Below are 107,874 nucleotides of genomic sequence, written 5' to 3' on the forward strand. Positions count from 1 at the left end.
TGTCTTTACTTCAGTCTCCAAATTCTGGAGGCCTAGTGTGTGTTGCCCCGTAATGGCATGCGTGTCGTGTCTTCTTATGATTCCATGTGTTCATCTCACTGTGGGAATTTGGAAATCGTCTTTTGTCCTAAGACAAGAGCCCCAACCAAGGGAAGCCTTCGTTACTCATCTCATCATCAGTCACACAACTTTCACACCACATGTCATGAACCTAGATTGTCATCTCCTGTACATTCGACATTTTAGTGTCTCTCACAGAAGGCAGCCCTGACCGACAAAAAGGTCTCTTCCATTAAACAGGCTTCCATTCTGTTAAATAGTGGTCCATAGTCTTCCAATCAAAGGTTCTTTGCTTATAAAAATGTGACTGAAATGTCCATATTACTGTAGCTGCAGACAGATCGCACAGCTAGCCATATATTTGACTTCAGGCATTTGCGTCTTTCTTTGATAGATCCAACTGACAACCAAAAACACAACAGATAGCTCATGAATACAGTTTCCAGCTGAAGGTACATGGGGAGATTGGCTCGATGACCAAGAACAAACGTGAAAACCCAGACATCGATGATACATTGTGTTAAAGCTCTATATTTAATCAAATGTACCAAGGTCAAGACAACTTTTGAGTGATCACTTCACTCAGAATGAGCATAGGAAGAAAGTTTATCCTAAAGACACCAGTATTGATTCTACTGACTTTTACAACTACCCGTTCACTGCAACAGCAGCATAGCATCTTAAAAAAGAAGTTGAATAAGAGGCAAAGTGACCATGACACTCCTTAATATTTATGGAGAATGATAGTGACTCACAGGTCTGGGACAATGCTTGGTTTTAATGCCTGTGCAGTGTGTAAGTGTGAGCATGTTATGTGCCACTACCCAGTCCTGTGTTTTAAGCACATTGAGTATATACCGTGAACATGTTTTACTACGTCTTGAAACTTCTTCACTCTCAGCTCCACATATGTCAGTCATTATACTGGTGCTGAAAGGGTATTTTTTGTGTTAGTTAATGCCTGTTTGTCTGTTTATCTGTTTAGGAAATTATGCTAATATGACATTGTGTGCCCTGGATACTCGCAATGACAGCAAGAGAAATAGTAATGCAGTCATTATTGTCCTTTTGCAATTCAATTCTTTTTTTCATCACATTTTACTCTTTTGCTCATTTTACATGCTGTCCAAGTCATTTTTTCAGGACTGATGGGTGAAGTTGGCTATCATACAAAAATATATTGATGTCACAAAAAAGTCCTTTGGAACAAGGATTAAATTGTTCAATCTGATTGCTGGTTTTTAAAAGCTAATGTCTGACCTTTCGTCAGTAACCTTTTGCTCTTTGCACAAGTCTAAGGACCAGTCGGAGACTATCTGGCAACACCAGTTGCCAGTGAATGATATGTATTGTGTATGTACAGCTGGTAATTGGTTGTTGAAGGTTGCTAACAGTTGCTGTGAAATCAATTGCTAAAGCCGCTGTCAACTAGTTGCTGACTTGTTTGCAAACACTTGCAAACTATTTGCCAAGTAGTGAAACTGTGCAATGCAAAGCAAAAACAAAGACTGCTCACCTTCAAAGTCAAATTTGTGTTGGTTGTAGTGGTATGGCACAACTTTTACTGTAAAGGCAAACATTCTACCTTTTTGGTTTATACTGGTGTTTTTCTAAACTTCACGACAGCTCAGACAGTTTTTAAATTGACATTTTCCACAAAAACTACAGGCAAGTGCAGCAATTTGCTAGTGCCCAAGCAACGATAAGTGCCCTGTACAGTGCCCTCTTTGTGACCAACAGCCAGCAACCTCCAGCATCCACTTGCCAACGCATTTTCGCATCTTTCCTCTGTGCCCAGCGGTTGCCAAGGGGTTACTGACCAGTTTATAGGTCTATGTGTCTGAGGTCTTAGCTTGTCTGGTGTTTCCACCAAAAATATAAGTATAGTTTGATGACAGATTTTTTTTTAATTCAGCAAATGGTAGCATTTTATATGGAATCTAAGGAGCTTGTAAAGAAAAATGACTGGACTTCTTTAAGTTCTAAAAGATGTTTTATCTCTCATCCGAGAGGCTTCTTCAGTTCTTAGATCAAATGTTGGAGAGTTCCAGGTATTTAAGCCCTAGTGGGAGTAGTACCTTAAGAGGGTCGTCAACCCATATAAGTGGACGTCAAGGCGCCTGGGAATTTTTTTTTTAAATTTTATATTGACTCCAGGTTCAGCTGTCATTAATGTCATTGGAACTATTTTAACTAACTACCGTAGAAATTGTTATATGTTAGCTAGTAAACACTGATTGTACAAAAAGAAATTGTCATTGAATTGTAAAAAGAAAACAAAGACAAAACACTTGTCTTTTGTGAAATTACACACATAGGCATCTTTTAAACAGAGTAGCGCACAAAACTAGCATGGCTTGCTTTATGCTAATTGTAGATCAAAAATACATTCAAGAAAGATTAAAAATACACACACTGGCATTTCTAAAGTAAAAAAATATGTCATTATACCATTCTTATTCATGTTTTACATAAACTGGAGTGTAAAGTTGTATTCAAATTTGCCTATGTTTGCTGTCTGAATGCTAAACTACGCTAACAAGCTGTTCCAAGACGACTGATGCTTAGCACCTGGCAAATAGATATTAAAACAATTCATTTAGGCAAAACCTTGCTAGTTAATACTTAATCTACTGTAAGCTTTTGTTTAATTTAAATAGACCAACCCCTTAAAATATTCATTTTGGGGTAACACTATATGAACAGCATTAATATTTCCATAAGAATTTAATACCGAGGACTTTAATTACCTCACTTATTGTTGATAATATTTAATCCCTATTATAACAAAGTAAAGTTAATTACATATCTAATGGGCTTAAAAAAATACCTTCCTGTAATTGTATTAAAGTATCTGGCACCTATTGCATTTTCCTGTGTGACCAACCTCACCCATCTGGCATCTGTGCAGGAGAAAACAAAGCATGAGAAGAAGTTGCTGATATGACATGACCGAGGTCACTCTTAAAATGTTTTCTCTTTGCCGCTCAGACATTCACATTTATTTACGCAATGTAGACAATGTTTGTACAATGCATAGATCATTCATATGTGTTAGTATTCAGCCATGTTGTAACAGTAATGTACACATGCAGTCACATTGAAACAATCCATCATTTGCACAGATTTCAGCCATAAACTTCGCAGACACAGACTCCACACACAACCCGACTCTGACTCCTGTGGGGAAAACCCCTCTCGCTGAATGACAGAAACACAGCACTGAACTTGTAATTTATTGTTTGTATAACTGGTATGTGTGAATAAAAAGCAATGAGATGAGTTTTATTTATTATAGTAATTTTGTATCAAATTACTATTTAACTTAGGAATATGACTGTGCAGAATCATTCCTTTGTAAGAATATAGTGTTTTCTTTTCTAGTCACCCACATGAATATATGTATATAAAATCTATATATTTAAAAGTCTTTGTGTCTGTGTCGTTTTTGTCATGGCATCAGTGTATATACCTGATGGTAGAGTCAATAACATATTGTCTTCCAATTACAGATTTAGTAAACTAGACTAAAAAATGTGCGAATGACAAATACTCTACTATAGATATTTGATCCATTTTAAGGACATACTACTCTGACCTCTGAAGCTGGACTGTTGTAAAGTAATTTAAGTAACCACTTCAGGTTTAAAACAAGAGCCATGATTCAGTTGTAGAAACCACATGGTTTTAGGACATGTCTAAAATCCATTGTTGAATACAGATTGTTAGTGCATCCAACCATGCAAGTTAAGCTTCTACCATGTAAAAATACATGTAGAAACACTCCCACTGTCTCTGGGCCTCAGTCGGTTTAGAAACAACCAAAGTGAATTAAAAATCTGTCCTGTTGATGGACGAGTAAAAACTTGACAGTCTTTCTAGAAATCACTGCGATCCTTCAGGTTTTATGTGAAAGGGAAGATTTGGCTCGTTACCAGTTTCTAGTTTATTACATTGCACACATAACTTGCACATCTGTGAAGGCACCATTAATGGTGGTTGATATATACAGGCTCTGAAATATTGTATCCCACTTCCAGATGACGTCTTTTGCAAGGAACACCCTGCTTACCTTGCAATGATGCCCAGAAATATTCTGCATATATTACACCATGGTTCAAAGGTACAATCAAGATCTGAACCCATTAAGTGCATCTGGCCCAAACTAACAGCTCGAATGAATCATCATTTTCCTTTAAAACTAGAGAAACTGGTCTGAGCTTCTGAACACTTACACACAGATCTTAAAGTGGCCCAGAATGATCCATAAATCACTTTAAGTTAATTAAGATGTTGTGAGTTCAATTAATGAGCAATTCGATGTAAAATGTGGGCTAATGCATACTTCTGTGGAATGAGCTAATGTTTTGCATGTTACAGCATTGCATTGCTTCCTGCATGGTAAACTGGTTAGTTGGCAGTACCATATAGAGAAGATTATAGTGATGCTTAAGCTAGACTGCTACAGAGCAGGCTATCATGTTCATGGTCCAGGTTAGGTTATATTCGGGTAGCAGATTTCTATTTAATACGATGATGCTTAATTCTAACTTTAAATTAGCTTTAGACTAGCTTTATAATGTCCAGGGATTGAAGATCAGCCTTATAACTCTCCTGAAACTGAAAATCACATCTCATCTGCTTGTTGAATTCAACTGGCTAAATCCACAAAGAGCAGTGAATATAGAGTAGCAGCCCAGGTCAGCTGTACACAAAGAAAAATCTACTGGAACTAACAGAAGAAATTATTATGTGACTTATTTTTAAGTAATTATTTTCCCCAAGCACTGATGCACCACATCGGTCAGTCCCAGTATTTATGAATCATATTCCTGGCATCAAATTCAAAATGAGCATTTATTTTACAATAAACGATTATATCTCTCAGATTCATTTTTTTGTTTGTTTGTTTTCTTTCAATACTACTCAATAAAATATAGGATTTTGGTGAATTTGTTCATTTATTCACTTCTGACATCATTTCAAGCTACACTGTTAACTTTCGTACACTGCATCTGGCTTAAGTGGGCGAAAGCCCATCTGGATCACCAATTAATGCTGTTTCAGGTGAAAAGTTTCACACCTCACGTTTTTCCTTGAAAATCGTTTATCTCCCGTTTCTATTGAACATTTATCATCTCATAAACTTTCTGCGTTGCATAATCAGCACCCTAAATCACAAACACCGTTCTCTACGCAGTACTTTCATATTGGTTTATGTGGGAAGGCTGCCCCCTCGCGTTCGGCAGCTCACCCCATTTCTGATGCAAGAGCACCACCTATCGGCCACGCTTATGGTTGCTCTATGGGGTCATGGAAAATTTCTCCAACTGCCTGGAGACATTCCTGAACAATTACCTGCCATCTACTGGAAGTAGCCGAAGTTACAGTTATTCTTTTTTTCGAACCTGTTGCTTTTAAGGTGGAATTCCACAATCTGTCCATTCACACTCATCACTGATGTTTGCTTCTATAAGTCAACAGTAACAACAAACAGAAAAAATAGATACAGAGAGAGAATAAGCAATGTAGGAGCTATCAAACTTGGTCCAAAACAATTAATTCAATCATTTCACACGTGTCTTTAAAGTCGTAACATTAATCTAACCTTAAAACATTTAAGGGTAATATCAGTATGTTTGCCTTTAAAAACTGCATAATTATTTTTGATGATTTCTTTAAAAAGATGTATGCGGGCTATTTTCATTCATTTCTGACGTGTCTTGCAAGCACTGTAGATAACAGGAACCTTGCTTTGCCAGTTACTTTTTAATGAAACTCCAGCGTAAACTCTTCCTGTGTCTAAGAGGAGATCAGCAGTCGGTACGGGCGGGGGAAGGAGCCCGAGGGCTGGGGCTGTGCCTGCCGTGGCTGTAGTGCAGAAACAGCACAGTGGAGGAACCGCTCCACCTTAAGACCTCGGCGGCCCCTCTCTGCTCCCTCTCCCCGGGGAGCAGAGCGGTGGAACCTGGCCACGGCGCACCACAGCCGGCTTGGCACAGAAAAGGTGAGTACGGCTTCTGGAGCCCAGGCCAGCACGATATTGTTCCCATTCCCCAGCTTCCCTTCTTCAGCTGCAGTGACACTTCGCCATGCTAGAAACGGATTAACGTCTAATGAACGTTATACAGCTCTGAGAAAGTAGAACACCGCTTCTATAACAAAGCTTTATCAGGTATACACTAAAAGGGGCCTAAAGACGTTTCCAGTGAAATTCTTCGAAAGTCTATATTATAAGGTGAATGCTAATATAACCCACATACAGCAATGATACCGTGAGGGGCTTTAAGAGTAACTGTTCTGACAGATAAGCACGGACCAAAGAAGAAAAGTTCCTCTGCCAAGAGCTCTCTCCTCCACAATGATTGATTATCATGGCAACGCTCCAGGTCGCTAGTGCGTTTTCGTTGCGCACGGGATTCGGCCCCACTCAGATCAAAGGGCCCTCAGGAAAGGGGTGGTCCCGGGATATGGGGATAAATAGGAGGGACCGGCTCAGTTCTGACAGAAGGCAGAACAGACCAGACGGTCCTGCAGAGCAAAGACTTGCCTCTGACCTGACAGCTAGATTTAGACACGGAGACATCTCAGTTTTAAAGAAAGAGATAGAGAGATAGAGGCGACCTGTTGGATTTTACTGCCGCAACCCTTATTGTCGTTTAATGAACGGACTTCTTTGCAACAGTTCAAATCTGCACATAACTTTTAAATTAGTTTTGCACTGGATTTGATTTTTTTCTTAGTTATTTGTTTAGATTTATATACGTGTGCGTAATATTGGGTTTTGGGGGTTTTGTGAGTTCAAAGACCTTTTTTTAGTTCATGGTGGATTTTTAAAGGATTTACTTCTTCATTGTAAAGACTTAACTCTCAGTTTATCTTTCCACTTGTCGGATTCCACAGTTCCATGATGTCGTTTTTACCCATTTCCATCAGTTTAATTGCCGCTCTGTGCGTCTGCGCAGCGCACGGTGCTTGGGAGCAGGGCACCGTTGTGCCGGTCAGGTTAGACCCGACGGCCCGGTCGGAGAGCGAAACCGAACCGTGGCGGACTCTTTCCGCGGAGGAGAGCGAGAAGGAGGCGGAAATGAGGGTGTACCGGTTGGACGTATTTGGCATGCAGCTGGTTTTGCGTCTAGAGCCTGACCAGACCTTTTTGGCGCCAGGTTTTGTCTTCCACATCGTGGGGACTCCAGTGTCTGAACCGACACCGAAACCCAATAGCGGAGCCGAGCCGGGTTGCTTCTACTCGGGCACGGTGAACGGGGATGAGCGCTCCGCCGCTGCGCTCAACCTGTGCCATGGACTCAGGGGCGGATTCTACTTCAAGGGCGAAGAGTACTTTATTCAGCCCCTTAACTCCACTGATTTCTTGGGCACGGACGAAGATGTGCATACGATTCGCCGGAGAGGCCGGGCAGCTTCGGCTGAGGAGAGCACCTCCAAGTGCGGGGTCAACGAGGATGAGGAGAGGGTGCCAAAGAATCTGGGAAAAGCGGCCAGTCACGGAGCCCCTAACGCAGACCAGACAGGTAATGCTGTGCGCATTTTACACGCTGTTACTCATTTTTATCACGGACTTAGCTGAAATGCGGAGAGCAGCAACATAAAAGAAGCAAAGAAAACCCAACAAGGTTATTTATGTATTTTTAAAAACGAAAAGTATTCAGCTTTAAATATTAAAAAAGAGAGCAAAGATTAGATTTTATGTTAAACGTGTAAATGTAGCAAAAGTTAATGTGTCAGGGTTGCACAGCGTGCGCGATGCACTCGACTACCTTTTGACAGCTCTGTCAGCGCACTGCCAGTGAGGAAGGGAGGGGAGGAAAGGTGGGGGTGGTGTGTGTGTGTGTGTGGGGGGGGGGGGGGGGGGGGTTAAACTACTTTAAGAGGAAAGAAGAGGAGGAGTGTGGGTGAAGGGGGTTGGGGCCAGTCAGAGCCCGGTATCGCTGAGGCGTGTAAACTCGCCTCCTGGTACAACTCTCACCGGCAGACACTCTTCCCCCCACCCCACCCCCAGAAAGGATTTTCTCCCTTCGCTCTTTCTCTCTCTGGCATAATTTTCCACCAGAGAAGGTCAGTTTAAGAATGCGTGGACCCCGAGGAGGAGGAGCTGTTGGTGGTGTGACGCTGAGTCATGGCAGCCAGGCTGCTCCAGGCACATCCGGAGCTCTCCTGGGAGCCTCTATCCCTCTGAGAAGAAAAAAAAAATAACGGGTCCCTGTAGCTGCTATTTAGGACACTAACTGCCCTCTAGCATTTCTTATAATTGAAGTCATTCAGTTTATCTGGGGCAACTTGCACACTGCAGAACTCAGCAGCAAACGTTGGACTAACAGAATAAATGCTCATTAAACCTCTGCTCTCAGCTCACCACAGGGCCAGGCGTTTTGTTTCCACCCCTCGTTATCTGGAGATCATGCTGGTGGCTGACCAGTCTATGGCCGAGTTCCACGGCACGGGGCTCAAACCTTACCTCCTGAGCATTATGGCAGTGGCGTCCCGCCTTTACCGCCACCCTAGCATCCACAACTCAATCAGCCTGGCGGTGGTGAAGCTGCTGGTGGTGTACGAGGAGGAGCGAGGTCCTCAGGTGTCATCCAACGCTGCCATGACTCTCCGCAACTTCTGCAAGTGGCAGCGACAGCACAATCCTCCAAGCGACCGCCACCCGGAGCACTACGACACGGCTGTGCTCTTCACCAGGACGGTAAGTCAGAGTGTTGGTTTTATGGTAGAGCATATAATAGAGCAGGTGTGGAGAAATGGGGAGTATTCACGATCTTGCTCTCCACTTTCTGCTTTGTTAGGACCTTTGCGGTGCCCACTCGTGTGACACTTTGGGCATGGCGGATGTTGGCACGGTGTGTGACCCGGACAGGAGCTGCTCGATTATTGAGGATGATGGACTCCAAGCAGCATTTACAGTGGCACACGAACTGGGTAAGTAAAAAAAAAAAAAGTTTGGCCATGATGTAAAATCTTTTTAATCACATGCATCACTTATTAAATAACTTATTTCATCTCCTCCTTCAGGCCACGTGTTTAACATGCCTCATGATGATGCCCAGCTGTGTTCTGGCATCAACGGTGCCCACTGGGGTTCCCACATGATGGCCTCCACCCTGTCTAACCTGGACCAGCAGCAGCCTTGGTCTCCTTGCTCCGCCCTAATGGTCACCACCTTCCTGGACAACGGCCATGGTCAGTGTCTGCTGGATAAGCCTGTTAAGCCCGAGCCACTGCCCCAGCCCCTGCCCGGGGCAGTCTATGATGCTGACCATCAGTGTAGCCTGACCTTTGATGAAGACTCCCAGCACTGCCCTGACCTGAGCACCACTTGTGCAGCTCTGTGGTGCACTGTGACTACATCCAATGGTTTGCTCGTGTGCCAAACCAAGAACTTCCCATGGGCTGATGGGACACCCTGCGGGCATGACAGCTACTGCTTGGCTGGGCACTGTCTCACTAAGAGCCAGGCCGCTAAACAACAGGTATGACCCAGACCTGATTTAAGCACTGTTTTTTCTACATGCTGTTAGTCTGCTGGACCAATCGAGCTATAATTTTTAAATTGCCCTGATTTCAGACTCCTGTTAATGGTGGATGGGGTCCCTGGGGTCCCTGGGGCGACTGCTCTCGGACCTGTGGTGGAGGAGTGCAGTATTCCTTCCGTGCCTGTGATAACCCTGTGCCTGAGAATGGGGGAAAATACTGCGAGGGAAAGAGGATCCAGTACCGCTCATGCAACACAGAAGTGTGCCCAGACACCAATGGTAAGAAATTTTGGCGATTAAATAGAAATAATTCACTTCCCACTCGTTACCTGGGTGTGAATGCTGGCCTGCGGTTATACACTAGCACTAAAGCTGACTTATCCTTGTCTCTTTGTCAGGCCTGTCTTTCCGTGAGGAGCAGTGCTTGGCCCACAATGACATGTCAGCTCAAGTGTCACTGGGTTCAGGCGACGGCGTCGAGTGGGTCCCCAAGTACGCTGGAGTTTCACCTAAAGACCGCTGCAAGCTGGTGTGCAGGGCCAAGGGGACCGGATACTTCTTTGTCCTCAAGTCTAAGGTGAGAGTTTCTAAAGGCTACAAAAAACAATATTTATAGTGCACAAGTTCATTATTACCCTCAACAGTCCTCTAAGTCATGCAGACATCCAAGTGAAAGGATTAATCATTGCACTTTGTCCCCCCACCCTCTGGGTTTCAGTCTCAGCATGGAAAAGTCACCTTTTACCTTTTGAATCTTACAAAGCAAAACTTTAATGTCCCATTTGTGCTTCTCTGCTGACCCCAGGTGGCTGACGGCACACCATGCAGCCCTGATTCCACCTCAGTCTGCGTCCAGGGCCAGTGTGTGAAGGCTGGATGTGATCGTATCATCGGCTCCAACCGGCGCTTCGATAAGTGTGGCGTGTGTGGCGGAGATGGTTCGACCTGCAAGAAGGTGTCAGGCTCTATGGAGCGTGCCAGGTAGACATCTGACCTTAAAATATTCATCACTCTTGTATCAGATTCTTTTTTTAATATATATGTTGCTAAATTTACCCTCCATCTGTGTCTGTTTCAGGCCTGGTTACCAGGATGTTGTAACTATCCCTGCTGGTGCCACACACCTCGACATCAAGCAGCGTGCTCCAGCCAGTAGTCGTCACGATAACAGCTACTTGGCAGTGCGGCGCCAGGATGGAACCTATTTACTTAATGGTGATTACAAGCTGATGACCATGGAGACGGACATTCCCCTCCCAGGGGCACTCTTGCGCTACAGCGGCTCCTCAGCCATTCTGGAGCGCATCAGGAGCTTCTCCCCGCTCCCTGAGGCCCTCACAATCCAGGTGCTTTCCGTAGGGGAATCCCCGAGGCCCAGGGTTAAATACAGCTATTTTGCCCCTCGTCCCAATCATGCTGCTTCATCCTCCAACAACAACAACATTGGAGGCCGTCGGAAGTCTATCAATGCCATCCAAGAGGTGGGAGGAGCCGAGTGGACTCTGAGGGAGTGGGGTCCCTGTTCCCAGACCTGCGGAGAAGGTGTGCAACAGAGAGCGGTCGTGTGCCTGGACTCCCAGGGACATCCCTCTGGAGACTGCCCAGAGGAGCTTCGCCCTTTGGCCTCACGGTCCTGCGCCCTCCATTCCTGCCCCTCCTGGCTCCTTGGAAAATGGTCACCGTGCTCTAAGACCTGCGGCCGAGGTTTCCGTAAACGTGCGCTGCGCTGCATCGACCACAACGGGCGCACGCTAACCAACGACAGCTGTGACCCCAAAGACCGTCCGCGACCCCTGCTGGAGCTGTGCGATCAGAGTGCCTGCTGAGGACTGCATATGCAATCTAACCTTCTGTTACACCAGCACTCAGAAAGACAGCAGATTAAAAACTCTGATCTTTTCTGCCCACAGAGGCTAATGAATGTTTACATCCAGAGTGAGAGTGCTGCAGAATTCAGTGTGTCCACAATTGTCACTGTAACTATCAATATTTAGCCATTCCCTCCATCAATCCGGGGGTTAAATGTTGAACAGTAGGACTGAACATAGCTTGCTGCCTGTCTGTCCTCCTTGTAAAGCAGTGGCACATTTCATTTGCGTCCCATTGAGGGGAAGAACGCATGGACATTCCTGATTTCCCTAAAAGAGGATGCTGCTTATCATACCAATGTCACACCTGTGTGTGTGTGTTTGTGTGTGTGTCAGACAGTATGTGTGTGTCATAATTTTAATGCATGTATATAATGTTTGTCCAAGCTGGGCTGGACAGATAAATAATGGTTGGAATGGGGGAGGAGCTTAATCGCACAGTATATAAAGAGACAAAAGGAAGAGAATAGCTCATAATCTAACTGCTCACCCCATCAGGTATGGAAAATAAGATGGCTCATGGTCATGTCCAAACTTCAGTCTGCATTTATTTATCATAAACCTGAAGCACTTCATCTTCTTTTCTATTCTTTTGTTTTAGCCAGCGGCACATTGTAACACCCAGTTTCTCTGAATGCCTCAGTATAGTGTTTTTTAGCCATATCTTGCCCTCGTCTACACAGCCTTCCAAGAGGGAATTCCTCAAAGACCAAAGAGGTGTGTGTGTGTGTGTGTGTGTGTGTGTGGGTGAACATGCGTGTGCGTGGAGGCCTAAAGAGGGACGTGTCTCCTACTACTACTTCATAAGTAAGTCTCTCCTGCCTTCTGTGAAGACACCATGTTTTGTTTTGTTTTCCTTTTGTATAGAATATCCAAACTTTATTTATTTTTGTACAGCCTGTTAAATATAACCATGTGGCTTTTTAAAAAAATATTATTTTTTATTTGTTATTGAGGTCAAAGAAGGAAGTAGAATATATAGAGTATTTATACAGTGTTTTATATATATAAATGGTCCTAGGTTCATGAATAAAACATCGCATTAACTTGTGCAATTTATGTGTCCCGAGTTGTTTGTCTGACTCAAAGTTATGCATTATTAGCAGAGCCCAACGTTTATCAGCCGATATTAGCTATTTGCTGAGATCGCAGTACTGGAATTTATGATGGAGTAAAGAATAAACAAGAGAAACATCCTTTAGCCTTTTTGTACGTGTTGATATTGTTTTAATCTGACAATCGACTATTGTGCGGGCAACTTCCCAACCAGCTCATACAAGTAGAGTCAGGCACAGCATAAGCAAGTAATTCACAACTACATTCTTTTTAAACTGCATAGCCGTATTACCTCAATAAGGACTCTAAAATAACTAAACTTAACAAATGTTAGGGAAATTCCTCTATGTTTCGTATGACTGAAAGAAAAAATATCAGCTAATATGTATCAACTGCTTAAATCAATAAATATTGGTTGGTATCAGTATTGGTCTTGAAATCAGGCTATAACAAATTATAAAAGCAGGCTGTAGCTGCCAGCTGTTTGCTAGGCTCCATCTCCACTAAGTTGACAGGACCTCTCGATTGTGTTTATGGTGTCTGTGGCCCTATGAGCATTTTTAATGCATTTTGTATGACAAACAACATTCCTCAGTGTGGGAAAGTCCGTCCAAGACATCTGTGCGACAGTTGTGGTCAGTGAAAGCATGTTACCTCGCTAATCCAGTCTATTAGGGTCAGCTGATGCACTCCAATACACACATGCACCTTAAAAAATATCTAACTTTAAAATGAGACTTCACCGAGCCGCTACATTCATCTGTTACATACAGCCCATGGTTCCAGTGAGCTCTGGGGGCCTGTTTGACAACTTCTTCTTTATTATTTATTGATGGTTGGCAAACAGCAAAATGGAGTTTGACGACTTTTGATTTTTGTGTCTTTGTGTGTGATTCAGAGTTCATCCACTAGATGGGACTACATAAATTTATTCTCCTCCACTATGACTCCATAAACCACTATATTCCATAACTAACCATATAGTGGTCTGTGTCTCAGAAACGTTTGGGTTGCAAAAGGAAAGAGGGAAGGGCTTTAGTCATTTGGGTGAACTGGCCCCTTTTAAATAATGGTGTAACTGGACTGAAGACTGCAAAACAATCAGTTCATTAGCTGTTATCAGCCCAAATCTGTTTGAGCTGCTCACAAAACCTTTTTATATGCTCATTATTATCAGAATCTGAGTACTTTATTATTCTGTGAGGAAATTATATAATCACAGTTGCTCCCCGAGCTTCTGAAAAGACAGGGTGAAATATTTTTTCTCTGAAAAATTAAAATCAATGCCAGAGAAGCTTAAAATAATTATAGGAAAAAGTGAATTCCACAACAACTGCAGGACTGACATTTTAATAGTAAGACAGCAGGAATAAATAACAAACAGGAGAGGAGGCACACATTAGAGAACAGGTCACATGACATGATATCATTTTCTCTGCAATTTCTACTCGTAGTTTTAACTGAATAACAAATAACATGTATTTTAAAGTCACAGACAATGAAAACTAACAGAAATCTGTGCTGAATTTGTTATGTTGTAAGTTCAATTCACTTCAATCTGTATAGTGCCAAATAGAATGAAATGATGGCTTTCTCAAGGTGTTTCACTCTGTAAGGTAAGGTAACAAGCTTACAGTATTAAAAAGTAACCCCCAACAGACAAGCCCCTTTGAGCCGAGCACTAGGCCACAGTGGGGAGGAAGAAACCTCTGGCAGAACCAGGCTCAGTGAGTGGGGGCCATTTCACGACTGCTCCAAGGGTTTTCAAAAATAACTTGATCAATTAAAGAGCCATTATGATTTTAAAACTAGCTCATTTAAAGTCTCCAATTAGTTTTAAAGAATGTTTTCAGTGGATATCACAGTTTCCCTACATTTCAGAAACCTTATTTTGTCTGCTGGTGCAGTTGTTCCACCGAAACTTGTATTTTTCTTTCTTTTCTTATGTTAGTCTCAACATCATGGGCTCTTGCATTGCCAGTGCTTCACAGCATTGCAACAAAGAAGTGGATCGCAGATGATCATAAGCATATGATGCCAAATGAAGCTGTGCAGCAGGAGCACGCCACAGATGAATTACAGGAAGCTGTGAAACCAAATGACAGTGCATCACAGGTTGGAGATAGAAATGATGCAGATCATAGCTCACGTGGGTCTCAAGTGAGCCATCTTGAGACCCACATTACTACCAAATTAGTAGAGTTTCCTAAACTCGTGCTAAACAGGAAGCAGGAGCCATGCTGGAACGTGTCGCAGCGTTGAAGAAAAAGCAACAACTTGAGTTTGAGTTGGCCAGGATTAGGCAACATCTTGAGCTTGAAACAGCAAGAGTCAAAGCTGAAAAGGAAGAGTTAGAGCTGGAGACTGCATTAGCTGAAAGCCAAGCAAAGTTAAAGGTCCTTAAAGAATATGAAAGATCTGAAGATGGTCTGAGAAGTTATGTATCAATACAAAGATCGCAAGGTCGAGGAGTTAAAAAGGAAAGGGTTGGCATGATGCTCCCCACAACAAACTGATGTTATCACTGAGTTACTTGTGAAACAGCAGCAGCTGGCTCAGTAGCCAACAAAGGACAGTCCTGTTTTTAGAGGTGATGCACTAGCCTTCATAAGAGCCTCCGAGCATGCAGTAAAGCAAAAGACTGATAACAATCAAGATAAGTTGTATTTCTTGGAACAATTCACTGCTGGCGAACCACAGGAGCTAATTCACAGTTGTGTACACATGACTCCTAGCAAAGGTTACCGTGAGGCCAAACAGTTGCTACATAAGCACTATGGCGATGAGCTAAGGATCACAAATGCATTCATTTAGAAAGCACTCAAATGGCCCCAAGTGAAAAATGATGACAGCAAAGCATTAAATGCTTATGCTATGTTTTTGACTGGATGTAGCAACATCATGAAGGATGTTGAATTTTTGGAAGAGATGGATAATCCTACCAATCTACGTACAGTGATATCCAAGCTGCCCTACAAAACCCAAAAACGGAGTGTTGAGGCATTTGAATTCCAAGAGAAAAGGGGTAAAAGAGCAAGATTTGCTGACTTCATGAACTTCATAGACCGCCAAGCTAAAATAGCTATGGATCCACTCTTTGGTAATATCCCAGACAACCATGTAATGACAAGTGGAAAGAGTGACCAAAGGGAAAGGTATCCAGCAAAGAAAGAGTTTCGGGGAAGCAATTTTGCCACCAACATTCCACTGAGAACAAAAGACCACAAGAAACAAACATTAAAACAGAAAACTTAATCAAAACAGTGAGTGCTTTTGAGAAGCCATGTTTGTACTGTCAGCAGCCTCACGCTCTTGTTTCTTGTGGCAAGATTAAGAATCAACCACACAAAGAACAAGTAGACTTGTGGAAGTCAAAAGGACTCTGTTTTGGATGTTTGGTTTCTGGGCGTCTCAGCAAGTTCTGCAAACGAAGAATGGAATGTAAAGAATGTTCACTAAAATCTAAAATGAGTGTTAAATACATAGAGACATACGCCTTTTTAGACCCGGGAAGCACGGCAACATTTTGCACTGAAGATCTGCAAAGGAAACTGAATGTTAAAGGAAAGCGTACACAGATACTCCTAAGTACCATGAGTCAAGAAAACCCAGGAGAACAGAAACTCATGAATAGTTTTGTTATATCAGACCTGGAAGTGTGTGGGTTGGAAGATTCCAAGTTCACTGACTTACCCAAGGTGTTTACTCACACTAGTATACCTGTGAGTAGTGGAAACATACCCAAACAGTCAGACATTCATAAATGGTCGTATCTACATGAAGTGAGGCTACCAGAGATAGAGGCTAATGTTGAGCTGCTTATATGAGTTAACTGTGCAAAAGCAATGGAGCCATGGCGTGTCATTAATGGACAAAATGGAGGTCCTTATGCAGTGAAGACTACCATTGGTTGGGTTGTGAACGGACCCATAAGCAAAGAACTAAACGGCACAGAAGACAAAGAACCACATTTCTCAGTAAGCAGAATCTCCTTGGTGGAAGTTGAGAAGCTTCTAGTCCAACAGTACAATATAGATTTTTCAGAACGTAATTATGATGACGAAGAGGAAATGTCACAAGAAGACAAAACAGTTTCTAAGATCAGTAGAAAAGACAACGACCTTTGAAAATGGACACTATAGCATTGGATTGCCGCTCAGGAATGAGAATATCCAAATGCCAGACAACCGTTGTGTTGCAGAACAGTGAATAGCATGTTTGCTCAGGAAGTTTAAGAAGAATCTTCAATTTTTTGAAGAGTACAAGGCTTTCGTGGAAAACATCATCACCAAGGGCTATGCAGTTCATGTGCCAGACCACCAGTTGAGCCATGATGACAACAGAGTGTTCTATATACCACACCATGGGGTGTATCACCCGAAGAAGAGAAAGTTGCGAGTCGTGTTTGACTGTACGGCTTCATACCAGGATATGTCTCTAAACAAGGAGTTACTGCAGGGACCGGATCTGACTAACACACTGGTGGGTGTTCTTTTAAGATTCCATGAAGAACCAGTAGCGCTGATGGCAGACATTGAATCAATGTTTTACCAAGTCAATGTACCAGAACGAGATGCTGATCTTCTTCGTTTTCTTTGGTGGCCAGATGGCAAGCTGGATGAGCCCATGAAGAAATATAGGATAATGGTGCATCTCTTTGGAGCTACTTCCTCACCAAGTGTCACCTCATATGCACTAAGAAGAACGGCAGAAGATCACAAGGAAGAAGCGTCTCCAGAAGCTGTTTAGACAGTCCTGTGCAACTTCTACATAGATGACTGTCTGAAAGGTGTAGCTACAGAAGAAGCTGCAGTGAAATTAGTCAGTGATCTTCGTGCTTTGTGTACCAGTGGAGGGTTTACATTAACAAAGTGGACAAGTAACAGTAGGAAAGTGTTGATGTCAATTCCTGAAGAACACAGAGCAAGTGAAGTGAAAGATCTGCATCTTAGGCATGACACTGAGAGAACTCTCAGTGTACAGTGGGACATAGAAACAGATACCTTCACTTACACCATAAAGCTGCAAGACAAGCCAATAACCAGAAGAGGCATTTTGTCAGTCATTAATTCCATATGTGACCCTCTTGGCTTTTTAGCACCAGTCATCTTGCCTGCGAAACTTTTGTTGAAAGATCTCTGTAAAGAGCAGCATGGTTGGGACAAAGAGATCAACGAAAAGCATGCAAAATTTTGGAGAAAATGGCAAGAAGATGTTGTACTTCTCTCTAACTTCCATTTGAGTAGATGCCTAATGCCTACAGGTTTGGATGCACTGTTGTTGTGCAGTTGCACCATTTTTCCGATGCTTCAGATTATGCATGGAACTGTCTTTATCAACCTGTTGATGGAAAACAGACGAGGCAAGAGACATTGCGCTTTACTCATTGGGAAATCAAGAGTTTCTCCACTCAAGAAAATCACAATCCCCATGCTTGAGCTGACTGCAGCAGTGATTTCAGTGAGGATGGACAGATTACTGCGACAAGAGCTTCATGTTCCTCTGCAACAGTCAGTCTTCTGGACAGACAGTACAACTGTGCTTAGATACGTTGCCAGTGAAACATCTCGCTTCAAAACCTTTGTTCCAAATAGAGTTTCGCTGATTTGAGAAGCAACCAAAGTAGTATGTGACATCGGCAGAAAATCCTGCAGATCAAGCAAGCAGAGGCTTAATGGCAAAGGATCTGTTGGAAGGAGGTTCATGAATTCACAGGCCAAACTATCTTCTAGATGAAAATGAATGTCCAGAACAGCCAGTGAGAAAGAAGGAAAACCTTCAAAATGATCCAGAAGTCAAGACTTCAGCAAGTGTTAATATACACTTAAAGTTGAAGAAGGCATGGAACCAATGAACCGTGTGATTGACTACTATTCAGACTGGAATAAACTGAAAAGATCAGTGGCCTGGATGATGAAGCTAAGGGAGGGGCTGTGGATGTTAAAAGAAGAAAGTGAACATTTCTCAAAAATAATCCAGAAAAATGAAAATGATCCTGAAAAGCAAAAATTTAGGTTGCAGGTGCACATGGAGAAATTTAAATCTGCAATGGAAAGAAAGGCACTTGCTTTGGAGGATCTTGAGGCTGCCAAATCAGAAATTGTTCGCTTCACCCTACAGACAGGAGGACATCTTAGTTGTGGCAGTCAGTTGTTCAAATTAGACCCAGATCTTCGTGATGGGATGCTGAGAGTTGGTGGCAGACTCAATACATCGGGCTTGCCAGAAAATGCTAAGCAACCAACAAAATCTCTGAACTCATCTTGACAGACATCCATCAAAGAACTGGTCACTGCGGTCACAATTACGTGCTGGCGCAGCTGCGATGCAGATATTGGTTTCCACAAGCCAATTTGGCTGTTAGAAAGATAATCAACAAATGTCAAACTTGCCGTAGGATTTCTGGAAAGGTTGGTGAGCAGAAGATGGACACAGATTCCTGTATCAATGCGATTCGACGTTTCATTTGCAGAAGAGGTCAAGTCACCATAATGAGGTCAGATAATGTCACAAACTTTGTGGCAGCTGAAAGGGAGTTGAGGGAAGCCATTCAACGACTGGATAATGACAAAATAGAAAGAGTCCTACAACCAAAAGGTATAAAGTGGATTTTTATCAGCCCAGCTGCTTCACATAAAGGTGGGGTCTGGGAGAAACAAATTCAAACAGTGCGGCAAATTCTCACCGCTCTATTTTTTGCACCTGTACCGTTTGGTTCTTTAGTTGTCAGAATTGTTGTCTGAAGGCCAACAAAGATACCCAACGGTCCATTTGATCGACCTTTGTTGTTATTATTATATATTTAATTTTATTTTCAGTTGTTACAGACGGGACAGACATGGTTGGGGGATAGGAAAGGGAGAAAGAAAAATGAAGGAAAAGAGGGGAAGAGGGAGAGTGAGAAAGGGCACTTAAAAAGAAAAAAGAAATCTCCCGGATCACCTGTTGAGAGAGAAAAAAAAGAGAAAACAAGCACAAAAAGAGAGCAGCGCAATAAACACAACACCATCGCATTTATCTAGCCAAGTGTAAATAACAGTAAATACTAATATTGAATGTTGTTGTGCAGCATGCAGGGCCAACAGCGCACAGTGTGCTTTGAGGTAGCAGCCAAGAAAGGTGTGGTTTGTGTCTATGGACAGTGAACACCCGTGTGTACACCAGTGTGCACACCTGTGTGGATGAGCACGCTTGTATTCAAAAGGTTTCTCTATGTAACGATCTGCTAGAGCAGTGGTTCCCAAACTTTTTTCGCTAGGCCCCGCCTTTGTTTTACAAAAAAATCTTCGCGCCCCACCCCCTCCAACCACACACAGTCATATTTTGCTTTAAACTCCCATCCAGTTTATTTCACACCTTAAACATTTAGTAAACAATGAAACTAATAAAAGTAAACTGCAATAAATTACAGGCAGCAATAAAATAAACTACTAACTCTTACGCCACGTCCACACCTACATGGGTATTTTCGAAAATGCAGCTTTTTTTCTATGCGTTTGGACCTTTCGTCCACATGTAAACAGCGTTTCGATTATTAAATGTTATATTTTTTGTTTGTCAGGTGTCCTTTTTGAAGAAAACACATAGGAGCCACTTGAATGAATGTATATAAACACATTTACATGACGGAAAATTTCAAGGAAATAAAAATGCTCAAATTTGAAAGTTTATACAGTGAAGAAATTTAATTTTACGTTTTATAGCTGAAGGAAATGCCTGTAAATAGTACAGAGAATGTACTGTTAATCTACAGAATTTTCCGTTTTATCATTTACGGAAAAGTCCTTCAACTTCCATAATAAAAAACTGAAATTGTACTGGCAGAAAATTACCAGGACATTTTTTTTGTTTTTCTATGGAATTCTTTTTTACAGTGTAGCTGTCTAGCTTGTCTTTGACTTGGACGTACTTCTACCTTGAAGACACAAAACTCAATCTATGTTGGCGTTCTGTACATGACCACAGACAACATGGTTGTATGCACTGAGTGACTTGTGTGCCTGAAATTTCTCTCTGGTGTATACACTGGGTTGCTCCACCAAATACGTGTATATATCTGCCCACTGGATATTTTGCCATCTACTAATGTCTTCCACTCAATCTGTAATATCACAAGGAAGTAATTTACTGGTCATCAAAGTTTATTTGCTCAGGTAGTTTTCCCCGTTTTTGGGGGGATAATTGGTTGATTATCTATCTACCTATTACACTCCACTATACTTCAGTTTCCAAATTACACATGCATCCATACCTACGTCATCAAATGTTAGTAAAACAATTTGCGTGCTTATATGAAATATCCTCCTCCCTCCTTTTGCGCCTTGAGAAAGGACCTCCCCAAAACACAACATATGTAACAGTAGTGATGGGAAAATGAAGCTCGTATCACCACCAAAACACAGCACAAATCCTGCCAATGATTCCATTTTTTTTTAAACTGCAGCAAAACCGCCATAAGTCCTTGGCGAAAAAGGTGAAAATAGGGCTTTAGGATTGAGGGTGTAACTATTGCACCTATTGTAACTATTAAATATTGTGCACTTGTGCTTTAGATGGAGAAGTTGTACAGCGAGATATCCACAGGCAGGAGTGATTTCCTGTGTCATTCAGCGGTGTATTTGGGTAATCTCAGTCTATCGCCGTACGTGCTCCTGGGACTGGCCACTATGTCATGGAGTGGGTGGGGTGTATTCTCCGGCATTGCCATTAACCTGCCAGTTCAGGTTATTGTTTAATTTCTCATCTCTGTTCGCCTGTGTTTTTGTTTTGTGGTAGTTATCAGCCTAAAGAAACGCTTCTTTAGTTTTGTCTCCCGTGTGTTCTGCTTTTGGGTCCCCTCCTCAAACACACCAGCCATTCCAGCCATGACAACCTCTTAATTTCAAATTAATTAAACCAATTAAACCATATCCAAACTTTATTTATTTTGGACAGCCTGTATAATTATTTGACTTAATAAAATGTTATTTATACATTTTGTTATTAAAGTCAAAGAAGGAAGTGGAACACAAAGAGTATTTTTGCTGTGTTTTATATCTATTTGACCCTTAGTGACCTAAACAATCAGTGGCTTCTAACTGTAACCATCACATCTAAATGACAGTTGTACAGGGGGTTGCTAAAGACTCAGAGTTATCCATTATTAGTAGAGCCCAGCTTATATCAGTCAATGTTAGCTATTTGCCAATATAACAGAACTGCCATTTATTATGAAAAGAAAGTTTAAGAAGCAAAGGAGAAGCAGCAGAAATACCCTTCAACCATGTTGTGAGTATTGATGTTGGATAATTCATCCATCATCTATTGTGTTGGCAACTTCCCAGCCAGTTGATCCAAGTGAGTAATCCACAACCTGATTATATTTAAAACTGCATTTCCATATTATCTTAGTAAGGACTCGCATGTATCTAGACTTAACAAACATTAGGGAAATTGTTTTATGTTTCATGTGTCAGAAAGAAAAAATACCGGTTAATATATTGGATTTTAAAAATCAGGAAATATTGGTATTGGTATCTGTCTTGAAGTCAAAGGAGCTTGCAAAGAAAAGCGTCTGGACTTCTTTAAGTTACTTGAAGACGTTTCACCTCTCATCCGAGAAGCTTCTTCAGTTCTAAGGTCAAATGGTGGAGAGTCCCAGATATAAACCTAGTGGGAGTGACCCCCCACAGAGGGACAAAAGGACCCCCTGATGATCCTCTAATCGCCTGAGCCAAGGTGTGAAACTGGGTGTGGGTCCCAATCAGCCAGAGTTTCGGGTGTGTTCATTGTGAAACCTGGCCCCACCTTATCATGCGAATTCCTGAGGTCAGATGGCCCAGGATGTGAGTGGGCGTTAAGGCGTCTGGGAAGGGATCTCAAAACTGGATTATAGATGGCAGAGAGTTGGTGTCGTAAACCACCGCCTGTGTTCAAAGATGGTCACTCACAGTGGACATAGATGGCTTCTTTCACTCCTCTTTCAAACCATCTGTACACTCTGTCCAAAATGTGAACATTGGCATCCTCGAAAGAGTGTCCTTTATCCTTAAGATGCAGATGGACTGCTGAGTCTTGTCCTGTGGAGGTGGCTCTTCTATGTTGTGCCATGCGCTTGTGAAGTGGCTGTTTGGTCTCTCCAATGTAGAGGTCTGAGCATTCCTCGCTGCACTGTACAGCATACACCACATTGTTAAGTTTGTGTTTTGGCGTTTTGTCTTTCAGGTGAACCAGTTTCTGTCTGAGCGTGTTGCTGGGTCTGAAATGCACCGGGATGTCATGCTTGGAGAAAACTCTCCTGAGTTTTTCTGATACACCGGCTACATAGGGGATGACAATCATTGTCACGCTCAGACAAAAACTGGTTCACCCGAAAGACAAAACGCCAAAACACAGACTTAACAATGTGGTGTATGCTGTACAGTGCGCACGCACACACACACACACACACACACACACACACACACACACACACACACACACACACACACACACACACACACACACCAGTAGGTGAATTATCTAAATTGGAAAAGTAAGTTGCAGTACACGAGTGAAAAGAACTCCTTGTTTGTGAGTAAGGTAAGGATGGGTCTGACATTATTCTGTTATTATTCCCATATATATCTGTTCAATTTCATACTTAGATGTAATATAACAAATGTTGTGCTGAGTACATTGACGTCACTCTGAATAAGCCGAGCACCTACCTTCCTCCTCTAAAATTGGTCTAATCAAAGTGAGGCGCTACTTCAGATCCGGCTTAAAAGCAGTCATTGTCATGTCGAGCTACAGTGCAGGAAGTGGAAAATACACTGTCCTTACTGTACGGTCCGGTATGACAGGAAATAACTTTTAGGAAGCCACTGACGTCTTTTTTGCCTCAATGAAAAGTTTGATTGCCACCTCGTCTCTCCTGAACTAGAAGCTGGAGCACATGTGGCACTTCCTGTTTGGCCCCGAGGAAGATGATTTCCCGCCCTGTCGGCTTCAGTGCAGCACAAAGGAAATGATTATCCCCTAATTATAGATGGTTGAGAAGAAAATTGTCTGTCTCTGTAATCTTGATAATAGCATAATGTGTCACCAGCCCAAACAACTGGTCACAGTGATGTTTTGACTTTTTTTTTCCCCTCTCAAATTACAGCTAATAGAAAATCACACAGTTATGGGGGAGATGTCACCTTCAGTGTGAATGTCTAAAATGAAAGCGATGCCTACTTTCTTCCTCTTCTTCTTCTTCTTTTTTTACCTGCTTGTTTTTACATGTCTTGCCGTCACATCATTACAGCTTAAAAGAAACATCTGGAAGGCATTATGAATCATCGCTGCTCGATGTGGGTGGCATTTCCGAGAACTAAATTACCTTCATCCTCTTGCCACCCTTGGTTGCTTGTAAAAGTTTGTTTAAATTATGGCAAATTTGATCCAGTTTTCCCAACTGCAGAGGAAACTGCATTCATATTTTGAGGATCTAAACCCATTATGGCCAAAAGAGGACTTCAGTAGGCCCGTGCAGTAAGTGCAATATGTGTGCAAGCACAGATATGAAAATGTTCATAGTCCTCTAGATAAATTCATGCAATAAACTCTACAGTTTAAGTCAAATTGTTACAGATTACTTCTGAAATCAGGACTGGAGTTTGCACATTTTTTCTTTGGCATGTAGTGATATGTTTCCATCCACGCCTTTTTTTTGTGACTTAATATATCAGCTATAAAAATGTCTGGAGTGTCTTGAATATATAATATGAAACTATTTTATTTCTGCTCTCTACATCCACTAACCAAAAAAAAGCATGCTTGAGGTTGGGGGTATATTAGTGTTCACATCCTGTCATGCCACTGCTAGCATCTGGCCACATGTCTCTTCGCACTGCTGCAGAGTGATGTGGATGGTGCGTAGTTTGGTGGAAAGGAAAACTGGATCTGAGGTTTCCATATGTATTTTTAACACATACGACCAGTGCCATTTAGCTCCATTGTATTCAAGTGTAGGGCGGCACGGTAGACCATCACCTCAAACTGGTACACATTTTAGATCAGGGGTGTCAAATGCAAGATTTGGCCCAGCACTCCAATCTGGCCCACTGAGGAGCTCTTGAAAACTTGATTTGGGACTTCTTCTTTTTTTTTCTACTGATAAAGGCCTCCCCAGTGGCCATTCATAGTACATCAAGGTGAGTTCAGGATTTCATTAGAAAGCTGAGACGTGCAGTTGATGTTGCACTTCTTTCTCTGTGGTGAAGTCAGCAGAAAAGGACAACTGTTGTGTCTGACCAAATTTCCTAGCACAGTGGGGGGTGCATGGGGGTGGTGGACTTACCCTTTTGGCTAAAGGTGCAATAATGTCCCTCCCCTATATATACTGCCTTTACTCTGCCATGTGATCAGATATATATAATCCCTTAAATAAATAATAAATAATGTTTTCTGCTGTCATGGCCATAATTTTTCCTGCACACAATACTCAGAAGGCAGAGGCCTTGAAACACAGACCAGATTTAATCAGAATCAGAATCAGAAAGACTTTATTTATCCCCAGGGGGCAATTAACATACAATAGAGGTAGATAGAAGACAAGGGTAATAAGAACAGGCAATAAGAGTGAGATATACACAGAATATCCAGTATATACAGTTTTAAAATTAATGGCTCTCTGTACCTATAATGCGCCCCATACCCCTGAGTTTGAGGGGCTGTGCAACTTTTTGTGTTCCCCTGTCCCTGACACTGGTCTAAGCGTGTGTGATTCGTGTTGTTTGGCTTGCTGTAAAAAAAAAATCCCCTGAGTGTTGTCAGGCAGGTGTGAAGCGGTGTATCGTGCCGCCGTGGGTCATTATCCTCTTTTATCTCAATAGAGGTCGTGATGTGACGGCAGCACGAGAAGCTGCGGCCTGAGATGAGTGGAGGACAAGCGTGTGCGCGAGCACGTCGAAACACGTGCACCTTTCTCTCTCCGCGCCAGGCTGACGGTCACAACGAAGATAAAACAGGAGCCCAGACAGTGCCTTCAAAGTAAAAGCACCAGTGGCTGTAAAATTCATTGTATACCAATATTTTAACTACATCTCATTCCTACTCAACTCTTACCACAGCGTGAACACCTGAGTTGCTATAGTTACCAGACATTTGAACCATAAACTACTAAAATTCAGTAGTGATGATTTGTATGGATACGTGCTATAGAGTCAAAACAAGTCTTAAAGTGCGTAGGTTGACAGTATAGGTCTACTTTCTATTAGTGGCACATGACTAGCACAGGGTTGGACCATGTTTTGTCTTTAGAACTGCCTTAATTGTTCATGAATCAAATCTCCAGTCTCCAAATCCCTAATGTGCCCGATTGAGTTGATACTTGGTGACTGCGGGGGTCAGTGAGTGCAGTGAACTCATTGCTCTCTTTAGGCCATTCTCTGTAAACCCTATAGAGGGTTGCATGGGAAAATCCCACCAGATCAGCAGTTTTTTAGAATATCATACAAAGCATGCAAATACCAACAACCCTGTCATGTTCAAAGTCACCTTTCTCAGTTTGAGCTTCAGCAGGTCATCTTTCAAAGTGAAAATTGCAGAAAATGTTGTTAATTATGGCAATATTTTCAATAAAATGCATGGCTATTCCTGGTTTGGTGATGCTAGCCTTAGACAGGAGTCAGAATTAACTGAAAATGAAAGTAATTATTAGAGGCATGTGAAATGATCCAAACATTGATAGTATTGATACCAATGCTGGTACTAGTATTGGATCGATACTATCGCGATAGGATCGATACTTTGTTTCTATCCTCTCAGTTCAGTATGAAGCGCACTGAATTGTGTTAAAATAGTTATTTTTTGTTGCAACAACCATCTTTTATTTATAGCCTATAGCACATTTAAATAACAGAGCGGACCCAAAGTGCTTCAGGGACAAGCGCATTTTAATTCCAGCTCTTTCAAAATACAAAAAAAGCTGAAAGTTGTGTTTTATTGTTGTAACTAATTATCATGGAAAATAATCATCTCATAAATCATGACACACTGCTCTCCCCTGCTTAAGCTGCCTTTATAAGTTAAAACTATGGGTATCGGTATTGATATCTGGAATACGGGCCTTGTATTGAACTGGTAACTAATTATAGAGCTAGAAAAAAAGCTTGTATCATGAAGACAGAAAATAGGCCTAATAATGTTGTTTCACTCAAAAACAACAACAAAACTCAAAGGCTTTATGCCTTTATTCTGAAATCTTTAATTTTTTATATGATAGTACACTCAATGCATATGGAAAAAATAAGATATATTTCTTTTTGAAATGTATTTTTCTTAAGACCTCTCGAGCTAATTAATACTTTCGCGTGAAACGTTTTTAAATGATAAAAATCGTATTTTAATATTAACAACCACTTTCTGTTGTCTGGCAGAAGTGAGATAAAAGGGTGTCTTCCACTTGGGCTTATGGTTTTAGCTTGATTTTTTATATATATACTTCGGGTGAAGAAAAATCTAAATAAATAAACAAATAAAAATAAAAACCATCCATTAATTTTATTTTGAAAGTCTCGGCCAGAAGCTTTATATAGCCCGTATCCCTCTGTAATTTGAGAAAAGGGGGGACGGCAGGAGGGAGGGCAGGACAATAAAAAAAAAAAAAAAAAAAAAACCTTGGCGATCAGTCGGAGGTGTGAGAACGAGACCCAACAGGACAGGAAAAGACGCTCACACGTGGAGGAACAAACCGAGCGCTTAAACAAGTAGCCTACCCAACTAACTGCTGTCTGTTTCGGGGGGAATGAAGGGATAAGGCAATGCTACTGGGAGAGCCGTATAGGTGAGGAGACCAGGCAGTGTAAATGAGCGCTTTTTGTTATATTTTGTGATTGAGAAAGTAAGAGCAGAGAGGGAGGAAAGTGGGCACCCGGTGAGTGAAGATTATGGAAACCCTCTGGAGGAGGAGGACGCAGGCGGTGAGATGGAAGTGGAACTCGCTGCTGCTCTGTTTATTCACCGGTGAGTTTCTGCTTTAATCGTTTAAAACACTTTCATCTCCCAGTCACCTTTAAGGTGGCTGTAGTGGCTCTTCCAGCCGTACAAATAAGCCACTGGACAAGCGCAGTGAAACGTTTGGAAAGGAAGGAAACGTGTTTAATATATAAGCACATTTGGGGGGATGGTTGTTTGTTTGTTTTTTGTAGAGATTTTCAAAATCCGAGAACAGTCAGGACTTGAAAACTGCTAAAACTTCTCATCTTGAGTTAAAGTGTGCCTTACAAGGCTGCTGTGGTTGGGGGCAGGGGAGAGGACTGGCTGGAGGGGTTGGTGTATGTATTTGAGAGAAGGAGCAAAAAAGAAAAGAGGTGGGGGTGAAGGACATGGTCCCATTGTCTCCCAGCGTGTGGAGAGACAGGAGCCAGGACCTCAAGAGGGACCACCCAGATTGAGCACACCAGAGGTCTGCAAAAAAACCAAAAATGGGACCTCCTATTGATTTGACATGGAAGTATTTGATTCAGGGAGGTAGTGTGTAATTAAAAGGATGTGTCACCACTGCAGAGACAGCATCTATTAAACTAAGATAAATAAATAAATAAAGGCTTAACTGATTTGGAAATCCACACTTTCACTGCACACGCCCCTGCCACCCCACCCTGCCCAATTTTCATATTACGTTTTTATGACATACCTCCATCTGTAGTAATGTAAAGCCACCCCTCTCTCATCTACTTTCTTTGCCTCCGTTTGAACCCATGTGTGGAAATATGTGTGTATATTCCCCTTGGGCAAACACAGTCTGAGTGTGCGTGATTGCTGAGAGAAAGCAGAGCCGGGTGTACACACATGCTTGTTTTTTCTTCCTTTCTTTTCCTTTTTTTTTCTGCATTGTCCTTCATCTGAATCACGTCCCCGGCGCGCTCTTGGTTGTGAAAGGCTCCCGACCTTCTGCGCGAAAAAGCTGCAAATATCGCAGAGAGCCTTCGGGACGAAAAGGGCTGGTGTCGTGGCAGCAGGTTGAGACGAGTATACAGAGAGGCACAGCTGTGTGCACAATGCTTTTTAGCTGAGCCCTGGGAGGGGGGGTTAATAAAGCACATTAGTCAAACACACACACTAAAAGAGATCCTGCCAGTGTCACTCACTCAAATGGGTGTTAAATTCTCGTTGTGGATCATGAATTGCGTCGGCGCAGAAGGAGAAAAGCACTGAAACCATCTTAATTTGATCCATCACGCATACACAAACACTTGTACTGTATCTTATTCTAATGGTCTCCCACTCAAAGGGTAATTAATTCAGCTGGTGGATTGCTGAGGCTCACGAGCGTGTGCTAATTTGAGAGCCACAGTTATGAGTTTAAGAGCTTGGGGAGGGAAAAAAAAGGGTGGCTGGACCTCCCATCCGAGAGGCTTCCTCAGTTCTAAAAACAAAAAAGGTGGAGAGACCTGCGTATTTAAACCCTAGTGGAGGTTGTCCCCTTTGGACACCCACTATTGATCATCACATCACAAGACTGCCATGAGCGTGACGACTGAGACTGCAAATTGTCAGATGGTCCACAGAGATTTCAGTTTTCTTCTTGATTTTTTTATCAGTTTTGGTAAAGGCTCGGTTTTATCTCCCGGAGCTTGAATACAGTGGAAAAACAGCTGAGGTGGGGAAAAAAGGTTTGCAAGTGGCTTAAGTGTGTAAAAGATCTACTTCTATCCGGTCGAAGTCATGGCAGCCTCGACAGAAAGAGCTGCTAAGCTAGGGGCGTGCTATTATTACTGATAAACTGCATTGTTTGGTGCTTATTCTCAAATCTCTTGTTCAAGTGCAGAGCCAGTTCTGCTTCACTTCCTTTTAAAAACCATCCCTCATTTGATCACTTCTGAGAACTGAGCCTTGTGTCCCTTAGTGGTTGCCTAGTGCCGCATTGCCTGGGTGTTGCATACCTGTACACAGGCTACACAATGGAACGCAGCATTGGAAGAAGTTTGTGTAATTTTGGTGGGAAGAAACCGAGAGTGGACTGAATATGGATCTGTGAAATCAGCTGTGAGCTCTCAAACAGAAAACCACAACAGCGGTTTCATCTTTCTTTCTTTTTTTAATGCTGCACAATATAGGTGATTAATACAAAAATATTGCCTCACACAGTTTTGGGACAACAACTTTGTGGTGGTGCCGGTTCCAGATTAGGCACCAGACTACACCCAGAGTCAGTGGAGAAGAGTCGATGGTGTCCACCGTGTCCAAATGCCTCACCAAGATTTAATGCCAGATACTCTCCATGACGCAGCTCTTCCCATTTATCCAGGCTTGGGACTGGTGAAGTACCAAAAGGGATTGCCTGTATTTAAACCGTTGTAAATGACTTGTTGGCTTATAATATGTCAAACATAGCTGTCATGAAGGATATCAAGTCATTTTAAGCTAATCAAAAGAGTCTTGTCATCAGGTAGAAGCTGCAGAAACCACTGAATTGATTTTAATGTAGGTACAGTAACGCAGCGTCATAAAAACACTTACAAAATAGGTCATTTCTTTATTTTACATATAGTTTATTAACCAGTGGCTGGGTTATATTCAAGCCCATGGAATAAGCTTTAAAAACCTTAACCTTAAGACAAGGAAGGTTCTGGTATCCTAACACGATCTAAATTTAATATTACTGGTACGTCATCACATGAAAAGTGTTATGTTTTTTTGCTGTGTCACAGATTTGTCTGTCATCCTACATCAGCCTACAGTGTTTGATTCAGCCGGTGGGACACGTGGGCTGTTTTGCCACCTCGGTCCAGCCTGCGTGTGGGAAAATAAACCGTGCACATGTAGTTTTCAACGGTGAAACCCTGAACGGCACGTGGCCTTGCTGTTTTATGCCATCAGGAGGTTCTTCTTTCATAGGCCATTGTGACATTTTTCTTTGTAATTGAAGACTGAATTAAAATGTTTTTTGTCCCCGCTGGCTGTTATTAAGAAACATTGTGATGGAGGCAAGCAGGGCTGGCTGAGTGCACTGAAACAAAACCCTAATGTGTGTGTTTCTCTTTTTCTTTTTCCCCTGAATGCTCCGCAGGTGCATTTAACGCAGGCAGTGCCTTTAAATCAGTCTTGAAATATAAATAGAAGCTGCCAGTTGGAGGTTGTGTACTTAGGGGTTAGTTCATAAGAGGTTTCATTATAGTGTTGAAGTTTTTTGTTTTTTTTTCTTTTTCGTGATGGGAAAGGATCAAAAAGTGTTGGCAAGATCTGAATGAAGAAGTTTTTGAAGTGTACACTGGCAGCTTAACACCTTGACAATGCTCTGTGACTTTTTATTTCCACTATTTCATCGAAGGAACTATCTCTCAGGCTTCACCTTTTTGTCCACTCACACTTCTTTGGCTCCACAAACCTATGACATCCTGCATTAGCAGTCTGTAACCAGTGTGTGGTTGCTTTTGTGTGTGTTACAGGTGGCAGCGAGGCCCAGTGTGAGGGCTGCGTAGAGTACTGCTGCGATGGGTCGCCGCCTTTCTGCTGTTCCTACTACGCCTATGTGGGAGACGTCCTCTCGTAAGTAGAGGTGGGGGATTAATCCAAATATCGATACTAATGGTATTGGTACTGGATCGATACTAGCCCAGCAGGATCGATACTTTGTATTTACTTGATATCGGATCGATACCACAATTTACAGTATCACGTCACCCCACATACACAGGAAGCAATCCAGAGATATCAAAGACAGTGTTTTTGTTGGAGTTTCCTCAAGTTTTAAGGTCCTGATTTCTGTAAAGGCAAAAATATCTAGCAGTGGTGTTAAGACTGCCATCATCCTTTCCCTTTTTGTGTCTAAATATAGCTGATAACAAAATGCAGGTGTAGCCGCTGGCAAATCTGTTTGTCAGACACTTTCATCATAAATGAAGGACTGACCCGAGGTCCCGGTGTAGCTGTCCAGCCTTTAACAGCCTTGGTTGCCGGGAAGCCGCAATTATATCCCATCAGTTCACGGTCACATTACATGTATTGTGTCGGATCCTACTGGAAATAAGAGAACGCATTATCCGATGTCTGTGTTTACTGTTTTGTTGTTTTAGTTTTTCTTTTCTTTTGCTGTCACCATAAAACTAAGAGTGGAAGGAAGAGCTTGACGTGCTTAGGTAGTTTGGTGCTAAAAGCGTAAAAAGGAGGTCAATGATTTAATCTGCTCAGAGTCAGTAAATGCTGGCTAAGAAAGCCCTCAGTATTTGAATCTCTGACTGGAATCTACACCTCCTTCTCAGCCTGCGTTCAAAGTGTGGAGGTTATTTAAAGGAGAGAGAACTCATTCAGGTCAGAGCTATTCAGAAGACATTCAGTTGATCTGCACAGCACAGCTGCTTTAGCGCATACAAGGGGACCTGAGGGCTTTTCCTATATTTTTATGGCCAGTTTTAAATCATGTCACTGCATGTGCAAATAGTCCCTGCAAGTCAAGGGCTCGGGCTTCAGACTGGTCTAAAAAAATAATAATAATTGGCAGTTTAAAAAAAATATTTGGCTCAATGTGATTTCAGTGAGAGCAGATATCCCTAATATGGTCAGCCCAGTTCAGATCTTTTGTTAATGAGGGGCAGCCGATCAGAAGTACATTGGCTTAAAGTGAGGGTTTAACATGTCCCCTTTAGCTCTGCAATAGACTGGTGGCCTGCTCAGGCTGCATCCAAGCTCTCATTAGGCTCCAGCCCCCCGACAACCCTTAAGACAATGGAGGATGGATGTAGGTCTCCTTTAACATATCTTTCAGACCTTTAAAGTCTTAGCATGCCTTTTGTCCGGTCTTTCTCCCCTCACCTCCAACTCATCACGACAGATGGCTGTCCATCCCTGAGCCTAGCTTGTTGCAGGTTCCTGTTAAAATTGAGTTTTTTCTTTCCTGCTGTCACCAAGTGCTTGCACATAGGGGGTCATCTGATTTTTGTGGTTTTTCTAGTTTTTTTTTTTTTGTTTTGTTTTGTTTTTTTATCTTCCAAGATAAAGCGCCTTGAGGCAACTGTTGTTCTTATTTGGTGCTATATAAATAAAACTGAATTGAAATTGAATTCATGGTAATTGTAAAAAAGTAACTGTATCCTTCTTTTTTTTTTTTTCTTTTTTTTTTTCCTCCATCTTATGTGTATATTTGTACCAATTCTATCTGATAACCTTTTAAGGCTTGATTATATTCAGAATTTGCAAAGCAGCCTTGGCTGACATGTTGACTCATGCTGACCACGAAGATGTAACAAACCTGTCAGCGATGAGTCCTTTTTCTATTTTCCAGTGCCAGTTCACAAGATCTTCTGCAGTCACATGGTCACAGGCACACGCATATCACACACAGCTGAGTTACATCAGATGCTGCAGTTTATCTCCATGGCAGCACCTTAGAAATATTGGGTAGCATGTCTGTTGGAGACAGCTGCCTCCTTTCTCACGTGTGTGTGTGTGTGTGTGTTTTTTCCAGGGGCACTGCCATCTCTGGTATTGTTTTTGGTGTGGTGTTTTTGATGGGGGCCGTGGCAGCCTTATTCCTGTGCGTGTGCATGTGCATGAAGAACGGGCGTGGTGCACGGGTTGGCGTGTTCAGCACCTCCTATAACATCAGCACTGTGACCCAGGGCTATCCAGGTGGGACAATATACACAACCACACAACTTGATGTGTCCTATACCATGTCTATGTTATATATATTTTAAAATACATGAAGTTAATTGGATTTTAACTGCATACAAGGGGCAAGAGAATTAGATATTTACTCTTTAAGACAGAAAGATTTATCAATAGGTCAATATTGTCATCTATCATCATTTTCATCAAATGGTAGAAAGTAAAGCAGAGAGGAGAAACACCTTTCAACTATGTCACAAGTGTTGCTCTCAGGCGTGCTCTCCACCAGAGGGCAATGTTTGTGTATACCGGGAAAACAAACAGGCATTTGCTTAGGTAAATGTCAATTTGTGTCTGCACCTTCAGACTTGATATGAAGGATCATAATATTGTTTTATCAAAGTGAAAACGTAAAGGAAAGGGACATGTTATTAAAATGTCATCTTCTTCCTTCTCGCCTAAAGCCGCATCTCCAGAACTGAAATCATGTGCATAAACATGCTTATGTATTACAGATATTGTCACAATTACTTACTGTCAGCAGATTAGACATGTGACCCCTCCCTTCTCTGGACAGCTGACCACGAGCCGGTGTTGTGCCACTGCGGTTTTGTTGTCTTAGTACACCCAATACAGATGAACAGTGTTCAGACTTTTCGAGGTGACTCTGGGGTAAAAACGTAAAGTACTGCAAAATATTTAATTGATCGAATCTGTTTTGAAGTCATTGCTAAGTGTTGGTATTATTTAAATATGTTATTATATAGTTTGTACAAACAGTATTAGAAACATGCTGGCTGTCTGTGGCCATTATGGGGATCTAAAGTTAATGTGTTTGTAGTATAGCGGCCACCATAACTAGTATTATCTGCCTGTATTGGTAGCGGTAAGAAAACAGAGCTTAGTTGACTACAGTCTACTGACATCTAGTGGTGAGATTTTACACACGTCAGCATTAAATCATTAAATATTGGTATCGGTCTTAAAAATCCTATATCAATCAGGCTCTACTATTGTTGAACACTGATAGCTGTAACTATTTTTTTTAAACTAAAATCATTAATTAATGTTAATGATGGGTTTGGGGTTTCAAGCTAGTTAGTTGTGATCCTATTATACTACATGTGCTGTAGGCAGTGCTGAAAGCATATTGGAGTTGGAGCATTTCTTCTGGGCAAACTATTGCCTTTTTTACACCAAAATGGTATCCCTAGTCCCGTTCTGAGTTTGCTCCATATCAGAGCTGGTCTGCTTTTCAGCGTGATTAGCACGCAGCATTTGCACCCAGAATTGGGATATTTCCCATAAGAACAACATTAGGACGCATCTTGTGGGCTGCATCTGCCGGTTCTAGATTGGGCACCGGAACAATACTATATACAGAAGCACATGTGCACTTTTAGTGTTATAACTATTAAAGGGCAATACTGAACAATAATAAAAGCGGTACAACCAAGTTAATCAAACATTTTAAGGATATTTATTAGTTAATGCTGCTCAATTGTTTGTAACAAATCTTTCATATATGAATATATTATTAGTATTAGAAGTTTATTTATACTATAGTTTATCAGGAAGCAGTCTAAGTAATTCATTTGGGTCTACATGATGACTTACACACAAATGAGGCTGCTACACTGATTTCGGTATGGTGAAACCTTATCTACTGGCCTCAGGCGACACCTGAAAATAAAATTGAAAAAGAAAAATGAAGGGGCATATTATGTTACAAGCTCCACCGGGACCACAAACAGATTTACCATGGCCACTATTTAATCATTATAGACAAATAAGTACTTTTCTTTAAATAGCTTTCATTATCTGCTAGATTCTATGCTTGTTTTTTCTCCCTGCTCTCAGCGCTCCACATCTGATACTCTGTTCCTGCTTAAGAGGGAGAAAATGGCAACAATGTTTCCACCTTGTTCTCACAAGGTACATTGTCTGCGCATCATAGTCTGTGTTCTATGATACTCTCCAGCCTAAGGAATGCTACTTTGTTTTGTTTTTGTTTTGTTTTTTTCCTTCTGGGGCTCATTATTTATTTATCATGTTTCATTCTTCTCTGCGTATCACCTTGATGGTACACTGGCAGAGAGCTCGCCGCGCTGCCCTGCAGCTCTGATCATGTTTCATGAATACAGCACAGTGCAATGTCAGTGCATGTACTGTATAATGAACGTACGCTTGTTTCTCCATTGGGTGTGAGGAGTATTTGCTGCTATTACTTGCTTACTCCAATCCCATAAGTGAGTCACTTTCGATTGATATTCATTTTTTTATTTATTTTCCCTATCAGCACTAGTCATTTTAAAATAAAGTCCTTACTCACCACTATGTGACTGTTTGCAAGCTCTAACCTCTTAACCCCTTTTCTGTTATATCTGCAGCTTTGTTGTTCTTGTGAATAATGCAAGTTCCCTCAGTGAAATTGATAGACGGGGTCAACTAAAGTGCCTTTTTACAGTATTTCCATTTCTTCCTTCATTCAGCATGGGCACCAAAGTATGTGGTTTCTCTATGTAGCCACTAGAGGGTGCAACTGTCGTGTGAAACCTGCAGTAAAATTGGGGCAGGCATCCTGAGCTTCAGTGGGCCTCATTCATATTGAATATGGAAGAAATGTGAAGCCTGCAATTATTCCAGAATTACAGTTGTTTTTTGACCAGCCTGCTTACTGTCAATTTTGTTCTCACACACAGGTCCACCGCCTCCATACACCTACGACTGTGAGATGTACCCTCCATCCCTTCATCCCCCGCCCTACACCCCAACACAGCCTAGGTCAGCTAACTACTCCCCGCCGCCTCCTTACCCTGGATACACCCGAAAGTGAATCCCCGCTGCACTAAACATGCTGCCACGGCCCAGATTCGCAAACACAGAGACGGCTGTGCAAATCCGAACTCCGAAGCAGCGAGCTGGTGTTGCAATTTGGGTGTGACCACCAAAAATTTCCACACTGAAACACAAACCTAACTGGCAGGCCAGAGCACTCGGTTCAGCTTTCCTGTATTTCTGCTGCTCTGTAGTTGAGGACATGGCGGGGAAGTAATCATTTGACAAATGTGGGTCAAGCTGGCCAAAGAGCCTCAACTCATCTGATGATAGACTTAACAGTTAGCAGCCCTGCTGGCCTGCAGCTGGTACTTTTTTGCCCACTAATAACCGATATCCCTTATCCGTCCCCCACACCTGTGCACATTAAAAGCATTCAAATGATCATTTTGTCAGCACAGAGGGGAGAAAGCTCGTATCACTTGAGGCAAAGAGTCTTTCCTGGACACAGTGTAGACTTACAGAAAGTTATCAAGCCCTCATGGGTTTTTCTTGTTTGTTTTAAATCTTGAGTTATGTCAGCGTCTGAAGTGTACATTGATAATTAAGGCTGTTTTTAAATGCAGGTCTGGACCTGTCACATAAAGACTTGAATATAATTCATAATAATGCCCGTCTTAATGGCCTGGATGGCTTGTAAGGATTAATGAACTGTTTTGGTTTGTTTTGGGTTTTTTTGCTTTTTTGCTTTTATATTGTCTTACTTGAAAAAACATGTTATGAACTGTGGTCACACTGAAACAGAAACATGTCTTTCTGTTATGTTTTATGAAACTGTTGAACTGACACAGTAACGGATTCATGGTGGAATTACAGCTGAAGGCTGATTTAAAGATTTTAATCTAGAGTGACTTCAGCCATAGCACAATGAGGTCGCTTTGCCAGGCTGACTGTGAATGATGGAAAGGATTTAAACCATGTAATAAATATAGTGAGGTAAATAAAGTGCTTTGTTACTGTTTCCAATAACTGTTGTAAATAAAATGTGTTTAAAGTGTTAACTCCAGTATTCCTTTACACTATGATTAATAATACAACTTGTTTTATTGGGGTTTTTCTGTTTAATATGTTTTCCTAATAACAAAAACTCATAACAGGAATACAAATATTCACAATATAATCCAGTGACTCATAATAGCAGCATTAGTTACTCAATATAGTGAAGTAAGCTAGAAACAAGGCTAACATTAAAATAAACAGAATAATACTAATCATGACTAATACTGGGAGATTTATTTTTCTCAGTTAAACGTAATGCTTGGACTTTTTTTGTTTTGTTTTTTGCTCTAAAATAAAAAAGGGAACATGCGCGCGCAAGTAGGCTATGTGCGCGTGTGAGTAAACTCAACGTGCGCGCCGGGAAGATAGCGCGTGAGTGTGTATGTGTGTGTGTGTTAATCCCACTCTGCCGTGGTCAGGTGATCCGGCGCTGAGCAGCTGTACAGCCTCGGTATCGCTCACCATCAGACAACGGGAGACACCGGCGCTGAGCAGACTCGTTTTCTCGCCTGACGCAAAGCTTTAGAAAACGGTGCGGTATAACGCTAGCCTGTAGGAGCGTTGTTTTAGCGAAAAGGCATGGGGGACCGAGTAGCTTTACTGCTGCTGGTTTTAGCGGCTTCGGCTCTGGCTGTCGAGGTAAGAGAAAAGCTTCATTTTTTTCCCTATGTGTGAGAATTTGTAGCATTTAACCCCCTCCACCATATTGTTGATGTCGGCTGAGTCAAGCGAGCTAGAGGTAGCTAAAAGGAGACCGGAAGTTGAACTGTTGTTCCTTCAAATGTAAAGCTTAGACTAGATTTGTTTAATTGTTTTTTAAAAAAAAGAAGGAATTGAATCTTTGTAGGTAAATGTATTGTGTCTACCGATCCATCAACAACAAGTTGTTATTTCTGTCCTATAAAACTGCTCCTAACACGGTGTGTTTGAATATAAATGCGCAGTTTGTTTTGTGTTGAAGGCTGTAACCGGAAGTGTAATGTAAAACAATCAAGCTAACTTGAATGCTAAACATGAATTCTTTTGGATTCCTAAATAAAGGCGACGTTAATATTTAGTACAATTTCGCGTATCCACTGGGCTATTTCGTTACAATGCTTCACTGTCTGTTGTTAACAAGTACAATTTGAAACAAATGATGTATTCACGTAGTTTAATTTAAATACCCTCGCTTTAAGTGTAATTTAATTTCATTTACTGAGTCTTTGTGACAAAGGAGACAAGCGCCGAAACCTTTGACTTAAACCTGTAGCCTATGTGTTTCCCTTTCCCCCCCTCACTTTGCGTTAAAACTGAGAAACTGCTCGTTTTGCTGTGATTTAAAACGTTACAAACCGGTCAGGTTTGCCAGCGAACCATTTCCAGCCAGTGACACTGCGCAGATGGTTACGGAATCTGTTCCTGTCCAGTGGTCATCTGCGCTAATTCAATCTCGTTATACTAATCACGGTGAATAAACGTAAAAGCGTATTGTCTCATTTTCTATATCTCCGGGGCTAATTTATTGGCAGTGGGCGTGTTTTTTGTTTGTTTTGTAAGTGTAAGTAAAAACGTAATTCTCTCACGTTAATAATAATAAAAGCTTGGGATGACGGGGCTTTAAATACAATAAAAATGTAAAAATAAAATAGCGAATATGCGAGTTTCTGCGGGAAAACAAAACGCCACAAACGCCCTCCACGTATTAGATGGGCGAGAATAGAGAAGTAAGATGGCGGCGGTGCACTGCAGCATTTATCGAGGGGAAACTGGGAAGCCAACAGGAGCTTTGACTGGCATTGTTGCCTTTCATTGCTCTTTCTTTTTAAGCCATATAGGAGAGTTTAACATGCGAGCAGTAACACTGGTTATGTATTATCACGGAGCTCTACATAATCTCTGTTTATGGTTTTTTTTAAAACCGGGTCTTTGCCAGGAACAGCGCTTTGTGACTGTCCACTGCGAAAATGCCTATTTTTACACGCCATCTACTCAATCCTGTGCTGATGCCTGTCTGATTTCAGACATGTTCAGTGGCCTACGCGTTACAAAAAAAAAAAAATCATCATTGTCGTCATTATTGTCTATTGTGGCTCTGTCATGACAGAATTACTCATTTCCTTGTCTCAAATAAATAAATCACAATCCCCTCCCTAACGATGAAATTTTCTGTTATTTTAATCGGTAATTTTCATGAGAATAAGAATGTATTAAAATCTTGCTTTTTATGATTTGCGCTGTGGCTTTGTTGTGAGAGAAATGACACATTCCCCTAGCCACATTGAATGTCCAATTGTGGAAGAGGAGGGATTGGGAGCTCTTAAACATGATAAATCGACTAATGGTGCCAGCAACCTGTTAGCCTGGGTCCTTCTTTGTATTAAGGATCAGTGTTTGAGGTGAAATTAGGCAGCTGATCTTTGTTGTTTCCTGTAAGCATACGCTGCAATCAGTGGACTTGAAATGGGGAGTTTGGACTTCTTTTTAAGCAAACCCTTGGCTTTGTTGATTATCCAAAGCTGAGGTCAGTCCAGACAATCCCTGGCCTTTGAGTCCTGTGTTTACATCAAAGACACAAGCATGAATAGAGCGAATTTACCCAAGATGAGATAAACGAGATAAGACTTGAAAACGAGATGTTATAAGTTTTTGATCTTGTTATGGCTTGCTTTTTCTCGGCCCTTGATGACTGGCACATACAAACGCTTCTAAACACTTAGCCCGAGGAAGCAGTTTTTCCTGACAGACCCGCCCTGTACACGCTGGCCGCAGTGTGGAGCGTGGGAGTTAGATGCCAGTCTTTGTCTATTTCCAAATCCTTGGGAAATGGCTCTTGGATGGGTGCTGGTAGCCTGTTTGTGTGCACACTGCAGTGTTTCAGCCTGGGGGTGGACCAGCCCTCTCCCTTTATTAGCAAACCTTAATGCCATTATGCCTGTTGGCAGTGCCAGTGCTTCGCTCTCTGGCATGCTCTCCGCTGCTCACACTGCAGTTTGAGGTCTTTGAAGGAGAAATCCACTTGACACTAATGTGTCCTCTCTCATTTTCCATTTTCTTATTTTCCGCTTTCTTGAGCTCAATTTCACCTGCATGGCATCCACTTCTGTTCCAGTTTGAAGTTGATATTTTGCAGAAGGCCTTTTTGACAGCCCTCACAGAAGGAGGGGGTCGTTTTGTGTTTAACCCGGTGTCTCCAGCATATTTGTAGACTGAAAAGCAATTGCAAGTGAGTGAGTTTTAACTCTGAGAAATGTGCGTGATTGTCGACTGTCAAATTGGTCTGGGACTGACACCGAAAAACCTGCTGTAGTTTTTTTTTTTTTTTTCTCCTTTTTTTTTTTTCCTTTGTATGTTAATCTAGAGCTTAGACAATTAGTCCATTAATTGATCAGTCATTCCATGGAAAGCATCAACTACTCGTAATTAATTAAAATCCTCTGTTTACAGCCTGTTTTACAATGAATCGTATTGATTTCTCATAAAGCTGTTATTTGTATACAAACCGGGATTACTCGATTTCATGAATAACCCTTCAAATTAATTACTCAGTATAGATGTGCACTCAAATCAGTGGTTTGGATGTTTTTGGAAACAAATACTTGAGCTCTTAAGTGATACATTGGCTCATTGCTAAGTGTAGTGACCAAAATAATCAGTTTAGATTTTTCAGTTCTTTTTAATCATCAAGAATTATTTAAGTGAACTGCCAAGCAATTGAAACTAGTGCTAGGCTGTCAGGCTGTAACTTTTTTTCCTGGATATTGTCATATGCCCTTCTTTTATCTGGCTTTAATCCCGCCTCCCCTACCAGCTGTGATAATATTTGGTTATGAAAAATACTGGTGCAAACAGCACATTGTCCATCCTGGTTGTGTCAACAATGACGACGTTGATACCGCAGCACTCCCAGTTAATGCCTCTCCCCTCCCCGTCTGACCAAGAGAAAAGAATTCCTGACCTTTTGTTTCTGTTGTGGTAAACTGGGATGACACCTATCTGCTTGTTGTCTTTTGTAGCTTTGTGTCTGTCTCCACCTAACAAAACCTGAGACAGCTCATAGGGGTTTTTCTTTCCAAGTAATGCGCTGTCCAAAACAGCAAACAGTGTTCATTTCCCATTGTATCAGAAATGGGTGCAGTTCACCAGTCACTCTGTCAAAAAATGGTCCTCATTGAATATAAGTGAATAGAGCTAAATGGCCAAGGCAATTACAGCTGAATGTAGACAAAGAAGCCCAGATTTTAGTAAATTAAGATGTGAAAGGAAAGTCAAACATGCCCAAAATACACCAGCACAATAAACCTTTAGATGAGTTGACTCAAAACTGAAAGTTAGACACGCATGCTATCAGGTGGCTTGTGGTGCTGTGACGTACCTAATACTTAAAGAGAAGTCTCTTACTGTGATCAGTTTTGCTTCTAATAAAGAAGACACTGTGAGACACTGTGAAACTGTAAGTTTAAGTATAGGAGGGTCTGTTTAGAAATGGTCTGCCTCAACCTTATTCTAGCGTTTTCCTCTCTAGGCTCCCTCCTTTTCAAAGCATGGTAGGAATCCGGTAGTGCAGAGGCCAGTAGCGAGGTCAAAGGCTTGCATTGTGTACTTCAGCCTGCTCTCTGAATGAAATATTGTGGACAACCACAAGAAGGTTCGAATAAATCCATCAAGTATCTGATGGTTGGACTTCCTTTGAAGTCTGCAAAGTATATCTCTGCAGGTGCATTAGTACTAGTAGTCTCAGGGTTTTTCCATCTAGTTTTAAGTTTAGGATTGAGTCAAGAACCTGCTACACTGACTGTAATGAAGAGTAGTACGAGGCATAAATTGCCAAGTTGTATAGGGGAGCTTTTGTTGGTTTTCTTTTTGGTTAATGTGCGGTTGTGTTAACCTGACAGTTTTTGATGACTCTGTCACACCACGGCGCCTTCATTTTCAAGACATTGTGTCTCGCTAATGCGATTCTGCAAGTCAGTCCTCCAGAAAAAGCCTTCGCCTCTTCTTCCTCCGCCTCTTTGTGTCTGGCTTATAATTAGCTCTAATAGGTCAACATGTACTTTATTCTCAGGTTGTCTTCAGGGAACATTCTTCCTCCTCCCTTTTTTTTCCCACTACACGGCAGCACCATTCATCACTATTCCACTGTTATTTCCATCTGTAAATATCAACGCGCCATGAAGACAAACTCTTCATTTCTCTGCTGCTGAGTAAGCAGCTGTTTGGTACAAAATCTGAATAATAAGCTGAGAAACAAGTCGCCCTGACCTGCACAATCATTCAGCAGCTGCGCAGAGTACATCCAGCACAGTAGTCATGCCACATCTGAAAGTGCATCCCTGCCATTTCAATGCGTCAAAGCTCCATCACGAGTGCAGCATCGGTTTGGCTGTGATTTGTTGTATGGAACTGGCTTTCCACTTAGATATGACCTGCAGTGTGATGATCTGACCAATGACAATCATGTTTTTCTTTTCTTTTTTTTACCGCACAAATGCAGCCCTATCAGAGCAGGATGGATGACTCTGCATGATAACTGAGTGTATAGTTTCACAGTGGTGTAACACATGGTGCTGCAGTCATTATGTTACTATATATGAAGTCCTTCATTATCATCATCATCATCACAACTATCATGACTCAGACAGGACTCAATGTGTTTGACAGGCTGCCTTGCTTGGAGGTTTGTAATGAACCAGAGAGGATCTTCTAAGCTAACCTCAATACTCGGAGGTCCAGCTCCCATTTTTGTGCTGGCGAGGTTTGACATTTGCTAAGGGGTCTTGACATATATACTGCAGCTCTATAAACTCAGGTTCATTAAACTAGAGTGCCAGTTTAATGGTACTTGTCTTTTCTACCCCACTATGAAGGATGGTGGGGTAGAAAACATCTGTCGCCAGAGACATTTTAAAAGAGACAATTCTGCAAAAGGAAGGTAGGTGGTGGAATAAAACCTTTTTGTGGTCTTGTTGACGATTTAAAATTAAAGTTAATTTAGACAATGCTTCAAAAAACTGTTCAGTTATGTGCCTGGAGGCCTTGGTAAGAAGCCTGCTGAGAAGAGAGACTTGCTTTGCTAGGACCAGGTTTGATTTGCAAGAAAGTCTTTGTAAGGTTCTCGCTGCCTCTCTGCTTGCTCTCCTGTTTTCTTATTTGCCGACCATCCAAAAACATGCTGCACCATCACAAATCTGACGCATCACGATTACATTTCAACTTAAAAAGTAAATGTTCTTTAATCATGAACTTGCAGGGCACAGTCCAGAAATGGCATTATGCTTGTGGTGCTAATAGTTTTCTCCTTGCTGATGCTGTTGACAAAAAAGGTCAGAAACCTTTCGAACGCACAAATTAACAATCAAAAATTCAGGTTGCAGTGATTAAATATGTCCTTTGATAATTGTGGATTAAAGATTTGATTTTTGGCCTATGAACTGAATTTTAAATCATAATTAAATATGCATGCATCTTATTTCAGCTCCTGACAAGGTATACACAAGCAAACTAATGAACAGCAGAGGCTGAATCTTTAAAAGTAACCGTTCAAATGTTTCCCAGAGCCACAGTGCGGCTGGAGATGGAGTTTCCATCATTCTCGTATGCAGCTTTTTTTTTTTTTTCTTTCTTTTCATTAAATGAATGTAGACTAAGAAAGTGCTTTGCCTCAGTATGTGTCTGATTACTGCAGAGGTTGTGGGCTTTTTCTAAGATGGGTGAATCTTCTAGGGAAAGTTCCTTCCTAAGGAATGGGGGGGGTTGTTCTGTTTTTGTTTTTGGTTTCACCATCTCTGTCGATGCATAAAAAGCCACAAGGGTCCTTGTTTTTAAAGCTTATATTTCATCACTTACAGAAATGATCTCATCCTCTCCTGTCTCGCTTCCCCCTTCGTCGTCTTGGGTGTTCATGGTTGCCATAGCAGTACAGCCTTCTCCCAAGTGCCTGGTATAATTAGGCTTTTCCATGTTATTCCCGCTGTTCTTCTTACCCGTGTCTAGATTTTCATCACAAGAATTTGTCACTTTTTCTTTTATTCTGAAAAACCCGTGCTTTCCATGTGTTACTGGTGTGCTTGTACATGGAATGGGATGGAGATGCACAGATCAGAGGGTTTATGAATCTAGTACCTCTTCATGTCAGGCGGCACGCCATCAATTGTAGATGACAAGTGCTCTCGGAGTCCAACTGTGAAATTGGAACACTTGTTTCAAATGCCGTGTGTGTGTGTGTGTGAGTGTGTGAGAGCATGATTTGTGCTGTGTGCAAGCACAGTGGAGATTTGCACCAAAGAGCGAACGGGAATTCTTGACGGCATTGTGCTATTTCTGGATCCCTTTCCTGTTTGGACTCCATGATAGAAGCGGGCTTCCTGCATTTGTGCAGTAAACCGGACCGATGCAGAACAAGCCATGTGTGTTTGTGTTTTTGCGTGGATGGTGGGAAACCACTCATTAAAAAATCCCAATTGTTTGAAATGACAATGACAAACCCTGAGCTGCTTTCATATCCGTTTGAGATTTTAGAAACAGAATTTGCCCACCTTGCTAAGCTGGTCAGTTTGTTGTCCTCTGCATGTAATGCAGTTAAGGTTAAAGCAGGAAAATAAGAACACTGTATAATACTAAAATCTACATTGCAAATACTGGTGTGGTGCTTTAGCATGTTTGTCCCCCCCCTTCATTTACCTCCTGTCTAGAGATCACCAAGACCCCAGGCTCCTCACTAGAACAAATAAGACATTTCTTTTTAGCTGTGATTTTTTTTTTTTTTTTTTTTTTTTTTTTTTTTTTTTTTTTGTCTCCCATCAATTTTGTGCCAGCTAAATATGCAAACATAATGTTAAGAGCTAAAAGAGACAGATAATTTCTGTTTCCCCAGGTACAAATCGGGGTGTTTTTTTGTTTTTAAAAAAAAAAAAAAAAAAAAACCCAAAGCAGAAGGACAATCAAATAATCAAATACTAAATGAGTATCGACAGCAGCCAGCTGAATTATTTTAAGCAGTGTCCTCTAAAATTGATGCTAATGAATACATTACGAAATGTTTTTTTCAATGGGTGGCACAGTGGTAGCGGTTTTGTCTGCATTGTCGTCTCACAGCAGGAAGGTCCTGGTTCAAATCCTGGCTCTACCCTGGCCTTTCATTTCTATGTGGTGTTTGCTTGTCCTCTAAGTGCTACCAGCGTCCTCCCACAGTCCAAAGACATGCATGTTAAGTTGATCCATAAATCTAAATTGGCTGTAGGTAGTTCAAGTCCTGAAAGTGTGTATATTGACTCTTTTTGGTTAAAAGTGCACAAGTTTTAGTGTAATATTCTTTGAGACTAAACAAACCCCAGCAATGCCCGTCTATTTCCATGCCCATCAGTTATAATTGGAAATTCTGTTTTTCCTTTGGTCCATTTGTGACCACAAGGCTTTAACTTGTTGTGGGTTGGTTGGTTTTGTAATTCTGGCCACTGACAAAAAAGCTGACATGGTGATAAAAGTCAATAACATTCAGAAATGTTTGCCCACATAATTAAACATTTTAATTACAAGAAGCTGTAAAAAAATAAATTCCCACCGCAGTCCTGCAAAGAAGCGTTTGACAGAAATATTTAGTGTATTTGTGCATATTTCTGTTGAAGCAAAAGAGGTTTTGGTAATCTCTGATCTAAGTTTATAAATTAGTCACCGTATTTGTGTGTCTGTGGGCATCAGCGATCAGAGGTCCATCTGTTTATGTTGGCATGTCGCTGCAAAGTGACTCCTGCCTGAGTGGTGTTGAGGTCAGGGCCAGTTTACCAGGCCGGTACAATGGCTTAACGTTTAACACACACAAACGCATGCACACACAGTGATGTGCAAGTTACAGATCAACCAACCCACTTCCTTTCAAAACTAAGTAACCAGATGATGAAATTCCTGCTCCCTGGCGACTTGGATAATGGTGTTGCCGCAGCCAGAGGGAGGTTATAACAAGCTGTTCCCCGGGGTTGAGACCAGCCTCTGTGTCCATGGTGATTATAACTAAGGAAACCAAAAGTCCTTCCATCACCTCTAGACAAATTAAATGGGCAGAAGTTAGATGTGTGTTTCTTACACACTTCTTAATCAGATTTTAAACAGATTTGTCTGAGATGCTAATTCCAGGGGAACCCCCCGAGACAAAGCTTAATCGCACTGAATATGAATGAAGATAATTCTTCAAACAAACTTAAATTCTCCTCTCAGACTGTTTGCAAACTTTTTAAGATGAGGACTGTGGGATAAGCCGCGAGTAAGGGAAAAAAATAGATGGCATGCACATGAAGAGAACATATCAAGAACACCAGTTAGGGTGTCGTTGTGAAGGTCATCGACACAGACAGACGCGCTTAAAAGGAATTAGCCGTCAGTCTTGATCCGAGGAAACATTTGATTGTGTCAGTTTATTCTTTAAGCAGAAATCAGTAAGGAAATCTATATTTATCCCATACTGATGCACATCTATCGATATTTTTGTTTTTTTTGTTGTTTTGTTTTTTTTAAGCAATCCCTGAATGGACATGATGCACTGTTGTTGAGGTGCTCGGGTTTCATTAAAACCTGATTTAGCTCCATATGCCCCACCTGAAGCTATTGGAGGATGAGCTAAGCAATCATCCTGCTCCCAGATTTTTTTTTCCCTGTTATATATTTAGATCAGAGCTTCTGTCCTGAATAACCTAAAAATATTTGATGACAATGTTTATTTAGTTTTTTAGATCTACTCTGTAATTGAATTTCTGGTCGACAGGGAGGGTGAGGGGAGGGGAAGCAGGCCTGACTGCCCTGTAATTGGTGAAACACTATCCACTAGATGTGCTTCCCAAACATCAGGTACTGGTAATGTTATATACACACCAGTATGATGGGATGCCATTCTACACACACTTTAGGGCAGGTCAGAGGTGATCTGGGGGTTTGGGTAACATCAAGGCCAGCTTGTCGTGCCGATGCAGACTCGCACATACTGCAGCACTTCCATTACCTCGCCGGTCTTATTTAATTCAGTGATGCATCTTGTAAGCAAGCCACAGACAGCCGGGCTTCTGCTCGATTCCACCGCAGCTGATTGATTAATGACTGGAAGGAAAGCCATCTAAGTTTGCAGTGTATCACACGGCATCTAATGTGAATCTCAAATGCTGAAAGCTTCTGAGGTTAATGCAGCAAAGTCATTATTTGCATTGTTAAGCTGCCATTTCTCGTGTATCTAAGTAATTGTTAGGCATTTCTAAACACTCACCACTCGGTTGACGTTATCATTTGTCTGTGGAACATTATGTACCAGCTTGGACAATAATGCCTTGTTTTGTTTGCTGCTAGCCTGGACATATAAAACCAAAGATGCCTGTAAAAGATGCGTCCCAAACTGTGTGTGTGGCTCCTGCAACACATTGTGCACTCCAGGGAGTCTTCCCCTGGAGGGAGAGCTGATCTAAGACACCCTCCCTCTTATTCCCCCCCTCCTCCTTCCACCAGCCCACCACCTTCACCCAACTCCCCGTGGCAGGCCTGGGCCACACAGATAAGACTGCACAATTAATAGCGCTTCAGGACCAGTGCCCATGGGGGACACTTCAAAGATTGCGTTTGTGTGTGTCTTTTGGTGCGCTGGAATACATTAAACTATTTCCGTGCTTCTCTGTGAGTGAGCCGCGTGCGTGAGAAAATGGATTTATTTGCATTTCGTATACATGCGATGTAATATTTCTTTCTCTGACACCAAAGGGGTAATAAACTTGTCCCTGCTTTTCTCTGCTATTAATGCAGATAATCACATCAGTGAATGCAGCAGTCACAGGCGGCTCTGAGACGGGAACGGTTAGGCAGTTTACCATAAAGCGGAAGAATTTATTTAAGAAGTTATGTCTTTATGACTCCCACGTGTGGAGTGGCGTGCAGTGGTATAGATCGCTGGGCATGTTTGGTCCTCTGAGAGTCGAGGAGCAGATAGTAGAGTTTACACCGAATTTGTTTTTTCAAGGTTGAACTAATTATTTCAAAAAGAATTTTTCTTTTAAAGGAGATTTAAAAACAAAACAAGATTTTGGGACATTTTTAAGACTGTATGGTGTTTTAAAGTAGCCTTATTACCATTTTCTATTTATTTTTTTTAATGTTTAAAAAAATAGACTCTGATTAGCCCATTGGGAAGTGAATACACTTATATATTACTTATACAATAAAGCATAAGTGTGTGTGTTTTTCTTATTTTACAGATGTCAGCATTTCCCTGTTAATTAAAAATGTCTGCTATGCTTTAATGAATAAAAATCCAATAAATAACCAGGGGCTTTTACCCAGATGTCTATCACATAATTTAAAAACTGCATTTTGTAGGGAAGTATCGTTATTTTCAAATAAAGTTTAACACTGGATCTTTTTAAAATTCAGATGTTTTACACTCATCATCCAACTATATTATTTTATGTTACAATAAATCATCATATATTGATCATTTCAGACAGAATGAGGAAGGAAAATGCTGGAATAAGACAGGGTTATGATGCAGATATTTACAGCATTATTTTTTTTTTTTTTTTTTTTTTTTTTACAAGGATACAACAAGTAGATAAAAATAATTCAAAAAGCTTTTAAAGTACATATTGTGCATTTAAGCCCCCTTTCCATTAGTACCTACTCAGATCAACTTGGCACGGTTTTGAGGGTTTTCCATTAGGTCGCAGTACCAGGTACTAAAATAGTACCTGCCCGGCCGGGGTTCCAAACGATCTGATCAGATACTAAACTGACATTGTCGGACTGCATGCCACCGATTGGCTGATCACTGGCGTCACTGGATGAGTCATGTGAGCATCTCGTTGAGGAAAAGCAAAACTGCCATTTTTGTAACCCGACAATAGGGCTGCCACAAACGATTATTTTGATAGTCGACGTAATCGTGACTAGTCGGCTAATCGTGGCAGCCCTACCCAACAACGAGGGAAATGGCTACAAAAAACAACGTCTTGGTCCCAGCAGGTATATTGTTTCCTCTATGTCCACCTTTGTTGCAGCGTTCATGTTGCATGCTAATTACGCAACGGGACGCTCGGTAGCATTGCGGTGATGACAACCACGAATATCCTGGTCGTACTAGATTGTAATGGAAAACCATTCGAGTCAAGTTGTGGCGAGTCAATCCGAGTAGGTACTAGTGGAAAAGGGGCTTTAGAGATGCTCTCCTGCAGACCTTGGTTGTAACTGTTACCTTCCCATCGACACCTGTCCAGCCATTCTTCACTTTCTGTGGGTGAAGAGGTCTTGGATATTTTCTCTCTTTTAGGGTCATTCTCTGTAAACCTTAGAGATAGTTCTGCATGAAAATCTCAGCAGATCAGCATTGTATGAAGTACTCAGACAACCAAGGCACATTCAAAATGAGTTAAATCACCTTCCTTCCCCATTCTAATGCTCAGTTTGAACTTGAGCGAGTCATCTTAACCATGTCTACATACCTAAAGGCACTGAGTTGCTGTCATGTGATTGGCTATTTAGATATTTGTGTTAATGAGTAGTTGAACAGCTGCACCTATTGTAGTGGTCAGTATAGACTAGGGGTGGGGGAAAAAATCGATACTGTGTAGTATCGTGATATTTTGTTTGCTAATAATGTATCGATACAGGGACAGCAGAAATCGATACTTTGTTACAAAAAAAGTTTTTGTGGACTGGAACTCTGACTTCAGAGCATGTTGATCCTTTTTCTGAGCAAGAATCCTGACATTCCTTCACTGTCCAAATGTGTTTAACTTGTTTTTTGGCAGCAATAAACATGACAGTTTACTTATTTTAATTTAAGACATGTTTTATTTTAATTAAGTTTAAAACTTTTTTTATTTAATGTAAAATTATATTTTATTTTAATTTACTTTCAAGTTCTTCAGTTGCTGAATGGGCTGCATAGGTTTCATAAATTGCGTAGTTCAGAATAGCTATAATTGTACCAGATGGTTGCATTCAGTTAAGTTGGACTAGACTGTAATGCAAACCGTTCAAGTTTGTCAACAATAAAACTGACTGAAATGAGAGAAAGACTGAGTGTGAGACTTTGATATTAGATAAAATGAATATTGATAAAGTTTACCTTTATGTACAGAATCTGAATATTGCAAAATATTTAAAAAATTGCAATAATATCGTATCGTGCGCTAAGTATTGTGATAATATCGTATCGTGGGATGTATGGCGATTCCCACCTCTAGTATAGACATACATTTGCAATAGACCTATGTAAGCATGACAGTCTTGTGGCAAGGTTCTCATTTGTTTTTAGTCTATAAAGGTTTATATAAAGTTTTAATTCTGCTTTTTTAATTCTCTTTTTCTAAACTGTGCATGCTACTTTGAATTTCTGTAATAAATTAGGAGAAATAAGCAAGTCTTCCCAACTGAGAACCTGTAACTTTAATGTCTATTTCTGTTGGGGGGGGGAAGGCTCAATCAGTTAAAACAAAAAAATTTAAAATTAAAAAGTAGCAGGTTTTCTGTTGATTTATAAAATGGCTCATCAGTAATTAGTTTTAGCACTAATCTAACTACTGATCTTTAAATCAAAAGTGGGTGAACCAAAAAAAGACCACGACCAAATCAATTATCCCTTAAAGCAGAACATTTGACAGTCACACGATGAGGACGACGATGATGATGAAGAAGCAAAGATCACGTTGCATGAGTCTAAGATTTGTCAGATGTGATGGAAATGCATCCATGTGTGATTTTTACATCATAGCGTGACAGAAATGTGGGCCGGTTGAGGTGAAGCGCCGCACTGATCTTGTCACTCTCATCAGAACCCTCTGTGGGGTAGCACACCACTCTAGAAAATTGCAGCAGGAAATAATCTCACTTTAATTGCAAAACTAATATAAACTTGTATGTTATTGCATTACATTATTGGATTTTTTTTTTTTAGCTTGTTTTTTTTTTTTTTTTGTGCATTTCTTTTTACTGGAGGGTTAACAATGTCCTTTTTATACTTAGATTATCATGGTGATGTGCTTTTTAGGGCTCAGTAACGAGCTGTAACAACCTGAACAAAAGACTACACACAACTTAATGTTGCTGCGACCGCGCCCGGTAGCTCAGCTTTATATTTTCTCTACTCAGTTGCAGTAATTTTGCAGTTTTCTGCTGAGAAAGGGCACATGAGAAGATTTCGTCTTCTTTTTTCTGGTATTTGTTTGACCTCTTAAACTGGAGCTCTCGAATTTCTTGCTCTCATTTTGATCATACAATAGGCTCCTTTCATCAGTTAATCTGATTAATAAAAGCAGCCTGAAGCTGAAAGCTGCTTTTTTTTTTTTTTTTTTTTTTCGATGGATCACTGCTTTAGTTGCATCACTTTTCAGGGAGAAATAGCATACCAAGCAGTATGTGACTGGATTTTCTGCTGACTTTAATTGAACTATCTTCACAGGGTCAATCTCATATACCATCACCCTCCTTTCCCCTAGCTTATTCCCTGTTTTTGCCGTGATGCCTATCATGCCAGATTGAGACCAAAGGGGGATATTTCTCCTGGCCGTGCTGGCGTTCTAATCCTCAGTGCCCAGATTACTGCTCCCTCCCCTCTGTGCCAGTCTGACCGGCTGGCAGACTGGAAGGACTGTGAACTGGAGACGTGATAGGATAAAGACAGAGCGAATGAAGGAGATGAGGGAAGCCTGGTGTCTCCTCGTATAATGTGCAACACTTTGTTGCTGACGTGTGTCACCATTTTATTGTGACTGCCTTTTATTGAGTCCATCTGTTGCCTGCTCGGGGTAGATTCTAGCTCACAAGGTTGTCTCTGAAACCAGAAGACAACAACAAAATAAAAAAGAATGGCCTTTTTTATTCAGCCCATCTTTCATTTAGAGAGGATTTGTAAACTGGAAAATGTGTGCAAGTCATTATTTATGTAGCTACTAGAAGATTCAGCATGAGAAATTCAGTGGTTCTTTCTAAAGAACTGATGTAATAGACTACAAAATTCTTTTCATCTTCTAAGCTTTTCCTGACACCAAAGCTTCACATCTTATCATCTGTCTCTGGCCCTTCATTCTCGCATCCTTTCAGTTTTACTAAGAGCCTGACCTGCTCGAGCCTGAAGGCTTATTGTCCAATTCATCTGCCCTCCCATTTCTCTCTGTCTCTCAGTATTGTGGTTATTGTTCTTTCTCGCACTTGCTTCTCTCTCGATCATCCAGTGATTCTGATTTATAAGCTTGCTGCGAAGCCTTGGCCGACAACCCACTTCCCCTCCTCCTCCATCAACAGAAGACGGAGCGGTCGAGATATAGCAGCGGCGAATGAGAAGGAAGAGAGCATGATTAGCTGGGGTACGATTTGCCAACCAAAACAGTTCTACACACAGAATTTAAATGCCAGCAAGCAGTCGGCAGTAATTTCCCTACCTATGCCCCAAAGCAGAGAGGAAGTCGGGCTTTTTTTTTTTTTTTTTTTTTTTTTTCCCCTTTTCTAGTACGCGGTAGAGTAAGGCCAGAGGGTGGAGAGATACGGTCAGAATTGAATTGGGCACCCGGAGTTTTAATTAAAAGATAGTGTATATGAACTACTTTTTAAAGAAAAGTTTCCATTCTTACTTTGCCCTGGGATTTTACTATTAGTGAACAGGGCGGACTGTGATCTGTGTCTGATGGCTCACAGATGGCAGTGTGGGAATCGAGCAGCAGACCCTTAAATAACCCTGGGTGATGCAGATGGCTTAGTGTCAAGACCAATGGCCACCAGTGTTAAGCGTCATTTGTGGGAGATGAGGAGGGCTGCGGCTAATGGGGGACTTTACACCCTACTCCGTGTGTGGAGATGGGGATTTACTGACTTTGGCGCTACTACATGCTGCCACTTATGTTGATGAGTGGGGGATGTGAACTTTTAAAGGTGTGCATATTTGACCCATGTCAGTGTAACCTGAAAAGAGAGAGCGTGTGTGCGTGTGCGTGCGTGCTGTGGTTTCATTTCAAACACATTATTACACTGTTTTTATTAATTTGGTTTCTTTTTCATTGTGATGATAAAATGATGTTACTGTTAAGTTAAATGCCTCAAAACAAACGACATTGAACATTAGCCCATTGGTCTAAAATGCTAAAGCTTCAGTGCATTTGACAGCCATAAGACGCCATATTTGGACTGTAGACAGTATAAAACATGGATTAAGCCAATCTAGAAGTGCGTTAAAGCTGCATTCTGTCTGAAGGCCACCAGATGGCGATAGTTGTGGTTGCAAAAAGACTTGCGGTCCAATAGACGCCTATTTGAAAACCATTAAATTTTAGGAAAGCCCTTGCACCTCGGGTGGAGTTGCTCTCTTTGCATGCCCTTGTATTTTTCTATGTTTTATGTGTAAAACAGTTGACAAGAACAGGATGCTAATGATAAAATACATTGGTTAGCCTCATCTCACATGTTTGTAAGCAGCAAATAGTAACTTATAAACGCTCAGAATTTAAGATTGTTTATCATTAATTACAATGTGTAAGTGCGATCTTGCAGAAATGCTTCATCATTTTTGATCAAGATTATAAATTTCTACTTAATCCTGCTTTTTGTTTTCACAGTAATTGTATTTACTGAAATAAATGGGCTGCAGATAAATAGGGGTAAAATCTAATTAGTTTTTCGCAATGAATGCGCTCTTTGAATGGCCCTTTAATGGTTTCAAGTCTATAATTGAGAACTACCAAGATATGTGATCGCCTTCATATGAATCTGATTAGTGTAAAGCAAAACACTCTGTTTATACTATTTGACAGATGGATTTACTACTGCTAGCACCTATGTATATAACAGTTTTCTTTTAACGGTACAAGTTTTTGTTTTGCTTTTTTAAAGAGCCAATTGAATACATTTCAGCTCGATATGTTTCAGATGTTCATTTCCCAGCTTCACAGCAGTAGTCCTCAGCTGCATTACAGCTTACAGGTAGATTTTTATTGCGTTTGTGTACCTGGCAAGCTTTCTTTTCTGCTTTACTTGGCTTTTCTGAGCGCCATCAGGTGAGAATAGAAAATGAAGTAACGGGTCCAGAGAGGGCTGCCATCTTCTCCTCCTGCCAAGTGTGTAAATACAATATGTGTGTAAATGGGACATAATGAAAGCTGATATAGTTCATCTCTGTGCCGATAAACCAGATACTCGCTAAATTGATCCAAAGGTTTGAGTTTTCGGCTTTAAATTGAATCCAAATTGATGGCCCCCACCAGCCATTCTCATATTGGAAGAGAACTTTATGCCCCTGGCTGCTTGGAGAGAATCAAGTCTGGAGGGGGGAAAAATATGCTATCCATCTCACAAAACAACATTTGTTTGCCTGCCAGTCCCTTCAAAACCATTAACAAGATTAGGGGAGCACACAATGGCAACAGCCCCCTCTCTCCTCTCTCTCTCTCTGTCTCCTTCCCCACCCTCCTGTATTCCCTCCCATTTTGTTCTAGCTCATTTGCCAGTACAATGCAGACATTCAGAGGTTTGTCTGCACCTCCTCTCCTAGGGGAGCTCCAGCACAAAACCTCCTTATGCGGGCAAGTCAGCAGTGGCACACGCAGAGGAGAGGCACGAATCGACAAACACCCAGGAGCGTAAATTAATACAAAAATTAATACAGTCATGCCAAAGGCAGACTTTCTCTCTTCCATACACGAACACGCACGGACACACACTCCCCGTGCCTGCAGCCAGCTTGTTCCCAGAGAAATGAGCCAAAAACAAATCAACAGAGGGTTATATAAACACTATACTGTCCTGGAAAAAAAGGCAAAAACATGAGCAGAGATATACCCGTGAATAGGGTATAGCACAGGGCAGTTGAGTGGGTGTATGTGCGCATGTGGCTGAGCATCATAGACAGCAGAGGGTGTATTAGATTGCCCCAGGCCTGTTGTCTGAGGTAATTTATTCTTGTAAAGATATTGATTTTTATTTTTCCCACCACCAAGTCCATCACTTTTGTTTCACTTATTTAGATCTGTTATTTTCATCGTTTCTGTTCAGCAGGATCTTTCTGAACAGTGAGCAATACTGCAGCAATAAGTGTTTGATTGCACTGTTAAGGGTTTTATGGCCATAAACCTACATTTTTGATGAAATCTGACGGGGGTACAGAAAAAACTTGCTCCAGCGCTCCCTTCACGAACATCTTATCTTCGGCTTTCCTCATCTTCCCCTCATTTCCCACTTCTCATCTTAAACCAGCTCGTCTCATCTTACTTTTCATCTAACGCACTAATCTCTTCTCCTCTCCCGACCCTCCTCTATCTGAGTAATAAAATTTAATTGCATCCGTCTCGCATTTTTCAGCACGAGTGCTCAAGGAGCTTTACGTGAGTTGTATATCTCATTAAATCTCTCGCTCTCTGTTTTCCCCCTTCACCCCTGCCCCGCCCACCCGCAGGTGCCTACAGATGTTTCGATGGGCCTGTTGGCAGAGCCCCAGGTGGCCATGTTTTGTGGTAAACTCAACATGCACATCAACGTCCAGACTGGCAAGTGGGAGCCGGACCCCTCGGGCACAAAGAGCTGCATCGGTACCAAGGAGGGCATCCTGCAATACTGCCAGGAGGTAAAGTGTGTGTTTTTGTGGGGCGGAGGTTTCCTATTAATCAACTGATATAAATCTTTATTGTTTTAATTGTAATAAAAAGGCCCAAAGGGGGATACTAAAGACAGGGGGATACACACTGTGAATGTCAGGATAGTGTGATAGAGGGGAAAACGTCAACGGCTATGTGGTTATTTTGTTTTGAGTGGGGAATGAGTCTAGATGATGATCTTGGGATGTGGTGACGTGGGCGATTTTTAGTAGATTTTAACCATTAGATTGACCCTCTGAGAGCACCGTGTGTAACCTCTGTAGGGTCCAGATATCACCTCATGCTACCAGTAGTGACAGTGACCCCAGCCAAATGCAAAACTAGTGAACAAACAGTCAGAAAAGATGAGGAGGGAGAACATGTTAGCAGCCTGCACCAGTAAAACCATTCCTGTTTTAGTGGTTGTCTCATTGTTGCCTTGTCTAGGTGTTAGTTTCGTTAACACCAAAGATGAGACTGATGAACAGACCCCTTCTGCTACTTAACTGACCTGATCAATATCCCACAAGTTTAACTGGATTGATGCTGTAGAAGTGTAATAGAGAAGTGAATAGTGAACAGAGAAGTCTGTCACGAGTGGGCTACACAGTCGGCAAGCAGATTTGTTTTTAGTCACCAAAATCCCCAGTTTGGCAGGATGACATGATGCCAAAACTCTGCTCAGTAAACAAGCTGCTTAAGTCCATGTGACTTGGCTTGTAATTAGGCAGCTTGAAAGTGAACTAACCAAAAGTTTAACGTGAGACGGTGAGCTCTTTTTCGTTGCCGTTGCTGTGGCTGTTACATTTCACTGTGACTTTTCTGCAAACACAAAACAGGAGCTTTTCATCTGGATAATTACAGCAGTCTCACTTATCAGTGTGTAAATAATCTACGATAAAAGCAATTCACCTGATAAAAGGAGGTGAGCAGTCTCTGGGGGGGGGGGGGAAATTACAGCAAAGGAAAATAAATTTACCCTCCCATTGTTTACACTGATAACAAATCTTGTGATAAGAAACAAATGCTTGCCAAGTCCCAGCTTTTTATGCAGTTTGAACTGCTGATATTAAAGACAAAAAAGGGAAAAGATTGAGAACCTTCCTCTTATAAGCTGAACAGAGGAAAAAATACGACTTGTCTACGGTGACAAGGAACCAAGAAGGTTATGGAAAGACTTTTTTTTTTTTTTTTTTTTTTTTTTCCCCCCATCGCTTTTGTGAGAGGCGTGAAGGCAGAGAAAATAGAAGAGGAGGTGTCATGAAAAAGAACGAAGGGAGAGGGATGACATGCCAACTCAGAATATTGTGTAGAGGCAGATGTCACGCATGGCTGAGAATATAGAGGTAAACACAGCAGTCCTGGTAGGCAGGAACAGCATCGAGGAGCACTGCAGAGCTGTGAAGATTGTATCTCGGGGGGATGGAGAAAAAGCAAAACTATTCTGAAAGGAAAGGTGTGGTGGATTCTTTTTTTTCTTTCTTTCTTTTTTAAAGGCAATTTAAAAAGGGAAGGATTGATAATCTTTAAAATAGATTAGCAAACGCTTAATGGCTGTAACTATGTGGCTAAGAAGGCATGACTAAAGATGAGCTCAGCATCATCAGTTTGAGCTCACTGTGGCCAAAAGTGTGACAAGCTGACTATTAAGTCATTCAAGCTAATGTTAGGAAAGCAGGTGACACGTCCCTGCTCAGTAGATATAGTGTCCCATTGTAAGACTTAATGTTGTGTGTACAGGTTTACCCTGAACTCCAGATTACCAACGTGGTGGAGGCCAATCAACCAGTCAGCATCCAGAACTGGTGCAAGAAGGGGCGCAAGCAGTGTCGCAGTCACATGCACATCGTGGTGCCTTACCGCTGCCTAGGTGAGTCCACTCAGTTTTCACACAATCTGCCAGATTTACTTAACACAAGCAACATGGTGTGTGAGCACAATCCCAAAGCAGCGCTCATAGGTGTGGTTAGTTACTTCTAAACCCAAATTCACTGTAATCCTCACAGTTTTCCTTGGGTAGGATATATGGTTTGATGCATGCAGATTGCATGGCAATGATGACTACATTATTGGGATCAAGACACATGAGGACAGGAGTCAGCTGCCACAAATCATCTTGATTTTTATATTTTTCCACGTAACGTCAGTTCTGCTTTCCTGTTGGCTGGTCATGGCAGCAGTCAGATTGTGAATAGGATCTGTCTTTGTTCACAAGACTGGTGCAGTGGCCAGCTTTGAACCTCCCACTTTAATGGTTTTAATGGGCAGAAGAGTTCCCCACTTTTTGTTTGATGTTGGTCCTCTCTTGTCTTATAGAGGCCAAAAATCTCTCGGTTTATATGAAGCTCTGATTTTACTCAAAAGAGCTTTTTATGAGATGAATCAGTGTTTGTTGAAATTTGTCTGCAGCCAGTCGGACACAAGATTCCGATTATGTGTTAAATCTAAACGTGTGTATGGTTTTTGCCGCAGTGGGAGAATTTGTGAGCGATGCTCTGCTTGTTCCTGATAAGTGCAAGTTCCTGCACCAGGAGCGCATGGATCAGTGTGAGAGCCACCTGCACTGGCACACTGTAGCCAAAGAGGTGTGTACACACTTGCACACACAACACACCCTCCTTTAATGACTTACACGAGCATGTACTGATCCGCTTTGTCTCGTCTCAGTCCTGCGGAGACCGCACCATGAACCTCCACGACTATGGGATGCTGCTGCCGTGCGGCATCGACCGCTTCCGAGGAGTGGAGTTTGTGTGCTGCCCCGCTGAGGCGGAGCGTGACGCCGATAGTGCTGAGCAGGATCCTGATGATTCTGATGTCTGGTGGGGCGGAGCGGAGACCGACTACTCTGACAACAGGTACGCACTCGCACAAATAAATGAGGCCAAGGCAGCAAAGAGCAGAGTGATGCGTCAGTGTTTAGGTGATCGGAGGCGAAGCCGATTTAATTTGTAGCTTTGCCACGTGGGCACAATTTCTCTTCTTGAAGGGAAGCTGCAAAATGGTTATATCATAGTCTCCGTTCTTCTGCCTCCCTCATCCTTCTCATCTACCTCCTCCTTCATTTTTTTATCTCCTTTCCCCCATCCCACTTTTTTTCTTTTTTTTTTTTCCACCATATGTCTCTTGACTCCCTCCTGCTTCACCATTTCCCCTTTTTCTTCTCTCCTTTTCTCCCAGTATGGTGCGTGAGCCAGAGCCAGTGGAGCAGCAAGAGGAAACAAAGCCATCTGTGGTAGATGAGGACGAGGAGGAAGAGGTGGAAGAGGAGGAAGAGGAAGAGGATGAAGAAGAGGACGTGCTGGACAATGACCAGGATGGAGATGGAGAGGAAGATGAGGAGCTGGTGGACGACGAGGACGAAGAGGAAGACGATGACAATGATGACGACATCCTCGACTCGCTCATCGACGGTGAGCCGACTACCAACGTTGCCATGACGACAACCACCACCACCACCACAGAGTCTGTGGAGGAAGTTGTCAGGGGTGAGGATCATCAAGTGTTTTTGTTAGTCTGGTAAATAAAAGGCTGGAATATGTGAAACGTGCTTAATAGAGCCGTCAGGTGACTTGGAGATTTTGCATTTAGATTAATGTGGAACAATCGCACAACAAGCTAAACATGTTTTGATTTTTTTCTGTTTTTATTACCCTGCAAAAAATTTTTATGCTTTGCTGAACGCGATTGAACCTCGTGTTCTTCACCAATTAATTTCCTGCTGTCATTTTTCTCAGCGTGTTCATTTGTCATCTCACAGCTTTCATTAGCCACGTTTCACTAGAGTCAGAATTGGTTGTACAGCAATGTTTCTACATTAGCGTTAAATTGGTCTAAAGATTCAAACCCAGGCAGCATCAATAATGCGCAAAACTTAACTTTTTTTTTCCAGATGCTGTATTTATTTTTGTGTCCTTAAATTTAAATCTTTTTTTTTTTTCTTTGCAAAGACATCAATCAACGATGACACTCCAGCATGATTAACTACAGAGGTTTTCTGGGAATTTGTGGTTGATAAGTGTGTGTACGTGTGTGTGTGTGTGTGTGTGTGTGTGTCCTCCAAGATGTGTGCTGGGCCAGTGCAGAGACAGGTCCATGCCGGGCGATGCTGCCCCGCTGGTACTTTGACCGCGAGGAAGGCCGCTGTGTTCAGTTTATCTACGGCGGCTGTGGAGGCAACAGGAATAACTTTGAGTCAGAGGCGTACTGCCTGTCTGTCTGCAGCAGTGTCAGTAAGTCCAGCCTAAGGCAGCGTCTCGCTGGCTCAATTGCCAGTTGTTTTGTCCACAACTCCTCACTCTTTTTTTACTCACCCGGTCTATCCCAGCTGTCTACTAGCCGCAAAACAAGTTTCCGAAGTTTCTTGCTCGCTGTGCCTCTCCTGCCTAACCGTTTCCTCACACTCTCCGTGTGTGTGTGTGTGTGTGTGTGTGTGTGTGTGTGTGTGTGTGTGTTTTTCCGTCAGGTAAATAAATATGTTTGCACCAAAAACTGACTCTACCTCTCCCGCACTTCTATTAAAAACACCTGCCTGACTGCCTGCACACTCACTCTTGCCTTTACTTTCACACCCACCGATGTCAGTGAGCAGGTTGGGTCCTTCTGGCGTGTCACGCCGAGCGTTTTGTGTGGGTGCACCTGTGCTTTAAAGCATTTCTATTTTCCAATACATTTAACTTTGGAACAGGTTGAATGTAGTTTTGTTTTAAAAGCTGTTAAGAGCTGGACATGCCTATTTTTTTATTTTTTATTTTAGCAGACAGCGCTGGAGCGAGGTGCCAACGCCTAAAAGCTCCAGTAACTGGTTAGATACACAGGGCTTATTTTCATGGACAGTTTGCTCCATGAACTAAATGGCATGCTTTATATTGCAAGAGCTGCACTGCTCTCCCCCTATGAAGCCTGTAGGATAACCAGTATAATTTCTATAATTACAGCTATTTCATGGCCATCATCTTATATATGACACTGCAGCATGAATACGATGCATAAAATCATCCAGGCACAAATAAATTTTGCAATAATCCTCACTCCGTTGCTTGTTACGCCCTCGCGTCCCTGATGTGGTGTGGGCTTGCTTACATTATTTCGTCCTCATCGCTGAGGAAAAAAGTTAAAGTTAATTCAGTCAATTCACCGAAATCAGATGTCAAATTACCCTTGTGCAATTTTGCAGAATGTGACACATTCCCCAGGTAGAGGTAAGGGGAAAAACTCATCAATGCAACATTACACGCTCACAGAGCATACCTGCCTCCCATCTCCACATTGTGATGATTGATTATCAGTGGTATCGCTGAAAATGGGGATGATTGCTCAATTATTTATTCTATATTTTGCTCCCACCTTGATGATACGTTGAATCGTCAGAGGTTTTTAATGGAAACTTGAAACTTGGGGGAGGAAAATTATTTATTTTCTGATTTATGTATTTTTCAGCGCCTCTGTGTTTGGTTAGACGCAATCACTGAGTCACAAACTGATTGGATTTCAAATGGTAACTCAGCCCTGGATTGCCAAATTACTTCCCCCTTGTTGTTGTTTACAGGTGTGCGTTTGTGTGTGTGACAGCGTGACATTGATTTCGCTTTTTCACTGTGTAAGGGTCAATGACCTTGCTCAATATGTGTGTTGGCGGTTGTGTGCATGTGTGCCCTGCGGCATTCTCTCTTTCTCCCCGTATTGTGATCTAATATAATCGATCATGTGTGTGAGTTCAGGATTTCTGCTCTGCTCTGAGCATGGTTTAGGTAAGAAAATGATGCACTGTAACCTTTGCCCTGAAGTCACACACATACACAGGCTCCCCACTTGGATGTTTTCTTAATGAATTCATTCACATGCAGACTCGGTGAGGCTGACATCGTGAGTTCTCTGCAGGGGACTGCAGGAAAACAATTACACCAACGCTACTGCACTGACAGATCAGTTTTTAGCGAGACATATAAATCCTAGCGTGCATGTTCCTGACATCTTTGCTCTATTCAGTCATCTCCTTTGTTACAATGCTTGGGTAACAATGCTTATAGTCCTGTCTACAAAAGAGCCTATTGTGTAGTGAGAAGTGGGTATTTTTGAAATGGCTCATATTGAAATTGGTTAGTTTCCCGTCCTTTTTTTTTTTTTTTTTTCCCTTCTTCTTCTTATCAGCCCTTTAGTGCAGTGCATTGATTTATTACTTGTCCAGGTAATGGAAACTAGCTATTGTAAGAGGCTTTATTTGGAAAGCACTTCATATTTTTGTGCAGCTATGAGATCAGTTAGCAAGGAAAACAAGGATAGAAATCAGGACTTAGCTGTTGAGTTTATAATGAGCAGTAAATCGATGCCATTATTAACATTATTATTATTATTATTAATTTATACCCCGCTGTAGCCTTTACAGCGCAGGAAAAGGCCACACCAATAAAGTGGAGCAAACGAAGACTAATTAAAGGGAAAAGATCACATTGTTATGATTACCGCAAAAACAAAGAATGCTGTAGAATCACTGCAGACGTGGATTATATCTAAAGAGGGAATTACTGGATCGCCACCCTAAATAACATCAAGGAACATTAAAGGGACATTTCATCCTGCATTCACACACAAATACATTAGAATGATGATTTGAACTGAATCAGTGGGGAACTGCTTTACAGGGACGTCTCCAAGCCTCTAATCCTGACATTTGGCCATCATAACAAACCCTCACCTCTACTCTAATTCAAAATTCAGCCTTAAAACCAAGATTTAATTCTTAAAACAGGTCTTAGAAAAGCTAAAATCTGGTCAAAAAGTGCAAACCTTCACAACATTACATCAGTATGATGCTCCAAAGCTCTTACAAATACAGCCGGATAAGTACAAGGGTATGTGACAAATGACTTCACTCCCGAGCTGTCGTCTGTTCGGAGCGGCACGTTTGCTTGTATGTGATGCATTTAGTGGAGATCTGTAGCTGTAATAAAAAATAACCTTGGCTATACTCTCGCTGAATGGACTTGATTCTAGTCTGTTTTAAAGGCAAGAGAGAAAAGTGCTTTTTGTAATTTGGGTGAACGAGGCCTTTAAAGGATTTGCGAGACCAGAGGCTAAGAAAACGCTCTGCTCAGGGTCAGACTGAATAACATCTCCCTGTTGTCTTTTCTCGCGTGTGTGTGTGTGTGTGTGTGTGTGTGTGTCTTGCGCAGTCATGTGCTCGCCTCAGACGTAACCAATTTCACATGATGCGCGACCTTCACGCGATCACACTGTCTCGTGCACTCAGATTCTCACACAAACCAACAACCGCTCTCAATGGCGCGTTTGTGAGAGATAATCAACTTTCCACTGATTAAATCCAGGTTTCACGCAATAACTGATCCAATTTATTTTCTTGTTGGTAAGACTATCACAATTTAGTGCGCGCCTCTGAGCCCACAGGATAAATTCCAGCATCTGTGGTTTGGCAGGAGAGCTCCATCACGCTCTGAATGAAGTTATATAAATGAGAGGGGTTTTGTTTCTCTTCTAGAAAGCACTGCGGGTCATCTGAGGGGCTCGCTCTTTCCCTTTTGAAGGGGGCTGCTTCCAGCTACAGCTGCTATCTTATATTCTTTCTCTCTTGAGCTCTCTCTAACCCTATTAACCCTTTCTGAACTTGAGTGTTTGTGTGTGCTGAGACAGCTCTGCCAAATGAAAGTGTGCAGCAGCAGTGAGAAGCGTCGCTTAAAGTCTTTTTTTCCTTCATCTCAAATTCCACGCAGTTCCCACAGCAACGCCCAGCTCCTCCGATGCAGTGGACCACTACCTGGAGACGCCCGCTGACGAGAATGAACATGCGCACTTCCAGAAGGCCAAAGAGAGTCTGGAGGCCAAGCACCGTGAGAGAATGTCCCAGGTACTCTGAGACTGGAATTTATTTATTTTCCTCATTAGACATTCATTTTAATAAATGTGATGTGCAGGGAAAACAGAGTATCAGGACAAAGATTTCACAGAATAGAAAATGGCAAGAGAAGGTATGTCAAGTAAAACAAGTAGGTGCGTTTGTTAATCCCTCCTGAGTGAGCCGACTGAGCCATTTCAACTTTAATTGTTTTCTTTAATCAACCGGCGGAGAGCCAGATGGCCCGCCACGATGCGACAGCTTCCAGAGTTCCAGACGAGAGAGGCATCGTTTCATATATGCTCACACTTTGGTTGGTAAAGGGCTGAATAGGATTGGATAATCCCCCAAATAAGTCAGAGAGGGCAAAACAGATGTAGGATTTGCAATAATCGTTCTGGAGGGGATGTAACTGACCAAAAAAGGGGGAAACAAACTGTTTTTCATCCTCACCACACCGGTCTTTAAGCAAGCATCCACACCCTGTGATTTTTATCAGGGGAAACTCCTTCCTGCTGATATTCTGAGCACCGATATCGCACTTTTTTTTTTTTTTTCTTTGACACCTGTGAGAAGTAAAACCTCACTTGCATGTGAAGGATAAAAAGATGACAGTAGATTGACAGTTTGTTTTATTAATTTTATTTCATCTTTCCCTCCTTTGTTTGCCTTCAGGTGATGAAGGAGTGGGAAGAGGCCGAGCGGGAAGCCAAGACTCTTCCACGTGCTGAAAAGAAGGCCGTGATTCAGGTAAGGCGAGCATGTTCTGCCTGTGTGCTGTGTCATCGCCCCCCTCCTCCTCCTCTGATGCACACTTGGTAATTTCCTTTGTGTGTTTATAGCGTTTCCAAGAGAAGGTAGAAGCACTGGAGCAAGAGGCAGCCAGCGAGCGCCAGCAGCTGGTGGAGACTCACATGGCCCGGGTGGAGGCTCTGCTGAACGACCGCCGCCGCCTGGCTCTGGAGAGCTACCTGACTGCATTGCAGCAGGATCCACCCCGGGTAAGCGGCACGCACAGCTCAGCAGTGCTCTCCTGCTCGTATTAAAGCCACTTTGTAATAAACTGTGTGTCTTGTGGAAAAATGAACCATCTCCAGGTTGCTTTTTAACACTCCCGGCTCTTCATCTCTGCATCTCTCGTTCTGTTTTCTTTTGAAGTACGGCTCCCTTTTATCTGACCTGCTGCATAAATAAATCCCCCCGCATGTTTTCTGTTTTGCTAGACCTCTGTGTTTTGTTACAGTGCAACTGCACATTGCCAGTTTTTATGGAGGCTTTCAAAATTAGATTTCTAAAAACAGAATCAAAATGAAATTTTTAAAAGGCTAGGCTTGAAGTGACTGATTTCCTTCTGCTTCCTCTGCTCTTAACCAGCTGTCTTGTTTCCGCTGTCTCTTGCAGCCCCGTCATGTTTTCAGCCTGCTGAAGAAGTACGTGCGCGCTGAGCAGAAGGACAGGCAACACACCCTCAAACACTTCGAGCACGTCCGCATGGTGGATCCCAAGAAGGCCGCCCAGATTAGACCTCAGGTAGCATCAAACACGCTGAAAAATGATTGGACTTCTTTATTGTTTTTAGTGTAAAGTGTTGATTTTGTGCTTCCTGCTCTTTCAGTTGAATGTTTTTTGTTTTTGTTTTTTTCTCTGAGAAACATAAAAAAACATCATATTTGATATGTTTAAAAGGTGCTGACCCACCTGCGCGTTATTGAGGAGCGCATGAACCAGTCTCTCGGACTCCTCTACAAAGTGCCCGGTGTGGCTGATGATATCCAGGACCAAGTCGGTGAGTTCCTCCACTGAAGACTCACTGAACTTCCACTATCAGCCATTTAAAATCAGCACAAGGAAACACAATGCAGACCAGGCAAATGTGATGGAACTACAGGGAGTGACGCTGACGTACATTTAACCGAGACTCAGTGGAGATGACCCGTGGGTGGGAGAAAGGCAGGGGAAGACGCACTGGTCTGATTACATGTAATAGAGATTGAATGCTCTAAATTCCAGCCTGCAAAACGCTTTTATTTTTTTATTTTTCCCCTCTCTCTGATGAGGGCATTGGAGCCATTTGGCCTAATTCTTCTGTTAGGAGTCAAATGAAACTGTTCGCTGGAAAGATAAATCCCCCTCCCTCCCCTCCCCCTCCTCTCCATTTGCTAGGTTTCTGTGGGTTTTTGGGTTTATTGGAGTTGTGTGCGTCATGTGGCCATCTGTGTCTCTATCTTGGAGACACAGTCTGTCACAGTCTGTACCGCCCGGCAAAAAAACGGGAACAAACACACAGAAGAGAAACCCCTCACTCAGCCTTTGCTAAACATCAGGTCTGTTAAAGGAAGATTTCTCCTTCTGAGGCGGTCTCTCCCTTCTGACACAGAAACATTTGCGTAGGTAGACAGTGTGAGATTTCATATTTAAAGAATCATTTAGCAAACAAATTAGTCTCCTCTTTAATTCTAACTGGCATCGGAAATATTCTCACCATATTGTGTTGAAACAACAATAGAGTCACATGACAAGTGAATAAATGATGCTGCTTCCTTTCTTGTTTCCACCTCCTGTTTCTCTCCCCTCTTGACTCCTGACCTCTATCCTTCCTTCCTTCCTTCCTTCCTGCCTCCCTCCTGGTTGTGTTCACACAGAGCTCCTGCAGAGGGAGCAGGCAGAGATGGCTCAGCAGCTGGCTAACCTGCAGACAGACGTAAGGGTGAGCTATGGAAATGACGCCCTGATGCCCGACCAGGAGCTGGGAGATGGCCAGACCGACCTGTTGCCGCAGGAAGACACTCTGGGACTGGCTGGAGTCGGCTTCATTCACCCTGAGAGCTTCAACCAGCCCAATACCGACAACCAGGGTACTTTCTGAAGCACCGCATTGTCATAACGAGTGGTAGCTCTAGTAGCTAACAAATTAGCCTCCAAAATGCATCACAATGATATTCTAGCTCCTTTTTTTAGGTTGGACAACGACTGAAAAGTGAAATCTCTCTGTGCCTTCCCCTTTTAGTTGAGCCAGTAGACTCCCGCCCCAATCTCGACGGAGGCATTCCAACACGACCAGGTTGGTGCTTTTGTTTAACAATGACCAGTAGTGATGTGTTCAGATGACAGATCAAGAGTCATTTTAGGTGGACGCCGACAGCAACGTGTCAACAGTGTGTTAGGAAAAATCCAGCTATCCTCTGTCCCCTCTAGTGTAAAGGTAGCATAAGGTGTAAACAGCTGATTCAATTACAAATGTGCAGTATGGTCTTTAAAGACCATGGAGGACTAGTAATGTTACCAATTTATAATAACTCATGCAGGCTCTTTGTAGCTCATCATTTCAACTACTTTGATGCTTTTTTAACTTTCTGAATCAGCGATGCCAAACTCATTTTACATCGTGAACCACATGCAGCCCACTTTGATCTTCAGTGAGCCGGACCAGCAAAATTCCTCTTTCTGTCAGTGTGAAGGAATTTAGCTGCACAGCAGACAGCTGCTGACGCCCCGGCTCTAAATGATGTGTTGTAACTAAAATGGTAACGTTTGATAACATTAGTGAATATTTTTAGGTGTGACTAATTTACAGTGTGTGTTAGAAAGGGATGTGAGCATCTGTAGTTTGATATTAATGTTATTCAGTACATAATGATTCCCTCGGGCCTGTAAGCCATTTCCAGCTCGGGTATAAATCATAAAGTGCTTTAGGTCATGTGATTTGGTGCATGCGAGTGCTGAGCTGAAGTGGTTTTGAGCCTAGCAGAAAATATTTGCTCAGGTTATACAAGATTCTGAGATTGTTTTGAAGTACACTGTAGAAGTAAAGGCACCACAGCATGTTCTCCTCAGAGTCAATATTTGCACACAGCCGGCTCCACTTGACCTCCATTGAGGCGCAGGTGTGGCTGTTAAGAGATTGGTGGTGCAGCTGCACGCGGTCTATGCATCCTGCGTATGCCGTGCTCTTTTCTATTCGTACTGCTGGTGCAGTCGGCTCTCCGCTATCCAGTGTGCTTCAGTCAGAGCTTTTTATTTCAGCAGGAGAACGAGAGAGTGGCTTAATGTCACCATCTATAATAGATTGTACTTTTTCTTCCCTCGCCAGTGACTGGAATGAAGATGGAAGCTATTCCTGAGATGCGGATGGAGACTGAGGACAGACAGAGCACAGAGTACGAAGTTCGCCACCAGAAACTGGTGAGCAAAGGCGGAGCCGTGCAGATATGCAGACTTGTTTGGGATTCGCTGATCTGAATATTCAGGCTGCTTAATAAGCCCACAGAAATAGACGCAGGCATGCGCACACACATAAAAATGCATATTACTCACACATGCGGGTTTTGCACTCTGCCCCCTTCTCCTCCACGCACATACACATATGCTCCACTTTGTCCTCCTGGTAAACTTCCCAAGGTTGTCACCATGGAGACAGGTGCCCATGGAGACATCCGTGATAATGCGTGCGTCACACTCGATGTGCTCCTCTCTGAAAAATAAATAAATGAATCCTGTGCCCTCTGATCGGGGAAGTTTGATGCTGTTAATATCGCTAAGTTCTGCACGCACTCATTAATCTCATCCAGTGTTGTAATCCCAGAACAAAAAAACCCCCCTCAATCCATCCTCAGTCAAATCCAAATCCACGTACCTTATTCCTCTCACCTAAAGGCTTCAAATCCCTTAATCCCTACATTTTATTACATATCACATTTTTGGCATTCACAGTGAGCAGTCAGTGTGTCAGGCTGCCTCTTTAACTCGTCTCCTTAATTTGATATTCACAGTAGCAAAATTTTGTGCCGGTTGAGGAGGTTTCTGTCCCGTTATCCCTGCTGAAGATATCAGGAGGTGTTTTTATTTTCTTTTTTTCTTTCCCATTCAGTGAAGGTTCTATTTATCATTGTAAAATGTGAAAAATCAGTCCCACCGAGCACCCGTTATTCTGTGACAGATGTGCTGAAGCTCTCATTTTGTTTGGTTATTTATTTTTTTAATAGTTTTGTGTTGGAGCTGAGTCATTGTGCATCAGTGCTGTGCTCTGCTTTCAACCCATTATTACTTTTCTATCCATTTGCTTGCTTTGCTTATAAACAACCAAAGTAATGTGAGTGTTAAAAATCTCAAATTGGAAGTTAATGACCTTAAACCAAAGACGACTTATAAAAGACGGCACAAGTAACACGATGGGAATTCCTGTTTTGGAGCGACCAGGGTGCAAAATTACCCGCTGTTTTTAATAAGAGGTTTGGTTAGAAATCTGCATCCTTAAACTGCACAGGTCCATCACACAGGCACAGATATATGGCAGTTTGTGCTGGAGAACTATGAGGGGACTGTTAGTTCAGGTGACTGTACAGAAATTATTTATGTGATAAATCCAAAAGGCACCAACACCACAAATGTGGTCAGAAGGTTCAGTTCAGTGACTCGCAAGCAGTTATGCTACAGCTACTTGTCAAAGTGGACACACCTCTAATAATGGGTGACTTGGCGTTACGGAAAATCCAGTTGTCCCTGTAGGGCACTCTGTAAATTTCTTGATCGCTGTGATGATGCGTTTGAAATGCCAAAAACGACAACAACCAGCTAATCTAAGGAGACTACATATGAGTAATCCATGACCAGCTGTGACAGTAGAATAAGATTACATTTAAAATGGACTGACGTGCTATCTCAGTAAGAAACCATAAATAACTACACACAACACATCATGTTTTTTGTGGCTTAAAGCAAAGAAATATCGACCAGTATATCAGATTTTTTAATCACCAGGCATCAGCATTGGTCCTATAATAGATTGGCTCTGTCGCTGCCAATCATTTTAACACAGTAGTTTACAGTGATATACTCACTCTTGGAATCAGCCTCAAGTGACCATTCAAAGAATTGCATGTATCCATAAATCTGCAAATTCTGTGTGATGTAGCATAACTTAAGCAGCAAGGAAGGTGATAAGTAAATAGCATTAGCAGACAATTGAAGTTCTTTTTAAGCATACTTTATTGCTAGCATCTCCCCTTTACCATAAAACAATCAATCAGGCATACAAAAATCCCACTGGCAAGACTTTGCCCACACCTGACCTCGTTAGTCCCTACCATTGAAACAAAATAGGTCAAACCAAATAATACAATTCTAAACAAAGAACAGGAATAAAGTCATGCATGAAACTGACAAACTCATTTACTCAACTAAATGGTTTTTAAAGTAAAACACTGCATACAATATAACTCAAAAGGCTACTTTAAAGAAAACAAACAGTACTATACAAAATGAAAAACCCTCCATTTGGTTACACCCAGTGATCCAATCATTGACCTCATGACCCTATATAAACAGGAAGTAGTGGGCGGCCCTTCCCATACACCTGTCTCACATATAGGACCTGAATGCACAACATGGACACCATGGTAAGTATAACCAAAGAAACATAATATAACAGACATGTGCCTGTAAACAGAAGAAAATTCAGATGATCTGATGGTTAGTAGTGTTTGCTTTAAAACACATGCATGGATGTAAAGGATGTAACTACTGCTACCACAAACAAAACCCAGGATAGTGTGTGTTAAGAGAAGTTACACCAGCAATGTCTAAATTAAAGCATTATGGCTGACTGTAAAAATAACAGAACACAAAATAACAATATATGCAAGTGACAAATGGCAAATTAATTCTGTCCTAGCCACTTTGTCACACTCTGACAGAAGTTAGTTTTCGTGTGTGTGTGTGTGTGTGTGTGTGTGTGTTTTTAAGTGTTCTGTTGGTGCTGCGTCATTGCATTGATGCTTTTTTTTTTTTTTTTTTTTTTTATGCTGTGCTATTCTTTCTGTAAATCACTCGACATCCGCAGTAAGAAAATATTTCCATCCAAAAAAAGCTGCCCACATCAAGTCGTCTTCATTTTTTTTTTTTTTGTGTGCGTGTGTGTATTGTCTTTGTTCCCGAGCAGCTATTCTCAAGCTAAATTTGACTCCGTAATGACAAAAATGACAAGAAGAGGTAGGAGATGTAATTAAACCCAGCAAGCACAGCAAAAGATGTGAGGAAACGAAGCGAGTGCTGACCTCGAGAATATCGCTTAAATTCACACAATCTGTTGTGTGTTGTGCCACTGACTGATCACCTGACCGCTCGGCACCCACAGGTCTTCTTCGCAGAGGATGTGGGCTCCAACAAGGGCGCCATCATCGGCCTGATGGTCGGAGGCGTCGTCATAGCAACCGTGATCGTCATCACCCTGGTGATGCTGAGAAAGAAACAGTACACCTCCATCCACCACGGAGTCATCGAGGTGAGAAACAGCTGACCCGCGCGTTCGTCGGTGTGGCGTGTGAGGAGGATGCTGTGCATGCACTGGCGCTTTTAAGCCATTTGTGCAGCACCACGTAGAAACAAAGTATCCAGATTTTTGTGTCGCTGATAAAGGCTTTAAAATGTGCTGCACGAATGCTAAGCTGTGCAAAAAAATTAGTTTTAATTATATCTGCTTGGTAAATATAATTGGATTAAAGCCTGTTACCGATTAATTTCCTGCTTTTCTTTTTTTAATTATCTGTGTTTATCATTTCAGAACTTTCATTAGATGTTTAATTAAAAAAAATACGATAGCCAGCGCAGCCTGGTTACTCTTAATGTTTTCCCAGAAGCAGTAAAAAGGTCTTAAAATGTAAATTGTGTTTACATTACGCCACAGGACCTATTTTGCTTGTAACCTCCCTCCCCTTCTGTCTCCCCCACCCCTTGGCTCTCCTCCAGGTGGATGCTGCCGTCACCCCCGAGGAGCGCCACCTGTCAAAGATGCAGCAGAATGGTTACGAGAACCCAACCTACAAGTTCTTCGAGCAGATGCAGAACTGAGGAGGATATCACATGTACACATACGTAAACACACACAAAAAAACAACAACAAATGCACACAAACCATTCTCATCCCACACATCGTCACCTCCCCTTACCTTCCCTCCTCTTCCCTTCCCCAGCCCTCCCTTCAACCAAAAGACGGATCTTTAAGTGACTGAAATAGTCAGTTACGAGCACAAGGAGCGACTGTAGCATGGGTCTTTTTTTTTTCTTTCTCTTCTCTCTCTCTTTTTTTCTTACACTGCGGCCAAGCCACTCTGCACCAAGTTTGTTCACTTTACTGGAGCAAGACGCCTTTTTAATTAAAGGAAGGAGTTTTTATACGTTGCTCCGTCAGGGCCTGCTGATGTATGGAGGGGAAAGAAAAACCTTAAAACAAGCAAAGCCCCTGCCCGGTGCATGGAAACAAACCCGTTCTCTTGGGGAAGACGAGCACACGTTCGCTCTCTCAACACTGATTCAGGGCCAGTGTGTAGTTGGGTTTATTATGTTTATTTTTAGGCTCGGGTCGCTTTTAGGTGTGGACTTTGTAAGCAGATCCGACCGCTGATCAGTAGGGTGTTTAGACGCATGCTGGCCACGGCCTTTGTTATTAAAATAATTTAAAAAATTGTTGCATGCAGAATCATCAGAATCGAGCAGTTTCCTCTGAATCGTTTTTGTTTTTGCGTATTCGTAATGATTATATGATTTTGGAAATATAGCAGCACCATGATTTTTACGAGGCCCAGTGTTTTCCTCGCCTACTGCACCACTACTGCACACTCTCTACAGTCTACACTGGAGTATAAATGAGCCTCCTCTCCCTCCCTACTCCTTGGATCCTTCCCTTCCTCCCTCCCTTCATCCTCTCCCTTAATTTTTTTGTTTTTTTTGTTTTGTGCATTCATACAACAGCTGGGCTGTGTTAAGTCACACAAGGCTCTTAAGGATATCTGAAGATGCTGATTCTGATGATGATGGTGAATATGTTGATGATTATGACGACGGTAGTAATCATGTATTCTGAATGAGCTGTTTTTATTTTAAAGTTGTTTTTTTTTCTCTCTTTATCGTTTTCCAGTTTTGTTTTTCAAAAAAGACCGAAAACGGAGGGAAAAAAAAAAGATGTAAAGTCCTTTTTTTAAATTACGTGTAATGTTACAGAAGTAATGCTGAAGTCTTAGCTGTTCCTATGTAGTGCATGACAACAATGACAACAGGATTTGGAAGTTTCAAGAAAATAAAAAGGGGGGAAAAAACAAAACACCACCACATGGAGATCTTACAGCTGCTCTCTCTCGAGATCATTTCTCACTTATAGATTGTCATTCTAGCAAGATTGTACATTTAGTATGTTCTCGTGATCACGTGACTTTAAAAACAATGATGAAAAATATATATAAATCTAGATGAACGGGCTCTGCTTTGATATCATGTAAAGAAAAAAAACACATTTAAAAGATATGTTTTTGTTTTTTGTTTGTTTTTTTTCCTCCTCCTCCTTTATTTTTTTTAATCCTGCTACTTTCCAGAAGCTGCAGGAGAGGGAGCCGGCTTCATCTCTGTATATTATTCTCGTTCACTGAAGTATATTGTGTTAAATGCTTCGGAAATCACTCCTCTTGGTTTCTTGATCATTTCATGCTAGGTTTTTTTTAATAAGGGCATCGTATGTCAGTTAAGAGTGTATGTTGTTTGGGGAAGGCGGGGGGTGGGGGTGAAGGCGGGGAAACACGTGAGGAGTCTGTTATGGAGGTTAAGATCATCTCGGCGTGTACGTGTTTTCATTTTTAGTCTGGTGGTTCATCCAGTTGTAAGCCGACGCAGTCTCTTTTGTTTGGTTTTGTTTTTTCTTCTGCGGATAGAACAGGTGGAGTTCTGAGAAGAGGAGGTGGTGGAGGTAGAGAGGAAATGACTTGCAGTTCCGGTTGGATAGCCAGGCAGGCAGGCAGGCAGTCTGTGTGTGTGTGTGTGTGTGTGTGTGTGTGTGTGTGTGTGTATATATAATGGATTTTCACCCCCCCACCCCGGCACCTCCCTCCTCTTTCGACTTCCCTTTCCTTCAGGCATGCTGCTCACCTCTCTGCCATCATCTCACACTTGACTCCTGAAAGGCAGCGTTGATGATGATGATGATGATGATGATGGGATTTACCATCAAGAGCTGACGGCAAATCCGGGGGCTTGGGGTGGGGGGGCAAAGCAGTGATCCAATGTTGGTCAGAGGTAGGCAAGAAGCCCCTGTTCAGCATTATCAGGTCAGCTCATGCTTGACGGGTGGTCACCGTGTTAACACTGTGTGGAAGGAGACGCACTGTGGCCTCTCGCTGAGATCCGTGAGGAAATGGCGAGTAGAACATGTAGATATGGGGGCTGCAGAGGGATGAGTGTGTGTGCTTTTCGGAGGGTGCTCATTAGAAGCCCAACAGAGGGCAGTAGAGTAGAAGAGGAAGCAGGATTATCTTTCTTTTACTTTTTTCTTTTTTTTTTTTTTTTCCTGTGGGTTATCTTATTGGTTTTGTTTTCCACTGTGTAATATTGTGCAGGCCATTTGCATTGACTGGGAAAATGCTTTCTACACTGTATTCCATAATAAAGTTTTGAATGTACATATAAGTGCTGTGTCTCTGTGATGTTTCTACTATTAATGCTCAAAAACAGGCATAAGCATCCAGTTTAATTCTAATAATTCACATTTGTCTGTTTTTAAATATCAAAAGAGTGGCCCCACTACAAGGACATTTTTTCTTATCTTGGGTAAGGAGGCCAAAGGTCATTCTCAGACAGAAAACAGCAGAGTGGAGCTGACAGGGATTCAGAGTGTTGCTCCGGCGTGGGTCTTAACTTCCAGACGCAGCTGAACCCAGGTCATCTTGTTAAAGGTTAACTGGAACACAGGCAGTGTTTGAACAGGACCTGATCCTCACTGTGAGAAGGCAACAATTAAACTGCATATCTATGAGTTTTATTTTGGCTACTTTGTGACTTTCTGGCAAATGTAACTCTGTAAATGAGCGGAGTCAAAACTAAACACTAAAAAGTCAGGGAAAACAAGTTTTTAAAATAAAATTGCCAAGTTGGCCATGGGACAAGCCAAGATGTCACAGTGAGTGATAGACCGTACTGGGCCAAAGTCTTGAGTCATCCATCATTTCTTTATATTTTGCTTCCAAGGAGGCAGACGTTCTAATTTTAACTCCTCCATTTAAAAGTAATTCACTGTTTACTGACCACTTTCACCATTTTTTTCCGCTTTGTTTAGTGAACACATTCAATTCAACTCTTCACTCACTTTTCACTTTCATGCTTTTGTTGAGCTATTTCAAATGTTACTGCGTACTTTGAGCAAAGCATTTAAATTAAAACCACACTATCATTTTCCGCTTCTAGTTCATAATTTCAGTTAGCTTAAACACGTCAAGATGGCTAACAATTTTGACTGTTTACCCCCACCCTTTTTACCTTAATACTTTTGCCAACTAGACTACAAAGTCTTGAGCCACCCCTCGTTTCTTTGTTTTGCTTCCAATGAGCCAACCTTTCTTTTGTTTTGTTGTTTTGATGACCTTCTATGAAACATTCAAGCATAAAGAAGGCATTTAACTCAAGGTATGAACCAATTTTGTGTTGACACATAAAAGACAACTTTGCAAAAATACTATTTTAAATTGGATCTTGAGACACTTTGCCAGCAGCCTCTTACAAAAGCAAATCACCGGTTCCCATTTCTTTGGTTAAATCCATGATAACAGCCTAACAGGCATAAAATTATATTTTTTGACCAACAATGTGATTCCCAAAGAGCAATTAACCAGAAATGTTGGCTATGTCAGCATGGTGTGCAATGTATCCTTAAAAAAATCTGAGGAAACTGGACAAGTGGAAGACAAAAGAAGAAGCAGTAGGCCTCAATAAATTATCTACAGCAGGTGAGCCATATCCAAAATTGGAATAAATATCTGAGAGATGCATTTGGCCCTTCATTTGGTCCACCTAATGTTCACTGAAGCTTTATTAGAATTTTTTTCACTGGGACGGTGGCTGCCAGGAAGCTATTCTTAAGAAAATGCTTAGGTATGCTAAATTAGTAAAGAACTGGACAGTGGCAACAAGTCTGATGGGGTGACTAATCCAAAATGTGTATTTTTTGTTCAAATTGTTGTCCGTGTGTACAGTGGAGGTCAGTGTGTCCAACCACCATGGAGGCTTTGTCATGGTTTGGTGCTGAATTCAACTAGTGCATTGGAGAGCTTGTCAATACTGACAGAACAGATTTTCATCCATTATGTTACCATGTGAAAAGTATATGACTGACAGCGGCTTCATTTTACATGACATGCATGACAGTGATCCCAAACACAATGCCAATGCAATAAAAACAGACCTAAAAAGACAAGACGCACAATGAACACTATCAGTCATGGTCAGAGCTCAACATTATTGAAGCAGTGTGGGATCATCTTGACCACGAACAGAACAAAGTGCAGGAATATCCAAAAAAAAGCTTTGAATGTCCTCCATGAAGCCTGGAGAACTATCCCTGAAGCCTACTTAAAGACATGAGAAGAAAGATGCCAGAGAGAGCTCAGACTGTGATGAAGAATAAAACTGATTATAACTATTTCCAGTTTTTACAGCAAGATTAGATAGGGGTGGCTCAAGACTCCTCCATAAACACAATAGCTAAGTTACAGTGAAGGTGGAATTCGGCAAGAAGTAAACTAACAAGAGAAATGCATTAATGTGATAAAATGAACATCTTTCCACGGCCAATTAGAAGGCCATAGTAGAGATTTTCAATAGAAAGAGTCATTTACAACCATGTCACTTTAATTTAGCAAGAAAAAATGCTTCTGTTAGTCATTTTAAGTCAAACTTCGTTGACCTCTTTCGACTGTAATTTGAGATCAAACTGAGCGTGCGCAGTCCTGCGCATATAGAGTTAATGCGTGACGTTCGCGAACGCCTCCTGTCAACAACGAACTCCCACAATTCACCGCGGTCCTTCACATTTGGCTCTGTTGCTCTGGGTGTCAAATCCAAGGTGAGTACGGTGTCTTAAAAAGAAAAGCTATCAAACATTTAACTTCACCTCTTCTGTCACGACGCTCTGCGTACACAGATACGTGCACGGTGGTGCGTTTGGTGAGAGCGGTGGTGTAACACACCGCGGTACATCAAACCGTATAAAAATGTCCGAACGCTCCCTAGTGTCAGCTAAAGCTAGCTTAGCATGTTAGCATAAGCCGCTGTTTTGTCATTTGAATGAAGGAAACGTCAAGTGTTGACCAGCAAGCAGCAACTCAGTAAAGCCGATCTAACATCTTGTAGTTATAGTAACTCTGTTTCTATAGACTGGGTGTTTGGGTTAGTAGCAAACTGAGTGTGCTAGTTAGCTATGCTCTGCCTTTGACGTGAACTAGCTAATGCTAAAGGCAGCTAGTGGTACTGATTGATAGGGAATTAGTAAAAGATAGCAAACATGTCCATGTGAAAGCGGAATTAAAGACTTTAACACGCAGGAAAAAAATGCGTTTATCACTTATTGAGGGGTGTAATTTCAAGCCCTCAGAGTACTTTGTACCAGCACATTTCGTCCAAAATCAGTTTAAATGTCACCCAAACTCGACGCTTTGGCTCCTTCAGATGGCTCTGCACCGGTTATTCCAGTTGTCCTCCGTGCTGCGCTCTGCCGTGAGCCTGACCCTGCGCAGGAACATCGGCATCTCTGCTGTCCTCTTCCAGCGGGCCAAGGAGCTCGACCCCGTCCAGAAACTGTTCCTGGACAAGATCCGTGACTACAACAGCAAGGCCAAGTGAGTTGGTGATACCTCCAGCCACTGACAGACAAGTTTGAATAAAGTTTAGCAAACAGACTTCCAGCTCAGAGGTCAGCCGTTGGCAAAACATTAACTTTAAATGTCCTTTGGGTGCGCTCTGGCATGCACTTCACTAACATCTGTTCAAACAGCATCTCCTCCTCTTGCTGCAATCGTGCTCAGAATGTTGAACATTTTTTTTGATGCCTTTGCTCTCCCAGGACTGCTGGTGGCATTGTGGATGCAGGTCCAGCTTATCAGAAGAATCTGGGTGAAGAAGTAATCAAACTGCAGAGACTATATGGAGGAGGAGACCTCAACAAGTTCCCTGAATTCAAATTCACAGGTCTGTTTGGGCTCATGGGCTCAGCAAGTGCAGTTTGCTGAATAGTCTTTAATACTGTAGTTACAGTTTAGGTAAAAATATTTATCACTAAAGGTTTCCTTGCCACAAGGGGTCGCCACAGTGGGTAGGTCCCACAGCACTTCATTTCAAAGGGGATTTGTGTCTCTGGAGTTGAACCAGCGACCTTTCGCTTACCACTACAGCACTGGAGGCACTAAGCCTGTAAAAATGTTTTGATTTGTTTCTTTCCAGTTTAAATGAATCTTTGGGTTACTGACATAATGCGGTCGTTCTTGTTTTGTGTTATTTAAGCAAATGCCTAAAACGTGTTATTTTATGGTTAAAACTGTGCCTTTTGTTACTGATTATCGAGAAGGCGCAGGACTACAGTGACAATGGCATGTGCTTATTATGCCACAGTTGTTCCCTTCATAAATATTTATGCCTTTGCTACAGAGGAGGCAGTCTGTGATTTGAGTCTTGGGTCTATAAATAGCGTAGATGTTGTCATCAAACACAGCCAGATGACTTGCTTGAAATTGGGTCAGAAAGATTTTATTTTTTAACTTCAATGTGTTTTTGATGAAGCTAATAGTAGCCACTTTTTGTATATTTCTATACCTTTATTTTTATTTTTGTTTTAGATGTCAGAATAATCACTAATATTGCAGTGCAGGAGGAAGTGATTCACATTTTTTTCCATCTTGTCTATTTTTTTGCAGAGCCGAAGTTTGACGAGGGCGCCAAGTGAATGATGTGCATGTTGTGTATCTCCTACCTGTCACAAAATATGTTGTATTTAATAAAAAAGATAGTGGACTGAACTACGAGATCTTTGTGACTCTATAAATATGTTGTGATTGAGGCTGTGTAGTAAAATCTGGACCTAAAAATCTGAATGACTAATTTCCAGACACTCGCCCTCAAACCATGAATTTGTGCCAGGAAATGAGGGCTGCTTAGGAACTTGTATAACTAGGCCTGCACATTTTCTGCATGTCTATAAATCTGTCCCCGGGCTACTATTAAAAGACTAAAGATGTCAACATTATTTACTTTTTCCTTTGGAGCTGAAAAATGTTTAATAGCAGTTTCCCTCAAATAACCGTTTGTCGGATTGGACAAATGCAAACAAGCTCAGAACTCGAAGGAGGTTTGATTAGAAATACTGAAAGACATCCAGCTGCAGTGACACTCCCAGAACATATGGTGAGGCACAGTTAATTTAATTTTTTAATTTATATGTAGATATCCAAAAAGCAGCAAGCCAAATGTTGGCTGACCTAGATGCAAACTGGCTGTCAATCTGCACCGTTCTTGAGCGTTCCCCGTTATGACAAGGTCAGCGATGCATTTAAGCCTTTCCGTGATGAATGTTTTGAAACCCCAAAATAGCATCAGAAAGGGCAAGTTTCTGTCTGACCTGGTGCCTAAATTTTTTAGACTGTGCAGCCAGCCTTTAAAGCTGCGCTCAGAAAATGTACCAACATCTACCGCTGTGATTTCAAGCAGTGCACGGCTTCATTAAACACACTGAAAAGAAATAGAAGTGCATGTAGTCATGGCTGTGGGTTAAAAATGTTGCTGTTTATTCTGTTAGAGGGGGAGAAAAGCAACTCTGGAAATATTCAGTTAACCTGTCTGGGAGGGAACAGGTCTGCTGGGAGATTATCACTTGAAAGATTAATGTAAAGTCTTGCCGACCGAGGCCGCTGCACTTCACTGTAGCCATCTATGGGAATACAGCAGAGACTGTGAGCATTATAAGAGATGATGCAGTTAGTTTGACGAATAAAGCAATAATGCAACTACCAGTTTTCCACATTGATAAATCTGCAGTCCACTTAATTAGATTTACACGTTCTTGTCACTTTAAGTAGAAGTCATGAATAATTCCTCTTGTCAGGTTGATGCTTGTGCTGACTGCAGCGGTGGGAGAAGTGCTGTTACTCTGAAAACTACTCAAACACATCCATATCTATATTAATGTAACACCTGAGTGTTGCGGCTGGTAAAGGCAGGCAGGGATGATAAAAACACAAGCTAATGTAAAAATGGTGAAAAAGCGAGTGACGTTTGGTTCTGATCAAACATGGATATAAAAAGTGGCAGCAAATGCTTAAGGACTTTGAGATGATGCTTTAGTAGGTAGCTGGTTACTACAGTGTACAAACATGGGGTTTGCATCAGTAACTGGCTTTGGAAGTGCAAGTTAATGGTTGTTTACAGGATTTTATAGGCAGCGCAGAAAATCAATACAGCGTAGTATCACAATATTTTGCCTGATGATATCGTATCGGTAAAGGAACACCAAATATTGGTCTTTTATTAAGTCAATCAGCACCACCGTAAAGTTATAACATTAGCTGAGCAAACTGCTAAACCATCCAACACTGGATGCACTTAGCTCGACAAAGCTACCTGAGCTAGCTAGCAGCTCAGTCACAGGAATAAAGCCAGGACAGCAACCTCCTTACATCTACAAAAGAAGAAAAACTCAGTGGCTTTTGTTGTTTACTCATGCCCACTTGTGATTGCAAAGTGTGGAGATCGGAAAGTGTACTGAGCACAAATGTGAAAGTTAAAGGTGAATTTCTGTCCATGTAGACGGCACCAGATGTGTAATTTCCAGTGATTTATCACAGGAAGTTGCTGTACCATCAGAAACAGATTGTATGTAATTGCAAACTTCACCCCATTCAATCTCAGACTGATAGCAGACTGCCTTACAGGCAGGTTTTAGTGACAGTGTTATGCTTGAAAATCTCATTTTGTTGCCAACCCCCCCAACATGTGATATAACTTGACGTAATTTGTGGTTTTGAAAAACATGCCACCTCTAGTGTATAGGCAGCTACTTCTCGTGTTGCATTCTTTCCACCATTGGAAACACGGTAATAACAAACATGGGCTTGAGTAGAAAAAAACTTTATTACTGATACACTATTCAAATAAAACTCTGAAGTCATTCACACAGCCTAAAAACAGACACTCCATTTGATAATCAGTGGCACAGAAATATAAAGACATATAAAGAAAAAAGTAAGGCAAATTTTTTTTTTTACAAAAAAAGAACTGTGATCCATAGATAAATATGACAGACAGACAAATTAAAAAGGCACAAGGTATATAGTATATATGTATATTTATAAAAAAGACCATGCAGGCACATCAGGATGGAATGGGGTTGTCCTCAGCGTTATTGTTAAGTGGCTTCTTGTTCTTACTAAGATCACGAGTGGTCCCAGTGTCGAAGACGAAATACTGACTGAGGTAAGCTGTAGTTTTATTGAAAACAACTGAGATGCTTCCCTTATGGCTTTAAGGAGAATTCCCTGTCATGATTCAATTTTTTAAAGACAAGAAATCTATCAAATTAAACATCAGTCTTTGGTAAAAAATAAAAATTGAGTAATTAAAGCAGTTAGCCTTAGAAATTTATACTGAGAAAAAAAAGATCAATTGCAAATTCAACATCTGACCACCAGGGGGAAGCAGAGTACCATGAAACTGTACTTAATCCCATAATAGCAGGAGACATCAATGTAAGAGGCGAATACACAGCAAAGCCAGAGTAAAGAAGCCTTGCAGATTTTCTTGACATCAACCATCCGGAAGGATTGGCGGAGGAATAAAGATTGAAATTAGCACGTATTGGAAGATCAAGAGCTCGTTCTGAGTCCGAAACAAAATCAGAATCCAGTGTTGGCACCTTATCACCTTTTTTTTCTTTTTGTTTTGCTTTTGGAGAAGAAGACCAGCTTCTCAGAGCATGAACGACTGTGTGTGTTTAAAATCCTGGGGCTGAGAAGAGGGACACAAAACAAGTATTAATGTTTGCTAAATAAACTGATGATTTAAATTAAAAAGCACACACACACACACACACATCAAACATCCGGTAAGTGCGAACTGCTACATTTAGGCAAAGTGAGAGGGAAAGAAGCAAACCTGAAAACAAACACTTACTTCTTGGGGTGGAGGGATGTAGTTGACATTGGACCTGGAAGACAGAAACATGGTAAGAACACCTGACAGCTCTAACCTGAGTTATATCTCGCCTGTATTAATAATGCACGTGGCAAACACAGGTAGGAAGAACAGTCAGAGCGAGCTCGTCATTAGGCAGCACTGGAACAAAGTGGAGAGCAAAGTGTAAGGAAAGTGCTGCAGTTTGTCGCAGGAGGGCTTGTGTATGTGCATTTGGAGAATGAGAGACCTTTTTAAATCAATCAAGATGTGCAGACTTTAATTGCTCTAACAATAATTTGTTAATTATTTAGGAGTTACAGCCATTTCTATAGACTGCTGTGGTATACAGGGGCGGGATTATGAAAACCGTGGTGATGATCAGAGCTTTAAATGTGCCTGTAAGCAGATACGATTCGGAGAGAGTCGGGGTAATGCTTTTCTCATTTCCGATCTTTACACCAAGCTAACGTCTCCTGTTTGAATAAACAGCTATGAGAGTGCTATTGATCTCCTTTCAACATGACAAGCTCGATGTTAAAAAACAGCTCCCTGAATTTCTTTCTTCCACATTTACAGTCATTTTAAATAGTGCAAAAGAGGGATTTGCACATTGAAAAGTTGCAATTTAATTGTTTTTTTTTAAATATATAATATATGTATGAAAATTAATCCTGTGGAGCTTTAACAGAGTGATTATCCAGATGTCTGACAATTAAAAACAATAAACAACTTGCATGTATGAGTTTTACTTATATTGGCTTCATTGACATTTAATGCTTAAAATTCTATCGGGCAATTTACCTCACCTCGGAGATGTAGAGATCTTAAAAACTCGTGTATCAAATATGACACACTCGGTGTTACAGGATTAAGCAATCAAGGCTGAATGATGGTCAGAGCGCTGCCCTTTTGTCTGCCACGAGTTCAACGCTCAGTGAAAGTTGCAGCTTCAAAAAATCAGGTTGAAAATTAAAAATATCTATATTTACGTTTCTTTGGGTTGTGAATGGAGATAAATTGGTGCCAATTTGAGACCTCATCAAAACTGTTGAAATTTTTACTTCTTGCTTCCGTTTATGATGTTTGACCTCATTTCCTCCCCTAAATGGTTCATTACACAAACTCACTGGCAAATGAAAACCAAATTTTTGTTCACAGGAAAATCAGTTTTCGACCAGAATCTGCGAACATCTTGAATCAGAGAAGACTTTAATGTAGTTTAATGTGATTTAAATGTAACAATTATGTGTTCAATCTGAAACTAAAAGCCGAAGAACCTGTGTTTTTCCAGATGAGGGAACTTTTAGTGCATACATCCAACTGTAGGTGTGTTTTCACCATTCAAAACAAAAAAGTTCACATAGTCAACTTTGACTTGTAAGTACGTTTGACATACTCATTTTCTTTAACTGTAAATAATGTGGAATTGATCAGAGATGCTGTAAAACGCCATTTATGAACACTGGAATCATTCATCGTGAACTGTTTGCATCTGCAGAGATGTGCAAAGGTCCTTTTGTTCAGCAACAGTATTGTGTTGCAGCGGCACGCGGTGTTAAAAGTCTAAGTGATCGCGTTAGCGGAGCTGTGAACTGTTGTGTAATGCATTTGGCTTGCTGAGTGTCTGGCACATCAACCTCTATGGCTTTAATTATAGTCTCGAAATCACCTCCAAAAATAAGTCTTTTGGAAGTGATCCTCTTCTAAGAAATTAAAACTATTTCACAGGGAAAAAATAAAAATATCAATAACCCATAACTTAGCCAGTAAATTTAAAGTTGTAGCCAAAAAGATGTTCAGCTTTAAATGAAGACAGGAAACAAGTAGCTTGGCTCTCTGTGAGCAAAAGAAATCTTCTTACCGGCACCTCTAAAGCTCAGTAATTAACACGTTATCTCGTTTGTTTAATCCAAACACAAACAGCCAAAACAACATATGGTTTTAATGGTGGGTCAGGTTCTGCGGTTCCTCCAAAGTCTCGCTGTCTGCGAAGCAGTTACGTCTGTTTATTTTATTTCCTAATGTGCCACACTCACATGTCCTCAGCTCTGTGCAGGGTTTGGCTGCTGATGTGGGCTGCACCATGACACTGGGAGATCCAAAATGACCTGCGGGGGGGTCAGGGCATGGGCTTTAACAAGAAGCATGCCCTCGTGGACTCGTACTGCACACCATGCTTTGGAGTGTGAGTATTAGTGTGAAGTCATCCGTAAAGATGTGCAGCTTAACTGTTGGTTTGGAAAGCTGGAACATTTGTAACCTAAATCTGTCAACCTCCACATTTGATTTCTATTCCATGCATTTAGCTCTCTGTTAAATTTACCCCACAGGATTGTGCATTCAGATTTATACCTGGAAAGCCAAAAGATACCACAATTAACATGCACAGGCGCCCAACCAATTATGTCTCTGGAACTGCTGGTTGGACAACAATGACATTCACTCATATGCTTAGGTTTAGTCAGGCATGTTGAATCATAGTGGATTCTGTCATTCTGCAACAAAACAAGCAAAGAAATGACCCTGACCAGTGTTTTATGGTCATTTGTGTGTAGTTTTTAGCAATGCCAGACCTCTAAACTCTCATCTTTGGAATAATATTACTAGTAGTAGAAGTCCTAATAGTCCATCTAATATTTGAGCAATGACCTGAATTCCAACAGACGTTGGAAACCCAAATGAAAAAGTAAGAATCAAAATAGGCAGAACTAATATGTTCAAGCCCACTTTTAAATTACATAGAGAAGTAAACCAAGATGTTCAAGCTTATTTGAGCACACTTTATGAATGACATTTCATAAACCAGCAAGCATGCAGCCAATCACATGCAGCAATCCAACACCGCAGTATTAAAAAGCTCAAACTGTGTGACTGCCTTTTGTTTGAGCAATGCATTTAATAGCTGGAGTTACCCAAGGCTCCAGTTTAGGCCCCTTTAAAGGCACAGTGTGTAAAATCTCACCACTAGGTGTCAGTAGACTGCAGATTACAGGCAATTGATTTCTGTTTTCTTACCCTCCTAACATTAGCTAATATCTAATAAGCTGAGAGTAAGTAATTGTGACAATATCGGGAATAAATAAGCCTGTTCATGAAGTGCCAGTCACGTTAACTCTTTCCTTCACGTTTTCACTTCTTTGGTGTGGGAGACCTCTTCTCAGATGATTAAACATAGGTATGATCATTCATATTTAAGTCTGAAGTTGTACACATGAATTAAAATTCAAATCAAGTTTAAATTTGGATTGAACTGATTTAATAACAAACTACTGCTAAATGCAGAAAAAAGCTTGTCTTGCTAGAATGGTAGACTAACTAAAAACACAAGGAATCAAAAACATAAGCAAAGCTTGCGGCATGTGAATGCCATGAGTTCTCTTCTCCATCATTAGTGGACTACACGTGGTCAGGCAATGTCCATTTCAGCCACTGTAATTAGGATGGAGGAGAACATGGTGGCTTCCACTAACTGTGCTCTATGCTTTCTATCAAACACTGAAACACTGACGACTGCAGCTGAGAGCAACTTGGGGTTCAGTATCAAGGATATTTAGGATCGAAGCACCAACCTTCCAATCAGTTCCTGCTTTACCTCCTTAACTCCACAAACTAAACACCAAAGAATGCATATTTATGTGTACAGCTGACTGTACCTTTAAAGACCTGTACTATATCTAGTTCCTTACTACAACTAGAGCTGGGCGATATAAGATTTTTTCATATCACGATATGTTTTTTTCCATTTCAGGCGATAACGATATATATCACGATATAAGCCAAATAACTATATTTGTAAGATTTAAATGCGCCGTTGCTCACAAGTAAAATGTGAAATAATCAGCAGCTTGTTTTTATTTAAATATTTATTTCCCATAATAAGTTCAACAGGGTAGATGTACTTAAGGAACATGAGACTTTTTCAGATAAATAAAGGCAAATATTGCAAACTACACAAAAGGCAGCCGCTAAAGCGTTTAAGTTTCAAAATAGAACAAACGAAACAGACTAAATTGTCAATTCCACTTAGAAACAAAATATTAATTCTAAAAATAAATCTTAGTTTGTTTTACAGAAGAACAGACAAAACTCACTAACTTTTGTCAATATCAAATAAACTGAGAACTAAAAGGAAATTCTCAATCTCTCCTTCTTGTATAGCTGAGCTTTTCAAACAGTTTTAACAGTTACTTTAGTCTGACAAAAGCCGAATGACGAATTAGCGCTTCCAGTCAGAGACTGAGGCTACGTCCACACGTACACGGGTATTTTTGAAAACGGAGATTTTCCGTTTTCGTTTTAAAAAATAATCCCGTCCACACATAAAGGCAGAAATGAAGGAAAACGCTGCTATGAACATGCCAAAGCAGCAGGTGGCGCTAGATTCCTAACCGTGCAGAAATGTTGGCCAATCAGAAGTCTAGAAGCCTCGGTGGGAAAAAGTAAACAAAGCTGGGGCATAGAAGCAGAACCTAGTCGTATGTGTGGAGGGACAGTAACTGTGTGTATATGTAAGCATTTAAACACTGCAGAGAGTAGAATTAACAGTAACAGTATTGTAGAAATTCATTTCACAGAAACAATAACGTGGCGCACAGTGTGACGTCAAAAAATGCGCACATCTTTGACGCTGCGTTTTCTCCGTTTTTCTAGTCCACACGTAAATGCAAAAACGGAGTTTTCAAAAATATCCACCCTGGCCGGAGTTTTTAAAAATCTTCGTTTTCAGTGACCAAAAACGCCGCTTACGTGTGGACGAAAGGTGCAAACACATAGAAAAAATCTGCGTTTTCAAAAATACCCGGGTACGTGTGGGTATTGAGCATGCACCAGTTTATTGTATTTCCAGACTTGCTTTCGGCACAATTTACAGTGCGCGCAACTCTGTTTTTTGTCAGACTTGAAATAGCCGAAATACCTTCACACTACGGAACTTCTATGGCTCTTCCGTTCGACAATCTCTCCGGCATTGGAACCATCATCTGTTTTCTCTTCGGTAACCTTCGGTCACGCTCGGTTGATTTTTCTAGTCGGCACACTCATTTCCTTCATTACCCGGGCGGTACGGTGGCTGGCTGCTTCCCAAACAAATACACATGTGCGGCTTGGCACTTGTGCTGTACGTAACAAGTCACGTGACGTGACGCTGCGGCTGTGATTGGTTCGGCTCTGCGCTACTTAATTTGGATTGGCTGTTCTTTTTTTTTTTTTTTTTTTAAGAGGACGAGAGCGGCGAGGTCTATCGCAATAGTTTAATTTTTCTATCGAGAAAAAGTTATATCGCGGTACATATCGTTATCGTTCTATCGCCCAGCTCTAACTACAACCGATCATTTCAAGTATTCACCATACACTGTGAAATCACTAGTGCCTCATTTGAAATAAAAGAAGTAAACTGTTTCCTTCTTCTTTGGCTAATATTTTCCAACAGGATCTTAAGTGAGCAACTAAATGTGACCGCAGCTACGCTTTTTAGTATCCTAAAAAAAAAAGCCAGAACAGTCCGAACTGTGCTTCATTCAACCAACATTCATCTACGACGACTGAAAACACATCCGCTGTCAGTCCTCAGCATGAAATAACATTCATCCATCTAACCAGGTGCCCGAGGGACCATTTTTCTCTTAGATGCCACAATCTAGATCTGCATCGCCGCTCAGTAAATTTGTACCCACTATCGGTGCATCAGAAATCATGTCGCATTGTCTTTGATTCTTTGTGAAGAAGCCTGTTCTATAAATAGGAAGTTGACACTGACAACTCCAGTTAGCTCAGCAGGATAAGCATCAGACTTTAACCCAGACAAAGAGCTTTCGCATCAGCTTTAAGGAGAGCTCTACGCTGACTCCCCATCAAACTCCAAGCAGTAACAAGCCAGTAATCAAATAACATAAAGTCAGGCAAGTCAGACCTGGGATACGAGGCCATGCATTTATGTCTCTGTGTCTTCTGGAACCTCTTTACACCCACTCTGGTGTGTTTGGAGGGCAGTGTCTGTAAGACGGGTGTAAGCGCCTTCAGCTATGCCACACTCTCATTCTTCAATATCCAAATAATCCTTTTCAAATTACCCGTCCAATCAGTTTAATTGCCTATAATTCCTTCTACTGCCAATATTTTCCTTCTTGCTGATTAACAGCCTGTAATTATTCCATAATTATGTAGCACTGATTGTTTCCCCCACAGCCCTGTTTTGAGGAGGGAGGAGGCGGGTGGAGTGGTCATCTGTCTGGCTGTATTTTGACATGAATTCAACATTAGTACATCTGCTTGGAAGTGGAAATCAATTCTAAAAAAAAAAAAAAATCAATCAAAATAATAGCAAAAAAACTTTTTCCCAGGGTTTTGCATCTGTTGCCGCCAATCAAATGACCCAGTGAGTTGAAAAGCAGGCACTGCTGCATCTCAAATGAAAACACACACTCACACACAGCCACAGCTGTCACTCCATACAGTCCTGACTCAGCACACAGATGCAGACAGGCCGGCTAAGTGCAACAACAATCCACCCCTCCCCACCGCCTCCCCTCGACTTCAGCGTGTAAGATATTAGCTTGTGTTTGTTCACATCAATGTTAATTTAATCACAAAGCTCTTACCTTCCTCTGTGTCCTGCTGATGAATGAGCCGGGACCGTGGAAGAGAAAACAGAGTCAATGTCATTCTTTTTTTGGCGGGAATTGAAAACAGTTTCTATATTAATTGGTGCACTGTGGAGTGGTTATCGGACTGCCAAGACAGCCACACAAACTCACGGCTGAAGAAGCCGTTCCTCTGTAACAGGAAACCGCCGCATCCACAGATGAGCACGGCCAGGAAGACCCCCAACACTGTTGCCACTATCGCTGTGATGTTGACGTCCTCTGGAAGTGTGAATGAAGACTGAATTATGAGCTGTTTACTCGCTAATTTATTGAAGCAGCGAGACACAAGATAAATCAGGAAGCAGCAAATAAAGCAAAGTAATCTCCTAAAGTGGGAAGCTGTACTGCAGCGTTCCTATAATTTAATAAAGTCCACTTAATATGCTTTTCTTTTTGTCATATATATACAGTTACAATGATGAACGCTCATCTTAAACAAGTAATGCCTGTGAGCCACAAGCTCAGGTCACACACTGCTGTAAATGCTCTGTTTTAGACAGGCTTCTCCTCTCGTGGCTCTGTGTGATGTCACTGAGAGCAGCAACCCCTAATATGGCCATCTGTGATTGCAAAAGCTCCACCCACCTGCTGTTAAAACATTAATGAGCCAATGGGAAGCAAGTGGGAGGAGCTAGTTTCAGACAGATGGACTGCACCAGGCTCAGTGTAAAATAAACTACTTTTTAAAATCAAGCACAGCTGCTCCTGCACAGTCTAAGAATAAAAAATATGGAGCTGAAAATGAGCATAACAGGTCTACTTAAAGTGCTTAAATGGTAGTGTGCATTAACGTAGAGCACATTACATGATTTATTAACAAGCCCAGCACTTATTTTCATCAACAGCGTCGTTTTATATTTTGTAATTTGGCCCACACTGGCCACAGGATCTCTTCAAACTGTAGGCTAGGCTATAAATGTGTCCAGACTTTAGAAGCAGGATGGAATGAACTTAGTGGGCTTTTCCTCTCCACTGCATCCTTGATTTTGTCTGGTGCTGAAAGGTGTGGGGGATGAGGCGGGATTTAGTGTGGAAACGCACACACACACACACCTATCGTCATATGCTTGGCCTCGCACATCTTGGGTAGTCCCACTCCGTTGGATGCCAGGCAACTGTATCGGCCAGTGTCCTCTTTGGCTACAGATTTAAACTCCTGTGGAAGAGAAAAACCAACCAACAAACCTCTATTATTAGAAAGAGCACGCTTTAAAGTGAAGTGTCTTCTGTCCTGACGTGTCCTTGAGGAAGAATCAGGAATGCTACCTTGTATCAAACCGAAGAGCAACTCAGCAGAAGCATCTTTATGCTTACACGATACTACAGTGTGCAACATTTGCCTGGTTTTCTTTATCTGCATGCACACACACTTATTTGTCTCACCAGAACTCCTGTGCGCGAGTTGATTAGATAGGTTGCGTTGGAATGACGGGGCGGGTTCATTGGCTGGTTGTCCTTGTACCAGGAGTAAGTGGCAGGTGGGATGCTGTGCTGGTCCCTGCAACTCAGCTGTACCACTGAGCCAGTCACTGCTGAGCTGGGGATTTCACAGAGTGGGGTTTGAGGCGGCACTAAAAGAACGGGCAGAAAAATCACACCAATGTAAGCCAAAAAACATTCCCATCTTTAAAATAGTCTGAATGTTCTTATTACAGCAGATTCCCATCTCAGTCAGTGGTACCTAGGACTTTAAGCGTTACATTGGTCTCGCCCAGGTTGACAGAGTCTTTAGGAGCACTGATCTCACAGCGGTACTCTCCAGCATCCTCCTGGGTCACTTTTTTCAGCGTCACTGTCGCTCCTTCAATGGTCGCCCGGCCCTCAAAGGGACCTGAGAGAAAGAATAGAAGGTCAGAAGTGGAAATGTCTTCCATGGCTGTGGGCTACAGCCACTCCATGTTATAATCTACGGTCTGCAATACTGCCACCCAAAATTTAATAACCAGTAGCAATTGAACAATTGCAGCATGAGTAAAATAATCTACTATTAAATGTTTTCTTTTTTTTAACCACTGCTATAATTTGGAGACATTTTGAGTCGCTGTAAACCCAACACTGAGGATTTCTTATACTGTCATGCAGCTGGACTTTTGTAGACATTACCCAATGGAGGTGTATGTGAAAACGCAAATGTCCAAGTCTGATCAGACAGCCACGGAGTGCATGTTTGTGTGTGGGTAATAATCTGGTACAGCTATCGAGTGGCTGTCCTGTGTCCAGCCTGTTGTACGCTCTACTTCATCGTCAGGAGTTTGTGTGTATCACTGGTAAAGGTGGGTGGATCGATCTAAATATCGATACCGATACTACCGATATTTTGGTTGGATGGTCTTAGAGCAGGGTGTCCGACTCCAGGCCTCAAGGGCCGGTGTCCTGCAGGTTTTAGATGTGTCCTTGACGCAACACAGCTGATTTAAATGGCTAAATGACCTCCTCAACATGTCTTAAAGTTCTCCGCAGGCCTGGTAATGAACTAATGATTTGATTCAGGTGTATTGACCCAGGGTGAGATCTAAAACCTGCCCTCGAGGCCTGGAGTTGAACACCCCTGTCTTAGAGACATGCTAGCATGATAAGATTGATGCTTTGTTTTTATCTGCTAGGTTCAGTATGTTATATTTTTTTTAATGAAAGACAATGTACCTCATACCTTTTTGTGTTTGACAGTCACATCTATTTTATTTATAGCCTGTAGCACATTTAAACAACAGAAGTGGACCCAACGTGCTATAGAGACAGACACGGTTACATTTCCGGTCTCCCAAAAAAAAAAAGTTTCAAAATACACGAAAAGCTGAAATTAGCTGGAAAGTAAAAATCACAATGATTTAGTAGTTATCTAAATTTACTGCAAAAAATAACATTAAAATGTATTAAAATAATTTGCAAATTGATGAGGATTCATCTCATAAACGATCAAACACTGCTCTTCCCTACATAAGCTGCTTTCAAGCATTGGTATCTGTAACACTGGTCCTATATTTACTTGGTATTCGCACTGCACTAATAAATGGCTTTAGTTACAGGGATTTCATCAGGTTAGGTTTTTAGCCAAGACAAGAAATCCTTCTGTATTCACTATGAAACTTACACAAATCAACTTTTAAGAATTTAGAAAACTATTATGCATTTTCTCCAATGATGTAGCGCTGTGCAAGTGTTGGATAACCCTTCATTCCTTTACATTTCCTTCCATGGAGCCACACTTTCTTGTAAGCCTTTAAAGTTGTTTTGAACAGTACATCTTCAGGCTTTCTGAAGGTCTTTCAAAGTTTTTATTTGGCTGCTTTTTCACTCATTTTCAATCCAGTGCTTGTACCTGACCATTCTCAGAAGAAGGATTTATGTGTGTGTGTGTGTGTGTGTGTTAACCCACTTAATGCCGACTTATTCAAGAGTGAAAAAAGTACCTAACTTGAGAGATGAACCAGTGTTGTGTCTACACATAACAGACAACTTGGGCGCTTTGTTACTAGCAGCCTCATTTGTTCCCATTTCTTTAGTTTAATCTATGAAAAATTCTATTTGATTCGATATTTGGTTTAAATCATTGTCAGTATATACAGAGGAGGTCAGGGGAAAGGTACGACAGTGTCTACAGCCATCTGGTTTGTGGCTGCATGTCAGCCAGTGGTGCTCGGGATCTTGCAAAAATTGATTGAATTATGAATGGAGGAAAGCACCATCAGTTTTTGATTCATGATGCAATACCATCTGGAAAGCATCTTATTGGCAACAGCTTCATTTTTCAGCATGACAGTTATTCCAAACACACGTCAATGCAGTAAAAGCATATCTGGATAGAAAAACACACAATGGAGCACTATGAGTCATGGATTGGCCTCCCTAGAGCTCAGACCACAACATTACTGAAGCAGTGTGGAAGCATGTTGACAGAGAACAGAACAAAGGGCAGAAACATCCAAAGCTCTTCTTTGGATGTCCTTCAAGAAGCCTGGAGAATAATTCCTGAAGACTTCTTAGAGACATGACAAGAAAGCTGCCAAAGAGTGTGATGGAGAATAAAGGTGGCCATACCAAATATTGACCAAATATTAGCTTGTTGTCTCCCTAAGAAACTGGTTCCCAACAACCTTTTTGTGACCTTTGGTGTTCAAATGTATCCAGTATTTACTTTCAATATTATTCATACATACCTTTTAGCTACTACACCTAAACATTACCAGTGGTTAGCTAAACATTTCAACTGTTTATCCATATTTTAAGTTACTAGCTTAACAGTTAATCAATACGGTTAGCCAACATTTTAAAAGCTAGGAATACGTTTTAGCTAGCCACTGTTTTACGTGTTTATCTATTATGTTAAGCTAATTTGTTTATTAGTAATATTAGATAATACTTTCATATAGTAGCCTATTTGAACTTCCTCTTGATTTTTGGACCATTATATATATAAAACACCCAGCACGCCCCTGCGGGCGGTTTATCCTTCAAGCTCGGGTCCTCTACCAGAGGCCTGGGAGCTTGAGGGTCCTGCGCAGTATCTTAGCTGTTCCCAGGACTGCGCTCTTCTGGACAGAGATCTCCGATGTTGTTCCCGGGATCTGCTGGAGCCACTCGCCTAGCTTGGGAGTCACCGCACCTAGTGCTCCGATTACCACGGGGACCACCGTTACCTTCACCCTCCACATCCTCTCGAGCTCTTCTCTGAGCCCTTGGTATTTCTCCAGCTTCTCGTGTTCCTTCTTCCTGATATTGCTGTCATTGGGAACCGCTACATCGATCACTACGGCCGTCTTCTTCTGTTTGTCTACCACCACTATGTCCGGTTGGTTAGCCACCACCATTTTGTCCGTCTGTATCTGGAAGTCCCACAGGATCTTAGCTCGGTCATTCTCCACCACCCTTGGGGGCATCTCCCATTTTGACCTCGGGACTTCTAGGTTATACTCGGCACAGATGTTCCTGTACACTATGCCGGCCACTTGGTTATGGCGTTCCATGTATGCCTTGCCTGCTAGCATCTTGCACCCTGCTGTTATGTGCTGGATAGTCTCTGGGGCATCTTTACACAGCCTGCACCTGGGGTCTTGCCTGGTGTGATAGACCCCAGCCTCTATGGATCTTGTGCTCAGAGCTTGTTCTTGTGCTGCCATGATTAGTGCCTCTGTGCTGTCTTTCAGTCCAGCTTTGTCCAGCCACTGGTAGGATTTCTGGATATCAGCCACCTCCTCTATCTGCCGGTGGTACATACCGTGCAGGGGCCTGTCCTTCCATGATGGTTCCTCGTCTCCCTCCTCTTTCTTGGGTTTCTGCTGCCTGAGGTATTCACTGAGCACTCGGTCAGTTGGGGCCATCTTCCCAATGTATTCTTGGATGTTCGTTGTCTCATCCTGGACTGTGGTGCTGACACTCACCAGTCCCCGGCCCCCTTCCTTCCGCTTAGCGTACAGCCTCAGGGTGCTGGACTTGGGGTGAAACCCTCCATGCATGGTCAGGAGCTTTCTTGTCTTTATGTCAGTGGCTTCTATCTCCTCCTTTGGCCAGCTTATTACCCCAGCAGGGTACCTGATCACGGGCAGGGCGTATGTGTTGATGGCCCGGATCTTGTTCTTACCATTCAGCTGACTCCTCAGGACTTGCCTGACCCTCTGCAGGTACTTGGTGGTTGCAGCCTTTCTAGCGGCCTCTTCATGGTTCCCATTTGCCTGCGGGATCCCCAGGTACTTGTAACTGTCCTCTATGTCTGCAATGTTGCCTTCTGGTAGTTCAATCCCCTCAGTTCTGACTACCTTCCCTCTCTTTGTTACCATCCGACTACACTTCTCCAGTCCGAACGACATTCCAATGTCATTGCTGTATAGCCTGGTAGTGTGGATCAGTGAATCGATGTCTCGTTCACTCTTGGCATACAGCTTGATGTCATCCATGTACAGGAGGTGGCTGACAACTGCTCTGTTCCGTAGTCGGTATCCGTAGCCAGTCTTGTTAATGATCTCACTGAGGGGGTTCAGGCCTATGCAGAACAGCAGTGGGGACAGAGCATCTCCTTGGTAGATCCCGCACTTGATGGTGACTTGTGCTATGGGCTTGGAGTTGGCCTCTAGTGTTGTACGCCACATCCCCATTGAGTTCCTGATGAAGGCTCTTAGGGTCCCATTGATCTTGTACAATTCTAGGCATTCCAGTATCCAGCTGTGGGGCATTGAGTCATAGGCCTTCTTGTAATCAATCCAGGCAGTGCACAGGTTGGTCAGTCTGGTCTTGCAGTCTCGGCTGATTGTTCTGTCTACCAGTAGCTGGTGTTTTACGCCTCTGGTATTCTTGCCAATTCCTTTCTGTGTCCCGCTCATGTATTGACCCATGTGCCTGTTCATCTTAGCCGATATGATGCCTGACAGGAGCTTCCATGTAGTACTGAGGCAGGTTATTGGTCGGTAGTTGGAGGGGACCGGTCCCTTCTTGGGGTCCTTGGGGATCAGGACCGTCCGGCCTTCAGTTAGCCATTCCGGGTGTCTCTCGTTAACTAGCAGCTGGTTCATTTGTGCTGCCAGACGCTCGTGGAGTGCAGTCAGCTTCTTCAGCCAGTAGGCGTGAACCATGTCGGGCCCTGGTGCTGTCCAACTCTTCATACTGGAGACCCTTTCTTGGATATCTGCCACTGTGATGGTTACTGGACCCTGTTCAGGGAGGTCGCTGTGGTCAGCCCTCAGATCCTCTAGCCACTGAGCATTGCCGTTATGGGTTGCATCCTTCTCCCATATGCTCTTCCAGTATTGCTCCGTCTCCAGCCTTGGTGGCGTCGGTGGGCAAGAGACGAAAACAGGGCGTTGTTGGAATGCTACTATGCAAGTAACCCCGGCGGAAGGGGCTACATGAATAGGATGAGGGACCTATGGATATATATATATATATATATATATATATATATATATATATATATATATATATATATATATATATATATATATATTTTTTTTTTATTTATTTATTTATTTTATTTTATTTTTTTTAATTTATTTACTTATTTATTCATTTATTTATTTTTAATCCTTCCTGGGTTCTTTTTGGTGTGTTCCCCCCACACAATTTGTTAACTTTACCACCACTTGGTTGTTCAATTGAAACAGTTAAACTGACATTTCCACATATATGTCCCGGTTACATCAAGTACTCCTGGTTGGGGAATCCCCTCTACCTAAGGGGCTGGGGAATTTTTCTTAAAACAGTAAACTATAACATGATATCTCAGCTGAAATTAAAATAATAAATTTTACAATCCGCAGTCGTGCAGTTTACATAACTCCATATCAAAAAGCTGTTATCTCAGAGAGATAAGGACGACTTCCATGGCAAGGCTTGTCATGAATTCACAAGATATAGCAGCAATTTCTAAGAAGCAGCCTCACATTATGAACACAGTAACTATTCATAGCACCTTTAAAACTAACTTCAGCCGTAAAGCAGCCAATGAAGAGGCAGCGATGGGTCAAAGGCATTTCAAAGCCTTGACATATTTGAGAAAACTGTCAGGCTAACTGCACCGCCTTTAAAAACGACTGGCCCGGGTGAAAGCTGCTGGGATTCATTATTTATTTCGCCCATTAAATTCAAATCCTAAAACATAAAGATGAGAGATCAAGGACAAGAGACACATAGACTGTGAAATATCTCACCCGTACCCAAGTGTTTTGTTTTTTGTGGGGGGGGGGGGTTTGTGTGGCACACCCTATCCAGCCGGTACTGCAAGCTGATTACAACAAATGTCCTGTTTGTTCACCGAGAAGATGGAGAGCGACGGGATGCTTTCTCACCTCGAAACTTTCCACCAAAGAACACAAAGGAGACGTCTTTCCCCTTCTTCTTCCATTCGATGCGCGGTTGCTGGTCTTTCTCTGTATAGAATATGCAGGACAGCACTGCATCTAAAGAGGGAGTGTGACCAATGAGATATTTATTCCACAGCAGCAAAGGATCAGTGGCATTTTTAACTGCTTGGGCTATTTATAGCCTTATGATTTATTTTGACAGAGAGAATCAGATAGAAGCTTGGTTAGAAAAAACAAACCAAAAAAGACCAAAACGTGGAAGCGGCCCACAGGAGGGCTGCTTTATTTCCCCGCCTCACCTTTGTGCTCCTCTACCTCCACTTTATGTCTGTTGGTCGTCACTGTGACAGGAACAGAGGGGGAACCTGGTGAAAGAGGAGGAGAGGGGAGGGAGAGTGGGAGATAAAACGAGAGGTGAGAGCAGTTCAGAATGCAATATCACTCATCATCCATTAGGGGGCAAGGTGAATTGGGTAAAGTGCTCCACATTGCCCGCTAACTGCAAGAGGAGAATACTTAATGGCCGTCTCTGGTGTCTTGCTCCACTGTCTGAGGTAAAGACGTCAGTCGTCTTTCTCCAGGATATCTGGAGTTAAGGACGGGATTACTCCCTCCGTCGATTTAATCCGGCGGGGTTAAGGAGCAGCCTGCTGTATGTTTAGATAGAAAGAGTCACCAGTCATTACATTGGGGAGGGGGGCTGGGTCAGATTAACCTGATGTATGGTAGGCATTAGCTTCTACCTATGTTTGGGTTTCCCTGATATCAGTGTGTCATTGACACAGGAAGAGGAAGCAGCTGTGTTTCCTGCGTGCTGATTGGTTTAAGGGGAGGATTACTGTCTGGTCGTCCTGTGATTAATTAGAGGTTAAGGATGGGTGAAGGACGTATGATGGAGAAGCAGTTCGGAATCGTGAAGGCAGGAACAGGAAAAGCACTAAAACACACAGAGAGTCTAACTTCAGCCTGAAAAAGGTTTTCAGACTGAAGGCTGCACAGCTGGGAAATTACAGAATAAATGTTGAATGGGCCTCTGGGGTACTGGGGAACATTATGGCTTTCAAAACTTCTAAAAAACTTATAATTTGGCTAAAAGAGGATTTCTTCTTCATACGTTCTTGAAAGCTCATTAACTTCCCTCGCCCTTGCAAGCACGCACACACACGCACACACTTTCCTGCCATTGTTCCTGGAAACAGCACAACTCAAATCTCATGGTTGTAACTTTAAACACAAGTGTGACAACATATATTGTCACATCTCCACTTTCCTGTGTAGGGCCCATTGTCACCAGATTACAGTGAGTAAGAGAAGCTTTCCCTGTGGCAGGAGGGGTGAGGTGGAAGCATGCCGGCCAAGCTGAGACAAAAGACAGGAAGTGTGAACTACAACATGGAGATGGCCAGTCAAACTGACTCTTCAGCTCTATGCGCTCTAAAGGTCTCTCACACAAATTTGCACAATGGCTGCTATTTTTATAAGTAACTTTTTTACATAAGCACCACCCTAATGTCATTTTCCAAATGCAGCATCAAGCACACTCGAAGGTTTTTCTTTTTGTTTTAAAGCTTTCCGTGATGTTTGCATAGTTTACACCAGCTTCACTTGGTCAAACTTTGACCTAAGTGAATTAAAAGTGCACACTCTCCCTCCACACGCTCCTCCTCGCTCGCCTTCACGTTGCTGTGCGTTGACTTGCAGCAGTGTAACAGGATTATCATCGTAGCTTTGGCTCGCGTATCGCGACGCCCTCAGAGGAGCCATTGTCTCACTTGAGGGTGAACAAGACGAGGGAGGGAGATACAATGAGATTAAAAAAAGGACAAGAATGAACGATCAAGGAGAGATGAGCGGCCCTAAGAATAGAATACAAATGGAGTGGAGGAGAGTGAGGCGACCGGGGGGAGGTCGGTTAGGGCGGGGGGGACAAGAGACCCGCAGAAGCATGAATAAAAGAGAGAGTGGGATTGAAGGCGAAGGAGATCCTTTCAGACAGTAGGACTGTGAGAGGAAGAAGCTCTTGTCACATAGTGTGAGACCAGGCCTGCCGCCACCTTGAAGGGTGTCTCTTTGAGAAAGAAGAAATGTAACAGGGCTGACAACGTGCCCACACTGAGTGCGCTTTTGTGTGCATGACACATACACATAAAAGCGCACACTTAAAGAAATGAGCAGAGAGGCTCTGCAAGTGAGGTCCCGCTGCCTCTGTCATGCTTTTCTGTGCTCTGCTGCTACGAACGCTGTCAGCTCCACTGTCCTCAATTAACTACAAAGGCGTCGAGGCAGACAATGAACACATGGCCCGTTTGGATCATTTCAAAACTGCATGGTGGATAATGTTAACATGGTGTAGCTTTTGCAGTCTGCTGTGTAAGTCGAGTAAATAACAAATGTTATTCAAGCTCACAGACGACTGCCAGCAAGCAAAAGTTGACCCACTGACCCCTGGATGCCACTTTGATGTTGCGTCATCTGTTGCTGCTCGTGTGGGTGAATTTAAAGCACCCACCCACCCACATATATACAAAAAAAAAAACACCCAGCACGCCCCTGCGGGCGGTTTATCCTTCAAGCTCGGATCCTCTACCAGAGGCCTGGGAGCTTGAGGGTCCTGCGCAGTATCTTAGCTGTTCCCAGGACTGCGCTCTTCTGGACAGAGATCTCCGATGTTGTTCCCGGGATCTGTATGTATGTATGTATATACATACACATATATATATATATATATACACATACACATATATATATATATATATATATATATATATATATATATATATATATATATATACATATACATATATATATATATATTCTGTTTAGACAAGACAGGAGGAAAAAAAGCTGTCTTAAGGTAGCGACGTCTTAAAGGTACAGTTATTTTTTTTTTACATTTATTTAATATCAAACTGATGCATTCTCATAAACTTTTAAGTTAATCAATTAATCAAACACACAGGAGCCATCTTGCCTTGCCATCTTGAATACAGTGGGTAAAATGGACATCGCCAACAAGAGCAGGCTAAACAACAACAACAGCTGTCTTTAAGCTAATATTATACCAGCCAATGTTAGGCTCAAGTTTCTATAACTCACACTTTCCCCCTGCTAAACTGTTTGATTTCATTGCTACAATGTGTGAGACTTTATTTTCTAAGTGTCAGAGTCAGACAGTGTTAGATTCAGTTCAAAGAAAGCTTTGCTAACAGCAGCTAACAATAGCTAACAGCAGCAAAAACAGCAGCGTTTACTGACAGAAAAGTTCAGGATATCCTCAACAATTCAACTCGGTATCGCTGTCATCGGACAGAAGTGAGCTTTCTTGGCTCACGGACTCGTATTGAACCTGTTTCAAAGTTTTGCAGACTCCGTCATAATAAATAGATGTGGACATCTGGAGGTAAACAATGGACTGACAGTTTACGCTCACTACAGATGAATGGCCGCCAGAGTTGTTTGTCCTGCAGTGGCCACCAAAGCTAGGATTATGCAGATGAGTCGGGAAAGGTACGAAAACAGAATTGACCCTGCAATCTGCAATCTAGTGACATCTAGTGGTGAGATTTTTAACACTCTACCTTTAATCTGAGAAAAGCTCAAACTCAGCAGGTATTTTGGCTTCCAATATGTTTTATGTGGGGGTTTTCTTGTAGCTAGAAATGACCAGGTTTGCAGCAGTGTATGGAGTCATCTGCCAACATTAGCAAACCTGCACGAAAACCATATTATTTATCATACAATTCAATTAAATATTCTAAAAGGCAACAACAGCACCAACACGGTGGAGTGGTCCAGTTCCTTAAAATATAAAGCCCCATGAGGTGACTGTTCTTCTGAAGTAGTGCTGTATGAATAAAACTGAACAGAGCTGAACTTTAATAAGCAGAGGTGAGGTCTAGCTGGCCTGTCAGCTACAGCTGCCTATTTTGGGTTGTTGGTCAACGTATCATTGTCCTACTTCCAGTAGGATGTAGAAAACAAAATACACAAAAAAACCCGTCCCGAGAGTTGTTTTGATGAGGAAGCGTCTGATTAATCTGATCAGCCTCTGCGGTAAGTACTGCTAAGTTTTATTTACCACTTTATTTTTTAATTTAAATGTTTTGTGGGATTTTTTAATCATTCGTCTGTTATATACACAATAGATATATGGGACAGACTTTTACTCATCTAGATGTCATCTTAATTTTTCAGCCTTGCTGTTTATACTACAGCAAGGCTAAATAAGAGTCATCTTGAATTGTGATCCATGCAGAGCTGGGACTTAATTAGGACTGCTTTAAACAATGACTGGCATTTGCATCCAAATGGTCAGCGTAATCTTATAAGACATACAAAACATCTCCAAATTGTTCCGTTAGTCACCGGAGGTTGTCAGAGCGCACCGCATGTTTTCATTTGGCTGATTTTTACACCGCCTTTCCTGACCGAGTCCCAAAGAGATTTGTATCTCCTTCCAGGATTGATTTTGATAGGCAAATATGTAAACCACCACACTGAATCCTGGACGAATCTGGGCTCTTGGCCAAAAACTGGAACATCCATAGAAGCTAATGCACGGAGCCCTGATAGATGAGTACAAAACCATCATCAGACAGAGCAGACTGATTTGGGTTAACATCATTTCCAGTTAGCAGGACTATTACCGGCACCGAGTGCTGAGTATCCTAACTACAGACTAACTACACAGTACATAAGTATGGACCACTAGGGGTTGAAAATCAACTCTGTTTTACACTTTTCCACCAATCCAGGTGGATTTCAACTACTTTGGTCAAGTGAACAGCAAAATAGCCTAATGAGGGGCTACAGCGTTGCACTAGATTTGCCAGATGAAAAAGATTATTATAATAAGTACCACAGCAGCAGGTCTCTGGTGATTCTCCAATATAGCATCGGATTTGGCCACAGCGGTAATTAAAATGCTGCTTCTGTGGGCCTGTGGTGGTTCTGAAGCACGGGAAAGACTAACAATAGCACCAACACAGGAAGGAAAAAAACTAAAACACACACAGACACACACACGGATGTCGTGCATGGCATTAACATCAATCAAACAGTGCTACTGCTTAAACTCACAGGAGGGACAGCCACCCTCTTCCCTGAGCAAAAAATAGAAGGATGGCACGCTCACTCCTTGGCACTCAGCTTTACTCTCATTACGCGGTCCGTTCTGAGTATTACAGAGACTGAGGCTGGTGTTGCCAGGGCTGTGCCGAGGTCAAAAGCATGGCGCAGTAATAATTAAGGCACTTATTCAAATTAACAGAGAACAAATGAAAGAGGGAGGGAGATGGACCCATAGGAAATATCCTGTCTGCCTGCGTGATGTAGATAGCATGAACGTGGAGGGCAAACACGTTTCAAGGCTGTGGAGGGGGGGTGCTCAGGAAAACAGGATGACGACTGACTGTGCGGGCGTATGTGTGTGTGTGTTCTCCATTTGAACAAAGCCAGTCTGTGTATGACTGTAAGACTGTGAGCAACAGCTGTCTCAGACAGACACAGCATGAGAGTGTGTGTGTGAGAGGGAGAGGTTGATATGAGGGAGTTGATGTGTGGATATATGTGTGCATGTGTGCGAGAGGGTGAGGTTGGGGATATTACTTAAACTGTGTGTGTGTGTGTGTGTGTGTGTGTGTGTGTGTGTGTGTGTGTGTGTGTGTGTGTGGTGACATAGAAGCTTCAGGATCACTTGCCAGAGACCCACCCAAAACATTTCCTCTTCTACTTCTTTTTTTTCCGCTTTTTAAACAATGCAATGTACAAGTAGCAGTGGAGCTGGGGGGATCTCAATGGTGCTCTTCTCACCTGCTGACATCCATCAATTGAGCCACATGACGATGATTTCTATCACAGCGGGACTGAAAACACACAGCTCTGTGAACTCTGACCCGGAGTCCTGACAGGTGGCGAAATGTGAGTAAAATGTGCGTGACTCACTCTCACTGTCTCATCACATCCATCTCACGCTCAAGCCCCAAACAGCACTCTTCCTTCCTGCGTCTCCGTGCAGGATGATCAGCCCTCTTTAAATGTTTTCTTGTTATTTGCGCCTTAAAATAAATTTAAAATTTTTGTGTTTTGTGTTTCCAATTTCCTGATTTCTTCCCGCCCACCGCCCCTGAACAAACAAACAAACTCCGTGTCACGGTGAAAACCAGCTTGAAGTTTCTGGTAGAAATCCAAGCGCTGACCTCACGCGCAGATCTGTGGCTCATTCTGCCAAAAACGGGTACCCACCCGCCACCAACATAACACCCACACCCTTAAGTGGCACCAGGCCAATACAACTTTGGGGCCAGCTTGTAGGAACCCAGCCTGGCTGCACCGTCACCACGGCCCACTCTCTCAGAGGGGGTTCAACTAAACCGCGGCGGGGGAGTTGCAAATGAACAATTACGTGAATCCAAAAAAGAAAAAAACATGAAATGAAAAATTCCTCCATATATTCATCTTCCAAATCATGTTTATAGAAAGCAGACCAACGCTGTACTATGACTTTAGTGAAAATCCGTAGAATAATTTCCCCACAATATAAACATCTAGGCTTTCAAGCACATTTTAAATAATCGATTCTTAATGATTCGTAATGGTTTCGCCCTCGTCTAGAAAAGTAAATAAAAGGGAACACTCAAGAGCAACTTCTTCGAATGAACACTTTCCATTTTCCACTTACATTGCATCAGTAAAATCACAACAGGAAGATACAGGGACGTCCCCATCATTATCGTCCCCAACTCTGCCTGGAGTCTCGTCTTCGGAGGAAGGAGCGAGGAGGCAGATCTCGAGCCTCGGCTTTGTTGTTCACTTGTTCGCAACTCCCAGATAATTCATCCGGCATCCAGGGAATAAACTGATCTCCCGGGAGGGTGTGTGAGCGCGCGTGTCAAGCAACCGGACCGACCCGGCGCTCAGCTCCTGGCACGAGAAACAGACGAGCGTGAAGTCGCAACTTCTGCACGGAGCAGTCAGCGAGATCGACGTCCCGGCTGAAAAGTGCGGTGAGCAATGGCGAGCAGCCTCTGTCACTGTCAGAGAGACGCGAATGGATGCTCTCTGTTCTCGCTGGGCGGCTGGTTGAGATTGAGGTGGAGGGAGAAAGGGAGGGAGGGCGGAGTGAGCTCTGATGAGCAGAGCGGCGGAGCGCCGAGAGCGCAGCGCCGTGTCCAAGACGCGCACTGCACTGCCAAGTGGCCACATAGCGGTGGTGTGGCAGCAAAGGTGTGGTCGCCTTAATACCGAACCCCGAGGGAGACCTGCGAGTTATGCTGAACTTTGAGGCCCACTCCACGTAGAAACACACACATATTACAGTTTCTTCCTTCAATGTTGGAGACAAGTTTGTTAGAAACAGTCAAAATCAATATGGAGTATTTAAACAGTTTTGATGTTACCAGGTTGCTCAAAAATCTCTTTGGTTTCAGTAATCATGAAACAGGTGATCTGTCGGAGCAGAGGACGCACACTGAGATGCAACACTACGAATTAGGAGTTAACAGAAGAACTGTAAAGGTCTGAAATCGTTTGCGTTTTTATGAAAGGAGAGGTGCCAAACATAAGGCCCGGGGCACAGAATAGGCCCAGCAAAGACTCCAATTTGGCCCACCTGATGAACATTGTGTGTAGATTTTGAACTTTAAACGGTAGATTTTACAGCTAGCTTTTCTTAATGATAATCACCATACTACGCCAAAGCAATTAAGTCATGGATAAACAGAAAAATGACAGAAAAGAACAGCAATGTCTGTTCTTTTGTTGTTGTTGTTTTTGTTTTGTTTTTTTACAGTATGTCCACAGTACAAAAACAAACCCCAAGATTTTCTGTAAATTAATTAAAACCAATTTGGGTTTAAAGACCAGAAAGTTGGCGTCATTAAAACTGTGCCGGGCACCTTCAAGGTTCAAAAACAGTAATGTATTTCAGCTTTTCCACCATAACAGAAAACGAGTTGTTGGGCAAAGAATTTTCTTTCAAGTTATTCATTCGTCAACTCTGAAAATCTCCCTGTGTTTTGTGAGTATGAGCTCATGATTTCACTTGGATTTCACATGAGGTCTCGTAAGTGGTTCTGAAAGTGATCCTGTCCAATTATGCTTTTGCTCATGATTTTGTATAGGATGGATTTAAATAATAACGAGTGTTTAACAGAGAAAAAAAAGCACTGACATTTAAAGTATGGTGCAATCAAAAGCTTATTTAAGCAAAGTAATTCTCATTAAACCTGAAATGCATGACAATAGTTTTTTTCCTCAATAGAAAGCTGAATGCTGATTATATCCAGAGAAAGACGGGTTATTACTCATCAGCAGAGCATTGATTCCTCAACAATTACTCAACAAGAGATTCAGCGAGGCACGCAGATTGCATTACAGACCTTTTGAACAAATGGAGAACAGAAGGACATAAATTAATTTGTCAGGATGCATTATTTCACAGTATTTTTGTAGTTATTCAATTTTAATCATCTGTGCAGCACCAGTTCCTAAACACCTCTAAAGTGCTGCAGGAGAGGGGTATTCAGGCTCATCAGGGCACCGAGTCAAACATCTCAACTGGGACTGAATCTGAGGCATGTGTGTTTGGGTGTGTCTCACACACTGTCAGGGTGTTTTTGGGTGGGTGGGGGTAGCAGCAGGATGCTTGAGATGGGACAACAGCTGCATAGTTTGCAGCTTTTCTGGCCAGAGACTTTGCGCAATCTTACATTGTTTCCAATCCAATTTTGGAAAAGTTGAATGTTACTGAGAAACAAACATAATAATTTGACCAGAAATGGGTGTTTGTTTCTGTTTTATGGTTCCTGGCATTCACTTTTAATCTCAAATGATCTAAAGACACCCAAAGAAGGGATCAATTTTCCATGTCACTGGAAGCCATTAAACATAAGACATACTTTATGTATCCCAGATATGGGAACTTTACCAGAACTAATCAATAAACAGATGTTAAACAAGATGTAGCCAGTGTTTTAAAGAGTGTACACTGTAAAATGTGGTGTGCCAGAAAAATACAGTGAAATAACAGAACTTTACCATCACCGAAAAATAAAGACATTTTATTTAAACATGGAATTTTTTTTCTTGTTTTGGAAAATAGTCCTGTAGCTTTAAGTTTACACAGTATATATATATCAGCGGTGCAACAATACTCGTATTGATATTGAACCGTTCGATACAGTGCTTTCGGTTCAGTACGCATATGTATGAACAATACAAAATTTGTAATTTATTTTATCAACTTTCCTTCTGAAGATGCTGTCTGTGTTGAGAGCTCAGTGAATCTGCGTTTGACTACTCCGCCTAGGCTGCACTGTCGAGCGCAGATCCACCAAGCGCAGCACAAGCTAGCAAGACAGAAGCTAAGCTGGTTGCAACATGGCAAAGTGAACCTCCCCCACCCTCATTCAGATCTGGCCTTTGGAACTATTTTGGTCTTCATGTGAAGTATGACCCTGAAGGTAAGCGCGTCATGGACAAAAGTAAAACAGTATGTCGGATGTGCCACGCAATGCTCAATTACATGGGTGGGAACTAGTGCGTTAGCGCAGTTAGCTCGTTAACGTGTTGGCCGTCCAGCCCCACGCACGGGGCGATCCGCGGTAGCTCGTTAACGGAGATTTGCCGTGTTGTGGCGTTAACGTCATTTCAGATTTACGCTGACAGCACTAGTGGGAACACAACGAATATGACTGCACATTTACTCTGACATCATCCTAGTGCAAAGACAAGTGGAAGCAGACAAAAACAACAAGCATGCATGCTACAAACTTTACCCGAGTCATTTAGACTGCCATTAGCACATGATTCTCCATATGGGGACCTGATATGTTTAATATGCTGCTGAGAATATAGCCCAGAAGAAGCGTATAGTATAGCTTTTATTTTGGAAAGAACCATTTCTCTGTAATAAATTCTCTTTTCCAAAGATGAGTGATTCCTCAATCAGATAGATTTAGTTTTTTATTACTCTGTTGTTTCAGCAACATTAAATTTAAAAACTGTACTTTTGAGTTAAAATATATATTTATAATTTTAATAAATGACAAATTAAAATAGCATGAACATTTTTTTGTATAAAAAATATCGAACCGTGACACCAAAATATCAAACTGAACCGAACCGTGAATTTTGTGTATCGTTGCACCCCTAATATATGTGCGTGTGTGTATATATATATATATATATATGTGTGTGTATAATATATGTGTATATATGTATATGTGTATATATATATATATATATGTATATATATATATATATATATATATATACACACACGCACATATATTAGGGGTGCAACGATACACAAAATTCACGGTTCGGTTCAGTTTGATATTTTGGTGTCACGGTTCGATATTTTTTATACAAAAAAATGTTCATGCCCTTTTAATTTGTCATTTATTAAAATTATAAATATATATTTTAACTCAAAAGTACAGTTTTTAAATTTAACCCTAACCCTTGTGCGTGTTTTTTATTTTGACAGCGAATGCGCACCTGCGGACCACTTATGTGCAGCCCTGGTTATTTAGCTCGTCATATTGCAGCCACAGAAATTCTTTTGTCCATGAAACCATAAAGCTGCACTTTCTTTTTGCCTTATAGTCTGATTTGTCATAACTTCTCCGTTTTGTGGTAAGCTTTTCTTTGGCTGTCACTTCTTCACCCTGACCTGTCTTATTTGGCTCAGCAGAACTAAAATATATATCCTGCTGCTTTTACACACGCACTCACATAAGCTCAGCGATTTTCTGCGCGATCAACCTCTCACATGTTTAAGCTTGCTGTGGGAGATTTCACTTGTCATGTTTGCATAGTAAGCTAACAATTAATAAGACGATGTCAGAGGAATTGGTGCACAAATTATCATCACTCACAGATCAGTGCTGTCGCTCTCTATACACCGTTTGCACGATTGCAAAGTGAAAGCAAAAAAACAAGCGCAAATTCAAACGCGATTTCAATATGTCACATATTGACAGTGGCTCACCGATGCCAATGACATAATTACTCAGCTACATTTCTGAAAGAATGCAAAAGCATTGACATATATTTTTCCTACAATAGCCCGACGGGCAGGGCAGAGATAGATTTTGGTACCCCGACTGAAAAAAATCGCTAGCCCCAGGACGTCGGGCTAGCGATATTGCGAGCCCTGTATCTGATTGAGGAATCACTCATCTTTGGAAAAGAGAGTTTATCACAGAGAAATGGCTCTTTCCAAAATAAAAGCTATACTATCCGCTTCTTCTGGGCTATATTCTCAGCAGCATATTAAACATATAAGGAGAATCATGTGCTAACAGCTGTCTAAATGACTCGGCTACAGTTAGTAGCATGGTTGCTTGTTTTTTTTCTGCTTCCACTTGTCTTTGCACTAGGATGATGTCGGCGTAAATGTGCAGTCATATTCGTTGTGTTCCCACTAGTGATTTCAGGTTAATCTCGTTGAAATGACCTTAAAGCCACAACACGGCAAATCTCCGTTAACGAGCTACCGCCGATCGCCCCGTGCATGGGGCTAGACGGCCAACACGTTAACGAGCTAACTGCGCTAACACACTAGTTCCCACCCATGTAATTGAGCATTGCATGGCACATCCAACATACTGTTTTACTTTAGTCCATGACTCGCTTACCTTCAGGGTCATACGTGAAAACCAAAATAATTCCAAACGCCAGATCTGAATGAGGGTGGGGGAGGTCCATGTTGCAAGGAGAGCTTAACTTCTGTCTCGCTAGCTTGCCCTGCGCTCTTCCTTCTGACGATGCTGTCTGTGTTGAGCGCTCAGTGAATCTGCATTCGACTACTCCGCCTAGGCTGCACTGTCGAGCCTAGGCGGAGTAGTCGAACGCAGATTCACTGAGCGCTCAACACAGACAGCATCGTCAGAAGGAAAGTTGATAAAATAAATTACAAATGTTGTATTGTTCGATACATATGCGTACCGAACCGAAAGCACTGTATCGAACGGTTCAATATCGATACGAATATCGTTGCACCCCTAATATATATATATGTGTGTATATATATGTGTTTATATATGTGTATATATATGTATATATATGTGTGTATATATGTATATATATGTGTGTATATATGTATATATATGTGTGTATATATATGTGTTTATATATGTGTATATATATGTATATATATGTGTGTATATATGTATATATATGTGTGTATATA

General features: G+C 41.9%; 5 protein-coding genes across 9 annotated transcripts; 4 read left to right on the forward strand and 1 right to left on the reverse strand.

Moving 5' to 3' along the window:
• Positions 1–6,552: 6,552 nt before the first annotated feature.
• On the forward strand, positions 6,553–11,836 carry adamts1 (ADAM metallopeptidase with thrombospondin type 1 motif, 1). Its single transcript, XM_085397637.1, has 8 exons — positions 6,553–7,592; positions 8,430–8,770; positions 8,871–9,003; positions 9,097–9,554; positions 9,650–9,836; positions 9,956–10,134; positions 10,363–10,538; positions 10,636–11,836. Exons 1-8 carry the CDS (start codon positions 6,968–6,970, stop codon positions 11,381–11,383), a joined length of 2,847 nt encoding a protein of 948 aa, XP_085253763.1. The 5' UTR covers positions 6,553–6,967; the 3' UTR covers positions 11,384–11,836.
• A 15,251-nt stretch (positions 11,837–27,087) lies between these two features.
• On the forward strand, positions 27,088–36,876 carry cyyr1 (cysteine/tyrosine-rich 1). The gene is made up of 4 exons (XM_085398939.1): positions 27,088–27,451; positions 30,880–30,979; positions 32,895–33,058; positions 35,740–36,876. The coding sequence occupies exons 1-4, from the start codon at positions 27,376–27,378 to the stop codon at positions 35,871–35,873; spliced, it is 474 nt and encodes a 157-aa protein (XP_085255065.1). The 5' UTR covers positions 27,088–27,375; the 3' UTR covers positions 35,874–36,876.
• Positions 36,877–37,285: 409 nt separating this feature from the next.
• appa (amyloid beta (A4) precursor protein a) lies at positions 37,286–73,215 on the forward strand. 2 transcript variants are annotated; one of them, XM_085397332.1, is made up of 17 exons: positions 37,288–37,513; positions 55,254–55,421; positions 57,172–57,301; positions 57,904–58,016; positions 58,099–58,289; positions 58,612–58,919; positions 59,496–59,663; positions 63,159–63,292; positions 63,956–64,030; positions 64,123–64,281; positions 64,682–64,810; positions 64,967–65,066; positions 65,923–66,135; positions 66,288–66,341; positions 67,371–67,462; positions 70,413–70,559; positions 71,024–73,215. In XM_085397332.1, exons 1-17 carry the CDS (start codon positions 37,454–37,456, stop codon positions 71,123–71,125), a joined length of 2,343 nt encoding a protein of 780 aa, XP_085253458.1. In that variant the 5' UTR covers positions 37,288–37,453; the 3' UTR covers positions 71,126–73,215. The 2 variants fall into 2 exon arrangements, with proteins under 2 accessions (XP_085253459.1, XP_085253458.1); XM_085397333.1 differs by lacking the exon at positions 59,496–59,663 and having other exon boundaries at positions 37,286–37,513.
• Positions 73,216–76,055: 2,840 nt separating this feature from the next.
• atp5pf (ATP synthase peripheral stalk subunit F6) lies at positions 76,056–78,099 on the forward strand. Its single transcript, XM_085399354.1, has 4 exons — positions 76,056–76,154; positions 76,757–76,926; positions 77,151–77,275; positions 77,998–78,099. Exons 1-4 carry the CDS (start codon positions 76,056–76,058, stop codon positions 78,024–78,026), a joined length of 423 nt encoding a protein of 140 aa, XP_085255480.1. The 3' UTR covers positions 78,027–78,099.
• A 2,088-nt stretch (positions 78,100–80,187) lies between these two features.
• On the reverse strand, positions 80,188–102,784 carry jam2a (junctional adhesion molecule 2a). Of its 4 annotated transcripts, none has more exons than XM_085397830.1 (11): positions 102,358–102,784; positions 95,978–96,043; positions 95,664–95,774; positions 89,570–89,719; positions 89,272–89,459; positions 88,942–89,044; positions 88,000–88,107; positions 87,844–87,856; positions 83,284–83,355; positions 81,245–81,278; positions 80,188–81,079 (listed from the first exon to the last, which is right to left on the reverse strand). In XM_085397830.1, exons 1-11 carry the CDS (start codon positions 102,404–102,406, stop codon positions 81,041–81,043), a joined length of 933 nt encoding a protein of 310 aa, XP_085253956.1. In that variant the 5' UTR covers positions 102,407–102,784; the 3' UTR covers positions 80,188–81,040. The 4 variants fall into 4 exon arrangements, with proteins under 4 accessions (XP_085253956.1, XP_085253955.1, XP_085253958.1 ...); XM_085397829.1 differs by having other exon boundaries at positions 87,844–87,859; XM_085397832.1 differs by lacking the exon at positions 83,284–83,355 and having other exon boundaries at positions 102,358–102,782.
• Between the last annotated feature and the right edge of the window lie 5,090 nt (positions 102,785–107,874).

This window comes from Rhamphochromis longiceps, linkage group LG23 (genome assembly GCF_057381845.1).
Source record: "Rhamphochromis longiceps isolate RC_006_pf linkage group LG23, R_longiceps_female_GT1.1, whole genome shotgun sequence".
Classification (NCBI taxonomy): Eukaryota; Metazoa; Chordata; class Actinopteri; order Cichliformes; family Cichlidae; genus Rhamphochromis; species Rhamphochromis longiceps.

Coding starts and splice junctions, on each gene's coding strand:
- adamts1 (XM_085397637.1), top strand. CDS start 6,968: ATGATGTCGTTTTTACCCATTTCCATCAGTTTAATTGCCGCTCTGTGC. Junction 8,771..8,870: donor CTGTGCTCTTCACCAGGACG/GTAAGTCAGAGT, acceptor CTGCTTTGTTAG/GACCTTTGCGGTGCCCACTC. Junction 10,135..10,362: donor TCTTTGTCCTCAAGTCTAAG/GTGAGAGTTTCT, acceptor TGCTGACCCCAG/GTGGCTGACGGCACACCATG.
- cyyr1 (XM_085398939.1), top strand. CDS start 27,376: ATGGAAACCCTCTGGAGGAGGAGGACGCAGGCGGTGAGATGGAAGTGG. Junction 30,980..32,894: donor TATGTGGGAGACGTCCTCTC/GTAAGTAGAGGT, acceptor TGTTTTTTCCAG/GGGCACTGCCATCTCTGGTA. Junction 33,059..35,739: donor TGTGACCCAGGGCTATCCAG/GTGGGACAATAT, acceptor TCTCACACACAG/GTCCACCGCCTCCATACACC.
- appa (XM_085397332.1), top strand. CDS start 37,454: ATGGGGGACCGAGTAGCTTTACTGCTGCTGGTTTTAGCGGCTTCGGCT. Junction 55,422..57,171: donor TCCTGCAATACTGCCAGGAG/GTAAAGTGTGTG, acceptor TTGTGTGTACAG/GTTTACCCTGAACTCCAGAT. Junction 64,811..64,966: donor CCGCCCAGATTAGACCTCAG/GTAGCATCAAAC, acceptor TATGTTTAAAAG/GTGCTGACCCACCTGCGCGT.
- atp5pf (XM_085399354.1), top strand. CDS start 76,056: ATGCGTGACGTTCGCGAACGCCTCCTGTCAACAACGAACTCCCACAAT. Junction 76,155..76,756: donor CTCTGGGTGTCAAATCCAAG/GTGAGTACGGTG, acceptor TGGCTCCTTCAG/ATGGCTCTGCACCGGTTATT. Junction 77,276..77,997: donor CCCTGAATTCAAATTCACAG/GTCTGTTTGGGC, acceptor ATTTTTTTGCAG/AGCCGAAGTTTGACGAGGGC.
- jam2a (XM_085397829.1), bottom strand. CDS start 102,406: ATGATGGGGACGTCCCTGTATCTTCCTGTTGTGATTTTACTGATGCAA. Junction 96,044..102,357: donor TGTGATTTTACTGATGCAAT/GTAAGTGGAAAA, acceptor CTCTTTCACCAG/GTTCCCCCTCTGTTCCTGTC. Junction 95,775..95,977: donor GGAGGTAGAGGAGCACAAAG/GTGAGGCGGGGA, acceptor CTCCCTCTTTAG/ATGCAGTGCTGTCCTGCATA.